Genomic DNA, 144,179 nt, shown 5'->3' with positions numbered 1-144,179 from the left:
GTCAGTTTAAGAGAGCTCCCTACACATAGTTTGGTCCCAGAGCCACCTCATCTTGCATGTGCCGGGCCTTCTGAACGACGGCCCAGACAGACTGTCCAGGAGCCCCATCCTTCCGGGAGAATGGTCCCTGCACATTCAAACAGTTCAGAAACTGTGGCGAATATTCGGCAGAGCAGAGGTGGATCTCTTCGCGTCAGAGGAGAATGCTCACTGCCCAATATTTTTCTCAAAGAGCGAGGACGCGCTAGCCCAGGAGTGGCCCAGCCGCCCACTTTATGCATTCCCTCCGGTCTCCCTGTTGCCAGAGGTCTTACAGAGGATCAGGGAAACACGCCACTCGGTGCTCCTCATAGCCCCGCGTTGGGAGAGTCAGACCTGGTTCCCGGAGCTTGCTCAGCTGTCGCAGACAGCCCCGTGGCCCATTCCAGTCAGAGCAGATCTCCTCTCTCAAGCTCACGGCGCGATCTGGCATCCCCATCCTCAGCGCTGGGCGCTTCATGCTTGGGTGATCAACGACTATCCATTGCTTTGCCAGAGGGAGTGTTAAACACGATCCTGAACGCCAGAGCGGCTTCTACTGGAAGCTCTAAGCGTCAAAATGGTCTGTGTTCTCAAAATGGTGCACCGACAAAAACCTAGACCCACTGCGGTGTGAGGTGTCGTCTTTGCTCGTCTTCCTATGCTGGACAAGGGCAGGTCCCCATCCACTCTCAAGGTTTACGTGGGAGCTGTCGCGGCGTTCGCTGAACCCCGGTGTGCTCAGTCTCTGGGAAAAGACGAGCTAGTCATCCACTTCCTCAGGGGAGCTAGAAGGATGAAACCCCCGTGCCCCCCTTCGGTTCCTATTTGGGATCTTTCTATAGTTCTTGAAGCTATGATCCGCCCCAACCCCCCCCCCCCCCCCCCGCTCGAACCATTGGAGTCTGTGGACCTAAAATACCTCTCGCTAAAAAACGTTTTTCTGATTGCCCTGTCACATATTACCTTCACACGCTCTCTTCTAGCGCAGCGTGTCTTGAGTTTGGACCCAATGACTCTATAGTCATCCTCAAACCTAGACATAGCTATGTCCCCAAAGCGATTGGTACCCCATTCAGGGCTCAGGTTATTTCCCTATCGGCTCTGCCCGCATCCGATAGTGTATGTGACGCCAATCTCCTTTGTCCGGTTCGGGCTCTGAGATTGTACACTACACGCGCTGCCGCGTTCAGATGCTCTGAGCAGCTTTTCGTTTCGTTCGGTGGGTGCACTAAAGGTCTGGCCGCCTCGAAACAGACACTATCCCAGATGGATAGTGGACGTTATTGCTTCTGTTTATGTGTCTAAAAACCTGCCATGCCCTCTGGGCATCAGGGCTCATTCCACTAGAGGCATGGCCTCATCGTGGGCATGGTCCAGCGGCATTTCCATTCAAGACATATGCGTGACAGCGGGATGGGCTTCCCCTTCCACCTTTGTCAGATTTTACAATCTGGAAGTACCCGCCCTACAGGCTAAACTACTAGCAGTCTAGTATGCTTCAGCTCTTCTGTTTTGAGCTGCACTATTGGGAGTCACACTCATACAACCGGTGTGCCGCTTGTTCTTCCCTCGTGCTGGCCCGCTTGCTGGCCCTTTCATGTTCACGTACATTATTAATTCCCACTTATAAGGGATCCCTCCCCCGGGACTCATTGTGGATGCTTAGCGCACACGGCGTTGACCATGTGTTCCCGTAGCGTAAGCTAGCTTATGCAATACGAGACAACCTCTCGTAAGAGAAGGAACCAGTTACCTAACATAACCTCAGTTCTCTCTAGATGAGGGAACGAGTATTGCGTTCCCAGCCATGCTTGCGCTACTAGTGTTCTCGTGTCATTCGCTGAAAACCGGAAAACAGTGGGAACTGAGTTCAACTGAGTTCTCTCATAGGCTGTAGCAGTTCTCCCTGAGCGAACCAATGAGCTGCTAGCTAGCCCGCTCATGGTCTGCTGCAGATGAACTGCGTTGACAATGGATACAAAAAAAAAAAAAATTGGGCTTCAACTTCTCAGAAAAGATTAATCTTTTCTGTAGCGTAAGCTAGCTTACGCAATACTCGTTCCCTCATCTAGAGAGAACCGAGGTTACGTTAGGTAACCGATTCGTTTTTTAGATCAAAAATAGTCATAATTTAGAAATAATGGCTCAATTCCACTGAGGGGTACGGTACGGTACAGTACAGTACGGGTCGAGTACACCATGATCAGGCTTGCGTTTCCACCGCCAACTGTACCCTTACTTGATAGGCGTGGTATGTTGGAAAGAAGCGATCGACGTAATTTTCGCGCGAAGAAAGCGACATAGTAAACAACAATGGATGACAGACAGCAGATCTTGTTCTTGCTTCTCTGCATGTTTGTCACTAGAAACAAGCGCTGGCATTAGGCGTTTCCAAGAAGCCAACGCAAAGTCCGACCCAGGAGAATGATCCCGAGGACGCGAGTCCAGTAATTCTGTTAATGGAACAGCGCGTTCTTGAACGCACTCAGCTCGCTCTGGCTATGAGACTCCGGTTATCTCTGTATGTTCATTTTAGGCAACAATAAAACGAAATATGTTATAAAACACCACTCTGCTTCTTTTAGATTTCATTTCATTACATTTTAAATATTCTGAAGCACACAAATGTGGTTCAGGCAATGCATAGCCTATTGATTATATTCACTGCATGTAGCCTATGTAACGTTATATTTATAACAAAACTAAATATAAAACAACCCTGCCTCTTTTCGTTTAAATTTAAAAATATTAAACATATTCCAGGCAATATGTAATGTAATGTATTGCATATCGCATTGGAACAAATGTTGCAATAATCAACATTACAGATGATCTTGTAATAAAATAAAAAATGACAAAACTATCTCTTTTTGTTGAATTTCAGTTTTATCAATAATACCCATTATAAAATTATAAGTAAAAGGTACAAAAAGATATATAGTAAAGCTTAAATAACATCAAGAAACAATTCAGTCAGTCAAATATACAAATTCAGCGCTCAAAGATATGAAACTTCACGTAGACTTCTGTCAAAACTATTGGCCAGGGAACGAATTATAGATTCACGAGACCAAAGATCACCTGTTAGGTTTATACAAGACGAACTATATCTCATGTTTAACCACCACAGAGACATCCGAGTCAACGGCAAACATCAGAACGACTAGCCGAGGAAAGGCTGTTCTAGGCGGGGGACACGAGCGCGAGTGTCCGGTGATCGCTTGGAATGGATCTCAGTCAAATTATCATAAATCTATAAATAAACCACAGATTTGAGCTTTAAAAAACTACTTTCTCGCCTAAAAAACTCTTAAAACTACATTTCGTGACACAATAACAGTAGTATTATATTTCAACTGTATGCTTCTAATGCCCTTGTTCCACGCACTGTGTGGAAAGATTGTTCTTTGATCGCTTTCCGTATAATTTGTTCAGAATTTAAATAAGATTATTTTCATCCAACTAAAAGAAACGATGTGAAGTTGATATTTTAGTCACTGGCTTGACTTACTAATGCATAAACAGTATTGAACGATTGGTAACACTTTACAATATGGGTGCACTAATATGCATTAATTCATGCTTAACTAATACACCGATAATCATGAGTTAATGTATAACTAATGAAGAATTAAACCATTAATTAACGATTACTGCATCAGCAACTAATAAAGAGTCTATATGATTAATAGATTAAGTAATACATGAATAGCTATTAATTCAATGTGTCATTGTGTATTAATTCCTTAATAACATATTTTATTAACTAAGTGTAAATTAATGTGTTAATTACCACAATTAGTCAAAGCTATGCACTTCAACTTCCAGTTGTCTGCTTTAATTAATCATTAGCTAATGATTTGCAAAGGTATCATTATGTTATGACTTTACTTGTTGAGGCACATCATTATTAACTAGTTATTTAGTAATTGTAGTAATTTTCACATGAATTTGCACTAACAATTAAGTAAGTAATCATGTATTAATGCATATTAGTGTACCTGTCATATTATCTGGAGTAAGGCTTTGGCTCATTCTGGTTATTAACATATTAATTAACACTATTAGTTAAATAAATGAGTTATTATGGAATTAATCCACAATTACATATTTAATTAAAAACAATTCATATATGAACTAATACATTAACCTTACAGACTTTTAATTAGTTCCTAATCATTAATGAAAAGCTTAGATAATCATTACTTACACATTAATTCAGTATTATCTGTGCATTAGTTAAGCATGAATTAATGCTTATTAGTGCACCCTTATTGTAAAGTGTTACCGAACAATTTTGAGAGAAAGATTAACTTACCTGTCTGAACTTGAACAATTAGGCTACACATCAGAAATTGTTGTTTGGTAGCTCGATCGATTTATTTTCAGACGTTCATCGAGTTGAGGAAACAGTCGTCAGTGAAATGTTTGGACCATACAAAACTTGTTTGTGGTTGTGTCAGCGCATTTCCCGAGAAAATAAAATTAACCTATTGTATCTTTAGAGGCTCAGATGAATGAACTAAAAAATACTTTTGTGTTCGATTTGTACATCCGAGCACTGATCAACTGCCGTGCTTTGCTCGTTTGCAAGCCATGATATCTCTCGAGGAAAAACTCAAATCTCAAAGCTATTTCTCTAGGAAAAACTCCAATCGAGCTCGTGCGTTCATACTTCCTAGATCATTTTCTCATGGACGAGCCAAATTATCCTGGCGGGCAAAGCAGAGAAAGGGAAGGTAACATTTCCTCGTTATTACGTTATATTCAATATTCGTCAGATTCAAGATCAGCACGTCTGAGCTGCAGAGAGAAGAGAAAAATAGCCAAAGCTTGGTTTACACCGATTGAAAATTCTAGACATGACGGGACCAAATACAGGCTAGGGGAACTAATATTAATGTTAAAAAACCTCAGAAAGTGAAAATTTCATGTCACCTTTAATAATTTTTGTTTAATAATTGAGCAAAAACCAAAATGTGTTAGGTTGTGCCCCACTCTCCCCTCCCTCTGATTTTAGGGATAACTTAAGGGTAGGGTAAGATTTAGGGGTAGGGATATGATTCAATTATCCAGGACCCAGGAACAAGTCTAACACGGCAAAATCAGGACATGCTTAATTGTGCAACGTTTGTTTATTTTATTTTTATTTTTTATCATTTTTTGTGACATCTTCTCATCCAACTTGATCTCCTCTGCACTCTCCAGCACTAAAACACTAATGCTGGATCCTGCCTTCACTAACTGCAAGTTAATCGAAAGGGAATTGTGATTGGATAGTAATTTTGTCCTCCAAAATATACTATGATGCATACTGTGATTGGCTAACCTTTGATTAGGCTATTCTCGCATGACAGAAGACTACTACTTGGACATTTTAGGGACAATTAAATACAGGATTTATTTTTCATAATAAGTCAGACTCAGGACACTAAAAATAGAGCTGAAATACGGGACTGTCCTGGGAAAAACAGGATGCCTGGTCACATATGAAGATTTGGGGGTCCATGTTATGACACTGTCATTTCTAAGAGATCAAAAAACAAAATAAAAACCCTTTACTCAGAACAACATTTCCTTTTGGGCCATTGATTCTGTAAACTGGATCATGACCATTCAATCTGTAATGTGCTGTAATGTAAAATTACATTTTTCTAAGTAAACAGTTGTGCCAGAATTGTTTAACTGTTAAGTTACACTCTGCAGGGATACGTTTATTGTTCTTTTAGGACTGTCAAGTTTTCTGAAAACTCCTAAAATCCAGTAAAAATATATATTTTTTTAATTGATGAAAACAAAAATGCATTACTTATGTGGCAGTCAGGCATATTACATTTTTTTTGCTTGTCTCTTTCTCTGAAATAAGTTCTGAAAAGAAAATCTAAGGGCAGACATATATGCGTGACATGCTTGTATGCTGGTCTGGTCGTAACCAACCTCAGTACTCACGGGGGCGATAGAGTTACATTCCAATGTCTCTGCCTTTCAACCTGATGTATTATAATGCAGGCTAGTTGATATAAACATATTGACTTTAACTTGCTCAGAAAGATTTGTACTTTGCCTTATCAGTTTCGTTGCCCACCAGTGGTGAACAGAGAAGTGACAAGGAGAAAGAGAGCAGTTAGAGCAAAATAAATGTGTTCATATTAACAGACACCTAATGCATACTGCAACTCTTAAAGTACTTTGCACAACGATTAATATGTTGGTGAATCTCGTCAGATGTTTTGCTGTACGTATATGTTTGAATGTACTCAAGTGCTGCACTGCATCAAAAACAATCCATTAAAATCAATAAAACTGACGACACATGATGTGTACTGTAGACAGGAGCTCTGTTCTATTACTGATGTACTCCTGACAACAAGACGAATGGATGTTGGACATTTTTGCAATGTTCACTTTCAGTTTAGACAGTGTGTTAGTAGATCCGCAAAGCCTTCTGAAGGACCCCAGTGTTAAGAATGACGTTGTTTTTAATGATGTCTGGGATTATGTGTTTGTTTAAAACATTTTACATGCAAATTGTTATGTAAACAATGAACAGATTAATTCAGATTTTTACGAATAAACATTTATTGACAGATGGAACAGTGCTGTTTTTGGACCTTACGGCATCAGCATCGTAACATGTGAGTAAACAATTGCACAATGCTTTGTTTATAAATTATGGTATTAAATCTATGGATAATGTATTCAAAACAGTTCCTCAAATTAGTCAGGTTCACTATATATTTTTTGTGGGAATTTTTTGGGGATTTCCTCAACTATACATTTTTGGAAAGGCTATTGTATAAGGAGTCAGAAAATCAATGTATGCATTTGCTAAGATGTATATGTGGCGGCCATATTGAATTTTTTTGAAAAAGACAGCCGTAAAACTAAAATTTGTAATATCTCTGCTTCTGAATAAGATGGAATGTTGATTTTTAACTGATAAAAACAGGGTCAGGGAATCCAATGGTGCTAGTTAAAAAGCTAAAAGACGTTACCACATTAACCCGAAGATGCATAAGTGGGTCAAAAATGACCCGGTGTGGTTGTTTTCTGGCAATATCATTGTATTGAAAAGTTATTCGCATGTACTTTTCCATGTTGCTTAAAAACATTTTTTTTTTATCATCCCATTGAAATAGATCCACAATATGGGTAAAAAAACTACACATCACAAGCAGTTGGTCAGATAACTCGGAGTTCCTTTTACTGAAGAGTTTAAAGGTCCCATTCTTTGTGATCCCATGTTTCAAACTTTAGTTAGTGTGTAATGTTGTTGGTAGAGTATAAATAATATCTGTAAAGTTATAAAGCTCAAAGTTCAATGCCAAGCGAGATATTTTATTTAACAGAAGTAGCCTACTGCACATCGAACGGCCGGTTTGGACTACATCCCTCTACTTCCTTCTTTAATGACGTGAACAGTTTTTTGACTAACGTCCACCCACAGGAATGCTCCCTCAACTTGCGCACTTCTTATAACTGTGTTTACTCAGCACTTACGGTGATTTTCTGAAGTAAAACTGACGCTTCATCTTTTGTGTGATGTACAATAAACTTTATTAAACTCATCAGTATATGTTTGATCATCATTCAGACTGAAACAGCAGATTTGTAGGCTATTAATAAATAATGGATACATACAAGCAGAAGACAAATACGTTATAATAACCAAAATTAAAGGGGTCATGAACTGACTTTTTAATTTTTATTATATTGTCTGAGGTCAACTTATGACGTTCACTTGGTTTTTGCATTAAAAACATCAAAATGAATTAGTAATAGGCTATTTTGTACCCAAGTTGTGAGCCTACCTGAAAAAACGCTCGGGAAGTAAATGCTGCTGTGAGTGGATAACAGTTTTGCATATTATAATGAGTTTACTCACCTCGTCGATGCACTTAGGGGAAATAGACCTTTCTCACAACTTCCGTATTTGTGACCGGAAATACGCAATTGTCGTGGTAATCTTCTTCCGCTCCATTCATAACAGATAGCGCCGAAGGCAACTAGTGAGAGTTGTTGCGTACCGATCTTCTTTGTTATTCCCAAAAGCAGCCATACCTGTCGTTTTCATTCCTTCCCTCGTCAGTTCCCTGTCGATGAAGTTCGACGGAAATGGATTCAGGCAATCTGGCGGGATGTTATTGATCCTGTGATCTTCTGTACTTATCTCATGTCACCATTCACTAAGCCGTCATTGTTTATGTTTATTTTTTATGTTTTATGATTTGTGTATTTTGAAGTAACGTTAGTTCATGTTCAACTGTATTAAGATATTTGTATCCAGCGGAATAAGCACATAAAATATACACCACAATATAAAACAAGATAAATAAGAACACACAACAGTGGGCTACATATAAATTTAAAATATTAATATATACCATTCTGAGTATTTAACAATCTGAGTGTACAAGGAATAAATTAATATTTGTATAATTTTTCTTCATCTTTGATCGTTCTATAGCAACAGCAGTGCAAAAAAATCAGGATAACTGTTGAATAAAACTGACAGACTTCTTTCTGGTATTCACATCAAAATGTAGTTTATTGTAAATAATACTCCCTAAATATTAATAACTTTCCACACACTCCACCTTCTTACCTTTAATGAACGTATATTGGGAAGAATGAGCTTCAGTTCTAAAATCAATATCATATCTTTGGTCTTAGATACATCAGCTGCAGACAAGCATCACCACAGCATTTTACAAAGTCATCAACAACTGGACCATGACAAGTTTACATTTTTTCGAAGTTTTGAAGACTCTCTGATCAATTTTCTCCTCCCAGAGTAGGTTTTTTTGATGTGTAACAGTTGACGGGAACTCGGTTTCCACAACGATTACGTATTTCTGTTTTTTGTGAAAAAGGTCTATTGTTTTGCAAACGTCCAATGTTGTAAAATGGCAACCGGAATGATTCGCCCATACATGTTCGACCCAGAGTCTGTGTGTTGCACAATTCCTGTCAGATCCAATATAGACGGCACAGCAATGTTCTTTGCTCTTAACACTAGAAGTGCCAGAATTCCAAAACTACTAGAACGGCCACAAACGTTCATTTTGCCCGTTAGATTCAAAACAGTTTTATTTCGTTGATGAATAATTTTCGTAATTATTTCCGTCAACCACATTTTTTCAAAGACGAAAACGAGATGATAACTAAATAAAAACTAGGTTTAAATGACAAAAACTATGACGAAAATGTTAGATAGTGACGATTTGCGAAGTGGTCAATAGGCTAATAATAATAATAAAGCAGAACTAGTGAACAGCCCATGCAGCAAAACAAACAGCGCAGGACAGGGCAACAGAGCTCACCAGGATCATCCGACATGAATGGAACATCTAGATCCGCCGTGTCTGATGATAGCAGCCGTCTCTTTTTCCTTGATCTGGACTCTGCCTCTGAATCACTCTCTGACGAGGAGGAAATGTTAACTTGCACCCAGGAAAAGTCGCTGTCACTTTCCACCTCTGATTGTTCCCCTGCATCCGAATCATCACTCGTCAAGTTCTGAAGCATCTCCAGGGCCATGGTTCGAGTCATGTTCCTCCTCATCGCTCATTCATTTTAGAAATTTTAGCCTAGCAATATATATAGGCTATATATATAGCCTACAGATAACGTAAAAATTTTAGATAACTGTAGTCCGGTTTTATTTGCTTATTTCTGATCAACAACTAATGTAGAAATTATTATATAGCAAACACCGCTACAGAGGTGACCGGACAGACCTTTCTGTTGACAGTTGAGAGAGAACACGATCAACCGCGGGATATTTAACAAAAAAATACCGCAAAATTCAGCGCGGTCAATATGACCGTCTATGGCCGAAATAGGTAAATATGTTCATTTTTTTTTTTTTTTGCCTTACGTTTACGTAACTTCATTTATATGCAAAGCATTTTAAATGAAAATACAGACAATTTTAGGAAAAGTCAGGTACCAGCAGGATTTTATTATTTTTTTAACAAAATTATTGTAGATATAAAATTCAAAACGGTCAAAATGACCGTTGTGCCCGTTCTAGTGTTAATCGGTCTACAAATCTAGTCTTGTTTACAAAACAATCCTCAGTGAAATGAAGAGAACAGACGACGATGTTTTACCTCATCAGCTGGAGTGGAACGTCATTAAAAATAAAGTTTATCCATGCAGTCCTATTGGAATCCAGAGGAAGCTTATGCAGCCACTGTCTTCTTCCACAACCAGGCACTGCACAATATTTTGTATTGCTCGGTAGCTCAATCCGGATTGTCATCACGACTCAAGGTAGGCCTATGTTATTTAGCCATGCGTGTAATGTGCGAATCGGTGGGTGGGGCTAAAACGGCCGTGTTGAAGTAGGCGTTGATCTTCTTCTGCGGGGGTTGTGTTTTATCCTCTTTGACGTCATAGTTCCCCACTTTGAAAAACGAGTCGTTTTCTGAGCCTGGTGTCAATAAAAGCTTTTATTGGACTAATAAGGACGTTTTCAGTTCTGAAACTTACAGGATATAAAATAATATCATAATATGATGACCTCTTAGATGTGAAAAGCTCAAGGAAAATTTGATTTCTCAGTTCATCACCCCTTTAAACTACTAAACTATACCTGTTCCATCTCTATACAGCACTCTGACTCTGTAGGCATTATTATCTGACTCGAAAGGAACACCGTTACTGAGAGTTTCTAATATTATCATCATTCCGTGAGATGAAATTGTCCTGAGAGACTAAGCGCGAGCTCATGAAGCTCCACCCCCTGTGCCGGCAGCAGCAGCTTATTTGCATTTAAAGGACACACACTAAAACAGCGCATTTTTTCTGAGCCCCCCAAAAATGACAATTTAAACATGCTGTAAAAAATTATCTGTTGGGTATTTTGAGCTGAAACTTCACATACACATTCTGGGGACATCAGAGACTTGTTTTGCATCTTGTGAAAAAGGGCATAATACGGGACCTTTAAAATTAGCTGAACCAATCAAATTGAGATAAGTGGTTTCAATGTCATCTATATGAAGGTATGCTTGGTTTCATGTTTCCACATCAATAAGGTTGATCAGCTCAAGAAGACTCGACCTTTGTAGAAAGGTTTCTTCGGGAGTTTTGCTAGTGGTAGTTTCTGGAAGAACATGGAACACATTTTCTCTCCAGCAAGATCTGTGCTATTTCACATCGATTGCATGTGGATCATGTGTCTTCAGTGCAGTATTATGGGACTTTTCCACAGCAACTTTGAGATCTTTACTAGCATTCCAGTGGATTTGTATGGGATTGTGTGAATGGCAATGAAGAACCAAATGGGGGGACTGAGGGATCTGGCTCATCCATTTCTGTGCGTCTTTTCTGTCCACACTTTTTGGAAGTGTAGTTTCCTTTAGCTAAAGCATGCATTGCGGTCTCTTGCACGTTGTATTTCAACCTTATTAGTTGCACTTGAGTGACAGGAGCGATGTCAGACTGCCTTCTGTGTGCACATTGTTTCTGGTGAGCAGTTCTACAACCACACAGGGTAATTTTTTACTTGTGCATCTATAGGTTAATGTGGTAACATCTTGTAGCTTTCTAACTAGAACCATTAGATTCATTGACCCTTACAGAGTGGGTTTAGCAGTAAAAATCAACATTACAGTTTATTCAAAATTCAAGACATTACAATTTTAAATTTTATGGCAGCCATTTTTTAAACTTCAATGACATGACATCTGTGCAAATGCAAACATTGATTTTCTGACTCCTTATAGAATAACCTTTCCAAAAATGTATAGTTTAGCAAATCCCCAAAAAATTCCCACAAAGGCTAAAATCAGAATACAATGAATCTGACTACATGCAATAGTGAGGGGCCTTGATATTTCTTCCTATACAAACAAATTAACTGTGGTCATTCACCAAGCCCTAGAAGAGACGTTGCACTATAAAACATGTTTTTGTGACAGATTTAGAATGAATGAATGTTTCTTTTGTGAAAAAAAAAAACAAAAAAAACCCCTAAATTACTCCTTTAAAGGGACCAGGGTCAGAGGTGCCAGCTCCCTTGGACCTCACACTATCAAAGGGACTTCAAAGCCTTCCAGAGAAAGCTGGGCCATCAGTGCATACTGTAGATTGCAAGGTGAGCACTGAGACCCTCAGCAGACAGCACAAGATAGGACCCCAAAAGCAATTTTTTATGGAATGCACTGAGGGCCTCTAAAGATGCATTCCCAAAGACCTTGCAGAACGATCAAGCCCTGAATGGGAAACGTCATGCAGATTGTACCTTTCCTCACTTCTGTCCTGTATTGGTGAAAAAGGAAGATCAGACCTCTGGGAGAGAGCTGAAAGTCAATCACACACAGGGAATATGTGTATTAAAAAGTGAAATCGGATGTACAGAGGTTCATAAATCATGTCGAAAAGTGAGTGTATGAGATGATGACCTTGTCATCTTTAATGCCACAGAGTATTCTGCCCTGAATAAGAAAAAAAGAGAATAAGAAAGAGAGAGAGAGAGAGAGAGAGGGGGGGGGGGGGAGGGGGGGACTGAGATAGGTTATTTCTAAAATTAATTAACTAAAGGTGAAGTGTGCAATCTTGAATACATTCTTCTTCAATTCAGTTTAATCAGTAATATTAGCAAGGCATTTGCGGGTTGGTATGCATTAATAATACAATTAAATGCATTCAATACAAATTTTGTGGCAAATATTTGTGTTTGTTTTACAGGCTTATGTTAATTTAAGGCTTAACAATGGAATGAATTAGGGGTAGCACTACTGTATTTGTCCAACCAATGTACTACAGGGGATGAGAGAAAGGTAAGAATTTGAGAATGCTGTTGGGAAACAATTTTGTGTATTATACTGTGCATGGAATTTATTGTCTCTACATTGACTAGCTTTCAGGTTTCATTAATAACTAGATTAAAAAGTTCGTCGAGACAAACTTTAAGTTGGCTTGTGAAAGTTTGGAACAAAAAGTTTGAAGAAGTTTAAAATAGTTTGAAGAAGTTTAAAGTAGTTTGAAGTTTAAATTAGTCTAAAAGTTTAAATTAAGTTTAACTTAGTTTAAAGATAGATAGATAGATAGATAGATAGACAGACAGACAGACAGACAGACAGACAGACAGACAGACAGATAGATAGATAGATAGATAGATAGATAGATAGATAGATAGATAGATAGATAGATATAGTTAGAGAGATAGATAGAGTTAGAAAGAGACAGATAGAGATAGATAGATAGATAGATAGATAGATAGATAGATAGATAGATAGATTCTAGGGTATTCTGGGTGGTTGCTATGGTGTTGCTAGGTGGTTGTTAGGGTGTTCTTGGTGGTTGCTAGGGTGTTGCTAGGCAGTTGCTAGGGTGTTCTGGGTGGTTGCTATAGTGTTGCTAGGTGGTTGCTAGGGTGTTCTGGGAGGTTGCTATGGTGTTGCTAGGCGGTTGCTAAGGTGTTCTGGGTGGTTGCTATGGTGTTGTTAGGCAGTTGCTAGAGTGTTCTTGGTGGTTGCTAGGGTGTTGCTAGGTGGTTGTTAGGGTGTGCTGGGTGGTTGCTATGGTGTTGCTAGGCGGTTGCTAGGGTGTTCTGGGTGGTTGCTATGGTGTTGTTAGGTGGTTGCTAGAGTGTTCTGGGTGGTTGCTATGGTGTTGCTAGGCGGTTGCTAGGGTGTTCTGGGTGGTTGCTATGGTGTTGTTAGGCAGTTGCTAGGGTGTTGCTAGGCAGTTGCTAAGGTGTTCTTGGTGGTTGCTAGGGTGTTGCTAGGTGGTTGCTAGGGTGTTCTGGGTGGTTGCTATGGTGTTGCTAGGGTGATCTGGTGGTTGCTAGGGTGTTGCTAGGTAGTTGCTAAGGTGTTCTGGATGGTTGCTATGGTGTTGCTAGGTGGTTGCTAGGGTATTCTGGGTGGTTGCTATGGTGTTGCTAGGTGGTTGCTAGGGTGTCCTGGGTGGTTGCTATGGTATTGCTACTTGGTTGATAGTGTTCACATATGGTTACTATAAAGCATCCATATTAGCATTTAGCTATTCACAGCTAGCATGTTTAGCATATTGAAAGTCCTGTGTGCTAGCATGAGTCAAAAGACCCAACCCCCATCGCGATACAATGTTCTGATTCTGAGATATAGCTGTTGAAAAATGGTTGCTAGGGTACTCTGTTTGGTTGCTAGGGATTGACTTGACAGCTGCCAATCATGAAACTCCAAAGGCTGCTTGTCAGTATGAATGATTTAAACCAACCCCCCTCTCTTTACAATGTTCTGATGCAGAGATATAAATCTTGCTTAATGGTTGCTAGGGTACTCTGTTTAGTTGCTAGGGAGTGGCTTGGCAGCTGCCAGTGATGAATCTCCAAAGGCTGCTTGTCACTATGAATGATATAAATCAACTCTCATGACTCTGTGACATTCAGAATGGAAGATATCCCTCTTTAAAATTTTGTTGCTAAGGTGCTCGTTAATGGTTGCTAGGGCGTGGCCTGAAATTGTTGAGGTGATCCATGGTTGGCTCTTTGCTACCCAGAGTCAAACGAGACCACCCTCATGTTTCTATGACACTTGTATCCGGAGATATCCCTTCGATCTCTTTCTGTGCAAGTCTATGGGATATGTTGCTAAGGTCCTTTAAATGGTTGCTAGGGCGTGGCTTGATAGCTTCACAATGATCCTGAGAGACTGATTGGTCGTCTGAGTAAAATGAGCCCGCCCCCTTGTCTCTATGACACTGTGATCCAGAGCTATGTTCAATATAAAACCCTAATGCAATGTGTAGGACGGCCCATTTCATGTAAGTCAATGGGGCAATTTTGGGCCACTCCTGCCCCCCAGGGGTGCAACTATTCCCCCACTGTGAGGTATTTTCTTACAGAGCCTGTCAGCCTCTTCAAATGTGGTACATTACAAGTTTCTAAGAAATCAGCAATATTTAGTATTGCACGAGGCCGCAGGCCTCGTGCATATGGCCTACGGTTGCTAGGGTGCTGTAACTGGTTGCTATGGTATGAATTTAGAGTTTATGAGTTTAGAGTTTATAAGTTTAATTGAGTAAGTGTCCAGAGTTTATTCATTTATGAGTTTAATAGTTTTATGAGAGTTTATAAGAGTATGAGTTTATGAATTGAGAGTTTATGAGTTTAGAGTTTATAAGTTTAAATGAGTCTTAGAGAGTTTAAGTTTAGAGTTTATTAATTTATTTTGAGTTTAAGAGTTTAAGATTAGATAGATAAGTGTCATAGATAGATGAGTTCATTAGTTTAAATGAGTTTCAATGGCTCATATAGTGTATAGAATGACAGTTTGATTGAGTCTGGGGCTTCAAGGTATTTAGATTTGAATTTTTGACAGTTGGGCAGTTTGAATTTCTCAATGGAAGTCAATGGGAGTTTTTTCCGACTTTGAGCGTCATTTTTAGGAAAACCGTAAGTCCGATCAGTTAGAAAAGATATAGCAACGCGAGTCAGAACAGTTTGAGTGTCCGTGCCGAGTTTGGAGTATGTGGAGTTAAAGCTCTAGGAGGAGATAGAGTTGGAAATTTTAGTCTCAGAAAAAGAATAATAACTAGATTAAAAAGTTCGTCGAGACAAACTTTAAGTTGGCTTGTGAAAGTTTGGAACAGAAAGTTTGAAGAAGTTTAAAGTAGTTTGAAGTTTAAATTAGTCTAAAGTTTAAATTAAGTTTAACTTAGTTTAAAGATAGATAGATAGATAGATAGATAGATAGATAGATAGATAGATAGATAGATAGATAGATAGATAGATAGATAGATAGATAGATAGATAGAGTTAGAGAGATAGATAGATAGAGTTAGAAAGAGACAGATGGAGTTAGATAGATGGATAGATAGATAGATAGATAGATAGATAGATAGATAGATAGATAGATAGATAGAGTTAGAGAGATAGATAGATAGAGTTAGAAAGAGACAGATGGAGTTAGATAGATAGATAGATAGATAGATAGATAGATAGATAGATAGATAGATAGATAGATAGATGCTAGGGTATTCTGGGTGGTTGCTATGGTGTTGCTAGGTGGTTGTTAGGGTGTTCTTGGTGGTTGCTAGGGTGTTGCTAGGCAGTTGCTAGGGTGTTCTGGGTGGTTGCTATGGTGTTGCTAGGCGGTTGCTAGAGTGTTCTGGGAGGTTGCTATGGTGTTGCTAGGCGGTTGCTAGGGTGTTCTGGGTGGTTGCTAGGGTGTTGCTAGGCAGTTGCTAGGGTGTTTTGGGTGGTTGCTATGGTGTTGCTAGGTGGTTGTTAGGGTGTTCTTGGTGGTTGCTAGGGTGTTGCTAGGCGGTTGCTAGGGTGTTCTGGGTGGTTGCTATGGTGTTGCTAGGCGGTTGCTAGGGTGTTCTGAGAGGTTGCTATGGTGTTGCTAGGCGGTTGCTAGGGTGTTCTGGGTGGTTGCTAGGGTGTTACTAGGCAGTTGCTAGGGTTATCTGGGTGGTTGCTATGGTGTTGCTAGGCGGTTGCTAGGGTGTTCTGGGAGGTTGCTATGGTGTTGCTAGGCGGTTGCTAGGGTGTCCTGGGTGGTTGCTATGGTATTGCTACTTGGTTGGTAGTGTTCACATATGGTTACTATAAAGTATCCATATTAGCATTTAGCTATTCACAGCTAGCATGTTTAGCATATTGAAAGTCCTGTGTGCTAGCATGAGTCAAAAGACCCAACCCCCATCGCGATACAATGTTCTGATGCTGAGATATAGCTGTTAAAAAATGGTTGCTAGGGTACTCTGTTTGGTTACTAGGGACTGGCTTGACAGCTGCCAATCATGAAACTCCAAAGGCAGCTTGTCAGTATGAATGATTTAAACCGATCCCCATCTCTATATGTTGTTCTGATGCAGAGATATAAATCTTGCTTAATGGTTGCTAGGGTACTCTGTTTAGTTGCTAGGAAGTGGCTTGGCAGCTGCCAGTGATGAATCTCCAAATGGTGCTTGTCACTATGAATTATATAAATCAACTCTCATAACTCTGTGACATTCAGAATGGAAGATATCCCTCTTTAGAATTTGGTTGCTAAGGTACTTGTTAATGGTTGCTAGGGCGTGGCCAGAAATTGTTGAGGTGATTCATGATTGGCTCTGTGCTACCCGGAGTCAAACGAGACCACCCACATATTTCTATGACACTTCTATCCGGAGATATCCCTTCAATCTATTTCAATGGAAGTCTATTGGAGTTGTTGCTAAGGTGCTCTAAATGGTTGCTAGGGCGTGGCTTGATAGCTACACAATGATCCTGAGAGACTGATTGGTCGTATGAGTAAAATGAGCCCGCCCCTTTGTCTCTATGACACTGTGATCCAGAGCTATGTTCAATATAAAACCCTAATGCAATGTGTAGGACGGCCCATTTCATGTAAGTCAATGGGGCAATTTTGGGCCGCTCCTGCCCCCCAGGGGTGCAACTATTCCCCCACTGTGAGGTATTTTCTTACAGAGCCTGTCAGCCTCTTCAAATGTGGTACATTACAAGTTTCTGAGAAATCAGCAATATTTAGTATTGCACGAGGCCTGCGGCCTCGTGCCTATGGCCTACGGTTGCTAGGGTGCTGTAACTGGTTGCTATGGTGTGAATTTAGAGTTTATGAGTTTAGAGTTTATAAGTTTAATTGAGTAAGTGTCCAGAGTTTATTCATTTATGAGTTTAATAGTTTTATGAGAGTTTATAAGAGTATGAGTTTATGAATTTAGAGTTTATGAGTTTAGAGTTTATAAGTTTAAATGAGTCTTAGAGAGTTTAAGTTTAGAGTTTATTAATTTAGTTTGAGTTTAAGAGTTTAAGATTAGCTAGATAAGTGTCATAGATAGATGAGTTCATTAGTTTGAATGAGTTTCAATGGCTCATATAGTGTATAGAATGACAGTTTGATTGAGTCTGGGGCTTCAAGGTATTTAGATTTGAATTTTTGACAGTTGGGCAGTTTGAATTTCTCAATGGGAGTCAATGGGAGTTTTTTCAGACTTTGATCGTCATTTTTAGGAAAACCGTAAGTCCGATCAGTTAGAAAAGATATAGCACACCGAGTCAGATCAGTTTGAGTGTCCGTGCCGAGTTTGGAGTATGTGGAGTTAAAGCTCTAGGAGGAGATAGAGTTGCAAATTTTTGAGTAAGAAGAAGAAGAATAACTAGATTAAAAAGTTCGTCGAGACAAACTTTAAGTTGGCTTGTGAAAGTTTGGAACAGAAAGTTTGAAGAAGTTTAAAGTAGTTTGAAGAAGTTTAAATTAGTCTAAAGTTTAAATTAAGTTTAACTTAGTTTAAAGATAGATAGATAGATAGATAGATAGATAGATAGATAGATAGATAGATAGATAGATAGATAGATAGATAGATAGATAGAGTTAGAGCGATAGATAGATAGATAGATAGATAGATAGATAGATAGATAGATAGATAGATAGATAGATAGATAGATAGATAGATAGAGTTAGAGAGATAGATAGTTAGATAGATAGAGTTAGAAAGAGACAGATAGAGTTAGATAGATAGATAGATAGATAGATAGATAGATAGATAGATAGATAGAGTTAGAAAGAGACAGATAGAGTTAGAGAGATAGATAGATAGATAGATAGATAGATAGATAGATAGAGTTAGAGAGATAGATAGTTAGATAGATAGAGTTAGAAAGAGACAGATAGAGATAGATAGATAGATAGATAGATAGATAGATAGATAGATAGATAGATAGATAGATAGATAGATAGATAGATAGATAGATAGATGCTAGGGTATTCTGGGTGGTTGCTATGGTGTTGCTAGGTGGTTTTTAGGGTGTTCTTGGCGGTTGCTAGGGTGTTGCTACGGTGTTCTGGGTGGTTGCTATGGTGTTGCTAGGCGGTTGCTAGGGTGTTCTGGGAGGTTGCTATGGTGTTGCTAGGCGGTTGCTAGGGTGTTCTGGGTGGTTGCTATGGTGTTGTTAGGCAGTTGCTAGGGTGTTCTTGGTGGTTGCTAGGGTGTTGCTAGGCAGTTGCTAAGGTGTTCTGGATGGTTGCTATGGTGTTGCTAGGTGGTTGCTAGGGTATTCTGGGTGGTTGCTATGGTGTTCCTAGGCAGTTGCTAGGGTGTTCTGGGTGGTTGCTATGGTGTTGCTAGGGTGTTCTGGGTGGTTGCTAGGGTGTTGTTAGGCAGTTGCTAGGGTGTTCTTGGTGGTTGCTAGGGTGTTGCTAGGCAGTTGCTAAGGTGTTCTTGGTGGTTGCTAGTGTATTGCTAGGTGGTTGCTAGGGTGTTCTGGGTGGTTGCTATGGTGTTGCTAGGCAGTTGCTAGGGTAATCTGGTGGTTGCTAGGGTGTTGCTAGGTAGTTGCTAAGGTGTTCTGGATGGTTGCTATGGTATTGCTACTTGGTTGGTAGTGTTCACATATGGTTACTATAAAGTATCCATATTAGCATTTAGCTATTCACAGCTAGCATGTTTAGCATATTGAAAGTCCTGTGTGCTAGCCTGAGTCAAAAGACCCAACCCCCATCGCGATACAATGTTCTGATGCTGAGATATAGCTGTTAAAAAATGGTTGTTAGGGTCCTCTCTTTGGTTGCTAGGGATTGACTTGACAGCTGCCAATCATGAAACTCCAAAGGCTGCTTGTCAGTATGAATGATTTAAACCAACCCCCATCTCTATACGTTGTTCTGATGCAGAGATACAAATCTTGCTTAATGGTTGCTAGGGTACTCTGTTTAGTTGCTAGGGAGTGGCTTGGCAGCTGCCAGTGATGAATCTCCAAAGGCTGCTTGTCACTATGAATGATATAAATCAACTCTCATGACTCTATGACATTCAGATTGGAAGATATCCCTCTTTAGAATTTGGTTGCTAAGGTGCTCGTTAATTGTTGCTAGGGCGTGGCCAGAATTTGTTGAGGTGATGCATGGTTGGCTGTTTGCTACCCATAGTCAAATGAGACCACCCTCATGTTTATATGACACTTATATCCTGAGATATCCCTTCAATCTCTTTCAATGGAAGTCTATGGGAGTTGTTGCTAAGGTGCTCTAAATGGTTGCTAGGGCGTGGCTTGATAGCTTCACAGTAATCCTGAGAGACTGATTGGTCGTCTGAGTAAAATGAGCCCGCCCCCTTGTCTCTATGACACTGTGATCCAGAGCTATGTTCAATATAAAATCCTAATGCAATGTGTAGGACGGCCCATTTCATGTAAGTCAATGGGGCAATTTTGGGCAGCTCCTGCCCCCCAGGGGTGCAACTATTCCCCTACTGTGAGGTATTTTCTTACAGAGCCTGTCAGCCTCTTCAAATGTGGTACATTACAAGTTTCTAAGAAATCAGCAATATTTAGTATGGCCTACGGTTGCTAGGGTGCTGTAACTGGTTGCTATGGTGTGAATTTAGAGTTAATGAGTTTAGAGTTTATAAGTTTAATTGAGTAAGTGTCCAGAGTTTATTCATTTATGAGTTTAATAGTTTTATGAGAGTTTATAAGAGTATGAGTTTATGAATTGAGAGTTTATGAGTTTAGAGTTTATAAGATTAAATGAGTCTTAGAGAGTTTAAGTTTAGAGTTTATTAATTTATTGTGAGTTTAAGAGTTTAAGATTAGATAGATAAGTGTCATAGATTGATGAGTTCATTAGTTTGAATGAGTTTCAATGGCTCATATAGTGTATAGAATGACAGTTTGATTGAGTCTGGGGCTTCAAGGTATTTAGATTTGAAATTTTGACAGTTGGGCAGTTTGAATTTCTCAATGGGAGTCAATGGGAGTTTTTTCCGACTTTGATCGTCATTTTTAGGAGAACCGTAAGTCCGATCAGTTAGAAAAGATATAGCACACTAAGTCAGAACAGTTTGAGTGTCCGTGCCGAGTTTGGAGTATGTGGAGTTAAAGCTCTAGGAGGAGATAGAGTTGCAAATTTTTGAGTAAGAAGAAGAAGAATAACTAGAAAAAAAGTTTGATGACACAAACTTTAAGTTGGCTTGAGAAAGCCGGACCAGAGCGTTTGAAGGATCTTGAAGTTTGAATGAAGTTTTAAAGATGGAATTAGAAAGAAAGAAAGAAAAAAAGAAAGAAAGAAAGAAAGAAAGAAAGAAAGAAAGATGGATAGATTAGTTAGAAAGATAGATTAGTTAGAAAGATAGATAGATAGATAGATGTTATTGGCAAGAAGCTAACATGATTAGCATGTAGCTAGCTTGATGCTAATATGATTAGCATGTAGTTAAAATGATTAGCATGTTGTTAACGTGATTATCATGTTGCTAGCATAATGCTAGCATGATTAGCATGTTGCTAGCATCATGCTAGCACTTTTGAGCAAGAAGCTAGCATGATTAGCATGTAGCTAGCATCATAATAGCATGATTAGCATGTTGCTAGCATCATGCTAGCATTTTTTAGCAAGAAGCTAGTATGATTAGCATGTAGCTAGCATCATAATAGCATGATTAACATGTTGCTAGTATCATGCTAGCATGTTTTAGCAAGAAGTTAGCATGACCAGCATGTAGTTAACATCATGCTAGCATGATTAGCATGTTGCTAACATCATGCTAACATGTTTTTAGCAAGAAGCTAGCATGATTAGCTTGTAGCTAGCATCATGCTAACATGATTAGCATGTTGCTAGCAAGAAGCTAGCATGATTAGCATGTAGCTAGCATCATGCTAGCATGATTAGCATGTTACTAGCATCATGCTAGCATGTTTTTAGCAAGAAGCTAGCATGATTAGCATGTAGCTAGCATCATGCTAGCATGATTAGCATGTAGCTAGCATAATGCTAGCATGATTAGCATGTAGCTTGCATCATAATAACATGATTAGCATGTTGCTAGCATCATGCTAGCATGTTTTAGCAAGAAGCTAGCATGATTAGCATGTAGCTAGCATCATGCTAGCATGATTAGCATGTTGCTAGCATCATGCTAACATGTTTTTAGCAAGAAGCTAGCATGATTAGCATGTAGCTAGCATCATAATAGCATGATTAGCATGTTGCTAGTATCATGCTAGCATGTTTTTAACAAGAAGCTAACATGACTAGCATGTAGCTAGCATCATGCTAACATGATTAACATGTTGCTAGCATCATGCTAGCATGTTTTTAGCAAGAAGCTAGCATGATTAGCATGTAGTTAGCACAATGCTAACATGATTAGCATGTAGCTAGCATAATTAGCATGTAGCTAGCATCATGCTAGCATGATTAGCATGTAGCTAGCATCATAATAACATGATTAGCATGTTGCTAGCATCATGCTAGCATGTTTATAACAAAAAGCTAACATGATTAGCATAAAGCTAGCATGATTAGCATGTTATTAGCATCAAGAAAGAAAGAAAGAAAGAAAGAAAGAAAGAAAGAGAAAGAAAGAATAGTTAGAAAGAAAGATGGATGGATTACTTAGAAAAAAGATGGATAGATTTGTTAGAAAGAAAGATGGATAGATTTGTTAGAAAGAAAGATGGATAGATTAGTTAGAAAGAAAGATGGATAGATTAGTTAGAAAAAAGATGGATAGATTTGTTAGAAAGAAAGATGGATAGATTTGTTAGAAAGAAAGATGGATAGATTAGTTAGAAAAAAGATGGATAGATTTGTTAGAAAGAAAGATGGATAGATTAGTTAAGTAGAAAGAAAGATGGATAGATTAGTTAGAAAAAAGATGGATAGATTTGTTAGAAAAAAGATGGATAGATTTGTTAGAAAGAAAGATGGATAGAGTTGTTAGAAAGAAAGATGGATAGATTAGTTAGAAAGAAAGATGGATAGATTAGTTAGAAAGAAAGATGGATAGATTAGTTAGAAAGAAAGATGGATAGATTAGTTAGAAAGAAAGATGGATAGATTTGTTAGAAAGAAAGATGGATAGATTTGTTAGAAAGAAAGATGGATAGATTAGTTAGAAAGAAAGATGGATAGATTAGTTAGAAAAAAAGAATGATAGATTAGTTAGAAAGAAAGATGGATAGATTTGTTAGAAAGAAAGATGGATAGATTAGGTAGAAAGAAAGAAAGATTAGGTAGAAAGAAAGAATGATAGATTAGGTAGAAAGAAAGATGGATAGATTAGTTAGAAAGAAAGATGGATAGATTAGTTAGAAAGAAAGATGGATAGATTAGTTAGAAAGAAAGATGGATAGATTTGTTAGAAAGAAAGATGGATAGATTAGTTAGAAAGAAAGATGGATAGATTTGTTAGAAAGAAAGATGGATAGATTAGGTAGAAAGAAAGAAAGATTAGGTAGAAAGAAAGAATGATAGATTAGGTAGAAAGAAAGATGGATAGATTAGTTAGAAAGAAAGATGGATAGATTAGTTAGAAAGAAAGATGGATAGATTAGTAAGAAAGAAAGATGGATAGATTAGTTAGAAAGAAAGATGGATAGATTAGTTAGAAAGAAAGAATGATAGATTAGTTAGAAAGAAAGATGGATAGATTAGTTAGAAAGAAAGATGGGTAGATTAGTTAGAAAGAAAGATGGATAGATTTGTTAGAAAGAAAGATGGATAGATTTGCTAGAAAGAAAGATGGATAGATTAGTTAGAAAGAAAGATGGATAGATTAGTTAGTTAGAAAGAAAGAAAGATGGATAGATTAGTTAAGTAGAAAGAAAGATGGATAGATTAGTTAGTTAGAAAGAAAGAAAGATGGATAGATTAGTTAAGTAGAAAGAAAGATGGATAGATTTGTTAGAAAGAAAGATGGATAGATTAGTTAGGTAGAAAGAAAGATGGATAGATTTGTTAGAAAGAAAGAAAGAAAGAAAGATTAGATAGATAGATAGATAGATAGATAGATAGATAGATAGATGGATGGATGGATGGATGGATGGATGGATGGATGGATGGATGGATGGATGGATGGATGGATGGATGGATGGATGGATGGATGGATGGATGGATAGATAGATAAAGTTCATTAGTTCATATAGAATGGTAGTTTAATTGAGTCTAGGGCTTCAGGGAATTTAGATTTGAGTTTTTGTTGTACGCTATTGGGCCACCGTAGTCTTGGCTCATTTTGACCATGCTGCAATGAAAGTCAATGGGATTTTTATGGTTTTTAATATTAATTTTTAAGAAATCTGAAAGTCGAATCAGTCTAAAAAGATATAGCAACTCGAGTCAGAACAGTCTGAAGGTCTGACCCGAGTTTGGAGTTTGTAGAGTTAAAGCTCTAGGAGGAGTAGCAGTCAGAAAATTTTGAGTAAGAAGAATAATAATAATATGTTTAAATAGGATTTCAGTAAGTTGGCTTTCTCAAGCCAACTTAATAATAAGTTTAAATAGCATTTCAGTAAGTTGGCTCTCACAAGCCAACTTAACTAGAAAAATTGCATTTCCTGCGGAATATGCGTGTGAATGCTTCAAAAGCTGAACTGAAATGCTTAAAAAAAAATATTGCAGTTCAAACAACAGCAAAACAGAGCAAAAAAGAAAAAAAGCTTAATTCAAATGCATTTAATAAGCTGAAATGCAAAACAAGATCCAAAAAATTGTAGAAAACTACAAGTTTACTTAGAGAGGTAAAGAGAGGTAGAGATGTAGACACAGAGGTAAAGAAATATAGGGGTAGAGAAAGAGACAGAGGTAGAGAAGTAAAGGAGTACAAAAAAGAAAGGTAGAGAAAGACAGGGGGTAGGTAGATAGATAGATAGATAGATAGATAGATAGATAGATAGATAGATAGATAGATAGATAGATAGATAGACAGACTGTAGATAGATAGATAGATAGATAGATAGATAGATAGATAGATAGATAGATAGATAGATAGATAGATAGATAGATAGATAGATAGATAGATAGATAGATAGATAGATAGATAGATAGATAGATTATTAGAAAGAAAGAAAGAAAGAAAGAAAGAAAGAAAGGATTAGTTAGAAAGAAAGAAAGAAAGAAAGAAAGAAAGAAAGAAAGAAAGAAAGAAAGAAAGAAAGAAAGAAAAGAATTAGTTAGAAAGAAAGATGGATTTAAAAGAAAGAAAGAAAGAAAGAAAGGATTAGTGAGAGAGAAAGAAAGAAAGGATTAGTTAGTTAGAAAGAAAGAAAGAAAGAAAGAAAGAAAGAAAGAAAGAAAGAAATATGGATTAGAAAGAAAGAAAGAATTAGTTAGAAAGAAAGATGGATTTGAAAGAAAGAAAGAAAGAAAGAAAGAAAGAAAGAAAGAATTAGTGAGAAAGAAAGGATTAGTTAGTTAGAAAGAAAGATGGATAGATAGATAGATAGATAGATAGATAGATAGATAGATAGATAGATTATTAGAAAGAAAGAAAGAAAGAGAGAAAGAAAGAAAGATGGATTAGGTAGAAAGAAAGAAAGAAAGAAAGAAAGAAAGAAAGAAAGAAAGAAAGAAAGAAAGAAAGAAAGAAAGAAAGATTAGGTAGAAAGAAAGAAAGAAAGAAAGAAAGAAAGAAAGAAAGAAAGAAAGAAAGAAAGAAAGAAAGAAAGATGAATTAGGTAGAAAGAAAGAAAGAAAGAAAGAAAGAAAGAAAGAAAGAAAGAAAGAAAGAAAGAAAGAAAGAAAGAAAGAAAAAAAGAAAGAAAGAAGGATTAGGTAGAAAGGAAGAAAGAAAGATGGATTAGGTAGAAAGATAGATAGATAGATAGATAGATAGATAGATAGATAGATAGATAGATAGATAGATAGATAGATAGATAGATAGATTATTCAAAATAAAGAAAAAGAAAGAAAGAAAGAAAGATAAAAAGAAAAAAAGAAAGAAAGATTAGTTAGAAAGAAATATGGATTTGAAAGAAAGAAAGAAAGGATTAGTAAGAAAGAAATATGAATTTGAAAGAAAGAAAGAAAGAACGAAAGAAAGATAGATAGATTATTAGAAATAAAGAAAAAAGAAAGAAAGAAAGAAAAATAGATGATAGATAGATGAAAGAAAGAAAGAAAGCAATGATTAGTAAGAAAGAAATATGAATTTGAAAGAAAGAAAGAAAGAAAGAAAGAATTAGTTAGAAAGAAAGATGGATTTGAAAGGATGAAAAAAGAAAGAAAGGATTAGTTAGAAATAAAGAAAGGATTAGTTAGAAAGAAAGAAGGAAAGATATATTGGTTAGAAAGAAAGACAGATAGTATAGTTAGAAAGAAAGAAAGATTATTTAGAAAGAAAGAACGATAGATCAGTTAGAAAGATAGATAGTATAGCTAGAAAGAAAAGATTATTTAGAAAGAAAGATAGTATAGTTAGAAAGAAAGATAGATTATCTAGAAAGAAAGAAAGATAGATTAGTTAGAAATATAGATGGATTAGTTAGATAGATAGATAGATAGATAGATAGATAGATAGATAGATAGATAGATAGATACACAGATAGATACATACATAGTCTATACATAGATAGATAGATCATTTGGACACAGAAAGTCAAATAGTTAAGACAGGCAGATGGATAGAAGAGGATAAAAGGAAGAGTAGAAAGGAGAAGAGATTATGAAAGGAGGGTAGAATAGGAGGACAGGAGGAGTAGAGGATTGGAGGAGGAGAAGAGGAGGGAAGAGAGAGGGAGAACAGGAGAAGTAGAGGCATAAATGCAACAAAAACTTGTAGTATCCTTCAGAAAAGAGCTGAGTGACTGTCCACCAATCAGAACACAGGACCAGTTATGTGTGTCTCCCTTTGATCTTTGCTAATCAGCATCACCTGTGCAATCAGCTTTCCTATTTAGACAGAGACCAAAATTGCTGATACTTGGCCTCGAACAAACCTCAATAGAGACAAAACTATAGGTTGTATTGGCGAAATGACCTGACCGTGAGCGAGACAAGGCCTTTGTGAACGATGTGATGTATTTTTTTTGTGGATAGAGTTAAAAAAAGGGACCACTTTGGCAAGTTAAAAAACTGGTTTGTATTGCTCTGATCACAAAAGTTTGACCTGAATTTATAATTGCTGCCAATGGAGGAATGTCTGTCACTCTTGTCCTTTGGAAGGACACAGTGAAAAAACTATAAGTCCCAGGGATTTACTAAACACATGAGAGGAACCACAACAAAAATACCTACGTTTCAAGTATAATTTTATGCCCAAAGAGTGAAAATTGTGGCCAGGCCAGCGATTTAAAAATTATTTTTTAGCATTAGGTTTCAAGCTGGCTCACTCTAGCACGTGCTCTAGCTCTGAACAGTCTCTCTCATTCACTCCCATTATAATTTCAGAAACGGGTTGAAAAACATCATGAGACTAAAGTAGAGATTGTGAAAAAAGTATAATAGATATCAAAAAGTTGAATACAACTTTAATAGCTTACAAATTTCTCAACATTTTAAAGTTGAAATGACAGAAATAGCTGAAAGTATGCAGAAGTTGTAGGCTTTGAAAGCAGACGGAGCATAAAACAGAATTTGAAGAATTCTCCATTGACTTCCATGTTAAAAAATATGCACAAAAAGTTTAATAATTTAAAAATTATAAAGGTTATAAAAAAGAAAAGTAATAGCACACATGTCCTTGAAAAGCTGCACATTTTGATACTTGAATGGTTTTTGTAGCACAAAGTAGAGAGGAGAAGAAAGCGACCGAAAAACGTACGGAAGAATACGGAATAATAATAATAAGAAAGATTTGGATTTCAAGAGTGTGAATGCTTAAAGCATTCACACTAATAATAAGTTTAAATAGCATTTCAGTAAGTTGGCTCTCACAAGCCAACTTAACTAGAATGTACATTTCCAGAGGAAAATGTGAAGTGGTGCTTGCAGTGGCAAAAAGCTCGCTCGGTTGCTAGAGTGTGGCACATTTTTGCATACGAGACACCAAACACGTCTGTACGATGTTTTTGTGATGATAAATGGTTTATTCAGCTGAGAAATGGCTTATTCATGTGTTCAGGTGGTTACTAGGGTACTCTATATGGTTGCTATGGTGTGATTATACAGTGTATGAGATTATATTTAAACACTAGTTGACAGTCTAAATCAAAAAAGGCAAAATCCATGTTTCTTCTATTTTCTGAAGCTGAGAAATGACTTGAATATGTTGATTTATGGTTGCTAGGCTGCCCTAAGTGGTTGCTAGGGCGTAAATATGAAGTTATTATGTCTCTACTTGTTGGCTGCATGATAGGCCGAGTAAAAAGAGCCCAACCCCAAGTCTCTATGACCTTCTGTTCAAAAGATATGATCTCACCAATTTTGTGCCAATGTTAAGTCTATGGGACTTTTTCTGTCCGATTTATCGCCCGCCAGACAAACATCGTACAACCGATCGCTTAGAAAAGTCATAGCACACCTCTCCTCAATGACCGGGTCGATTTGACACCACATTCATGGATCTACGACAATAAATGCGGGAGGAGTAGCGTGCCAAAGTTTTGTCTTGGAGAATAGTATTCACAACACTAGAATGTACATTTCCAGAGGAAAATGTGAAGTGGTGCTTGCAGTGGCAAAAAGCTCGCTCGGTTGCTAGAGTGTGGTACAGAATTGCATATGAGACAACAACCATGTCTGTACGATGTTTTTGTGATGATATATGGCTTATTAAGCTGAAATATGGCTTATTAATGTGTTCAGGTGGTTACTAGGGTACTCTATATGGTTGCTATGGTGTGCTTATACAGTGTATGAGATTATATTTAAAGACTAGTTGACAGTCTGAGTCAAAAAAGGCAAACTCCATGTTTCTTCTATTTTCTGAAGCTGAGAAATGACTTGAATATGTTGATTTATGGTTGCTAGGCTGCCCTAAGTGGTTGCTAGGGGGTAAATATGAAGTTATTATGTCTCTACTTTTTGGCTGCATGATAGGCCGAGTAAAAAGAGCCCAACCCCATGTCTCTATGACCTTCTGTTCAAAAGATATGATCTCACCAATTTTGTGCCAATGTTAAGTCTATGGGACTTTTTCTGTCCGATTTATCGCCCGCCAGACGAACATCGTACAACCGATCGCTTAGAAAAGTCATAGCACACCTCTCCTCAATGACCGGGTCGATTTGACACCACATTCATGGATCTACGACAATAAATGCGGGAGGAGTAGCGTGCCAAAGTTTTGTCTTGGAGAATAGTATTCACAACACTAGAATGTACATTTCCAGAGGAAAATGTGAAGTGGTGCTTGCAGTGGCAAAAAGCTCGCTCGGTTGCTAGAGTGTGGTACAGAATTGCATATGAGACAACAACCATGTCTGTACGATGTTTTTGTGATGATATATGGCTTATTAAGCTGAAATATGGCTTATTAATGTGTTCAGGTGGTTACTAGGGTACTCTATATGGTTGCTATGGTGTGCTTATACAGTGTATGAGATTATATTTAAAGACTAGTTGACAGTCTGAGTCAAAAAAGGCAAACTCCATGTTTCTTCTATTTTCTGAAGCTGAGAAATGACTTGAATATGTTGATTTATGGTTGCTAGGCTGCCCTAAGTGGTTGCTAGGGGGTAAATATGAAGTTATTATGTCTCTACTTTTTGGCTGCATGATAGGCCGAGTAAAAAGAGCCCAACCCCATGTCTCTATGACCTTCTGTTCAAAAGATATGATCTCACCAATTTTGTGCCAATGTTAAGTCTATGGGACTTTTTCTGTCCGATTTATCGCCCGCCAGACGAACATCGTACAACCGATCGCTTAGAAAAGTCATAGCACACCTCTCCTCAATGACCGGGTCGATTTGACACCACATTCATGGATCTACGACAATAAATGCGGGAGGAGTAGCGTGCCAAAGTTTTGTCTTGGAGAATAGTATTCACAACACTAGAATGTACATTTCCAGAGGAAAATGTGAAGTGGTGCTTGCAGTGGCAAAACTCACCACCCGGTTGCTAGGGTGTTATGGCTGGTTGCTATGGTGTTCTGGGTGGTTGCTAGGCGGTTGCTAGGGTATTATTGTAGGTTGCTAAGTTGTTCTGGGTGTTGCTAGGTGGTTGCTATGTGGTTGCTAGGGTATTCTGGGTGGTTGCTAGGGTGTTGCTAGGTGGTTGCTAGGGTGTTCTGGGTGGTTGCTAGGGTGTTGCTAGGTGGTTGCTAGGGTGTTTTGGGTGGTTGCTAGGGTGTTGCTAGGTGGTTGCTAGGGTGTTGCTAGGGTGTTCTGAGTGGTTGCTAGGGTATTCTGGGTGGTTGCTAGGGTGTTGCTAGCGTGTTCTGGGTGGTTGCTAGGTTGTTGCTAGGAGGTTGGTAGTTGTCACAGATGGTTACTATGAAGTTTGTAGCATTTTCTTGGCATGATTTAGCACTTAGCTAATCAATATTAGCATGTAGCTATTCTCTGCTAGCATGTGTAGCATGTAGCAAGTCATGTTTGCTAGCATGAGTAAAAAGAGCCAACCCCCATCTCTATACGATGTTCTGATGCAGAGATGTAGGTCTTACAAAATGGTTGCTAGGGTACTCTGTTTGGTTGCTAGGGAGTGGCTTGGCAGCTGCCAATCATGAAGCTCCAAAGTCAATGTGAATGTTTAAACCAACCCCCATCTCTATACGATGTTTTGAGGCAGAGATATAGGTCTTGCAAAACGGTTGCTAGGGTACTCTGTTTGGTTGCTAGGGAGTGGCTTGGCAGCTGCCAATCATGAAGCTCCAAAGTCAATGTGAATGTATAAACCAACCCCCATCTCTATACGATGTTTTGATGCAGAGATATAGGTCTTGCAAAATGGTTGCTGGGTACTCTGTTTGGTTGCTAGGGAGTGGCTTGGCAGCTGCCAATCATGAATCTCCAAAGGCTGCTTGTCAGTATGAATGATATAATACAACTCCCATGCCTCTATGACATTCAGAATGGAAGATATCCCTCTTTGGATTTTGGTTGCTAAGGTGCTCTACAATGGTTGCTAGGGCGTTGCCAGTAAGTGTTGAGGTGATTCAGGATTGGCTGTTTGCTGGCCCAAGTCAAACGAGCCCACCCTCATGTTTCTATGACACTTCTATCCGGAGATATCCATTTGATCTCTTTCAATGGAAGTCTATGGGAGTTGTTGCTAAGGTGCTCTAAATGGTTGCTAGGGCGTGGCTTAATAGCTTCACAATGATCCTGAGAGACTGATTGGTCATCTGAGTAAAATGAGCCCGCCCCCTTGTCTCTATGACACTGTGATCCAGAGCTATGTTCAATACAAAATCCCTATGCAATTTACCATAGTAGGAAAAACACATGCATTTGATGGGACGTCCTTCACCATAGTAAGTCAATGGGGAAACTTTGGGCAGCTCCTGCCCCCCAGGGGTGCAACTTTTACCCCATTGTGTGGTATGTTCTTAAAGAGCCTGCCAGCCTCTTCAAATGTGGCAAATCTCACGTTTGTCCGAAATCCTTTTTTGGAGCTACGAGTCGTCAAAGTTTGTCTCAATGTTAAGTCTATGGGATTTTTTGGAAATTTGTTCGCCCCTGGGTCGAACACCGTACCCCCGATCTCTGATAAAAGTGATAGGACACTTCTCCTCAATAGGCCGCACGATTTGATGCCTCATTCATGGGTCTGTGACAAAAACTGTGGACGTAGGAGTGCTCCAAACTTTTTCCTGGAATAGTAAAATGCTATACTAGAAAATTTTCAATGGGAAAAATTTGGGGAGCTCCTGCCCCCAAGGGGTGCAACTTTTACCCCATTGTGAGGTATTTTCTTACAGAGCCTGTCAGCCTCTTCAAATGTGGTAAATTGCAGGTTTCTGCGAAATCCTCGCTCAGAGCTATGACTCGTCAAATTTTTTCGCAATGTTAAGTCTATGGGAATTTTTGCAAAATTTTGGGCAGCTCCTGCCCCCCAGGGGTGCAACTTTTACCCCATTGTGAGGTATTTTCTTACAGAGCCTGTCAGCCTCTTCAAATGTGGTAAATTGCTGGTTTCTGCGAAATCCTCGCTCAGAGCTATGACTCGTCAAATTTTTGCGCAATGTTAAGTCTATGGGATTTTTTTGGGCCGTTTTTCGGCTCTGGGGCGACCATCGTATCTCCGATCTCTTAGAAAAGTCATAGCACACCTCTCCTAAATGAGCCGGTCGATTTGACGCCTCACCCATGGGTCTGTGACAAAAGCTGCGGGAGGAGTAGCGAACCAAAAAGTGGCCAGAATAATAATAAGAAGAAGAATAATAAATAACATGGGGGTCAATGGGGAAAATTTGGGCAGCTCCTGCCCCCCAGGGGTGCAACTTTTACCCCATTGTGAGGTATGTTCTTACAGAGCCTGTCAGCCTCTTCAAATGTGGTAAATCGCAGGCTTCTGTGAAATTCTCGCTCGGAGCTATGAGTCGTCAAAGTTTGTCGCAATGTTAAGTCTATGGGATTTTTGGGAAATTTGTTCGCCCTTCGGGCGAACATCGTACCCCCGATCGCTTAGAAAAGTCATAGCACACCATTCCCGAATATTCCGCACGTTTTGAGACCTCATTCATGGGTGTGTGACAAAAACTGCGGGAGGAGTAGCGCGTCAAACTTTTTGGCCGGCTCAGAAAACACAATAGTAATAGTGTTGCCTTGCTTTCAGCAAGCACCACTAACTAGAATGTACATTTCCAGAGGAAAATGTGAAGTGGTGCTTGCAGTGGCAAAACTCACCACCCGGTTGCTAGAGTGTGGTACATGATTGCATACGAGACACCAAACATGTCTGTACAATGTTTGTGTGATGAGAAATGGCTTATTCAGCGGAGAAATGGCTTATTCATGTGTTCAGGTGGTTACTAGGGTACTCTATATGGTTGCTATGGTGTGATTATACAGTGTATGAGATTATATTTAAACACTAGTTGACAGAAGGCAAACCCCCATCTCTATACGATGTTTTGTTGCAGAGATGTAGGTCTTACAAAATGGTTGCTAGGGTACTCTGTTTGGTTGCTAGGGAGTGGCTTGGTAGCTGCCAATCATGAAACTCCAAAGGCTGCTTGTCAGTATGAATGATATAAACCAACTCCCATGCCTCTATGACATTCAGAATGGAAGATATCCCTCTTTGGATTTTGGTTGCTAAGGTGCTCGATAATGGTTGCTAGGGCATGGCCAGAAATTGTTGAGGTGATTCATGATTGGCTGTTTGCTGGCCCAAGTCAAACGAGCCCACCCTCATGTTTCTATGACACTTATATCCTGAGATATCCATTTGATCTCTTTCAATGGAAGTCTATGGGAGTTGTTGCTAAGGTGCTCTAAATGGTTGCTGGGGCGTGGCTTAATAGCTTCACAATGATCCTGAGAGACTGATTGGTCGTCTGAGTAAAATGAGCCCGCCCCCTTGTCTCTATGACACTGTGATCCAGAGCTATGTTCAATACAAAATCCCTATGCAATTTACCATAGTAGGAAAAACACATGCATTTGATGGGACGTCCCTCACCATAGTAAGTCAATGGGGAAAACTTTGGGCAGCTCCTGCCCCCCAGGGGTGCAACTTGTACCCCATTGTGAGGTATGTTCTTAAAGAGCCTGCCAGCCTCTTCAAATGTGGCAAATCACACATTTGTCCGAAATCCTCGTTCGGAGCTACGAGTCGTCAAAGTTTGTCTCAATGTTAAGTCTATGGGATTTTTTTGAAATTTGTTCGCCCCTGGGGCGAACACCGTACCCCTGATCTCTTATAAAATTCATACGACACTTCTCCTCAATAGGCCGCACGATTTGATGCCTCATTTAAGTGTCTGTGACAAAAAATGTGGACGTAGGAGTGCGCCAAACTTTTTCCTGGAATAGTTAAATGCTATACTAGAAAATTTCAATGGGAAAAATTTTTGGGGAGCTCCTGCCCCCCAGGGGTGCAACTTTTACCCCATTGTGAGGTATTTTCTTGAAGAGCCTGTCAGCCTCTTCAAATGTGGTAAATCGCAGGTTTCTGCGAAATCCTCGCTCAGAGCTATGAGTCGCCAAAATTTGTCGTAATGTTAAGTCTATGGGATTTTTTGGCCGGTTTTTCGCCCCTGGGGTGAACATCGTACCCCCGATCGCTTATAAAAGTCATAGCACACCTCTCCTAAATAAGCCGGTCGATTTGACGCCTCACCCATGGGTCTGTGATAAAAACTGCGGGAGGAGTAGCGTGCAGAAATTTTGTGTGGAAGAATAATAATAATAACTAGAATGTACATTTCCAGAGGAAAATGTGAAGTGGTGCTTGCAGTGGCAAAACTCACCACCCGGTTGCTAGGGTGTTATGGCTGGTTGCTATGGTGTTCTGGGTGGTTGCTAGGCGGTTGCTAGGGTATTATTGTTGGTTGCTAAGTTGTTCTGGGTGTTGCTAGGTGGTTGCTATGTGGTTGCTAGGGTATTCTGGGTGGTTGCTAGGGTGTTCTGGGTGGTTGCTAGGGTGTTGCTAGGTGGTTGCTAGGGTGTTTTGGGTGGTTGCTAGGGTGTTGCTAGGTGGTTGCTAGGGTGTTCTGGGTGGTTGCTAGGGTGTTGCTAGGCAGTTGCTAGGGTGTTGCTAGGTGGTTGCTAGGGTGTTTTGGGTGGTTGCTAGGGTGTTGCTAGGCGGTTGCTAGGGTGTTCTGGGTTGTTGCTAGGGTGTTGCTAGGCAGTTGCTAGGGTGTTCTGAGTGGTTGCTAGGGTGTTATGGGTGGTTGCTATGGTGTTGATGGGCGGTTGCTAGGGTATTCTGGGTGGTTGCTGGGGTGTTCTTGGTGGTTGCTAGGGTGTTCTGGGTGGTTGCTATGGTGTTGTTAGGCGGTTGCTAGGATATTCTGGGTGGTTGCTAGGGTGTTGCTAGCGTGTTCTGGGTGGTTGCTAGGTTGTTGCTAGGAGGTTGGTAGTTGTCACAGATGGTTACTATGAAGTTTGTAGCATTTTCTTGGCATGATTTAGCACTTAGCTAATCAATATTAGCATGTAGCTATTCTCTGCTAGCATGTGTAGCATGTAGCAAGTCATGTTTGCTAGCATGAGTAAAAAGAGCCAACCCCCATCTCTATACGATGTTTTGATGCAGAGATGTAGGTCTTACAAAATGGTTGCTAGGGTACTCTGTTTGGTTGCTAGGGAGTGGCTTGGCAGCTGCCAATCATGAAGCTCCAAAGTCAATGTGAATGTATGAACCAACCCCCATCTCTATACGATGTTTTGATGCAGAGATAAAGTCTTGCAAAATGGTTGCTAGGGTACTCTGTTTGGTTGCTAGGGAGTGGCTTGGTAGCTGCCAATCATGAAACTCCAAAGGCTGCTTGTCAGTATGAATGATATAAACCAACTCCCATGCCTCTATGACATTCAGAATGGAAGATATCCTTCTTTGGATTTTGGTTGCTAAGGTGCTCTACAATGGTTGCTAGGGCGTTGCCAGTAAGTGTTGAGGTGATTCAGGATTGGCTGTTTGCTGGCCCAAGTCAAACGAGCCCACCCTCATGTTTCTATGACACTTATATCCTGAGATATCCCTTTGATCTCTTTTAATGGAAGTCTATGGGAGTTGTTGCTAAGGTGCTCTAAATGGTTGCTAGGGCATGGCTTAATAGCTTCACAATGATGCTGAGAGACTGATTGGTCGTCTGAGTAAAATGAGCCCGCCCCCTTGTCTCTATGACACTGTGATCCAGAGCTATGTTCAATACAAAATCCCTATGTAATTTACCATAGTAGGAAAAACACTAAAAGTCTATGGGACTTTTTTACCCAATGATTTGCCCCTGGGGCGAACGCCGTACCCCCGATCGCTACGAAAAGTCACAGCACACCTCTCCTCAATAATCCGCAAAATTTGACGCCTCAATCAGGGGTCTGTGATGTCGGCGTGTATTTTTTAACAGATGATTACTATTTAGTCTCTAAAATTAGTTTTTATAGAGTTTTTATAGAGTTATTTAGTATGGCACGAGGCCTGCGGCCTCGTGCCTATCGCCCACGGTTGCTAGGGTGCTGTAACCGGTTGCTATGGTGTGGCTATGAAGATTTTAGGCCATTACTTACTGGCTGCTTGATAAATTAAATCCTCCTAGGGAGAGAGAGACGTCTGCCTGACAGCAGGGCTGTCAGGCCCTTTTGTGTCTGTGAGAAAGTGACAGTTGGGATTTGAATTTTTGAAAATTCCCCAATGTTTAGTCAAAATCGCTGATACTTGGCCTCGAACAAACCTCCCTAGAGACAAAACTATTCATGGGTTTCAGTCACGTGACTTTTTTGTTGCGGCCGCCATCTTTAGGACCTTTGCGTAGCTTCTCCTGATCGGAAAGATGTCGCACACTGACTGACACGAACAGCACACCTCATTACAGATGAAAAGGTATTTCAACGGTATTTAAATAAAATTGATACTTAAGGTTTAGATCCGTGTTTACTTTCAAACAAACTGCTGAATTTGACGTTCGCTGACATTTACTACCTCGTCCACAATCCCTATCCATTCACCGGAAGGCATTTAAAAGCACTGAAGCCTACCGCTACTTCACCTCAGGATGGGTTAATGATCCCGGAATCTATCATCTGGAGATGAAGAAAATGTTCTTGATAACAGGAAGGGTAAGTGGCACTCTTTTACTTGCTGAACATAAAAGTATTGTTGATATAAATTGACCGTTCGCAAAGACCCGCCCCCCATGTCCGATAAGCTCATTTATTTTTAGCACTCACAATATTTTAAAACATCTTTACTGAAAATGCATATGTACATTACATTTTAGAGTGTCAAAGTTATGAATTTCAGAAATGTAGACAAATCACTGTCTATTAATTTAAGGCAGAAACATTGAGCACAGCACATTCAGCCATATGTATAACTAAGGTTACTAATGTAAATATAGATAGCTGTCTAGAATGACGTTATACGTGTTCCAATTGTAAAAAATGTTTTATCAAGCTAATCTGTAATTTGCTAATTTTACTTTTATTTACATTTTCAGGTGAAGCGTTCACAAAGCCTCAGTTTAACACCAACATACCACTGGATAACAGTACAGGAAGATGGGACAGTTCTCAGATATTTTGAAGAATGTCATTAAACAAACAGTAAACTGGAACCATTGACTTCCATAGTAGGAAAAAAAATTACCATGGAAGTCAATGGTTCCAGTTTGGTTACTGACATTCTTCAAAATATCTTCCTTTGTGTTCTCCTGTAGAAAGAAATGCATGCAGGTTTGAAACAACTTGAGAGTGAGAATGATGACAGAATTTTCATTTTAAAGTGAACTATTCCTTTAATGTAGTTCATATCTTCATTAAGTGTTAGTTTACAATCAGTAGTTTAAAATGCCTTTTTCAATAACATTCGGTCAAGTTACTATTTGTGAGCCGGGCACAGGGTTTCTGGTAGGAATAAATATTTGCACAGTAGAAATGCAGTTTGAATCTACAACCTAATTACCCATGTGGTTTATAATGTATATGGGATTTTTTATGAATGATTTGATTATTACGAATGATTAACAATAAACAGAATGAGAACAGAATTTTACTGTCACCTTTTTTTATTGCAAATATAAAACAGACTTGTATCAAAACAAACATCAGTTCATATAGTTATGTGTTACACTGGGAACACAATGTTACGTAGTCTCTATTCTGAGGGCACAACAGATGGGCAAATGTTACACAAAGGGAGTCAGCCCAGGTCCCCCCTTTAGGAATCCTGACAAGAAGGTGAAGACTACCATCATCTTGGAATAGGATGGAAGTCCAGTAAAGTCCTGGACCATCTCATCATTGTCTTTGAACACCTCCTGCTGGAAAGATAACTTGCTTACCCTGTCCCTAAGTTGATAGACCTCTGCCCTCAGTCTGGTACACTCTTCTGTCAGTTTCTTCACAGTTTCTCGACAGGCTTCATCGGAGCATGCTACACTGCTCTCAGTATGGATAGGGTCTTTACAGTAGCTGTGTTCCCCAATCTGCCCGCTCTCAGGAAAGCTGTCACTGTGGTCCATCTCATTGCCAGTATATTTACCATGGGGTAACATTGACACATCACTGGTACAACTTCTCTTCCTCTTGACAGCTTGTGTTTGCTCAAATTTCTTGTAGCAATTGGTTTTTCTTTGTCGTTGCTCAAGTGACAGGTAGGCAAACAGATTTGGCACATAATCGGGGTTCAGAGGATTATCACTTTTCTTGCCTGCAGTGGTATAATGAGACACCAATTAACATTGCCAACTCAGAATTAGTGATTACACTTTTATAATAACTGCATGCTAATCATTAGTTAAGCATGAGTAAACAGTTAATACATCATTTTTTAAACATTAATAGACAATAAATAGTTTATAAATACAGCTATAAATGCTTTTTACTTGATTTATAAACATATCTAGGCTATAATGTGTTTAATAATAGTACTTTCATTTTTGTTAATGATCAATTTATCATTTCTAAATAAAGTATAGCATTATTTACATTACAAACCAGTTATTTAAGAGTATTCAGTGATTCATAAGATCACAAAGTTTAAGTAAATGGAGTAAATTCAGGTAGATTTTATGAACAAACTAAGTATTACTGTTTGTCTCGATATAAGATGTATGAATGTGAATTTAAATACTTTAAGTAATCTTAGACAACTCCATTGAAAACTCTTAAATAACTGGTTTATAAATAATGCAATATTTCATTTAGAAATGATAAATTGATCATTAATAAAGTAATCAAGAATAAAGCATTTAAAGCTGTATTTATAAATTGCTTTTTTTATAACTATTAATGACTATTAATGCTTTATATGTGATGGAATATCTATTTACTAAAGCCTTAGTAAAGTTTTACCGAATTAGTTAGTCTAAAAGTGGATAAATTAACGTTAACATAACGTTGATAGACACAGATGACGATCAAGTTATTTTGTTAGAAAATGTAAGCCAGTTACACATTACCTAATTGAATTTATCTGCAAAGGCTGATTGGTAAGGAAGAGGTGCTAATGTTACAACAGTTCACGTTTGCAAACCATGTTGCAAACGATTAGCTTACATTCCTTACCTGAAATAAAGTGCTCACTGCAGTGTCTGGAGTGTTCTGTAGGTGTCCAGTTATCCCTCTTGATAGCAGAAATCCATTTCTTACGACGTTCAGGGTTTTTGGGAATGTTATTAAATTTTAGTTTATCATTTCTTTGTGATTTGCTGTTGTCACAGCTTACAGCACTGCAGATAGACGGCACGTTAGCTATCGCGATTCGGTCCTACAAATGGCGGCCGCGCCACTGTGTGACGTCACATGAAATCCATGAATAGGTTGTATCAGCGAAATGACCTGACCGTGAGCGAGACAAGGCCTTTGTGAACGCTGTGATGTATTTTTTGTGTGGATAGAGTTGAAAAAAGGGACCACTTTGGCAAGTTAAAAAACTGGTCCGTAATGCTCTGATTACTAAAGTTTGACCTGAATTTATAATTGCTGCCTATGGAGGACTGTCTGTCACTCCTGTAGTTTGGAAGGACACAGAGAAAAAACTATAAGTCTGAGGGATTTACTAAACACACGAGAGGAAGCACAACAAAAATACCTACGTTTTAAGTATAATTTCATGGCCAAAGAGTGAAGATTGTGGCCAGGCCAGCGATTTAAAAATTGTTTTTTAGCATTAGTTTTCAAGCTGGCTCACTCTAGCTTATGACATCACGTGCTCTAGCTCTGAACAGTCTCTCTCATTCACTCCCATTATAATTTCCGAAACGGCTTGAAAAACATCATGAGACTAAAGTAGAGATTGTGAAAAAAGTATAATAGATATCAAAAAGTTGAATACAACTTTAATAGCTTACAAATTTCTCAACATTTTAAAGTTTTAATGGCTGAAATAGCTGTCAAAATAGGGCTGTCAGGCCCCTTTTTGTGTCTGTGAGAAAGTGACAGTTGGGATTAGAATTTTTGAAAATTCCCCATAGGAAATGAACTAGGACATTTTTGGCCGCTTTTTCGTCCGCTGTGCGAACATCGTACACCCGATCTCTTAGAAAAGTCATAGCACACCATTCCCGAACAAGCCGCACGTTTTGATACCACTTTCATGGGTCTGTGACAAAAGCTGCGGGAGGAGTAGCGCGTCAAAAAGTGACCAGGAAAATAAGAATAAGAATAATAAGTATGGAGGATAACAATAGTGTTGCTTTGCAAGCACCACTAACTAGAATGTACATTTCCAGAGGAAAATGTGAAGTGGTGCTTGCAGTGGCAAAACTCACCACCCGGTTGCTAGGGTGTTATGGCTGGTTGCTATGGTGTTCTGGGTGGTTGCTAGGCGGTTGCTAGGGTATTATTGTTGGTTGCTAAGTTGTTCTGGGTGTTGCTAGGTGGTTGCTATGTGGTTGCTAGGGTATTCTGGGTGGTTGCTAGGGTGTTGCTAGGTGGTTGCTAGGGTGTTGCTAGGTGGTTGCTAGGGTGTTTTGGGTGGTTGCTAGGGTGTTGCTAGGCGGTTGCTAGGGTGTTCTGGGTGGTTGCTAGGGTGTTGCTAGGCAGTTGCTAGGGTGTTCTGAGTGGTTGCTAGGGTGTTGCTAGGTGGTTGCTAGGGTGTTATGGGTGGTTGCTAGGGTGTTATGGGTGGTTGCTATGGTGTTGATGGGCGGTTGCTAGGGTATTCTGGGTGGTTGCTAGGGTGTTCTTGGTGGTTGCTAGGGTGTTCTGGGTGGTTGCTATGGTGTTGTTAGGCGGTTGCTAGGGTATTCTGGGTGGTTGCTAGGGTGTTGCTAGCGTGTTCTGGGTGGTTGCTAGGTTGTTGCTAGGAGGTTGGTAGTTGTCACAGATGGTTACTATGAAGTTTGTAGCATTTTCTTGGCATGATTTAGCACTTAGCTAATCAATATTAGCATGTAGCTATTCTCTGCTAGCATGTGTAGCATGTAGCAAGTCATGTTTGCTAGCATGAGTAAAAAGAGCCAACCCCCATCTCTATACGATGTTTTGATGCAGAGATGTAGGTCTTACAAAATGGTTGCTAGGGTACTCTGTTTGGTTGCTAGGGAGTGGCTTGGCAGCTGCCAATCATGAAGCTCCAAAGTCAATGTGTATGTATGAACCAACCCCTATCTCTATACGATGTTTTGATGCAGAGATAAAGTCTTGCAAAATGGTTGCTAGGGTACTCTGTTTGGTTGCTAGGGAGTGGCTTGGTAGCTGCCAATCATGAAACTCCAAAGGCTGCTTGTCAGTATGAATGATATAAACCAACTCCCATGCCTCTATGACATTCAGAATGGAAGATATCCCTCTTTGGATTTTGGTTGCTAAGGTGCTCTACAATGGTTGCTAGGGCATGGCCAGAAATTGTTGAGGTGATTCATGATTGGCTGTTTGCTGGCCCAAGTCAAACGAGCCCACCCTCATGTTTCTATGACACTTCTATCCTGAGATATCCCTTTGATCTCTTTTAATGGAAGTCTATGGGAGTTGTTGCTAAGGTGCTCTAAATGGTTGCTAGGGCGTGGCTTAATAGCTTCACAATGATGCTGAGAGACTGATTGGTCGTCTGAGTAAAATGAGCCCGCCCCCTTGTCTCTATGACACTGTGATCCAGAGCTATGTTCAATACAAAATCCCTATGCAATTTACCATAGTAGGAAAAACACTAAAAGTCTATGGGACTTTTTTACCCAATGATTTGCCCCTGGGGCAAACACCGTACCCCCGATCGCTACGAAAAGTCACAGCACACCTCTCCTCAATAATCCGCACAATTTGACGCCTCAATCAGGGGTCTGTGATGTCGGCGTGTATTTTTTAACAGATGATTACTATTTAGTCTCTAAAATGAGTTTTTATAGAGTTTTTATAGAGTTATTTAGTATGGCACGAGGCCTGCGGCCTCGTGCCTATCGCCCACGGTTGCTAGGGTGCTGTAACTGGTTGCTATGGTGTGACTATGAAGATTTTAGGCCATTATTTACTGGATGCTTGATTAAATAAATCCTCCTAGGGAGAGAGAGACGTCTGCCTGACAGCAGGGCTGTCAGGCCCTTTTGTGTCTGTGAGAAAGTGACAGTTGGGATTTGAATTTTTGAAAATTTTTCAATGTAAGTCAATGGGCCTTTTTTTGGCCGCTTTTTCATTCGCTGCGCGAACATCGTACATCCGATCTCTTAGAAAAGTCATAGCACACCTCTCCTAAACGAGCCGGTCGATTTGACACCACTCTCATGGGTCTGTGACGAAAGCTGCGGGAGGAGTAGCGTGCCGAAAAAGTGTCCGGAATAATAAGAATAAGAAAAAGAACTAGAATGTACATTTCCAGAGGAAAATGTGAAGTGGTGCTTGCAGTGGCAAAACTCACCACCCGGTTGCTAGGGTGTGGTACAGGATTGCATACGAGCCAACAATCATGTGTGTACGATGTTCTGGGGCTGAGATATGGCTTTTTCGTGTGTTTGTGTGGTTACTAGGGTACCCTACATGGTTGCTATGGTGTGCTTATACAGTTTATAAGATGATATTTAAAGACTAGTTGACAGTCTGAGTCAAAAAAGGCAAAATCCATGTTTCTTCTATTTTCTGGAGCTGAGATATGTCTTGAATATGTTGTTTTATGGTTGCTAGGCTGCCCTAAGTGGTTGCTAGGGCATGAATATGAAGTTATTATGTCACTAATTGTTAGCTGCATGATAGGCCGAGTCAAAAGAGCCCAACCCCAAGTTTCTAGGACCTTCTGGTCAAAAGATATGATCTCACAAATTTGGTGCCAATGTTAAGTCTATGGGACTTTTTTCGGCCGATTTATCGCCCGCCAGACGAACATCGTACAACCGATCGCTTAGAAAAGTCATAGCACACCTCTCCTAAATGAGCCGGTCGATTTGACACCTCATTCATGGGTCTACGACAAAAAATACGGGAGGAGTAGCGTGCCAAAGTTTTGTCTTGGAGAATAGTATTCACAACACTAGAATGTACATTTCCAGAGGAAAATGTGAAGTGGTGCTTGCAGTGGCAAAACTCACCACCCGGTTGCTAGGGTGTGGTACAGGATTGCATACGAGCCAACAATCATGTGTGTACGATGTTCTGGGGCTGAGATATGGCTTATTCGTGTGTTTGTGTGGTTACTAGGGTACCCTACATGGTTGCTATGGTGTGCTTATACAGTTTATAAGATGATATTTAAAGACTAGTTGACAGTCTGAGTCAAAAAAAGGCAAAATCCATGTTTCTTCTATTTTCTGGAGCTGAGATATGGCTTGTATATGTTGTTTTATGGTTGCTAGGCTGCCCTAAGTGGTTGCTAGGCCGTGAATATTAAGTTACTATGTCACTACTTGTTGGCTGTATGATAGGCCGAGTCAAATGAGCCCAACCCCAAGTCTCTATGACCTTCTGGTCAAAAGATATGATCTCTCAGATTTGGTGCCAATGTTAAGTCTATGGGACTTTTTCTGTCCGATTTATTGCCCGCCAGATGAACATCGTACAACCGATCGCTTAGAAAAGTCATAGCACACCTCTCCTCAATGACCGGGTCGATTTGACACCTCATTCATGGGTCTACGACAAAAAATGCGGGAGGAGTAGCGTGCCAAAGTTTTGTCTTGGAGAATAGTATTCACAACACTAGAATGTACATTTCCAGAGGAAAATGTGAAGTGGTGCTTGCAGTGGCAAAAAGCTCGCTCGGTTGCTAGAGTGTGGCACATTTTTGCATACGAGACACCAAACACGTCTGTACGATGTTTTTGTGATGATAAATTGTTTATTCAGCTGAGAAATGGCTTATTCATGTGTTCAGGTGGTTACTAGGGTACTCTATATGGTTGCTATGGTGTGATTATACAGTGTATGAGATTATATTTAAACACTAGTTGACAGTCTAAATCAAAAAAAGGCAAAATCCATGTTTCTTCTATTTTCTGAAGCTGAGAAATGACTTGAATATGTTGATTTATGGTTGCTAGGCTGCCCTAAGTGGTTGCTAGGGCGTAAATATGAAGTTATTATGTCTCTACTTGTTGGCTGCATGATAGGCCGAGTAAAAAGAGCCCAACCCCAAGTCTCTATGACCTTCTGTTCAAAAGATATGATCTCACCAATTTTGTGACAATTGTAAAGTCTATGGGACTTTTCCTGTCCGATTTATCGCCCGCCAGACACACATCGTACAACCGATCGCTTAGAAAAGTCATAGCACACCTCTCCTCAATGACCGGGTCGATTTGACACCACATTCATGGATCTACGACAATAAATGCGGGAGGAGTAGCGTGCCAAAGTTTTGTCTTGGAGAATAGTATTCACAACACTAGAATGTACATTTCCAGAGGAAAATGTGAAGTGGTGCTTGCAGTGGCAAAAAGCTCGCTCGGTTGCTAGGGTGTTCTGGGTGGTTGCTAGGGTGTTGCTAGGTGGTTGCTAGGGTGTTCTGTGTGGTTGCTAGGGTGTTGCTAGGCGGTTGCTAGGGTGTTCTGGGTGGTTGCTATGGTGTTGCTAGGTGGTTGCTAGGGTGTTCTGAGTGGTTGCTAGGGTGTTCTGGGTGATTGCTAGGGTGTTATGGGTGGTTGCTATGGTGTTGCTAGGTGGTTGCTAGGGTGTTCTGGGTGGTTGCTATGGTGTTGCTAGGTGGTTGCTAGTAGTGTTAATTTTACCAGCCATTTTTAAATTTAGTTTCAGTTTTAGTCCAGTTTCAGCATCGCTTGTTAGTTTTTATCACATTTAGTCGACATCATCCCATTTTTATTTAGTCTAGTTTTAGTCGACTATAAGTCGAGCATTTTAGTCTTTATTTTAGTCCAAGAAAACATAATTTTATTCGTTTAGTTTTAGTCAAAAAAAAAAAACTGTCAACATTTTAGTCTAGTTTTAGTCAGGACATCATTTTAACCTTTTACTTTTTTGTCAGCAGATAATATTTAACATTTCCTAAAATTATTTCACATTTCAACATTTTCTCTCATCTTTTTGATAAAAAAACACAATTTTAAGGAACACATGCAGACATGGAAGATGTTCTGACAATATTTGCATATTTATTTTGAACATTGTTAAGGTTCAAAGACACAAACACAAATGCTTGCATTAAAACAAATAAAATACACCTGACAAAGGAAACAAATAAATAAAATAAAGTGTATTATGAACTTAACACAAGTGCTGGCTGTTTAAAGCTAGTTCACATAGAATAATAAAATAAATAGATTTGAGGTCAATGTTGTGAAAAAAAAAAAACCTCCAACTGATACAACAAAAGTGCTTTCCTGCCAGCTAGTTCACATGGTATATAAAGGAACAGTATTTAAGGTGAAACAAGGCATAGCTTGCTAGAACGTATGAAATCTTTTTAACTAATCTTTTTAAAGCGTCTGTCTGCTTTAATCAAATGTAACTGAAACTATAGTTGCCCGGCCAGTATAACATATCTAAGTTAGCATAAATTTAACTTAACATACAATTCTATCAACAAGTGGCTACGGTCGCTATGTGCTAAGACGCTAACGCAACATAGCCAGCCAGGATACTAAATGCTATGAAAGTTAGCCATCATTAGTTAGTTTATCATTGTAACAAAATGTGTCCATATATCACGTCTCTTCTTTCTCCCGAGCCCCGTGCAAAGCATGTTTTACTTTTAACCTGTCGCCGCCGCCTCACCGTGAATCCAGCTCCTGTCTGCTCCGTGTTGTGTAGGCTACTCTGACTGACTGTGCCCGCCCGCTCCAGGTTTGAAAGTGGGTGTGTGGCGGAAGAGCTGACGAGGAGGAGGCGGAGGACGAGACAGGATTTGACAAAACCATATCATATAATAATATGTAATTTTCGTCTCGTCTTTGTTCGTGAACTAAAATGTCCATAGATTTTAGCCCAGTCTTTATTTACCGAACTGCATTTTCGTCTCGTCTTTATTAGTCTACGAAAATTATTTCTGATTTAGTCCCAGTTATTGTTTATTAGTGGGGATTTTAGTCTCGTCTCGTCTAGTTTTCGTTCGGTGAAAAATGTGCGTTGACGAAAATATTTTCGTTTAGTTTTCGTTAACGAAATTAACACTAGTTGCTAGGGTGTTTTAGGTGGTTAATATGGTATTTTGGGTGGTTGCTATGGTGTTACTAGGTGGTTGGTAGTGTTCATATATGGTTACTATAGAGTTTTTATAATGTTCATGGCATGATTTAACACTTAGCTAATCAATATTAGCATGTAGCTATTCTCTGCTAGCATGTGTAGCATGTAGCAAGTCATGTTTGCTAGCATGAGTAAAAAGAACCAACCCCCATCTCTATACAATGTTTTGATGCAGAGATGTAGGTCTTACAAAACGGTTGCTAGGGTACTCTGTTTGGTTGCTAGGGAGTGGCTTGGCAGCTGCCAATCATGAAGCTCAAAAGTCAATGTGAATGTATGAACCAATCCCCATCTCTATACGATGTTTTGATGCAGAGATAAAGTCTTGCAAAATGGTTGCTAGGGTACTCTGTTTGGTTGCTAGGGAGTGGCTTGGTAGCTGCCAATCATGAAACTCCAAAGGCTGCTTGTCAGTATGAATGATAAACCAACTCCCATGCCTCTATGACATTCAGAATGGAAGATATCCCTCTTTGGATTTTGGTTGCTAAGGTGCTCTACAATGGTTGCTAGGGCATGGCCAGAAATTGTTGAGGTGATTCATGATTGGCTGTTTGCTGGCCCAAGTCAAACGAGCCCACCCTCATGTTTCTATGACACTTCTATCCGGAGATATCCCTTTGATCTCTTTCAATGGAAGTCTATGGTACTTGTTGCTAAGGTGCTCTATATGGTTGCTAGGGCGTGGCTTAATAGCTTCACAATGATCCCGAGAGACTGATTGGTCATCTGAGTAAAATGAGCCTGCCCCCTTGTCTCTATGACACTGTGATCCAGAGCTATGTTTAATACAAAATCCCTATGCAATTTACCATAGTAGGAAAAACTCTAAAAGTCTATGGGACTTTTTTACCCAATGATTTGCCCCTGGGGCGAACACCGTACCCCCGATCGCTACGAAAAGTCACAGCACACCTCTCCTCAATAATCCTCAAAATTTGACGCCTCAATCAGGGGTCTGTGATGTCGGCGTGTATTTTTTAACAGATGATTACTATTTAGTCTCTAAAATTAGTTTTTATAGAGTTTTTATAGAGTTATTTAGTATGGCACGAGGCCGCAGGCCTCGTGCCTATCGCCCACGGTTGCTAGGGTGCTGTAACTGGTTGCTATGGTGTGACCATGAAGATTTTAGGCCATTATTTATTGGTTGCCTGATAAAATAAATCCTCCTAGGGAGAGAGAGATGTCTGCACTACAGCAGGGCTGTCAGGCCCTTTTGTGTCTGTGAGAAAGTGACAGTTGGGATTTGAATTTTTGAAAATCCCCCAATGTTTAGTCAAAATCGCTGATACTTGGCCTCGAACAAACCTCCCTAGAGACAAAACTATAGGTTGTATCAGCGAAATGACCTGACCGTTAGCGAGACAAGGCCTTTGTGATCGCTGTGATGTATTTTTTGTGTGGATAGAGTTGAAAAAAGGGACCACTTTGGCAAGTTAAAAAACTGGTCCGTAATGCTCTGATTACTAAAGTTTGACCTGAATTTATAATTGCTGCCAATGGAGGATCGTCGGTCACTCCTGTCGTTTGGAAGGACACAGAGAAAAAACTATAAGTCCGAGGGATTTACTAAACACACGAGAGGAACCACAACAAAAATACCTACGTTTTAAGTATAATTTCATGGCCAAAGAGTGAAGATTGTGGCCAGGCCAGCGATTTAAAAATTATTTTTTAGCATTAGTTTTCAAGCTGGCTCACTCTAGCTTATGACATCACGTGCTCTAGCTCTGAACAGTCTCTCTCATTGACTCCCATTATAATTTCAGAAACGGCTTGAAAAACATCATGAGACTAAAGTAGAGATTGTGAAAAAAGTATAATAGATATCAAAAAGTTGAATACAACTTTTATAGCTTACAAATTTCTCAACATTTTAAAGTTTTAATGGCTGAAATAGCTGTCAAAATAGGGCTGTCAGGCCCCTTTTTGTTTCTGTGAGAAAGTGACAGTTGGGATTAGAATTTTTGAAAATTCCCCATAGGAAATGACTTGGGACATTTTTGGCCGCTTTTTCGTCCGCTGTGCGAACATCGTACACCCGATCTCTTAGAAAAGTCATAGCACACCATTCCCGAACAAGCCGCACGTTTTGACACCTCTCTTATGGGTCTGTGACAAAAGCTGCGGGAGGAGTAGCGCGCCGAAATTTGTACGGAATAAGAAGAAGAAGTAGCGGAATAATAATAAGTATGCAGGATAACAATAGTGTTGCTTTGCAAGCACCACTAACTAGAATGTACATTTCCAGAGGAAAATGTGAAGTGGTGCTTGCAGTGGCAAAACTCACCACCCGGTTGCTAGGGTGTTCTGGGTGGTTGCTAGGGTGGTTGCTAGGTGGTTTCTAGGGTGTTGCTAGGTGGTTGCTAGGGTGTTCTGTGTGGTTGCTAGGGTGTTGCTAGGAGGTTGCTAGGGTGTTCTGGGTGGTTGCTATGGTGTTGCTAAGCGGTTGCTAGGGTGTTCTGAGGGGTTGCTAGGGTGTTGCTAGGTGGTTGCTAGGGTGTTATGGGTGGTTGCTAGGGTGTTATGGGTGGCTGCTATGGTGTTAGGCAGTTGCTAGGGTATTCTGGGTGGTTGCTAGGGTGTTCTTGGTGGTTGCTAGGGTGTTCTGGATGGTTGCTATGGTGTTGTTAGGCGGTTGCTAGGGTATTCTGGTTGGTTGCTAGGGTGTTGCTAGCGTGTTCTGGGTGGTTGCTAGGTGGTTGCTAGGGTGTTGCTAGGAGGTTGCTTGGATGTTCTGGTATAGGTGGTTGGTAGTTGTCACAGATGGTTACTATGAAATTTGTAGCATTTTTTGGCATGATTTAGCACTTAGCTAATCAATATTAGCATGTAGCTATTCTCTGCTAGCATGTGTAGCATGTAGCAAGTCATGTTTGCTAGCATGAGTAAAAAGAGCCAACCCCCATCTCTATACGATGTTTTGATGCAGAGATGTAGGTCTTACAAAATGGTTGCTAGGGTACTCTGTTTGGTTGCTAGGGAGTGGCTTAGCAGCTGCCAATCATGAAGCTCCAAAGTCAATGTGAATGTATAAACCAACCCCCATCTCTATACGATGTTTTGATGCAGAGATATAGGTCTTGCAAAATGGTTGCTGGGTACTCTGTTTGGTTGCTAGGGAGTGGCTTGGCAGCTGCCAATCATGAATCTCCAAAGGCTGCTTGTCAGTATGAATGATATAATACAACTCCCATGCCTCTATGACATTCAGAATGGAAGATATCCCTCTTTGGATTTTGGTTGCTAAGGTGCTCTACAATGGTTGCTAGGGCGTTGCCAGTAAGTGTTGAGGTGATTCAGGATTGGCTGTTTGCTTGCCCAAGTCAAACGAGCCCACCCTCATGTTTCTATGACACTTATATCCTGAGATATCCATTTGATCTCTTTCAATGGAAGTCTATGGGAGTTGTTGCTAAGGTGCTCTAAATGGTTGCTAGGGCGTGGCTTAATAGCTTCACAATGATCCTGAGAGACTGATTGGTCATCTGAGTAAAATGAGCCCGCCCCCTTGTCTCTATGACACTGTGATCCAGAGCTATGTTCAATACAAAATCCCTATGCAATTTACCATATTAGGAAAAACACATGCATTTGATGGGACGTCCTTCACCATAGTAAGTCAATGGGGAAAACTTTAGGCAGCTCCTGCCCCCCAGGGGTGCAACTTTTACCCCATTGTGTGGTATGTTCTTAAAGAGCCTGCCAGCCTCTTCAAATGTGGCAAATCACACATTTGTCCGAAATCCTCGTTCGGAGCTACGAGTCGTCAAAGTTTGTCTCAATGTTAAGTCTATGGGATTTTTTGGAAATTTGTTCGCCCCTGGGGCGAACACCGTACCCCTGATCTCTTATAAAATTAATATGACACTTCTCCTCAATAGGCCGCACGATTTGATGCCTCATTCATGGGTCTGTGACAAAAAATGTGGACGTAGGAGTGCTCCAAACTTTTTCCTGGAATAGTAAAATGCTATACTAGAAAATTTCAATGGAAAAAAATTTTGGGGAGCTCCTGCCCCCCAGGGGTGCAACTTTTACCCCATTGTGAGGTATTTTCTTAAAGAGCCTGTCAGCCTCTTCAAATGTGGTAAATTGCAAGTTTCTGCGAAATCCTCGCTCAGAGCTATGACTCGTCAAATTTTTTCACCATGTTAAGTCTATGGGATTTTTTTTGGCCGTTTTTCGCCCCTGGGGCGAACATCGTACCCCCGATCTCTTAGAAAAGTCATAGCACACCATTCCCGAATAATCCGCACGTTTTGACACCTCACCCATGGGTCTGTGACAAAAGCTGCGGGAGGAGTAGCGCGTCAAAAAGTGACCAGAACAATAAGAATAAGAACTAGAATGTACATTTCCAGAGGAAAATGTGAAGTGGTGCTTGCAGTGGCAAAAAGCTCGCTCGGTTGCTAGGGTGTTATGGGTGGTTGCTAGGGTGTTCTGGGTGGTTGCTAGGGTGTTGCTAGGTGGTTACTAGGGTGTTCTGTGTGGTTGCTAGGGTGTTGCTAGGCGGTTGCTAGGGTGTTCTGGGTGGTTGCTATGGTGTTGCTAGGTGGTTGCTAGGGTGTTCTGAGTGGTTGCTAGGGTGTTGCTAGGTGGTTGCTAAGGTGTTCTAGGTGGTTGCTAGGGTGTTATAGATGGTTGCCAGGGTGTTGCTAGGCGGTTGCTAGGGTGTTCTGGGTGGTTGCTAGGGTGTTGCTATGTGGTTTCTAGGGTGTTCTATATGGTTGCCAGGGTGTTGCTAGGCGGTTGCTAGGGTGTTCTGGGTGGTTGCTAGGGTGTTATAGATGGTTGCTAGGGTATTGGTAGGTTGTTGCTAGGGTGATCTGGGTGGTTGCTAGGGTGTTGCTAGGTGTTCTGGTTGGTTGCTAGGGTGTTGCTAGGCGGTTGCTAGGGTGTTCTGTGTGGTTGCTAGGGTGTTGCTAGGTGGTTGCTAGGGTGTTGCTAGGTGGTTGCTATGGTATTCTGGGTGGTTGCTATGGTGTTACTAGGTGGTTGGTAGTGTTCACATATGGTTAATATAGAGTTTTTATAACATTCATGGCATGATTTAGCACTTAGCTAATCAATATTAGCATGTAGCTATTCACTGCTAGCATGTGTAGCATGTAGCAAGTCATGTTTGCTAACATGAGTAAAAAGAGCCAAACCCCATCTCTATACGATGTTTTGATGCAGAGATATAGGTCTTGAAAAACGGTTGCTAGGGTACTCTGTTTGGTTGCTAGGGAGTGGCTTGGCAGCTGCCAATCATGAAGCTCCAAAGTCAATGTGAATGTATAAACCAACCCCCATCTCTATACGATGTTTTGATGCAGAGATAAAGTCTTGCAAAATGGTTGCTAGGGTACTCTATTTGGTTGCTAGGGAGTGGCTTGGTAGCTGTCAATCATGAAACTCCAAAGGCTGCTTGTCAGTATGAATGATATAAACCAACTCCCATGCCTCTATGACATTCAGAATGGAAGATATCCCTCTTTGGATTTTGGTTGCTAAGGTGCTCTACAATGGTTGCTAGGGCATGGCCAGAAATTGTTGAGGTGATTCAGGATTGGCTGTTTGCTGGCCCAAGTCAAACGAGCCCACCCTCATGTTTCTATGACACTTATATCCTGAGATATCCCTTTGATCTCTTTTAATGGAAGTCTATGGGAGTTGTTGCTAAGGTGCTCTAAATGGTTGCTAGGGCGTGGCTTAATAGCTTCACAATGATGCTGAGAGACTGATTGGTCGTCTGAGTAAAATGAGCCCGCCCCCTTGTCTCTATGACACTGTGATCCAGAGCTATGTTCAATACAAAATCCCTATGCAATTTACCATAGTAGGAAAAACACTAAAAGTCTATGGGACTTTTTTACCCAATGATTTGCCCCTGGGGCGAACACCGTACCCCCGATCGCTACGAAAAGTCACAGCACACCTCTCCTCAATAATCCGCACAATTTGACGCCTCAATCAGGGGTCTGTGATGTCGGCGTGTATTTTTTAACAGATGATTACTATTTAGTCTCTAAAATGAGTTTTTATAGAGTTTTTATAGAGTTATTTAGTATGGCACGAGGCCTGCGGCCTCGTGCCTATTGCCCACGGTTGCTAGGGTGCTGTAACTGGTTGCTATGGTGTGGCTATGAAGATTTTAGGCCATTACTCATTGGCTGCTTGATAAATTAAATCCTCCTAGGGAGAGAGAGACGTCTGCCTGACAGCAGGGCTGTCAGGCCCTTTTGTGTCTGTGAGAAAGTGACAGTTGGGATTTGAATTTTTGAAAAATCCCCAATGTAAGTCAATGGGACTTTTTTGGCCGCTTTTCGGTCCGCTGTGCGAACATCGTACACCCGATCTCTTAGAAAAGTCATAGCACACCTCTCCTAAACGAGCCGGTCGATTTGACACCACTCTCATGAGTCTGTGACAAAAGCTGCGGGAGGAGTAGCGCGCCGAAGTTTTGTGTGGAAGAAAAAAAAGATTAATAAGTATGGAGGATAACAATAGTGTTGCTTTGCAAGCACCACTAATAATAAATAACATTGGGGTCTATGGGGAAAATTTGGGCAGCTCCTGCCCCCCAGGGGTGCAACTTTTACCCCATTGTGAGGTATGTTCTTACAGAGCCTGTCAGCCTCTTCAAATGTGGTGAATCGCAGGCTTCTGTGAAATTCTCGCTCGGAGCTATGAGTCGTCAAAGTTTGTCGCAATGTTAAGTCTATGGGATTTTTGGGAAATTTGTTCGCCCTTCGGGCGAACATCGTACCCCCGATCGCTTAGAAAAGTCATAGCACACCATTCCCGAATATTCCGCACGTTTTGAGACCTCATTCATGGGTGTGTGACAAAAACTGCGGGAGGAGTAGCGTGCCAAACTTTTGGGCCGACTCAAAAAACACAATAGTAATAGTGTTGCCTTGCTTTCAGCAAGCACCACTAACTAGAATGTACATTTCCAGAGGAAAATGTGAAGTGGTGCTTGCAGTGGCAAAACTCACCACCCGGTTGCTAGGGTGTTATGGCTGGTTGCTTTGGTGTTCTGGGTGGTTGCTAGGCGGTTGCTAGGGTATTATTGTTGGTTGCTAAGTTGTTCTGGGTGTTGCTAGGTGGTTGCTATGTGGTTGCTAGGGTATTCTGGGTGGTTGCTAGGGTGTTGCTAGGTGGTTGCTAGGGTGTTCTGGGTGGTTGCTAGGGTGTTGCTAGGTGGTTGCTAGGGTGTTTTGGGTGGTTGCTAGGGTGTTGCTAGGCGGTTGCTAGGGTGTTCTGGGTGGTTGCTAGGGTGTTGCTAGGCAGTTGCTAGGGTGTTCTGAGTGGTTGCTAGGGTGTTGCTAGGTGGTTGCTATGGTGTTATGGGTGGTTGCTAGGGTGTTATGGGTGGTTGCTATGGTGTTGATGGGCGGTTGCTAGGGTATTCTGGGTGGTTGCTAGGGTGTTCTTGGTGGTTGCTAGGGTGTTCTGGGTGGTTGCCATGGTGTTGTTAGGCGGTTGCTAGGGTATTCTGGGTGGTTGCTAGGGTGTTGCTAGCGTGTTCTGGGTGGTTGCTAGGTTGTTGCTAGGAGGTTGGTAGTTGTCACAGATGGTTACTATGAAGTTTGTAGCATTTTCTTGGCATGATTTAGCACTTAGCTAATCAATATTAGCATGTAGCTATTCTCTGCTAGCATGTGTAGCATGTAGCAAGTCATGTTTGCTAGCATGAGTAAAAAGAGCCAACCCCCATCTCTATACGATGTTTTGATGCAGAGATGTAGGTCTTACAAAATGGTTGCTAGGGTACTCTGTTTGGTTGCTAGGGACTGGCTTGGCAGCTGCCAATCATGAAGCTCCAAAGTCAATGTGAATGTATAAACCAACCCCCATCTCTTTACGATGTTTTGATGCAGAGATATAGGTCTTGAAAAATGGTTGCTGGGGTACTCTGTTTGGTTGCTAGGGAGTGGCTTGGCAGCTGCCAATCATGAAACTCCAAAGGCTGCTTGTCAGTATGAATTATATAAACCAACTCCCATGCCTCTATGACATTCAGAATGGAAGATATCCCTCTGAGGATTTTGGTTGCTAAGGTGCTCGATAATGGTTGCTAGGGCACTGCCAGTAAGTGTTGAGGTAATTCAGGATTGGCTGTTTGCTGGACCAAGTCAAACGAGACCACCCTCATGTTTCTATGACACTTATATCCTGAGATATCCCTTTGATCTCTTTTAATGGAAGTCTATGGGAGTTGTTGCTAAGGTGCTCTAAATGGTTACTAGGGCGTGGCTTAATAGCTTCACAATGATCCTGAGAGACTGATTGGTCGTCTGAGTAAAATGAGCCCACCCCCTTCTCTCTATGACACTGTGATCCAGAGCTATGTTCAATACAAAATCCCTATGCAATTTACCATAGTAGGAAAAACGCATGCATTTGATGGGACGTCCTTCACCATAGTAAGTCAATGGGGAAAATTTTGGGTAGCTCCTGCCCCCCAGGGGTGCAACTTTTACCCCATTGTGAGGTATATTCTTAAAGAGCCTGCCAGCCTCTTCAAATGTGGCAAATCACACGTTTTTCCGAAATCGTTGTTCGGAGCTATGAGTCGTCAAAGTTTGTCTCAATGTTAAGTCTATGGGATTTTTTGGAAATTTGTTCGCCCCTGGGGCGAGCACCGTACCCCTGATCTCTTATAAAATTCATTTGACACTTCTCCTCAATAGGCCGCACGATTTGATGCCTCATTCATGGGTCTGTGACAAAAAATGTGGACGTAGGAGTGCTCCAAACTTTTTCCTGGAATAGTAAAATGCTATACTAGAAAATTTCAATTGGAAAAATATTTGGGGAGCTCCTGCCCCCCAGGGGTGCAACTTTTACCCCATTGTGAGGTATTTTCTTAAAGAGCCTGTCACCCTGTTCAAATGTGGTAAATCACAGGTTTCTGCGAAATCCGATCTCAGAGCTATGACTCGTCAAAGTTTGTCGTAATGTTAAGTCTATGGGATTTTTTGGGCCGTTTTTCGCCCCTGGGGCGACCATCGTACCCCCGATCGCTTATAAAAGTCATAGCACACCTCTCCTAAATAAGCCGGTCGATTTGACGCCTCACCCATGGGTCTGTGATAAAAACTGTGGGAGGAGTAGCGAACCAAAAAACGGCGGAACAATAAGAATAAGAATAAGAATAAGAATAAGAATAATAAACTAGAATGTACATTTCCAGAGGAAAATGTGAAGTGGTGCTTGCAGTGGCAAAAAGCTCGCTCGGTTGCTAGGGTGTTCTGGGTGGTTGCTAGGGTGTTGCTAGGTGGTTGCTAGGGTGTTCTGTGTGGTTGCTAGGGTGTTGCTAGGCGGTTGCTAGGGTGTTCTGGGTGGTTGCTATGGTGTTGCTAGGTGGTTGCTAGGGTGTTCTGAGTGGTTGCTAGGGTGTTCTGGGTGGTTGCTATGGTGTTGTTAGGTTGTTGCTAGGGTATTCTGGGTAGTTGCTATGGTATTACTAGGTGGTTGGTAGTGTTCACATATGGTTATTATAGAGTTTCTATATTGTTCATTGCATGATTTAGCACTTAGCTAATCAATATTAGCATGTAGCTATTCACAGCTAGCATGTTTAGCATTTTGAAAGATCTATGTGCTAGCATGAGTCAAAAGACCCAACCCCCATCGCGATACAATGTTCTGATGCTGAGATATAGCTGTTACAAAATGGTTGCTAGGGTACTCTGTTTGGTTGCTAGGGAGTGGATTGGCAGCTGCCAATCATGAAGCTCAAAGTCAATGTGAATGGATAAACCAACCCCCATCTCTATACGATGTTTTGATGCAGAGATATAGGTCTTGCAAAATGGTTGCTAGGGTACTCTGTTTGGTTGCTAGGAAGTGGCTTGGCAGCTGCCAATCATGAAACTCCAAAGGCTGCTTGTCAGTATGAATGATATAATACAACTCCCATGCCTCTATGACATTCAGAATGGAAGATATCCCTCTTTGGATTTTGGTTGCTAAGGTGCTCGATAATGGTTGCTAGGGCGTGGCCAGAAATTGTTGAGGTGATTCAGGATTGGCTGTTTGCTGGCCCAAGTCAAACGAGCCCACCTTCATGTTTCTATGACACTTATATACTGAGATATCCCTTTGATCTTTTTTAATGGAAGTCTATGGGACTTGTTGCTAAGGTGTGCTAAATGGTTGCTAGGGCGTGGCTTAATAGCTTCACAATGATCCTGAGAGACTGATTGGTCGTCTGAGTAAAATGAGCCCGCCCCCTTGTCTCTATGACACTGTGATCCAGAGTTAGGTTCAATACAAAATTCCTATGCAATTTACCATAGTAGGAAAAACACATGCATTTGATGGGACGTCCTTCACCATAGTAAGTCAATGGGGAAAACTTTGGGCAGCTCCTGCCCCCCAGGGGTGCAACTTTTACCCCATTGTGAGGTATATTCTTAAAGAGCCTGCCAGCCTCTTCAAATGTGGCAAATCACACGTTTTTCCGAAATCGTTGTTCGGAGCTATGAGTCGTCAAAGTTTGTCGCAATGTTAAGTCTATGGGATTTTTTTGAAATTTGTTCGCCCCTGGGGCGAACACCGTACCCCCGATCTCTGATAAAAGTGATATGACACTTCTCCTCAATAGGCCGCACGATTTGATGCCTCATTCATGGGTCTGTGACAAAAAATGTGGACATAGGAGTCCGCCAAACTTTTTCCTGGAATAGTAAAATACTATACTAGAAAATTTCAACGGGAAAAATTTTTGGGGAGCTCCTGCCCCCCAGGGGTGCAACTTTTACCCCATTGTATGGTATTTTCTTACAGAGCCTGTCAGCCTCTTCAAATGTGGTAAATTGCAAGTTTCTGCGAAATCCTCGCTCAGAGCTATGACTCGTCAAATTTTTTCGCCATGTTAAGTCTATGGGATTTTTTTTTTTGGGCTGTTTTTCGCCCCTGGGGCGACCATCGTACCCCCGATCGCTTAGAAAAGTCATAGCACACCTCTCCTTAATGAGCTGGTCGATTTGACACCTCACCCATGGGTCTGTGACAAAAGCTGCGGGAGGAGTAGCGAACCAAAAAACGGCGGAACAATAAGAATAAGAATAAGAATAAGAACTAGAATGTACATTTCCAGAGGAAAATGTGAAGTGGTGCTTGCAGTGGCAAAAAGCTCGCTCGGTTGCTAGAGTGTGGCACATTTTTGCATACGAGACACCAAACACGTCTGTACGATGTTTTTGTGATGATAAATGGTTTATTCAGCTGAGACATGTCTTATTCATGTGTTTGTAGGGTTACTGGGGTACCCTATATGGTTGCTATGGTGTGATTATACAGTTTATGAGTTAATATTTAAAGACTAGTTGACAGTCTGAGTCAAAAAAAGGCAAAATCCATGTTTCTTCTATTTTCTGGAGCTGAGATATGGCTTGTATATGTTGTTTTATGGTTGCTAGGCTGCCCTAAGTGGTTGCTAGGGCGTGAATATTAAGTTACTATGTCACTACTTGTTGGCTGTATGATAGGCCGAGTCAAATGAGCCCAACCCCAAGTCTCTATGACCTTCTATTCAAAAGATATGATCTCACAAATTTGGTTCCAATGTTAAGTCTATGGGAGATTTTTCGGCCGATTTATCGCCCGCTAGAAAAGCATCGTACGCCCGATCTCTTAGAAAAGTCATAGCACACCTCTCCTTAACGAGCTGGTCGATTTGACACCTCATTCATGTGTCTGTGACAAAAAATGCGGGAGGAGTAGCGTGCCAAAGTTTTGTCTTGGAGAATAGTATTCACAACACTAGAATGTACATTTCCAGAGGAAAATGTGAAGTGGTGCTTGCAGTGGCAAAACTCACCACCCGGTTGCTAGGGTGTTCTGGGTGGTTAATACGGTGTTCTGGGTGGTTGCTAGGGTTTTCTTGGTGGTTGCTAGAGTGTTGCTAGGTGGTTGCTATGGTGTTCTGGGTGGTTGCTAGGGTCTTGATAGGTGGTTGCTAGGGTGTTCTGGATGGTTGCTAGGCGGTTGCTAGGGTGTTGCTAAGGTGTTCTGGATGGTTGCTAGGCGGTTTCTAGGGTGTTCTGGGTGGTTGCTATGGTGTTTCTAGGTGGTTGCTAGGGTGTTTTAGGTGGTTGCTATGGTATTTTGGGTGGTTGCTATGGTGTTACTAGGTGGTTGGTAGTGTTCATATATGGTTACTATAGAGTTTTTATAATGTTCATGGCATGATTTAGCACTTAGCTAATCAATATTAGCATGTAGCTATTCACTGCTAGCATGTGTAGCATGTAGCAAGTCCTGTTTGCTAGCATGAGTAAAAAGAGCCAACCCCCATCTCTATATGATGTTTTGATGCAGAGATATAGGTCTTGCAAAACGGTTGCTAGGGTACTCTGTTTGGTTGCTAAGGAGTGGCTTGATAGCTGCCAAACATGAAGTTCCAAAGTCAAAGTGAATGTATAAACGTACCCCCATTTCTATAGAATGTTTTAATGCAGAGATATAGGTCTTACAAAATGGTTGCTATGGTACTCAGTTTGGTTGCTAGGGAGTGGCTTGGCAGCTGCCAATCATGAAGCTCCAAAGTCATTGTGAATGTATAAACCAACCCCCATCTCTATACGATGTTTTGATGCAGAGATATAGATCTTGCAAAATGGTTGCTAGGGTACTCTGTTTGGTTGCTAGGGAGTTGCTTGGCAGCTGCCAATCATGAATCTCCAAAGGCTGCTTGTCAGTTTGATTGATATAATACAACTCCCATGCCTCTATGACATTCAGAATGGAAGATATCCCTCTTTGGATTTTGGTTGCTAAGGTGCTCTACAATGGTTGCTAGGGCGTTGCCAGTAAGTGTTGAGGTGATTCAGGATTGGCTGTTTGCTGGCTCAAGTCAAACGAGCCCACCCTCATGTTTCTATGACACTTATATCCTGAGATATCCCTTTGATCTAATTCAATGGAAGTCTATGGGAGTTGTTGCTAAGGTGCTCTAAATGGTTGCTAGGGCGTGGCTTAATAGCTTCACAATGATCCTGAGAGACTGATTGGTCGTCTGAGTAAAATGAGCCCGCCCCCTTGTCTCTATGACACTGTGATCCAGAGCTATGTTCAATACAAAATCCCTATGCAATTTACCATAGTAGGAAAAACACATGCATTTGATGGGACGTCCTTCACCATAGTAAGTCAATGGGGAAAAATTTTGGGCAGCTCCTGCCCCCCAGGGGTGCAACTTTTACCACATTGTGAGGTATTTTCTTAAAGAGCCTGCCAGCCTCTTCAAATATGGCAAATCACACGTTTGTCCGAAATCCTTGTTCGGAGCTATGAGTCGTCAAAGTTTGTCGCAATGTTAAGTCTATGGGATTTTTTGGAAATTTGTTCGCCCCTGGGGCGAGCACCGTACCCCCGATCTCTTATAAAATTAATATGACACTTCTCCTCAATAGGCCGCACGATTTGATGCCTCATTCATGGGTCTGTGACAAAAAATGTGGACGTAGGAGTGCTCCAAACTTTTTCCTGGAATAGTAAAATGCTATACTAGAAAATTTCAATGGAAAAAATTTTTGGGGAGCTCCTGCCCCCCAGGGGTGCAACTTTTACCCCATTGTGAGGTATTTTCTTAAAGAGCCTGTCAGCCTCTTCAAATGTGGTAAATCGCAGGTTTCTGCGAAATCCTCGCTCAGAGCTATGAGTCGCCAAAATTTGTCGTAATGTTAAGTCTATGGGATTTTTTGGCCGGTTTTTCGCCCCTGGGGCGAACATCGTACCCCCGATCGCTTATAAAAGTCATAGCACACCTCTCCTAAATAAGCCGGTCGATTTGACGCCTCACCCATGGGTCTGTGATAAAAACTGCGGGAGGAGTAGCGTGCAGAAATTTTGTGTGGAAGAATAATAAGAATAATAAATAACATGGGGGTCAATGGGGGATAATTTGGGCAGCTCCTGCCCCCCAGGGGTGCAACTTTTACCCCATTGTGAGGTATGTTCTTACAGAGCCTGTCAGCCTCTTCAAATGTGGTAAATCGCAGGCTTCTGTGAAATTCTCGCTCGGAGCTATGAGTCGTCAAAGTTTGTCGCAATGTTAAGTCTATGGGATTTTTGGGAAATTTGTTCGCCCTTCGGGCGAACATCGTACCCCCGATCGCTTAGAAAAGTCATAGCACACCATTCCCGAATATTCCGCACGTTTTGAGACCTCATTCATGGGTGTGTGACAAAAACTGCGGGAGGAGTAGCGTGCCAAACTTTTGGGCCGGCTCATAAAACACAATAGTAATAGTGTTGCCTTGCTTTCAGCAAGCACCACTAATAATAAATAACATTGGGGTCAATGGGGAAAATTTGGGCAGCTCCTGCCCCCCAGGGGTGCAACTTTTACCCCATTGTGAGGTATGTTCTTACAGAGCCTGTCAGCCTCTTCAAATGTGGTAAATCGCAGGCTTCTGTGAAATCCTCGCTCGGAGCTATGATTCGTCAAAGTTTGTCGCAATGTTAAGTCTATGGGATTTTTGGGAAATTTGTTCGCCCTTCGGGCGAACATCGTACCCCCGATCGCTTAGAAAAGTCATAGCACACCATTCCCGAATATTCCGCACGTTTTGAGACCTCATTCATGGGTGTGTGACAAAAACTGCGGGAGGAGTAGCGTGCCAAACTTTTGGGCCGACTCAAAAAACACAATAGTAATAGTGTTGCCTTGCTTTCAGCAAGCACCACTAATAACATTGGGGTCAATGGGGAAAATTTGGGCAGCTCCTGCCCCCCAGGGGTGCAACTTTTACCCCATTGTGAGGTATGTTCTTACAGAGCCTGTCAGCCTCTTCAAATGTGGTAAATCGCAGGCTTCTGTGAAATCCTCGCTCGGAGCTATGATTCGTCAAAGTTTGTCGCAATGTTAAGTCTATGGGATTTTTGGGAAATTTGTTCGCCCTTCGGGCGAACATCGTACCCCCGATCGCTTAGAAAAGTCATAGCACACCATTCCCGAATATTCCGCACGTTTTGAGACCTCATTCATGGGTGTGTGACAAAAACTGCGGGAGGAGTAGCGTGCCAAACTTTTGGGCCGACTCAAAAAACACAATAGTAATAGTGTTGCCTTGCTTTCAGCAAGCACCACTAATAACATTGGGGTCAATGGGGAAAATTTGGGCAGCTCCTGCCCCCCAGGGGTGCAACTTTTACACAATTGTGAGGTATGTTCTTGCAGAGCCTGTCAGCCTCTTCAAATGTGGTAAATCGCAGGCTTCTGTGAAATCCTCGCTCGGAGCTATGATTCGTCAAAGTTTGTCGCAATGTTAAGTCTATGGGATTTTTGGGAAATTTGTTCGCCCTTCGGGCGAACATCGTACCCCCGATCGCTTAGAAAAGTCATAGCACACCATTCCCGAATATTCCGCACGTTTTGAGACCTCATTCATGGGTGTGTGACAAAAACTGCGGGAGGAGTAGCGTGCCAAACTTTTTGGCCGGCTCAGAAAACACAATAGTAATAGTGTTGCCTTGCTTTCAGCAAGCACCACTAATAATAAGTATGCAGGATAACAATAGTGTTGCTTTGCAAGCACCACTAACTAGAATGTACATTTCCAGAGGAAAATGTGAAGTGGTGCTTGCAGTGGCAAAAAGCTCGCTCGGTTGCTAGGGTGTTCTGGGTGGTTGCTAGGGTGTTGCTAGGTGGTTGCTAGGGTGTTCTGTGTGGTTGCTAGGGTGTTGCTAGGCGGTTGCTAGGGTGTTCTGGGTGGTTGCTATGGTGTTGCTAGGTGGTTGCTAGGGTGTTCTGAGTGGTTGCTAGGGTGTTCTGGGTGATTGCTAGGGTGTTATGGGTGGTTGCTATGGTGTTGCTAGGTGGTTGCTAGGGTGTTCTGGGTGGTTGCTATGGTGTTGCTAGGTGGTTGCTAGGGTGTTTTAGGTGGTTAATATGGTATTTTGGGTGGTTGCTATGGTGTTACTAGGTGGTTGGTAGTGTTCATATATGGTTACTATAGAGTTTTTATAATGTTCATGGCATGATTTAACACTTAGCTAATCAATATTAGCATGTAGCTATTCTCTGCTAGCATGTGTAGCATGTAGCAAGTCATGTTTGCTAGCATGAGTAAAAAGAGCCAACCCCCATCTCTATACAATGTTTTGATGCAGAGATGTAGGTCTTACAAAACGGTTGCTAGGGTACTCTGTTTGGTTGCTAGGGAGTGGCTTGGCAGCTGCCAATCATGAAGCTCAAAAGTCAATGTGAATGTATGAACCAATCCCCATCTCTATACGATGTTTTGATGCAGAGATAAAGTCTTGCAAAATGGTTGCTAGGGTACTCTGTTTGGTTGCTAGGGAGTGGCTTGGTAGCTGCCAATCATGAAACTCCAAAGGCTGCTTGTCAGTATGAATGATAAACCAACTCCCATGCCTCTATGACATTCAGAATGGAAGATATCCCTCTTTGGATTTTGGTTGCTAAGGTGCTCTACAATGGTTGCTAGGGCATGGCCAGAAATTGTTGAGGTGATTCATGATTGGCTGTTTGCTGGCCCAAGTCAAACGAGCCCACCCTCATGTTTCTATGACACTTCTATCCGGAGATATCCCTTTGATCTCTTTCAATGGAAGTCTATGGTACTTGTTGCTAAGGTGCTCTATATGGTTGCTAGGGCGTGGCTTAATAGCTTCACAATGATCCCGAGAGACTGATTGGTCATCTGAGTAAAATGAGCCTGCCCCCTTGTCTCTATGACACTGTGATCCAGAGCTATGTTTAATACAAAATCCCTATGCAATTTACCATAGTAGGAAAAACACTAAAAGTCTATGGGACTTTTTTACCCAATGATTTGCCCCTGGGGCGAACACCGTACCCCCGATCGCTACGAAAAGTCACAGCACACCTCTCCTCAATAATCCTCAAAATTTGACGCCTCAATCAGGGGTCTGTGATGTCGGCGTGTATTTTTTAACAGATGATTACTATTTAGTCTCTAAAATTAGTTTTTATAGAGTTTTTATAGAGTTATTTAGTATGGCACGAGGCCGCAGGCCTCGTGCCTATCGCCCACGGTTGCTAGGGTGCTGTAACTGGTTGCTATGGTGTGACCATGAAGATTTTAGGCCATTATTTATTGGTTGCCTGATAAAATAAATCCTCCTAGGGAGAGAGAGATGTCTGCACTACAGCAGGGCTGTCAGGCCCTTTTGTGTCTGTGAGAAAGTGACAGTTTGGATTTGAATTTTTGAAAATCCCCCAATGTTTAGTCAAAATCGCTGATACTTGGCCTCGAACAAACCTCCCTAGAGACAAAACTATAGGTTGTATCAGCGAAATGACCTGACCGTTAGCGAGACAAGGCCTTTGTGATCGCTGTGATGTATTTTTTGTGTGGATAGAGTTGAAAAAAGGGACCACTTTGGCAAGTTAAAAAACTGGTCCGTAATGCTCTGATTACTAAAGTTTGACCTGAATTTATAATTGCTGCCAATGGAGGATCGTCGGTCACTCCTGTCGTTTGGAAGGACACAGAGAAAAAACTATAAGTCCGAGGGATTTACTAAACACACGAGAGGAACCACAACAAAAATACCTACGTTTTAAGTATAATTTCATGGCCAAAGAGTGAAGATTGTGGCCAGGCCAGCGATTTAAAAATTATTTTTTAGCATTAGTTTTCAAGCTGGCTCACTCTAGCTTATGACATCACGTGCTCTAGCTCTGAACAGTCTCTCTCATTGACTCCCATTATAATTTCAGAAACGGCTTGAAAAACATCATGAGACTAAAGTAGAGATTGTGAAAAAAGTATAATAGATATCAAAAAGTTGAATACAACTTTTATAGCTTACAAATTTCTCAACATTTTAAAGTTTTAATGGCTGAAATAGCTGTCAAAATAGGGCTGTCAGGCCCCTTTTTGTTTCTGTGAGAAAGTGACAGTTGGGATTAGAATTTTTGAAAATTCCCCATAGGAAATGACTTGGGACATTTTTGGCCGCTTTTTCGTCCGCTGTGCGAACATCGTACACCCGATCTCTTAGAAAAGTCATAGCACACCATTCCCGAACAAGCCGCACGTTTTGACACCTCTCTTATGGGTCTGTGACAAAAGCTGCGGGAGGAGTAGCGCGCCGAAATTTGTACGGAATAAGAAGAAGAAGAAGTAGCGGAATAATAATAAGTATGCAGGATAACAATAGTGTTGCTTTGCAAGCACCACTAACTAGAATGTACATTTCCAGAGGAAAATGTGAAGTGGTGCTTGCAGTGGCAAAAAGCTCGCTCGGTTGCTAGAGTGTGGCACATTTTTGCATACGAGACACCAAACACGTCTGTACGATGTTTTTGTGATGATAAATGGTTTATTCAGCTGAGAAATGGCTTATTCATGTGTTCAGGTGGTTACTAGGGTACTCTATATGGTTGCTATGGTGTGATTATACAGTGTATGAGATTATATTTAAACACTAGTTGACAGTCTAAATCAAAAAAGGCAAAATCCATGTTTCTTCTATTTTCTGAAGCTGAGAAATGACTTGAATATGTTGATTTATGGTTGCTAGGCTGCCCTAAGTGGTTGCTAGGGCGTAAATATGAAGTTATTATGTCTCTACTTGTTGGCTGCATGATAGGCCGAGTAAAAAGAGCCCAACCCCAAGTCTCTATGACCTTCTGTTCAAAAGATATGATCTCACCAATTTTGTGCCAATGTTAAGTCTATGGGACTTTTTCTGTCCGATTTATCGCCCGCCAGACAAACATCGTACAACCGATCGCTTAGAAAAGTCATAGCACACCTCTCCTCAATGACCGGGTCGATTTGACACCACATTCATGGATCTACGACAATAAATGCGGGAGGAGTAGCGTGCCAAAGTTTTGTCTTGGAGAATAGTATTCACAACACTAGAATGTACATTTCCAGAGGAAAATGTGAAGTGGTGCTTGCAGTGGCAAAAAGCTCGCTCGGTTGCTAGGGTGTTCTGGGTGGTTGCTAGGGTGTTGCTAGGTGGTTGCTAGGGTGTTCTGTGTGGTTGCTAGGGTGTTGCTAGGCGGTTGCTAGGGTGTTCTGGGTGGTTGCTATGGTGTTGCTAGGTGGTTGCTAGGGTGTTCTGAGTGGTTGCTAGGGTGTTCTGGGTGGTTGCTATGGTGTTGTTAGGTTGTTGCTAGGGTATTCTGGGTAGTTGCTATGGTATTACTAGGTGGTTGGTAGTGTTCACATATGGTTATTATAGAGTTTCTATATTGTTCATTGCATGATTTAGCACTTAGCTAATCAATATTAGCATGTAGCTATTCACAGCTAGCATGTTTAGCATTTTGAAAGATCTATGTGCTAGCATGAGTCAAAAGACCCAACCCCCATCGCGATACAATGTTCTGATGCTGAGATATAGCTGTTACAAAATGGTTGCTAGGGTACTCTGTTTGGTTGCTAGGGAGTGGATTGGCAGCTGCCAATCATGAAGCTCAAAGTCAATGTGAATGGATAAACCAACCCCCATCTCTATACGATGTTTTGATGCAGAGATATAGGTCTTGCAAAATGGTTGCTAGGGTACTCTGTTTGGTTGCTAGGAAGTGGCTTGGCAGCTGCCAATCATGAAACTCCAAAGGCTGCTTGTCAGTATGAATGATATAATACAACTCCCATGCCTCTATGACATTCAGAATGGAAGATATCCCTCTTTGGATTTTGGTTGCTAAGGTGCTCGATAATGGTTGCTAGGGCGTGGCCAGAAATTGTTGAGGTGATTCAGGATTGGCTGTTTGCTGGCCCAAGTCAAACGAGCCCACCTTCATGTTTCTATGACACTTATATACTGAGATATCCCTTTGATCTTTTTTAATGGAAGTCTATGGGACTTGTTGCTAAGGTGTGCTAAATGGTTGCTAGGGCGTGGCTTAATAGCTTCACAATGATCCTGAGAGACTGATTGGTCGTCTGAGTAAAATGAGCCCGCCCCCTTGTCTCTATGACACTGTGATCCAGAGTTAGGTTCAATACAAAATTCCTATGCAATTTACCATAGTAGGAAAAACACATGCATTTGATGGGACGTCCTTCACCATAGTAAGTCAATGGGGAAAACTTTGGGCAGCTCCTGCCCCCCAGGGGTGCAACTTTTACCCCATTGTGAGGTATATTCTTAAAGAGCCTGCCAGCCTCTTCAAATGTGGCAAATCACACGTTTTTCCGAAATCGTTGTTCGGAGCTATGAGTCGTCAAAGTTTGTCGCAATGTTAAGTCTATGGGATTTTTTTGAAATTTGTTCGCCCCTGGGGCGAACACCGTACCCCCGATCTCTGATAAAAGTGATATGACACTTCTCCTCAATAGGCCGCACGATTTGATGCCTCATTCATGGGTCTGTGACAAAAAATGTGGACATAGGAGTCCGCCAAACTTTTTCCTGGAATAGTAAAATACTATACTAGAAAATTTCAACGGGAAAAATTTTTGGGGAGCTCCTGCCCCCCAGGGGTGCAACTTTTACCCCATTGTATGGTATTTTCTTACAGAGCCTGTCAGCCTCTTCAAATGTGGTAAATTGCAAGTTTCTGCGAAATCCTCGCTCAGAGCTATGACTCGTCAAATTTTTTCGCCATGTTAAGTCTATGGGATTTTTTTTTTTGGGCTGTTTTTCGCCCCTGGGGCGACCATCGTACCCCCGATCGCTTAGAAAAGTCATAGCACACCTCTCCTTAATGAGCTGGTCGATTTGACACCTCACCCATGGGTCTGTGACAAAAGCTGCGGGAGGAGTAGCGAACCAAAAAACGGCGGAACAATAAGAATAAGAATAAGAATAAGAATAATAAATAACATTGGGGTCAATGGGGAAAATTTGGGCAGCTCCTGCCCCCCAGGGGTGCAACTTTTACCCCATTGTGAGGTATGTTCTTACAGAGCCTGTCAGCCTCTTCAAATGTGGTAAATCGCAGGCTTCTGTGAAATCCTCGCTCGGAGCTATGATTCGTCAAAGTTTGTCGCAATGTTAAGTCTATGGGATTTTTGGGAAATTTGTTCGCCCTTCGGGCGAACATCGTACCCCCGATCGCTTAGAAAAGTCATAGCACACCATTCCCGACTATTCCGCACGTTTTGAGACCTCATTCATGGGTGTGTGACAAAAACTGCGGGAGGAGTAGCGTGCCAAACTTTTGGGCCGACTCAAAAAACACAATAGTAATAGTGTTGCCTTGCTTTCAGCAAGCACCACTAACTAGAATGTACATTTCCAGAGGAAAATGTGAAGTGGTGCTTGCAGTGGCAAAACTCACCACCCGGTTGCTAGAGTGTGGTACATGATTGCATACGAGACACCAAACATGTCTGTACAATGTTTGTGTGATGAGAAATGGCTTATTCAGCGGAGAAATGGCTTATTCATGTGTTCAGGTGGTTACTAGGGTACTCTATATGGTTGCTATGGTGTGATTATACAGTGTATGAGATTATATTTAAACACTAGTTGACAGAAGGCAAACCCCCATCTCTATACGATGTTTTGTTGCAGAGATGTAGGTCTTACAAAATGGTTGCTAGGGTACTCTGTTTGGTTGCTAGGGAGTGGCTTGGTAGCTGCCAATCATGAAACTCCAAAGGCTGCTTGTCAGTATGAATGATATAAACCAACTCCCATGCCTCTATGACATTCAGAATGGAAGATATCCCTCTTTGGATTTTGGTTGCTAAGGTGCTCGATAATGGTTGCTAGGGCATGGCCAGAAATTGTTGAGGTGATTCATGATTGGCTGTTTGCTGGCCCAAGTCAAACGAGCCCACCCTCATGTTTCTATGACACTTATATCCTGAGATATCCATTTGATCTCTTTCAATGGAAGTCTATGGGAGTTGTTGCTAAGGTGCTCTAAATGGTTGCTGGGGCGTGGCTTAATAGCTTCACAATGATCCTGAGAGACTGATTGGTCGTCTGAGTAAAATGAGCCCGCCCCCTTGTCTCTATGACACTGTGATCCAGAGCTATGTTCAATACAAAATCCCTATGCAATTTACCATAGTAGGAAAAACACATGCATTTGATGGGACGTCCCTCACCATAGTAAGTCAATGGGGAAAACTTTGGGCAGCTCCTGCCCCCCAGGGGTGCAACTTGTACCCCATTGTGAGGTATGTTCTTAAAGAGCCTGCCAGCCTCTTCAAATGTGGCAAATCACACATTTGTCCGAAATCCTCGTTCGGAGCTACGAGTCGTCAAAGTTTGTCTCAATGTTAAGTCTATGGGATTTTTTTGAAATTTGTTCGCCCCTGGGGCGAACACCGTACCCCTGATCTCTTATAAAATTCATACGACACTTCTCCTCAATAGGCCGCACGATTTGATGCCTCATTTAAGTGTCTGTGACAAAAAATGTGGACGTAGGAGTGCGCCAAACTTTTTCCTGGAATAGTTAAATGCTATACTAGAAAATTTCAATGGGAAAAATTTTTGGGGAGCTCCTGCCCCCCAGGGGTGCAACTTTTACCCCATTGTGAGGTATTTTCTTGAAGAGCCTGTCAGCCTCTTCAAATGTGGTAAATCGCAGGTTTCTGCGAAATCCTCGCTCAGAGCTATGAGTCGCCAAAATTTGTCGTAATGTTAAGTCTATGGGATTTTTTGGCCGGTTTTTCGCCCCTGGGGTGAACATCGTACCCCCGATCGCTTATAAAAGTCATAGCACACCTCTCCTAAATAAGCCGGTCGATTTGACGCCTCACCCATGGGTCTGTGATAAAAACTGCGGGAGGAGTAGCGTGCAGAAATTTTGTGTGGAAGAATAATAATAATAACTAGAATGTACATTTCCAGAGGAAAATGTGAAGTGGTGCTTGCAGTGGCAAAAAGCTCGCTCGGTTGCTAGGGTGTTCTGGGTGGTTGCTAGGGTTTTGGTAGGTGGTTGCTAGGGTGTTCTGGGTGGTTGCTAGGGTGTTGCTAGGTGTTCTGGTTGGTTGCTAGGGTGTTGCTAGGCGGTTGCTAGGGTGTTCTGTGTGGTTGCTAGGGTGTTGCTAGGTGGTTGCTAGGGTATTCTTGGTGGTTGCTAGGGTGTTCTGGGTGGTTGCTAGGGTGTTGCTAGGCGGTTGCTAGGGTGTTCTGGGTGGTTAATATGGTGTTGCTAGGTGGTTGCTATGGTATTCTGGGTGGTTGCTATGGTGTTACTAGGTGGTTGGTAGTGTTCACATATGGTTACTATAGAGTTTTTATAACATTCATGGCATGATTTAGCACTTAGCTAATCAATATTAGCATGTAGCTATTCACTGCTAGCATGTGTAGCATGTAGCAAGTCATGTTTGCTAACATGAGTAAAAAGAGCCAAACCCCATCTCTATACGATGTTTTGATGCAGAGATATAGGTCTTGAAAAACGGTTGCTAGGGTACTCTGTTTGGTTGCTAGGGAGTGGCTTGGCAGTTGCCAATCATGAACCTCCAAAGTCAATGTGAATGTATAAACCAACCCCCATCTCTTTACGATGTTTTGATGCAGAGATATAGGTCTTGAAAAATGGTTGCTGGGGTACTCTGTTTGGTTGCTAGGGAGTGGCTTGGCAGCTGCCAATCATGAAACTCCAAAGGCTGCTTGTCAGTATGAATTATATAAACCAACTCCCATGCCTCTATGACATTCAGAATGGAAGATATCCCTCTTAGGATTTTGGTTGCTAAGGTGCTCGATAATGGTTGCTAGGGCACTGCCAGTAAGTGTTGAGGTAATTCAGGATTGGCTGTTTGCTGGACCAAGTCAAACGAGACCACCCTCATGTTTCTATGACACTTATATCCTGAGATATCCCTTTGATCTCTTTTAATGGAAGTCTATGGGAGTTGTTGCTAAGGTGCTCTAAATGGTTACTAGGGCGTGGCTTAATAGCTTCACAATGATCCTGAGAGACTGATTGGTCGTCTGAGTAAAATGAGCCCGCCCCCTTCTCTCTATGACACTGTGATCCAGAGCTATGTTCAATACAAAATCCCTATGCAATTTACCATAGTAGGAAAAACGCATGCATTTGATGGGACGTCCTTCACCATAGTAAGTCAATGGGGCAACTTTGGGCTCCTCCTGCCCCCCAGGGGTGCAACTTTTACCCCATTGTGTGGTATTTTCTTACAGAGCCTGTCAGCCTCTTCAAATGTGGTAAATCACAGATTTCTACGAAATCCTCGCTCAGAGCTATGACCCGTCAAAGTTTTTCGCAATGTTAAGTCTATGGGATTTTTTTTGGCCGTTTTTCGCCCCTGGGGCGACCATCGTACCCCCGATCTCTTAGAAAAGTCATAGCACACCTCTCCTAAACGAGCCGGTCGATTTGACACCACTCTCATGAGTCTGTGACAAAAGCTGCGGGAGGAGTAGCGCGCCGAAGTTTTGTGTGGAAGAAAAAAAAGATTAATAAGTATGGAGGATAACAATAGTGTTGCTTTGCAAGCACCACTAACTAGAATGTACATTTCCAGAGGAAAATGTGAAGTGGTGCTTGCAGTGGCAAAAAGCTCGCTCGGTTGCTAGGGTGTTCTGGGTGGTTGCTAGGGTGTTGCTAGGTGGTTGCTAGGGTGTTCTGTGTGGTTGCTAGGGTGTTGCTAGGCGGTTGCTAGGGTGTTCTGGGTGGTTGCTATGGTGTTGCTAGGTGGTTGCTAGGGTGTTCTGAGTGGTTGCTAGGGTGTTCTGGGTGATTGCTAGGGTGTTATGGGTGGTTGCTATGGTGTTGCTAGGTGGTTGCTAGGGTGTTCTGGGTGGTTGCTATGGTGTTGCTAGGTGGTTGCTAGGGTGTTTTAGGTGGTTAATATGGTATTTTGGGTGGTTGCTATGGTGTTACTAGGTGGTTGGTAGTGTTCATATATGGTTACTATAGAGTTTTTATAATGTTCATGGCATGATTTAACACTTAGCTAATCAATATTAGCATGTAGCTATTCTCTGCTAGCATGTGTAGCATGTAGCAAGTCATGTTTGCTAGCATGAGTAAAAAGAGCCAACCCCCATCTCTATACAATGTTTTGATGCAGAGATGTAGGTCTTACAAAACGGTTGCTAGGGTACTCTGTTTGGTTGCTAGGGAGTGGCTTGGCAGCTGCCAATCATGAAGCTCAAAAGTCAATGTGAATGTATGAACCAATCCCCATCTCTATACGATGTTTTGATGCAGAGATAAAGTCTTGCAAAATGGTTGCTAGGGTACTCTGTTTGGTTGCTAGGGAGTGGCTTGGTAGCTGCCAATCATGAAACTCCAAAGGCTGCTTGTCAGTATGAATGATAAACCAACTCCCATGCCTCTATGACATTCAGAATGGAAGATATCCCTCTTTGGATTTTGGTTGCTAAGGTGCTCTACAATGGTTGCTAGGGCATGGCCAGAAATTGTTGAGGTGATTCATGATTGGCTGTTTGCTGGCCCAAGTCAAACGAGCCCACCCTCATGTTTCTATGACACTTCTATCCGGAGATATCCCTTTGATCTCTTTCAATGGAAGTCTATGGTACTTGTTGCTAAGGTGCTCTATATGGTTGCTAGGGCGTGGCTTAATAGCTTCACAATGATCCCGAGAGACTGATTGGTCATCTGAGTAAAATGAGCCTGCCCCCTTGTCTCTATGACACTGTGATCCAGAGCTATGTTTAATACAAAATCCCTATGCAATTTACCATAGTAGGAAAAACACTAAAAGTCTATGGGACTTTTTTACCCAATGATTTGCCCCTGGGGCGAACACCGTACCCCCGATCGCTACGAAAAGTCACAGCACACCTCTCCTCAATAATCCTCAAAATTTGACGCCTCAATCAGGGGTCTGTGATGTCGGCGTGTATTTTTTAACAGATGATTACTATTTAGTCTCTAAAATTAGTTTTTATAGAGTTTTTATAGAGTTATTTAGTATGGCACGAGGCCGCAGGCCTCGTGCCTATCGCCCACGGTTGCTAGGGTGCTGTAACTGGTTGCTATGGTGTGACCATGAAGATTTTAGGCCATTATTTATTGGTTGCCTGATAAAATAAATCCTCCTAGGGAGAGAGAGATGTCTGCACTACAGCAGGGCTGTCAGGCCCTTTTGTGTCTGTGAGAAAGTGACAGTTTGGATTTGAATTTTTGAAAATCCCCCAATGTTTAGTCAAAATCGCTGATACTTGGCCTCGAACAAACCTCCCTAGAGACAAAACTATAGGTTGTATCAGCGAAATGACCTGACCGTTAGCGAGACAAGGCCTTTGTGATCGCTGTGATGTATTTTTTGTGTGGATAGAGTTGAAAAAAGGGACCACTTTGGCAAGTTAAAAAACTGGTCCGTAATGCTCTGATTACTAAAGTTTGACCTGAATTTATAATTGCTGCCAATGGAGGATCGTCGGTCACTCCTGTCGTTTGGAAGGACACAGAGAAAAAACTATAAGTCCGAGGGATTTACTAAACACACGAGAGGAACCACAACAAAAATACCTACGTTTTAAGTATAATTTCATGGCCAAAGAGTGAAGATTGTGGCCAGGCCAGCGATTTAAAAATTATTTTTTAGCATTAGTTTTCAAGCTGGCTCACTCTAGCTTATGACATCACGTGCTCTAGCTCTGAACAGTCTCTCTCATTGACTCCCATTATAATTTCAGAAACGGCTTGAAAAACATCATGAGACTAAAGTAGAGATTGTGAAAAAAGTATAATAGATATCAAAAAGTTGAATACAACTTTTATAGCTTACAAATTTCTCAACATTTTAAAGTTTTAATGGCTGAAATAGCTGTCAAAATAGGGCTGTCAGGCCCCTTTTTGTTTCTGTGAGAAAGTGACAGTTGGGATTAGAATTTTTGAAAATTCCCCATAGGAAATGACTTGGGACATTTTTGGCCGCTTTTTCGTCCGCTGTGCGAACATCGTACACCCGATCTCTTAGAAAAGTCATAGCACACCATTCCCGAACAAGCCGCACGTTTTGACACCTCTCTTATGGGTCTGTGACAAAAGCTGCGGGAGGAGTAGCGCGCCGAAATTTGTACGGAATAAGAAGAAGAAGAAGTAGCGGAATAATAATAAGTATGCAGGATAACAATAGTGTTGCTTTGCAAGCACCACTAATAAATAACATGGGGGTCAATGGGGGAATATTTGGGCAGCTCCTGCCCCCCAGGGGTGCAACTTTTACCCCATTGTGAGGTATGTTCTTACAGAGCCTGTCAGCCTCTTCAAATGTGGTAAATCGCAGGCTTCTGTGAAATTCTCGCTCGGAGCTATGAGTCGTCAAAGTTTGTCGCAATGTTAAGTCTATGGGATTTTTGGAAAATTTGTTCGCCCTTCGGGCGAACATCGTACCCCCGATCGCTTAGAAAAGTCATAGCACACCATTCCCGAATATTCCGCACGTTTTGAGACCTCATTCATGGGTGTGTGACAAAAACTGCGGGAGGAGTAGCGTGCCAAACTTTTGGGCCGGCTCAAAAAACACAATAGTAATAGTGTTGCCTTGCTTTCAGCAAGCACCACTAATAATAAATAACATGGGAGTCAATGGGGGAAAATTTGGGCAGCTCCTGCCCCCCAGGGGTGCAACTTTTACCCCATTGTGAGGTATGTTCTTACAGAGCCTATCAGCCTCTTCAAATGTGGTAAATCGCAGGCTTCTGTGAAATTCTCGCTCGGAGCTATGAGTCGTCAAAGTTTGTCGCAATGTTAAGTCTATGGGATTTTTGGAAAATTTGTTCGCCCTTCGGGCGAACATCGTACCCCCGATCGCTTAGAAAAGTCATAGCACACCATTCCCGAATATTCCGCACGTTTTGAGACCTCATTCATGGGTGTGTGACAAAAACTGCGGGAGGAGTAGCGTGCCAAACTTTTGGGCCGGCTCAAAAAACACAATAGTAATAGTGTTGCCTTGCTTTCAGCAAGCACCACTAATAAGAATAAGAATAATAAATAACATTGGGGTCAATGGGGAAAATTTGGGCAGCTCCTGCCCCCCAGGGGTGCAACTTTTACCCCATTGTATGGTATTTTCTTACAGAGCCTGTCAGCCTCTTCAAATGTGGTAAATCGCAGGCTTCTGTGAAATCCTCGCTCGGAGCTATGATTCGTCAAAGTTTGTCGCAATGTTAAGTCTATGGGATTTTTGGGAAATTTGTTCGCCCTTCGGGCGAACATCGTACCCCCGATCGCTTAGAAAAGTCATAGCACACCATTCCCGAATATTCCGCACGTTTTGAGACCTCATTCATGGGTGTGTGACAAAAATTGCGGGAGGAGTAGCGCGCCAAACTTTTGGGCCGACTCAAAAAACACAATAGTAATAGTGTTGCCTTGCTTTCAGCAAGCACCACTAATAAATAACATGGGGGTCAATGGGGGAATATTTGGGCAGCTCCTGCCCCCCAGGGGTGCAACTTTTACCCCATTGTGAGGTATGTTCTTACAGAGCCTGTCAGCCTCTTCAAATGTGGTAAATCGCAGGCTTCTGTGAAATTCTCGCTCGGAGCTATGAGTCGTCAAAGTTTGTCGCAATGTTAAGTCTATGGGATTTTTGGAAAATTTGTTCGCCCTTCGGGCGAACATCGTACCCCCGATCGCTTAGAAAAGTCATAGCACACCATTCCCGAATATTCCGCACGTTTTGAGACCTCATTCATGGGTGTGTGACAAAAACTGCGGGAGGAGTAGCGTGCCAAACTTTTGGGCCGGCTCAAAAAACACAATAGTAATAGTGTTGCCTTGCTTTCAGCAAGCACCACTAATAATAAATAACATGGGAGTCAATGGGGGAAAATTTGGGCAGCTCCTGCCCCCCAGGGGTGCAACTTTTACCCCATTGTGAGGTATGTTCTTACAGAGCCTATCAGCCTCTTCAAATGTGGTAAATCGCAGGCTTCTGTGAAATTCTCGCTCGGAGCTATGAGTCGTCAAAGTTTGTCGCAATGTTAAGTCTATGGGATTTTTGGAAAATTTGTTCGCCCTTCGGGCGAACATCGTACCCCCGATCGCTTAGAAAAGTCATAGCACACCATTCCCGAATATTCCGCACGTTTTGAGACCTCATTCATGGGTGTGTGACAAAAACTGCGGGAGGAGTAGCGTGCCAAACTTTTGGGCCGGCTCAAAAAACACAATAGTAATAGTGTTGCCTTGCTTTCAGCAAGCACCACTAATAAGAATAAGAATAATAAATAACATTGGGGTCAATGGGGAAAATTTGGGCAGCTCCTGCCCCCCAGGGGTGCAACTTTTACCCCATTGTATGGTATTTTCTTACAGAGCCTGTCAGCCTCTTCAAATGTGGTAAATCGCAGGCTTCTGTGAAATCCTCGCTCGGAGCTATGATTCGTCAAAGTTTGTCGCAATGTTAAGTCTATGGGATTTTTGGGAAATTTGTTCGCCCTTCGGGCGAACATCGTACCCCCGATCGCTTAGAAAAGTCATAGCACACCATTCCCGAATATTCCGCACGTTTTGAGACCTCATTCATGGGTGTGTGACAAAAACTGCGGGAGGAGTAGCGCGTCAAACTTTTGGGCCGACTCAAAAAACACAATAGTAATAGTGTTGCCTTGCTTTCAGCAAGCACCACTAATAAATAACATGGGGGTCAATGGGGGAATATTTGGGCAGCTCCTGCCCCCCAGGGGTGCAACTTTTACCCCATTGTGAGGCATGTTCTTACAGAGCCTGTCAGCCTCTTCAAATGTGGTAAATCGCAGGCTTCTGTGAAATTCTCGCTCGGAGCTACGAGTCGTCAAAGTTTGTCGCAATGTTAAGTCTATGGGATTTTTGGGAAATTTGTTCGCCCTTCGGGCGAACATCGTACCCCCGATCGCTTAGAAAAGTCATAGCACACCATTCCCGAATATTCCGCACGTTTTGAGACCTCATTCATGGGTGTGTGACAAAAACTGCGGGAGGAGTAGCGTGCCAAACTTTTGGGCCGACTCAAAAAACACAATAGTAATAGTGTTGCCTTGCTTTCAGCAAGCACCACTAATAATAAGTTTAAATAGCATTTCAGTAAGTTGGCTTTCCCAAGCCAACTTAATAAGTTTAAATAGCATTTCAGTAAGTTGGCTTTCCCAAGCCAACTTAATAAGTTTAAATAGAATTTCAGTAAGTTGGCTCTCACAAGCCAACTTAACTAGAAAAAAAAGTTTGATGACACAAACTTTAAGTTGGCTTGAGAAAGCCGGACCAGAGCGTTTGAAGAATTTTGAAGTTTGAATTAAGTTTTAAAGATGGAATTAGAAAGAAAGAAAGAAAGAAAGAAAGAAAGAAAGAAAGAAAGAAAGAAAGAAAGAAAGAAAGAAAGAAAGAAAGAAAGAAAGATGGATAGATTAGTTAGAAAGATAGATTAGTTAGATAGATAGATAGATGTTATTGGCAAGAAGCTAACATGATTAGCATGTAGCTAGCTTGATGCTAATATGATCAGCATGTAGTTAAAATGATTAGCATGTTGTTAACGTGATTAGCATGTTGCTAGCATCATAATAGCATGATTAGCATGTTGCTAGCATGATGCTAGCATATTTTTAACAAGAAGCTAACATGACTAGCATGTAGCAAGCATCATGCTAGCATGATTAGCATGTTGCTAGCATCATGCTAGCATATTTTAACAAGAAGCTAGCATGATTAGCATGTAGCTAACATCATAATAGCATGATTAGCATGTTGCTAGTATCATGCTAGCATGTTTTTAGCAAGAAGTTAGCATGACTAGCATGTAGCTAGCATCATGCTAGCATGATTAGCATGTTGCTAGCATCATGCTAGCATGTTTTAAGCAAGAAGCTAGCATGATTAGCATGTAGCTAGCATCATGCGAACATGATTAGCATGTTGTTAGCAAGAAGCTAGCATGATTAGCATGTAGCTAGTATCATTATTAGCATGTTGCTAGCAAGAAGCTAGCATGATTAGCATGTAGCTAGTATCATGCTAGCATGTTTTTAGCAAGAAGCTAGCATGATTAGCATGTAGCTAGCATCATGTTAGCATGATTAGCATGTAGCTAGCATCATGCTAGCATGATAAGCATGTAGCTTGCATCATAATAACATGATTAGCATGTTGCTAGCATCATGCTAGCATGTTTTAGCAAGAAGCTAGCATGATTAGCATGTAGCTAGCATCATGCTAGCATGATTAGCATGTTGCTAGCATCATGCTAGCATGATTAGCATGTTGCTAGCATCATGCTAACATGTTTTTAGCAAGAAGCTAACATAATTAGCATGTAGCTAGCATCATGCTAGCATGATTAACATGTAGCTAGCATCATAATAACATGATTAGCATGTTGCTAGCATCATGCTAGCATGTTTTTAACAAGAAGCTAGCATGATTAGCATGTAGCTAGCATCATGCTAGCATGATTGGCATGTTGCTAGCATCATGCTAGCATGTTTTTAGCAAGAAGCTAGCATGATTAACATGTAGCTAGCATCATGCTAGCATGATTAGCATGTAGCTAGCATCATAATAACATGATTAGCATGTTGCTAGCATCATGCTAGCATGTTTTTAACAAGAAGCTAGCAGGATTAGCATGTAGCTAGCATCATGCTAGCATTATTAGCATGTAGCTAGCATCATAATAACATGATTATCATGTTGCTAGCATCATGCTAGCATGTTTTTAGCAAGAAGCTAGCATGATTAGCATGTAGCTAGCATCATGCTAGCATGATTAGCATGTAGCTAGCATCATGCTAGCATGTTTTTAGCAAGAAGCTAGCATGATTAGCATGTAGCTAGCATCATGCTAGCATGATTAGCAAGTAGCTAGCATCATGCTAGCATGATTAGCATGTAGCTAGCATCATGCTAGCATGTTTTTAGCAAGAAGCTAGCATGATTAGCATGTAGCTAGCATCATGCTAGCATGATTAGCATGTAGCTAGCATCATGCTAGCATGTTTTTAACAAGAAGCTAACATGATTAGCAGAAAGCTAGCATGATTAGCATGTTATTAGCATCAAGAAAGAAAGAAAGAACGAAAGAGAAAGAAAGAATTTTTAGAAAGATGCATAGATTAGTTAGAAAGAAAGATGGATAGATTTGTTAGAAAGAAAGCTGGATAGATTAGTTAGAAAGAAAGAAAGAAAGAAAGAGAAAGAAAGTATTGTTAGAAAGAAAGATGGATAGATTACTTGGGTAGAAAGAAAGAACGATAGATTAGTTAGAAAGAAAGATGGATAGATTAGTTAGAAAGAAAGATGGATAGAATTGTTAGAAAGAAAGATGGATAGATTAGTTAGGTAGAAAGAAAGAACGATAGATTTGTTAGAAAGAAAGAACGATAGATTATTTAGAAAGAAAGATGGATAGATTAGTTAGAAAGAAAGATGGATAGATTTGTTAGAAAGAAAGATGGATAGATTAGTTAGAAAGAAAGATGGATAGATTTGTTAGAAAGAAAGATGGATAGATTAGTTTGAAAGAAAGATGGATAGATTAGTTAGAAAAAAAGATGGATAGATTTGCTAGAAAGAAAGATGGATAGATTAGTTGGAAAGAAAGATGGATAGATTAGTTAGAAAAAAAGATGGATAGATTTGCTAGAAAGAAAGATGGATAGATTTGTTAGAAAGAAAGATGGATAGATTAGTTAGAAAGAAAGATGGATAGATTAGTTAGGTAGAAAGAAAGATGGATAGATTAGGTAGAAAGAAAGATGGATAGATTAGGTAGAAAGAAAGATTGATAGATTTGTTAGAAAGAAAGATGGATAGATTAGTTAGGTAGAAAGAAAGATGGATAGATTAGGTAGAAAGAAAGATGGATAGATTTGTTAGAAAGAAAGATGGATAGATTAGTTAGAAAGAAAGATGGATAGATTAGTTAGGTAGAAAGAAAGATGGATAGATTAGGTAGAAAGAAAGATGGATAGATTAGGTAGAAAGAAAGATGGATAGATTTGTTAGAAAGAAAGATGGATAGATTAGTTAGAAAGAAAGATGGATAGATTTGTTAGAAAGAAAGATGGATAGATTTGTTAGAAAGAAAGATGGATAGATTAGTTAGGTAGAAAGAAAGATGGATAGATTAGGTAGAAAGAAAGATTGATAGATTTGTTAGAAAGAAAGATAGATAGATTAGTTAGGTAGAAAGAAAGATTAGGTAGAAAGAAAGATAGATAGATAGATAGATAGATAGATAGATGGATAGATGGATAGATGGATAGATGGATAGATAGATAGATAGATAGATAGATAGATAGATAGATAGATAGATAGATAGATAGTTCATTAGCTCATATAGAATGGTAGTTTAATTGAGTCTAGGGCTTCAGGGAATTTAGATTTGAGTTTTTGTTGTACGCTATTGGGCCACCGTAGTCTTGGCTCAATTTGACCATGCTGCAATGAAAGTCAATGGGATTTTTATGGTTTTTAATATTAATTTTTAAGAAATCTGAAAGTCGAATCAGTCTAAAAAGATATAGCAACTCGAGTCAGAACAGTCTGAAGGTCTGACCCGAGTTTGGAGTTTGTAGAGTTAAAGCTCTAGGAGGAGTAGCAGTCAGAAAATTTTGAGTAAGAAGAATAATAATAACTAGAAAAAAAAGTTTGATGACAAACTTTAAGTTGGCTTGAGAAAGCCGGACCAGAGCGTTTGAAGTTTTGAAGTTTGAATGAAGTTTTAAAGATAGATTAGAAAGAAAGAAAGAAAGAAAGAAAGAAAGAAAGATGGATAGATTAGTTAGAAAGAAATATAGATAGATAGATAGATAGATAGATAGATAGATAGATAGATAGATAGATAGATAGATAGATAGATAGATAGATAGATAGATAGATAGATAGATGTTTTTGGCAAGAAGCTAACATGATTATTATGTAGCTAGCTTGATACTAATTTGATTAGCATGTAGTTAAGATGATTAACATGTTGTTAGCATGATTAGCATGTAGCTAGCATCATAATAGCATGATTAGCATGTTGCTAGCATCATGCTAACGTGTTTTTATCAAGAAGCTAGCATGACTAGCATGTAGCTAGCATCATGCTAACATGATTAGCATGTTGCTAGCATCATGCTAGCATGTTTTAGCAAGAAGCTAGAATGATTAGCATGTAGCTAGCATCATGCTAACATGATTAGCATGTTGCTAGCATCATGTTAACATGTTTTTAGCAAGAAGCTAGCATGATTAGCATGTAGCTAGCATCATGCTACCATGATTAGCATGTAGCTAGCATCATAATAACATTATTAGCATGTTGTTAGCATCATGCTAACATGTTTTTAGCAAGAAGCTAACATCATTAGCATGTAGCTAGCATCAAGCTAGCATGATTAGCATGTTTTTAGCAAGAAGCTAGCATTACTAGCATGTAGCTAACATCATAATAGCATGATTAGCATGTTGCTAGCATCATGCTAACATGTTTTTAGGAAGAAGCTAGCATGATTAGCATGTAGCTAGCATCATGCTAGCAAGAAGCTAGCATGATTAACATGTAGCTAGCATCATGCTAGCATGATTAGCATGTAGCTAGCATCATAATAACATGATTAGCATGTTGCTAGCATCATGCTAGCATGTTTTTAGCAAGAAGCTAGCATGATTAGCATGTAGCTAGCATCATGCTACCATGATTGGCATGTAGCTAGCATCATAATAACATTATTAGCATGTTGTTAGCATCATGCTAACATGTTTTTAGCAAGAAGCTAACATCATTAGCATGTAGCTAGCATCAAGCTAGCATGATAAGCATGTTTTTAACAAGAAGCTAGCATGACTAGCATGTAGCTAACATCATAATAGCATGATTAGCATGTTGCTAGCATCATGCTAACATGTTTTTAGCAAGAAGCTAACATGATTAGCATGTAGCTAACATCATAATAGCATGATTAGCATGTTGCTAGCATTATGCTAGCATGTTTTTAACAAGAAGCTAACATGATTAGCATGTAGCTAGCATCAAGCTAGCATGATTAGCATGTTTTTAGCAAGAAGCTAGCATGACTAGCATGTAGCTAACATCATAATAGCATGATTAGCATGTTGCTAGCATCATGCTAACATGTTTTTAGGAAGAAGCTAGCATGATTAGCATGTAGCTAGCATCATAATAACATGATTAGCATGTTGCTAGCATCATGCTAGCATGTTTTTAGCAAGAAGCTAGCAGGATTAGCATGTAGCTAGCATCATGCTAGCATGATTAGCATGTAGCTAGCATCATAATAACATGATTAGCATGTTGCTAGCATCATGCTAGCATGTTTTAGCAAGAAGCTAGCATGATTAGCATGTAGCTAGCATCATGCTAGCATGATTAGCATGTAGCTAGCATCATGCTAGCATGTTTTTAGCAAGAAGCTAGCATGATTAGCATGTAGCTAGCATCATGCTAGCATGATTAGCATGTAGCTAGCATCATGCTAGCATGTTTTTAACAAGAAGCTAACATGATTAGCAGAAAGCTAGCATGATTAGCATGTTATTAGCATCAAGAAAGAAAGAAAGAACGAAAGAGAAAGAAAGAATTTTTAGAAAGAAAGATGGATAGATTTGTTAGAAAGAAAGCTGGATAGATTAGTTAGAAAGAAAGATGGATAGATTTGTTAGAAAGAAAGAAAGAAAGAAAGAAAGAAAGAAAGAAAGAAAGAAAGAAAGAAAGAAAGAAAGAAAGAAAGAAAGAAAGAGAAAGAAAGTATTGTTAGAAAGAAAGATGGATAGATTACTTGGGTAGAAATAAAGAACGATAGATTTGTTAGAAAGATGGATAGATTAGTTAGAAAGAAAGATGGATAGATTTGTTAGAAAGAAAGATGGATAGAATTGTTAGAAAGAAAGATGGATAGATTAGTTAGGTAGAAAGAAAGAACGATAGATTTGTTAGAAAGAAAGAACGATAGATTATTTAGAAAGAAAGATGTATAGATTAGTTAGAAAGAAAGATGGATAGATTAGTAAGAAAGAAAGATGGATAGATTAGTTAGAAAGAAAGATGGATAGATTTGTTAGAAAGAAAGATGGATAGATTAGTTAGAAAGAAAGATGGATAGATTAGTTAGAAAGAAAGATGGATAGATTTGTTAGAAAGAAAGATGGATAGATTAGTTAGAAAGAAAGATGGATAGATTAGTTAGAAAGAAAGATGGATAGATTAGTTAGAAAAAAAGATGGATAGATTTGATAGAAAGAAAGATGGATAGATTTGTTAGAAAGAAAGATGGATAGATTAGTTAGAAAAAAAGATGGATAGATTTGATAGAAAGAAAGATGGATAGATTTGTTAGAAAGAAAGATGGATAGATTAGGTAGAAAGAAAGATGGATAGATTTGTTAGAAAGAAAGATGGATAGATTAGGTAGAAAGAAAGATGGATAGATTAGGTAGAAAGAAAGATGGATAGATTTGTTAGAAAGAAAGATGGATAGATTAGTTAGAAAGAAAGATGGATAGATTTGTTAGAAAGAAAGATGGATAGATTAGTTGGTTAGAAAGAAAGATGGATAGATTAGTTAGGTAGAAAGAAAGATGGATAGATTAGGTAGAAAGAAAGATGGATAGATTTGTTAGAAAGAAAGATGGATAGATTAGTTAGGTAGAAAGAAAGATGGATAGATTAGTTAGGTAGAAAGAAAGATGGATAGATTAGGTAGAAAGAAAGATGGATAGATTAGTTAGAAAAAAAGATGGATAGATTAGTTAGGTAGAAAGAAAGATGGATAGATTAGTTAGGTAGAAAGAAAGATGGATAGATTAGGTAGAAAGAAAGATGGATAGATTTGTTAGAAAGAAAGATGGATAGATTAGTTAGGTAGAAAGAAAGATGGATAGATTAGGTAGAAAGAAAGATGGATAGATTAGGTAGAAAGAAAGATGGATAGATTAGTTAGAAAGAAAGATGGATAGATTAGGTAGAAAGAAAGATGGATAGATTTGTTAGAAAGAAAGATGGATAGATTTGTTAGAAAGAAAGATGGATAGATTTGTTAGAAAGAAAGATGGATAGATTTGTTAGAAAGAAAGATGGATAGATTTGTTAGAAAGAAAGATGGATAGATTTGTTAGAAAGAAAGATGGATAGATTTGTTAGAAAGAAAGATGGATAGATTTGTTAGAAAGAAAGATGGATAGATTTGTTAGAAAGAAAGATGGATAGATTTGTTAGAAAGAAAGATGGATAGATTTGTTAGAAAGAAAGATGGATAGATTAGGTAGAAAGAAAGATGGATAGATTTGTTAGAAAGAAAGATGGATAGATTAGGTAGAAAGAAAGATGGATAGATTTGTTAGAAAGAAAGATGGATAGATTTGTTAGAAAGAAAGATGGATAGATTTGTTAGAAAGAAAGATGGATAGATTTGTTAGAAAGAAAGATGGATAGATTTGTTAGAAAGAAAGATGGATAGATTAGTTAGGTAGAAAGAAAGATGGATAGATTAGTTAGAAAGAAAGAAAGAAAGAAAGAAAGATAGATAGATAGATAGATAGATAGATAGATAGATAGATAGATAGTTCATTAGTTCATATAGAATGGTAGTTTAATTGAGTCTAGGGCTTCAGGGAATTTAGATTTGAGTTTTTGTTGTACGCTATTGGGCCACCGTAGTCTTGGCTCAATTTGACCATGCTGCAATGAAAGTCAATGGGATTTTTATGATTTTTAATATTAATTTTTAAGAAATCTGAAAGTCGAATCAGTCTAAAAAGATATAGCAACTCGAGTCAGAACAGTCTGAAGGTCTGACCCGAGTTTGGAGTTTGTAGAGTTAAAGCTCTAGGAGGAGTAGCAGTCAGAAAATTTTGAGTAAGAAGAATAATAATAACTAGAAAAAAAAGTTTGATGACACAAACTTTAAGTTGGCTTGAGAAAGCCGGACCAGAGCGTTTGAAGAATTTTGAATTTTGAATTAAGTTGAAAAAAGATGGAATTAAAAATAAAGAAAGAAAGAAAGATGGATAGATTAGTTAGAAAGATAGATTAGTTAGAAAGATAGATAGAAAGATAGATAGATAGATGTTATTGACAAGAAGCTAACATGATTAACATGTAGCTAGCATCATGGTAGCATAATTAGCATGTAGCTAGCATCATGCTAACATGATTAACATGTAGCTAGCATCATAATAACATGATTAGCATGTCGCTATCATCATGCTAGCATGTTTTCAGCAAGAAGCTAGCATGATTAGCATGTAGCTAGCATCATGCTAGCATGTTTTTAGCAAGAAGCTAGCATGATTAGCATGTAGCTAGCATCATGCTAGCATGATTAACATGTTGCTAGCAAGAAGCTAGCATGATTAGCATGTAGCTAGCATCATGCTAGCATGATTAGCATGTTGCTAGCATCATGCTAGCATGTTTTTAACAAGAAGCTAGCATGATTAGCATGTAGCTAGCATCATGCTAGCATGTTTTTAACAAGAAGCTAGCATGATTAGCATGTAGCTAGCATCATGCTAGCATGATTAACATGTTGCTAGCAAGAAGCTAGCATGATTAGCATGTAGCTAGCATCATGCTAGCATGATTACCATGTAGCTAGCATCATGCTAGCATGTTTTTAGCAAGAAGCTAGCATGATTAGCATGTAGCTAGCATCATGCTAGCATGATTAGCATGTAGCTAGCATCATGCTAGCATGATTAACATGTTGCTAGCATCATGCTAGCATGTTTTTAGCAAGAAGCTAGTATGATTAGCATGTAGCTAGCATCATGCTAGCATGCTTAGCATGTAGCTAGCATCATGCTAGCATGATTAGCATGTTGCTAGCATCATGCTAACATGTTTTTAGCAAGAAGCTAGCATGATTAACATGTAGCTAGCATCATGCTAGCATGATTAGCATGTAGCTAGCATCATGCTAGCATGTTTTTAGCAAGAAGCTAGCATGATTAGCATGTTGCTAGCAAGAAGCTAGCATGATTAACATGTAGCTAGCATCATGCTAGCACGATTTGCATGTTGCTAGCATCATGCTAGCATGTTTTTAGCAAGAAGCTAGCATGATTAGCATGTAGCTAGCATCATGCTAGCATGAAGAACATGTTGCTAGCATCATGCTAGCATGTTTTTAGCAAGAAGCTAGCATGATTAGCATGTAGCTAACATCATGCTAGCATGATTAGCATGTTGCTAGCATCATGCTAGCATGTTTTTAGCAAGAATCTAACATGATTAGCATGTAGCTAGCATCATGCTAACATGACTAGCATGTAGCTAGCATGTTTTTAACAAGAAGCTAATATGATTAGCATAAAGCTAGCATGATTAGCATGTTATTAGCATCAAGAAAGAAAGAAAGAAAGAAAGAAAGAAAGAAAGAAAGAAAGAAAGAAAGAGTAAGGAACGAATTGTTAGAAAGAAAGATGCATAGATTAGTTAGAAAGAAAGATGGATAGATTTGTTAGAAAGAAAGATGGATAGATTAGTTAGAAAGAAAGAAAGATGCATAGATTAGTTAGAAAGAAAGATGGATAGATTTGTTAGAAAGAAAGATGGATAGATTAGTTAGAAAGAAAGAAAGAAAGATGCATAGATTAGTTAGAAAGAAAGATGGATAGATTTGTTAGAAAGAAAGATGGATAGATTAGTTATGTAGAAAGAAAGAACGATAGATTAGTTAAAAAGAAAGATGGATAGATTTGTTAGAAAGAAAGATGGGTAGATTAGTTAGAAAGAAAGATGGATAGATTTGTTAGAAAGAAAGATGGATAGATTAGTTAGAAAGAAAGATGGATAGATTTGTTAGAAAGAAAGATGGATAGATTAGTTAGAAAGAAAGATGGATAGATTAGTTAGGTAGAAAGAAAGAACGATAGATTAGTTAAAAAGAAAGATGGATAGATTTATTAGAAAGAAAGATGGGTATATTAGTTAGAAAGAAAGATGGATAGATTTGTTCGAAAGAAAGATGGATAGATTAGTTCGAAAGAAAGATGGATAGATTTGTTAGAAAGAAAGATGGATAGATTAGTTATTTAGAAAGAAAGAAAGATGGATAGATTAGTTAGAAAGAAAGATGGATAGATTTGCTAGAAAGAAAGATGGATAGATTAGTTAGAAAGAAAGATGGATAGATTAGTTAAGTAGAAAGAAAGATGGATAGATTAGTTAGAAAGAAAGATGGATAGATTAGTTAGAAAGAAAGATGGATAGATTAGTTAGAAAGAAAGATGGATAGATTAGTTAGAAAGAAAGATGGATAGATTTGTTAGAAAGAAAGATGGATAGATTAGTTAGAAAGAAAGATGGATAGATTTGTTAGAAAGAAAGAAAGATTAGGTAGAAAGATGGATGGATGGATGGATGGATGGATGGATGGATGGATGGATGGATGGATGGATGGATGGATAGATAGATAGATAGATAGATAAGTTCATTAGTTCATATAGAATAGTAGTTTAATTGAGTCTAGGGCTTCAGGGAATTTAGATTTGAGTTTTTGTTGTACGCTATTGGGCCACCGTAGTCTTGGCTCAATTTGACCATGCTGCAATGAAAGTCAATGGGATTTTTATGATTTTTAATATTAATTTTTAAGAAATCTGAAAGTCGAATCAGTCTAAAAAGATATAGCAACTCGAGTCAGAACAGTCTGAAGGTCTGACCCGAGTTTGGAGTTTGTAGAGTTAAAGCTCTAGGAGGAGTAGCAGTCAGAAAATTTTGAGTAAGAAGAATAATAATAACTAGAAAAAAAAGTTTGATGACAAACTTTAAGTTGGCTTGAGAAAGCCGGACCAGAGCGTTTGAAGTTTTGAAGTTTGAATGAAGTTTTAAAGATAGATTAGAAAGAAAGAAAGAAAGAAAGAAAGAAAGATGGATAGATTAGTTAGAAAGATAGATTAGTTAGAAAGAAATATAGATAGATAGATAGATAGATAGATAGATAGATAGATAGATAGATAGATAGATAGATAGATAGATAGATAGATGTTTTTGGCAAGAAGCTAACATGATTAGCATGTAGCTAGCTTTATGCTAATTTGATTAGCATGTAGTTAAGATGATTAGCATGTTGTTAGCATGATTAGCATGTAGCTAGCATCATAATAGCATGATTAGCATGTTGCTAGCATCATGCTAACGTGTTTTTATCAAGAAGCTAGCATGACTAACATGTAGCTAGCATCTTGCTAACATGATTAGCATGTTGCTAGCATCATGCTAGCATGTTTTAGCAAGAAGCTAGAATGATTAGCATGTAGCTAGCATCATGCTAGCATGATTAGCATGTTGCTAGCATCATGTTAGCATGTTTTTAGCAAGAAGCTAGCATGATTAGCATGTAGCTAGCATCATGATACCATGATTAGCATGTAGCTAACATCATAATAGCATGATTAGCATGTTGCTAGCATTATGCTAGCATGTTTTTAGCAAGAAGCTAACATGATTAGCATGTAGCTAGCATCAAGCTAGCATGATTAGCATGTTTTTAGCAAGAAGCTAGCATGACTAGCATGTAGCTAACATCATAATAGCATGATTAGCATGTTGCTAGCATCATGCTAACATGTTTTTAAGAAGAAGCTAGCATGATTAGCATGTAGCTAGCATCATGCTAGCATGATTAGCATGTTGCTAGCAAGAAGCTAGCATGATTAACATGTAGCTAGCATCATGCTAGCATGATTAGCATGTAGCTAGCATCATAATAACATGATTAGCATGTTGCTAGCATCATGCTAGCATGTTTTTAGCAAGAAGCTAGCAGGATTAGCATGTAGCTAGCATCATGCTAGCATGATTAGCATGTAGCTAGCATCATAATAACATGATTAGCATGTTGCTAGCATCATGCTAGCATGTTTTTAGCAAGAAGCTAGCATGATTAGCATGTAGCTAGCATCATGCTAGCATGATTAGCATGTAGCTAGCATCATGCTAGCATGTTTTTAGCAAGAAGCTAGCATGATTAGCATGTAGCTAGCATCATGCTAGCATGATTAGCATGTAGCTAGCATCATGCTAGCATGTTTTTAACAAGAAGCTAACATGATTAGCGGAAAGCTAGCATGATTAGCATGTTATTAGCATCAAGAAAGAACGAAAGAGAAAGAAAGAATTTTTAGAAAGAAAGATGCATAGATTAGTTAGAAAGAAAGATGGATAGATTTGTTAAAAAGAAAGAAAGAAAGAAAGAAAGAAAGAGAAAGAAAGTATTGTTAGAAAGAAAGATGGATAGATTACTTGGGTAGAAAGAAAGAACGATAGATTTGTTAGAAAGAAAGATGGATAGATTAGTTAGAAAGAAAGATGGATAGATTTGTTAGAAAGAAAGATTGATAGAATTGTTAGAAAGAAAGATGGATAGATTAGTAAGAAAGAAAGATGGATAGATTAGTTAGAAAGAAAGATGGATAGATTTGTTAGAAAGAAAGATGGATAGATTAGTTAGAAAGAAAGATGGATAGATTTGTTAGAAAGAAAGATGGATAGATTAGTTAGAAAGAAAGATGGATAGATTAGTTAGAAAAAAAGATGGATAGATTTGCTAGAAAGAAAGATGGATAGATTTGTTAGAAAGAAAGATGGATAGATTAGTTAGAAAGAAAGATGGATAGATTAGTTAGGTAGAAAGAAAGATGGATAGATTAGGTAGAAAGAAAGATGGATAGATTTGTTAGAAAGAAAGATGGATAGATTAGTTAGAAAGAAAAATGGATAGATTAGTTAGGTAGAAAGAAAGATGGATAGATTAGGTAGAAAGAAAGATGGATAGATTAGGTAGAAAGAAAGATGGATAGATTATGTAGAAAGAAAGATGGATAGATTATGTAGAAAGAAAGATGGATAGATTAGGTAGAAAGAAAGATGGATAGATTTGTTAGAAAGAAAGATGGATAGATTAGTTAGAAAGAAAGATGGATAGATTAGTTAGAAAGAAAGATGGATAGATTAGTTAGAAAGAAAGATGGATAGATTTGTTAGAAAGAAAGATGGATAGATTTGTTAGAAAGAAAGATGGATAGATTAGTTAGAAAGAAAGATGGATAGATTTGTTAGAAAGAAAGATGGATAGATTAGTTAGAAAGAAAGATGGATAGATTTGTTAGAAAGAAAGATGGATAGATTTGTTAGAAAGAAAGATGGATAGATTAGTTAGAAAGAAAGATGGATAGATTAGTTAGGTAGAAAGAAAGATGGATAGATTTGTTAGAAAGAAAGATGGATAGATTAGTTAGGTAGAAAGAAAGATGGATAGATTTGTTAGAAAGAAAGATGGATAGATTAGTTAGAAAGAAAGATGGATAGATTAGTTAGGTAGAAAGAAAGAACGATAGATTTGTTAGAAAGAAAGAACGATAGATTATTTAGAAAGAAAGATGTATAGATTAGTTAGAAAGAAAGATGGATAGATTAGTAAGAAAGAAAGATGGATAGATTAGTTAGAAAGAAAGATGGATAGATTTGTTAGAAAGAAAGATGGATAGATTAGTTAGAAAGAAAGATGGATAGATTAGTTAGAAAGAAAGATGGATAGATTTGTTAGAAAGAAAGATGGATAGATTAGTTAGAAAGAAAGATGGATAGATTAGTTAGAAAGAAAGATGGATAGATTAGTTAGAAAAAAAGATGGATAGATTTGATAGAAAGAAAGATGGATAGATTTGTTAGAAAGAAAGATGGATAGATTAGTTAGAAAAAAAGATGGATAGATTTGATAGAAAGAAAGATGGATAGATTTGTTAGAAAGAAAGATGGATAGATTAGGTAGAAAGAAAGATGGATAGATTTGTTAGAAAGAAAGATGGATAGATTAGGTAGAAAGAAAGATGGATAGATTAGGTAGAAAGAAAGATGGATAGATTTGTTAGAAAGAAAGATGGATAGATTAGTTAGAAAGAAAGATGGATAGATTTGTTAGAAAGAAAGATGGATAGATTAGTTGGTTAGAAAGAAAGATGGATAGATTAGTTAGGTAGAAAGAAAGATGGATAGATTAGGTAGAAAGAAAGATGGATAGATTTGTTAGAAAGAAAGATGGATAGATTAGTTAGGTAGAAAGAAAGATGGATAGATTAGTTAGGTAGAAAGAAAGATGGATAGATTAGGTAGAAAGAAAGATGGATAGATTAGTTAGAAAAAAAGATGGATAGATTAGTTAGGTAGAAAGAAAGATGGATAGATTAGTTAGGTAGAAAGAAAGATGGATAGATTAGGTAGAAAGAAAGATGGATAGATTTGTTAGAAAGAAAGATGGATAGATTAGTTAGGTAGAAAGAAAGATGGATAGATTAGGTAGAAAGAAAGATGGATAGATTAGGTAGAAAGAAAGATGGATAGATTAGTTAGAAAGAAAGATGGATAGATTAGGTAGAAAGAAAGATGGATAGATTTGTTAGAAAGAAAGATGGATAGATTTGTTAGAAAGAAAGATGGATAGATTTGTTAGAAAGAAAGATGGATAGATTTGTTAGAAAGAAAGATGGATAGATTTGTTAGAAAGAAAGATGGATAGATTTGTTAGAAAGAAAGATGGATAGATTTGTTAGAAAGAAAGATGGATAGATTTGTTAGAAAGAAAGATGGATAGATTTGTTAGAAAGAAAGATGGATAGATTTGTTAGAAAGAAAGATGGATAGATTTGTTAGAAAGAAAGATGGATAGATTAGGTAGAAAGAAAGATGGATAGATTTGTTAGAAAGAAAGATGGATAGATTAGGTAGAAAGAAAGATGGATAGATTTGTTAGAAAGAAAGATGGATAGATTTGTTAGAAAGAAAGATGGATAGATTTGTTAGAAAGAAAGATGGATAGATTTGTTAGAAAGAAAGATGGATAGATTTGTTAGAAAGAAAGATGGATAGATTTGTTAGAAAGAAAGATGGATAGATTAGTTAGGTAGAAAGAAAGATGGATAGATTAGTTAGAAAGAAAGAAAGAAAGAAAGAAAGATAGATAGATAGATAGATAGATAGATAGATAGATAGATAGATAGATAGTTCATTAGTTCATATAGAATGGTAGTTTAATTGAGTCTAGGGCTTCAGGGAATTTAGATTTGAGTTTTTGTTGTACGCTATTGGGCCACCGTAGTCTTGGCTCAATTTGACCATGCTGCAATGAAAGTCAATGGGATTTTTATGATTTTTAATATTAATTTTTAAGAAATCTGAAAGTCGAATCAGTCTAAAAAGATATAGCAACTCGAGTCAGAACAGTCTGAAGGTCTGACCCGAGTTTGGAGTTTGTAGAGTTAAAGCTCTAGGAGGAGTAGCAGTCAGAAAATTTTGAGTAAGAAGAATAATAATAACTAGAAAAAAAAGTTTGATGACACAAACTTTAAGTTGGCTTGAGAAAGCCGGACCAGAGCGTTTGAAGAATTTTGAATTTTGAATTAAGTTGAAAAAAGATGGAATTAAAAATAAAGAAAGAAAGAAAGATGGATAGATTAGTTAGAAAGATAGATTAGTTAGAAAGATAGATAGAAAGATAGATAGATAGATGTTATTGACAAGAAGCTAACATGATTAACATGTAGCTAGCATCATGGTAGCATAATTAGCATGTAGCTAGCATCATGCTAACATGATTAACATGTAGCTAGCATCATAATAACATGATTAGCATGTCGCTATCATCATGCTAGCATGTTTTCAGCAAGAAGCTAGCATGATTAGCATGTAGCTAGCATCATGCTAGCATGTTTTTAGCAAGAAGCTAGCATGATTAGCATGTAGCTAGCATCATGCTAGCATGATTAACATGTTGCTAGCAAGAAGCTAGCATGATTAGCATGTAGCTAGCATCATGCTAGCATGATTAGCATGTTGCTAGCATCATGCTAGCATGTTTTTAACAAGAAGCTAGCATGATTAGCATGTAGCTAGCATCATGCTAGCATGTTTTTAACAAGAAGCTAGCATGATTAGCATGTAGCTAGCATCATGCTAGCATGATTAACATGTTGCTAGCAAGAAGCTAGCATGATTAGCATGTAGCTAGCATCATGCTAGCATGATTACCATGTAGCTAGCATCATGCTAGCATGTTTTTAGCAAGAAGCTAGCATGATTAGCATGTAGCTAGCATCATGCTAGCATGATTAGCATGTAGCTAGCATCATGCTAGCATGATTAACATGTTGCTAGCATCATGCTAGCATGTTTTTAGCAAGAAGCTAGTATGATTAGCATGTAGCTAGCATCATGCTAGCATGCTTAGCATGTAGCTAGCATCATGCTAGCATGATTAGCATGTTGCTAGCATCATGCTAACATGTTTTTAGCAAGAAGCTAGCATGATTAACATGTAGCTAGCATCATGCTAGCATGATTAGCATGTAGCTAGCATCATGCTAGCATGTTTTTAGCAAGAAGCTAGCATGATTAGCATGTTGCTAGCAAGAAGCTAGCATGATTAACATGTAGCTAGCATCATGCTAGCACGATTTGCATGTTGCTAGCATCATGCTAGCATGTTTTTAGCAAGAAGCTAGCATGATTAGCATGTAGCTAGCATCATGCTAGCATGAAGAACATGTTGCTAGCATCATGCTAGCATGTTTTTAGCAAGAAGCTAGCATGATTAGCATGTAGCTAACATCATGCTAGCATGATTAGCATGTTGCTAGCATCATGCTAGCATGTTTTTAGCAAGAATCTAACATGATTAGCATGTAGCTAGCATCATGCTAACATGACTAGCATGTAGCTAGCATGTTTTTAACAAGAAGCTAATATGATTAGCATAAAGCTAGCATGATTAGCATGTTATTAGCATCAAGAAAGAAAGAAAGAAAGAAAGAAAGAAAGAAAGAAAGAAAGAAAGAAAGAAAGAGTAAGGAACGAATTGTTAGAAAGAAAGATGCATAGATTAGTTAGAAAGAAAGATGGATAGATTTGTTAGAAAGAAAGATGGATAGATTAGTTAGAAAGAAAGAAAGATGCATAGATTAGTTAGAAAGAAAGATGGATAGATTTGTTAGAAAGAAAGATGGATAGATTAGTTAGAAAGAAAGAAAGAAAGATGCATAGATTAGTTAGAAAGAAAGATGGATAGATTTGTTAGAAAGAAAGATGGATAGATTAGTTATGTAGAAAGAAAGAACGATAGATTAGTTAAAAAGAAAGATGGATAGATTTGTTAGAAAGAAAGATGGGTAGATTAGTTAGAAAGAAAGATGGATAGATTTGTTAGAAAGAAAGATGGATAGATTAGTTAGAAAGAAAGATGGATAGATTTGTTAGAAAGAAAGATGGATAGATTAGTTAGAAAGAAAGATGGATAGATTAGTTAGGTAGAAAGAAAGAACGATAGATTAGTTAAAAAGAAAGATGGATAGATTTATTAGAAAGAAAGATGGGTATATTAGTTAGAAAGAAAGATGGATAGATTTGTTCGAAAGAAAGATGGATAGATTAGTTCGAAAGAAAGATGGATAGATTTGTTAGAAAGAAAGATGGATAGATTAGTTATTTAGAAAGAAAGAAAGATGGATAGATTAGTTAGAAAGAAAGATGGATAGATTTGCTAGAAAGAAAGATGGATAGATTAGTTAGAAAGAAAGATGGATAGATTAGTTAAGTAGAAAGAAAGATGGATAGATTAGTTAGAAAGAAAGATGGATAGATTAGTTAGAAAGAAAGATGGATAGATTAGTTAGAAAGAAAGATGGATAGATTAGTTAGAAAGAAAGATGGATAGATTTGTTAGAAAGAAAGATGGATAGATTAGTTAGAAAGAAAGATGGATAGATTTGTTAGAAAGAAAGAAAGATTAGGTAGAAAGATGGATGGATGGATGGATGGATGGATGGATGGATGGATGGATGGATGGATGGATGGATGGATGGATAGATAGATAGATAGATAGATAAGTTCATTAGTTCATATAGAATAGTAGTTTAATTGAGTCTAGGGCTTCAGGGAATTTAGATTTGAGTTTTTGTTGTACGCTATTGGGCCACCGTAGTCTTGGCTCAATTTGACCATGCTGCAATGAAAGTCAATGGGATTTTTATGATTTTTAATATTAATTTTTAAGAAATCTGAAAGTCGAATCAGTCTAAAAAGATATAGCAACTCGAGTCAGAACAGTCTGAAGGTCTGACCCGAGTTTGGAGTTTGTAGAGTTAAAGCTCTAGGAGGAGTAGCAGTCAGAAAATTTTGAGTAAGAAGAATAATAATAACTAGAATGTACATTTCCAGAGGAAAATGTGAAGTGGTGCTTGCAGTGGCAAAAAGCTCGCTCGGTTGCTAGGGTGTTCTGGGTGGTTGCTAGGGTGTTCTGGGTGGTTGCTAGGGTGTTGCTAGGTGGTTGCTAGGGTGTTCTGGGTGGTTGCTAGGTGGTTGCTATGGTGTTCTGGGTGGTTGCTAGGGTGTTGTTAGGCGGTTGCTATGGCGTTCTGAGTGGTTGCTAGGGTGTTGCAAGATGGTTGCTAGCATGTGGCTAGGTGGTTGCTAGGGTGTTCTGAGTGGTTGCTAGGGTGTTGCTAAGTGGTTGCTAGGGTGTTGCTAAGGTGTTCTGGATGGTTGCTAGGTGGTTGCTAGGGTGTTGCTAGGTGATTGCTAGGGTATTGTGGGTGGTTGCTAAGGTGTTCTGAGTGGTTGCTAGGGTGTTCTGGGTGGTTGCTAGGATGTCCTGGGTTGTTGCTAGGGTGTTGCTAGGTGGTTGCTAGAATGTTCTAGGTGGTTGCTAGGGTGTTGCTAGGCGGTTGCTAGGGTGTTGCTAAGGTATTCTGGATGGTTGCTAGGGTGTTGCTAGGGTGTTCTGGGTGGTTGCTATGGTGTTGCTAGGTGGTTGCTAGGGTATTCTGGGTGGTTGCTAAGGTGTTGCTAGGTGGTTGCTAGGGTGTTCTGGGTGGTTTCTTGGGTGTTGCTAGGTGGTTGCTAGGTGGTTTCTAGGGTGTTGCTAAGGTGTTCTGGATGGTTGCTAGGCGGTTGCTAGGGTGTTGCTAGGCGGTTGCTAGGGTGTTCTGGGTGGTTGCTATGGTGTTGCTAGGTGGTTGCTAGGGTCTTCTGGGTGGTTGCTATGGTGTTACTAGGTGGTTAGTAGTGTTCACATATGGTTACTATAGAGTTTTTATAATGTTCATGGCATGATTTAACACTTAGCTAATCAATATTAGCAAGTAGCTATTCACTGCTAGCATGTGTAGCATGTAGCAAGTCCTGTTTGCTAGCATGAGTAAAAAGAGGCAACCCCCATCTCTATACGATGTTTTGATGCAGAGATATAGGTCTTGCAAAATGGTTGCTAGGGTACTCTGTTTGGTTGCTAGGGAGTGGCTTGGCAGCTGCCAATCATGAAGCTCAAAAGTCAATGTGAATGTATAAACCAACCCCCATCTCTATATGATGTTTTGGTGCAGAGATATAGGTCTTACAAAATGGTTGCTAGGATCTGTTTTTGGTTGCTAGGGAGTGGCTTGGCAGCTGCCAATCATGAAACTCCAAAGGCTGCTTGTCAGTATGAATGATATAAACCAACCCCCATCTCTATACGATGTTCTGATGTAGAGATGTAGTTCTTGTAAAATGGTTGCTAGGGTACTCTGTTTGGTTGCTAGGGAGTGGCTTGGCAGCTGCCAATCATGAATCTCCAAAGGCTGCTTGTCAGTTTGATTGATATAATACAACTACCATGCCTCTGTGACATTCAGAATGGAAGATATCCCTCTTTGAAATTTGGTTGCTAAGGTCCTCGATAATGGTTGCTAGGGCGTGGCCAGTAAGTGTTGAGGTGATTCAGGATTGGCTGTTTGCTGGCCCAAATCAAACGAGCCCACCCTTATGTTTCTATGACACTTATATCCTGAGATATCCCTTTGATCTTTTTTAATGGAAGTCTATGGGAGTTGTTGCTAAGGTGTGCTAAATGGTTGCTAGGGCGTGGCTTAATAGCTTCACAATGATCTTGACAGACTGATTGGTCGTCTGAGTAAAATGAGCCCGCCCCCTTGTCTCTATGACACTGTGATCCAGAGCTATGTTCAATACAAAATCCCTATGCAATTTACCATAGTAGGAAAAACACATGCATTTGATGGGACGTCCTTCACCATAGTAAGTCAATGGGGCAAATTTGGGCCCCTCCTGCCCCCCAGGGGTGCAACTTTTACCCCATTGTGAGGTATGTTCTTACAGAGCCTGCCAGCCTCTTCAAATGTGGTAAATCGCAGGTTTCTGCAAATTCCTCGCTCAGAGCTATGACTCGTCAAAGTTTGTCGTAATGTTAAGTCAATGGGACTTTTTCGGCCGATTTTTCGCCCCTGGGGCGAACATCGTACCCCCGATCGCTTAGAAAAGTCATAGCACACCATTCCCGAACAAGCCGCATGTTTTGACACCTCATTCATGGGTCTGTGACAAAAACTGCGGGAGGAGTAGCGGGACAAAAAAGTGTCCGGAATAATAAGAAGAATAATAATAAGTATGCAGGATAACAATAGTGTTGCTTTGCAAGCACCACTAACTAGAAAAAAAAGTTTGATGACAAACTTTAAGTTGGCTTGAGAAAGCCGGACCAGAGCGTTTGAAGTTTTGAAGTTTGAATGAAGTTTTAAAGATAGATTAGAAAGAAAGAAAGAAAGAAAGAAAGAAAGATGGATAGATTAGTTAGAAAGATAGATTAGTTAGAAAGAAATATAGATAGATAGATAGATAGATAGATAGATAGATAGATAGATAGATAGATAGATAGATAGATGTTTTTGGCAAGAAGCTAACATGATTAGCATGTAGCTAGCTTTATGCTAATTTGATTAGCATGTAGTTAAGATGATTAGCATGTTGTTAGCATGATTAGCATGTAGCTAGCATCATAATAGCATGATTAGCATGTTGCTAGCATCATGCTAACGTGTTTTTATCAAGAAGCTAGCATGACTAACATGTAGCTAGCATCTTGCTAACATGATTAGCATGTTGCTAGCATCATGCTAGCATGTTTTAGCAAGAAGCTAGAATGATTAGCATGTAGCTAGCATCATGCTAGCATGATTAGCATGTTGCTAGCATCATGTTAGCATGTTTTTAGCAAGAAGCTAGCATGATTAGCATGTAGCTAGCATCATGATACCATGATTAGCATGTAGCTAACATCATAATAGCATGATTAGCATGTTGCTAGCATTATGCTAGCATGTTTTTAGCAAGAAGCTAACATGATTAGCATGTAGCTAGCATCAAGCTAGCATGATTAGCATGTTTTTAGCAAGAAGCTAGCATGACTAGCATGTAGCTAACATCATAATAGCATGATTAGCATGTTGCTAGCATCATGCTAACATGTTTTTAAGAAGAAGCTAGCATGATTAGCATGTAGCTAGCATCATGCTAGCATGATTAGCATGTTGCTAGCAAGAAGCTAGCATGATTAACATGTAGCTAGCATCATGCTAGCATGATTAGCATGTAGCTAGCATCATAATAACATGATTAGCATGTTGCTAGCATCATGCTAGCATGTTTTTAGCAAGAAGCTAGCAGGATTAGCATGTAGCTAGCATCATGCTAGCATGATTAGCATGTAGCTAGCATCATAATAACATGATTAGCATGTTGCTAGCATCATGCTAGCATGTTTTTAGCAAGAAGCTAGCATGATTAGCATGTAGCTAGCATCATGCTAGCATGATTAGCATGTAGCTAGCATCATGCTAGCATGTTTTTAGCAAGAAGCTAGCATGATTAGCATGTAGCTAGCATCATGCTAGCATGATTAGCATGTAGCTAGCATCATGCTAGCATGTTTTTAACAAGAAGCTAACATGATTAGCGGAAAGCTAGCATGATTAGCATGTTATTAGCATCAAGAAAGAACGAAAGAGAAAGAAAGAATTTTTAGAAAGAAAGATGCATAGATTAGTTAGAAAGAAAGATGGATAGATTTGTTAAAAAGAAAGAAAGAAAGAAAGAAAGTATTGTTAGAAAGAAAGATGGATAGATTACTTGGGTAGAAAGAAAGAACGATAGATTTGTTAGAAAGAAAGATGGATAGATTAGTTAGAAAGAAAGATGGATAGATTTGTTAGAAAGAAAGATTGATAGAATTGTTAGAAAGAAAGATGGATAGATTAGTAAGAAAGAAAGATGGATAGATTAGTTAGAAAGAAAGATGGATAGATTTGTTAGAAAGAAAGATGGATAGATTAGTTAGAAAGAAAGATGGATAGATTTGTTAGAAAGAAAGATGGATAGATTAGTTAGAAAGAAAGATGGATAGATTAGTTAGAAAAAAAGATGGATAGATTTGCTAGAAAGAAAGATGGATAGATTTGTTAGAAAGAAAGATGGATAGATTAGTTAGAAAGAAAGATGGATAGATTAGTTAGGTAGAAAGAAAGATGGATAGATTAGGTAGAAAGAAAGATGGATAGATTTGTTAGAAAGAAAGATGGATAGATTAGTTAGAAAGAAAAATGGATAGATTAGTTAGGTAGAAAGAAAGATGGATAGATTAGGTAGAAAGAAAGATGGATAGATTAGGTAGAAAGAAAGATGGATAGATTATGTAGAAAGAAAGATGGATAGATTATGTAGAAAGAAAGATGGATAGATTAGGTAGAAAGAAAGATGGATAGATTTGTTAGAAAGAAAGATGGATAGATTAGTTAGAAAGAAAGATGGATAGATTAGTTAGAAAGAAAGATGGATAGATTAGTTAGAAAGAAAGATGGATAGATTTGTTAGAAAGAAAGATGGATAGGTTTGTTAGAAAGAAAGATGGATAGATTAGTTAGAAAGAAAGATGGATAGATTTGTTAGAAAGAAAGATGGATAGATTAGTTAGAAAGAAAGATGGATAGATTTGTTAGAAAGAAAGATGGATAGATTTGTTAGAAAGAAAGATGGATAGATTAGTTAGAAAGAAAGATGGATAGATTAGTTAGGTAGAAAGAAAGATGGATAGATTTGTTAGAAAGAAAGATGGATAGATTAGTTAGGTAGAAAGAAAGATGGATAGATTTGTTAGAAAGAAAGATGGATAGATTAGTTAGAAAGAAAGATGGATAGATTAGTTAGGTAGAAAGAAAGATGGATAGATTTGTTAGAAAGAAAGATGGATAGATTTGTTAGAAAGAAAGATGGATAGATTAGTTAGAAAGAAAGATGGATAGATTTGTTAGAAATAAAGATGTATAGATTTGTTAGAAAGAAAGATGGATAGATTTGTTAGAAAGAAAGATGGATAGATTAGTTAGGTAGAAAGAAAGATGGATAGATTAGGTAGAAAGAAAGATGGATAGATTTGTTAGAAAGAAAGATGGATAGATTTGTTAGAAAGAAAGATGGATAGATTTGTTAGAAAGAAAGATGGATAGATTAGTTAGAAAGAAAGATGGATAGATTAGTTAGGTAGAAAGAAAGATGGATAGATTAGGTAGAAAGAAAGATGGATAGATTTGTTAGAAAGAAAGATGGATAGATTAGTTAGAAAGAAAGATGGATAGATTTGTTAGAAAGAAAGATGGATAGATAGATAGATAGATAGATAGATAGATAGATAGTTCATTAGTTCATATAGAATGGTAGTTTAATTGAGTCTAGGGCTTCAGGGAATTTAGATTTGAGTTTTTGTTGTACGCTATTGGGCCACCGTAGTCTTGGCTCAATTTGACCATGCTGCAATGAAAGTCAATGGGATTTTTATGATTTTTAATATTAATTTTTAAGAAATCTGAAAGTCGAATCAGTCTAAAAAGATATAGCACACTAAGTCAGAACAGTCTGAAGGTCTGACCCGAGTTTGGAGTTTGTAGAGTTAAAGCTCTAGGAGGAGTTAGAGTCAGAAAATTTTGAGTAAGAAGAATAATAATAATAACTAGAAAAAAAAGTTTGATGACACAAACTTTAAGTTGGCTTGAGAAAGCCGGACCAGAGCGTTTGAAGAATTTTGAAGTTTGAATTAAGTTGGAAAAAGATGGAATTAGAAAGAAAGAAAGAAAGAAAGAAAGATTAGTTAGAAAGATGGATAGATTAGATAGATAGATAGATAGATAGATAGATAGATAGATAGATACTGTAGATAGATGTTATTGGCAAGAAGCTAGCATGATTAACATGTAGCTAGCATCATGCTAGCATGTTTTTAGCAAGAAGCTAGCATGATAAGCATGTAGCTAGCATCATGCTAGCATGATTAGCATGTTGCTAGCATCATGCTAGCATGTTTTAAGCAAGAAGCTAGCATGATTAGCATGTAGCTAGCATCATGCTAGCATGATTAACATGTAGCTAGCATCATGCTAGCATGTTTTTAGCAAGAAGCTAGCATGATTAGCATGTAGCTAGCATCATGCTAGCATGATTAGCATGTTGCTAGCATCATGCTAGCATGTTTTTAGCAAGAAGCTAGCATGATTAGCATGTAGCTAGCATCATGCGAGCATGATTAGCATGTAGCTAGCATCATGCTAGCATGATTAGCATGTTGCTAGCATCATGCTAGCATGATTAACATGTAGCTAGCATCATGCTAGCATGTTTTTAGCAAGAAGCTAGCATGATTAGCATGTAGCTAGCATCATGCTAGCATGATTAACATGTAGCTAGCATCATGCTAGCATGATTAGCATGTTGCTAGCATCATGCTAGCATGTTTTTAGCAAGAAGCTAGCATGATTAGCATGTAGCTAGCATCATGCTAGCATGATTAGCATGTTGCTAGCATCATGCTAGCATGTTTTTAGCAAGAAGCTAGCATGACTAGCATGTAGCTAGCATCATGCTAGCATGATTAGCATGTAGCTAGCATCATGCTAGCATGTTTTTAGCAAGAAGCTAACATGATTAGCATGTAACTAGCATCATGCTAGCATGTTTTTAGCAAGAAGCTAACATGATTAGCATGTAGCTAGCATCATGCTAGCATGATTAGCATGTAGCTAGCATCATGCTAGCATGATTAGCATGTAGCTAGCATCATGCTAGCATGTTTTTAGCAAGAAGCTAGCATGATTAGCATGTAGCTAGCATCATGCTAGCATGATTAGCATGTTGCTAGCATCATGCTAGCATGTTTTTAGCAAGAAGCTAACATGATTAGCATGTAGCTAGCATCATGCGAGCATGATTAGCATGTAGCTAGCATCATGCTAGCATGATTAGCATGTTGCTAGCATCATGCTAGCATGTTGCTAGCATCATGCTAGCATGTTTTTAGCAAGAAGCTAGCATGACTAGCATGTAGCTAGCATCATGCTAGCATGATTAGCATGTAGCTAGCATCATGCTAGCATGATTAGCATGTTGCTAGCATCATGCTAGCATGTTTTTAGCAAGAAGCTAACATTATTAGCATGTAGCTAGCATCATGCGAGCATGATTAGCATGTAGCTAGCATCATGCTAGCATGATTAGCATGTTGCTAGCATCATGCTAGCATGTTGCTAGCATCATGCTAGCATGTTTTTAGCAAGAAGCTAGCATGACTAGCATGTAGCTAGCATCATGCTAGCATGATTAGCATGTAGCTAGCATCATGCTAGCATGTTTTTAGCAAGAAGCTAACATGATTAGCATGTAACTAGCATCATGCTAGCATGTTTTTAGCAAGAAGCTAACATGATTAGCATGTAGCTAGCATCATAATAGCATGATTAGCATGTTGCTAGCATCATGCTAGCATGTTTTTATCAAGAAGCTAACATGATTAGCATAAAGCTAGCATGATTAGCATATTATTAGCATCAAGAAAGAAAGAAAGAAAGAAAGAAAGAAAGAAAGAAAGAGAAAGAAAGAATTGTTAGAAAGAAAGATGCATAGATTAGCTAGAAAGAAAGATGGAATTGTTAGAAAGAAAGAAAGAAAGAATGAATTGTTAGAAAGAAAGATGGATAGATTAGTTAGAAAGAAAGTTGGATAGATTTGTTAGAAAGAAAGATGGAAAGATTTGTTAGAAAGAAAGATGGATAGATTTGTTAGAAAGAAAGATGGATAGATTAGTTAGAAAGAAAGAACGATAGATTATTTAGAAAGAAAGATGGATAGATTAGTTAGAAAGAAAGATGGATAGATTTGTTAGAAAGAAAGATGGATAGATTTGTTAGAAAGAAAGATAGATAGATTTGTAAGAAAGAAAGATGGATAGATTAGTTAGAAAGAAAGATGGATAGATTTGTTAGAAAGAAAGATGGATAGATTTGTTAGAAAGAAAGATGGATAGATTAGTTAGAAAGAAAGATGGATAGATTTGTTAGAAAGAAAGATGGGTATATTAGTTAGAAAGAAAGATGGATAGATTTGTTAGAAAGAAAGATGGATAGATTAGTTAGAAAGAAAGATGGATAGATTAGTTAGGTAGAAAGAAAGAACGATAGATTAGTTAGAAAGAAAGATGGATAGATTAGTTAGTTAGAAAGAAAGATGGATAGATTTGTTAGAAAGAAAGATGGATAGATTAGTTAGTTAGAAAGAAAGATGGATAGATTAGTTAGAAAGAAAGATGGATAGATTAGTTAGAAAGAAAGATGGATAGATTAGTTAGAAAGAAAGATGGATAGATTTGTTAGAAAGAAAGATGGATAGATTAGTTAAAAAGAAAGATGGATAGATTTGTTAGAAAGAAAGATGGATAGATTAGTTAGTTAGAAAGAAAGATGGATAGATTTGTTAGAAAGAAAGATGGATAGATTAGTTAGTTAGAAAGATGGATAGATTTGTTAGAAAGAAAGATGGATAGATTAGTTAGTTAGAAAGAAAGATGGATAGATTTGTTAGAAAGAAAGATGGATAGATTAGTTAGTTAGAAAGATGGATAGATTAGTTAGAAAGAAAAATGGATAGATTTGTTAGAAAGAAAGATGGATAGATTAGTTAGTTAGAAAGAAAGATGGATAGATTTGTTAGAAAGAAAGATGGATAGATTAGTTAGTTAGAAAGATGGATAGATTTGTTAGAAAGAAAGATGGATAGATTAGTTAGAAAGAAAGATGGATAGATTAGTTAGAAAGAAAGATGGATAGATTAGTTAGAAAGAAAGATGGATAGATTAGTTAGAAAGAAAGATGGATAGATTAGTTAGAAAGAAAGATGGATAGATTTGTTAGAAAGAAAGATGGATAGATTAGTTAGAAAGAAAGATGGATAGATTTGTTAGAAAGAAAGATGGATAGATTAGTTAGGTAGAAAGAAAGATGGATAGATTTGTTAGAAAGAAAGATGGATAGATTTGTTAGAAAGAAAGATGGATAGATTAGTTAGAAAGAAAGATTAGGTAGAAGGATAGATAGATAGATAGATAGATAGATAGATAGATAGATAGATAGATAGATAGATAGATAGATAGATAGATAGATAAGTTCATTAGTTCATATAGAATGGTAGTTTAATTGAGTCTAGGGCTTCAGGGAATTTAGATTTGAGTTTTTGTTGTACGCTATTGGGCCACCGTAGTCTTGGCTCAATTTGACCATGCTGCAATGAAAGTCAATGGGATTTTTATGATTTTTAATATTAATTTTTAAGAAATCTGAAAGTCGAATCAGTCTAAAAAGATATAGCAACTCGAGTCAGAACAGTGTGAAGGTCTGACCCGAGTTTGGAGTTTGTAGAGTTAAAGCTCTAGGAGGAGTAGCAGTCAGAAAATTTTGGGTAAGAAAAATAAGAAGAAGAATAATAATAAGTTTAAATAGGATTTCAGTAAGTTGGCTTTCTCAAGCCAACTTAATAATAATAATAAGTTTAAATAGGATTTCAGTAAGTTGGCTTTCTCAAGCCAACTTAATAATAATAAGTTTAAATAGGATTTCAGTAAGTTGGCTTTCTCAAGCCAACTTAATAAGTTTAAATAGGATTTCAGTAAGTTGGCTTTCTCAAGCCAACTTAATAATAATAAGTTTAAATAGCATTTCAGTAAGTTGGCTTTCCCAAGCCAACTTAATAATAATAATAATAATAATAAATAAAACCCTGCTAATTACCTACAAAGCCTTGAATGGCCCATCTCCGCAGTACTTATACTCTTGCTATAATTTATCACGTTTATTATGGTCCCAAAATCACAGCCTGTTGGTAAGAAGGTTTTCTTTTTTTTAAACTTTTTTTTTAGTCTTGCTAGCACTGTTTGGGACATACTCTCTCAAGTTTAAATCTAGACTAAAGACCTTTTTTTTTCAAGCAAACATTTACCTAATTAATTTAATCATACCTAACAGCTTATAATTATGCTGTGTTATTTATGTCTGCACCAGATTAGACTTTAGCCTATTGGAAAACCAACCCAGAAAACACTTTTCAGATTGGATGGAGATATCCAACTTTATGAATGAATGAATGAATGAATGAATGAGGCATTAATATAGTGCTTTCATATGTCTACTAGGCCTACACTTAAAGTGATTTACATATCAGAGAATCTCTCCTCAACCACCATTAGTGGTTATTAAATCTGAGGAAATCACGGGATCCGGCCAAATGATTGGATACAGAATGATGCACTTAAAATGTATCCAGAACGTATTTACGGTGAAGAGCGAGACAGAACGGATACTGTTGTGTTCTCGACCCTGATAGTGTTGCCTAGAGCCCTAGACGAGCACAAACACACCTCAAAAACACTGCCACATAAAGGATGGACCAGATTGTGAGATCTACTCCGGCGGAGTCTGTGCGCTCGTCTATAGGCAACGCCATGGTATTTCCTGTTGGTAGATTAGCACCTGTGTAGAATTTTGTTAAAAGCCCAGATAAAACTACTATTTTGTGTTGATCCATGGCAGTTCGACTTCACAATGCATTTCTTTACACACACATGTGCTGAGCCAGTGGACGCACACTTTTAAGCACACACTTCTATGGAAGAATGTATTATCGTAATGTTTTGACTATTCTCGAAAGTTTCGACTTTATTCTCGAAATGTTTCAACTTTAATCTCGAAATATTTCGACTTTAATTTCGAAATTCTTGATTATTATGATTATTGTCACGTTATAAAAAGACACTAAAAACAGCCAGGGCTGAGCATCTCCGCAAACTAATCGAAAATAACCAAAATAATCCAAGGTTTTTATTTAACACCATGGCTAGACTAACAAATAAACAGACATCACCAGAGCAAAATATACCGTTACAGTTTAGTAGTAATGATTTTATGAATTACTTCAATGCGAAAATAGAAAGCATCCGAAACAAAATTATAAATGTACAATCCGTTATGGTGTCTTATGATTCAGCTTCAATTATGGACCCTCTAGAACAACTACACCGCTTTACAACGATAGGACAGGAGGAGCTAAATAAACTTATCATTGCATCTAAACCAACAACATGTTTATTAGATCCAATACCCACTAAACTACTGAAAGAACTATTACCTGCAGTGGAAGAGCCTCTCCTCAATATTATTAACTCGTCTTTAACTTTAGGTCATGTCCCAAAAATATACAAGCTGGCTGTAATAAAACCGCTCATTAAGAAACCGCAATTAGATCCAAATAACTTGGCAAATTACAGACCCATTTCAAATCTTCCATTTATGTCCAAAATACTTGAAAAAGTAGTGTCCGCTCAATTGTGCTCTTTTTTGCAAGAAAATGATATCTATGAAAAATTCCAGTCAGGATTCAGACCGCATCATAGTACAGAAACTGCGCTAGTTAAAATTACATATGATTTACTTTTAGCTTCTGACCAAGGCTGTATCTCAATACTAGTCCTACTTGATCTTAGCGCTGCGTTCGACACTATAGATCATATAATACTCTTGGATCGACTACAAAACTTCACCGGTGTCCAGGGACAGGCATTAAGCTGGTTTAGATCGTACTTATCGGACCGTTCTCATTTTGTTTGTTTAAATGGGAAAAAATCAAAGATAACGTCAGTAGACTATGGAGTACCGCAAGGATCGGTTTTAGGCCCTCTGCTATTCTCAATATATATGCTGCCACTTGGTAATATTATAAGAAAACATGGAATTAATTTCCACTGTTACGCTGACGACACTCAATTATATATTTCATCACGACCAGATGAAAACACTAACTCATCTAAAATAACAGAGTGTCTCAAAGATATAAAATGCTGGATGACGCGTAATTTCCTGCTATTAAATTCAGATAAAACGGAGGTATTACTTATTGGTCCAAAAAACTACTCACAAAACCTCTCACAATACAACTTTAATATAGACGGATGTCCTGTTACTTTATCCACTACAGTAAAAGACCTGGGTGTTATACTAGACCGCAACTTGTCTTTCGAAAATCATATTTCATATGTTACAAGAACAGCCTTTTTCCACCTTAGAAACATTGCTAAGCTACGTAACATGCTATCTGTTTCTGATGCAGAAAAATTAGTTCACGCATTCATGACCTCGAGACTAGATTACTGTAATGCTTTATTAGCCGGTTGTCCTGCATCCTCAATAAACAAGCTACAGTTAGTACAAAATGCAGCTGCTAGAGTTCTTACTAGGTCAAGAAAATATGATCATATAACACCGATTTTATCATCTCTACACTGGTTACCTATTAAGTTCCGCATCAACTACAAAATACTACTACTGACCTATAAAGCCCTAAATGGTTTAGCACCTATGTACTTAACGGACCTTCTTTCGCCCTACAATCCACCGCGTTCCTTAAGATCACTAAATTCAAGGCTTCTGGTCATTCCTAGGATATCGAAGTCCAGTAAAGGAGGGAGGGCGTTCTCGCATTTAGCTCCAAAACTCTGGAATGGCCTTCCCGATACGGTCCGAGCCTCTGACTCGCTGACACAGTTTAAAACTAGATTAAAGACGCTTCTCTTTAGTCAAGCATTCACATAATGCTTACCTTCTAGTCCTCTGTTATGCCATACGGAACCGTTTGCCACTGAAAATGCTTAACGCACCAGTGGGGCGCGACAGCCTTTTAGACAAACGGGTTGGCGCGTATGGTTGGGTTGCGGAGAGTTCGGGTTACGGAGAGTTTGTGAGTTATAACGGAAATTATTATGAACATCAGCTATGCTAATTATTTCCCATCTGCCTTTCTGCTGTTATCTCGGGACGCTTGTCCCGAGAAAAATGGCGTTCGTCAGGTCCAGTTTTGTGTCCAGCCTCTCACGGGGATTTCGGATGCCCCAACGCCTGTGATGAGACGACTCAACGCCTGTGATGAGACGACTCAACGCCTGCGATATGTTATGGCGCCGTTTGATTCATAAACAATATTTATATTTAATATTTATATTTAAACAATATGAATGTAATCCAGAGGAGAACTGGCCCCCGACTGAGCCTGGGTTCTCCCAAGGTTTTTTCTCCATCCAATCTGATGGAGTTTGGTTCCTTGCCACTGTCGCCTTGCTTTTGGCTTGCTTTGAGCTTGCTCAGTTGGGGTTATTTAGTGTTTGGCAATGTTGTTGATCTGTGTTGTGCTACTTTCATGTTATCACTGTGAAGCTGCTTTGATACAATCTGTATTGTGAAAAGCGCTATATAAATAAATGTGACTTGACTATTATTATTTTTTTTACAGATTTTTTTTTTTTTAGGTTACAGTTCAGGGCTTCCGTAGAATGCCAATTTGTAGTCAGTTGTGAAGGATATTTAGAGCAGATAAGAGCAGAGATACAAATTTGCGACTGTTGCCTACTTGAATTAAGAAATACATAAATAATAACGTGCACACTGCACAGATAAATCATTTATATTAAACACTGCAACATTCTGTAAAAATGTCAGTTTTGATTTCATGGTGACTTTAAATCAACTGACTGGCGTCTAACTCTAATATTGGTCTTTTTGCCTTCCCTACTACCCTCCAGATACTTACCATAAGGGTACTAGCATCTGCAAGACCCATTGAAGGTTTTTGAGAATTTCACAAGCAGCTGCACAAATGTAAATGCATCTGGTTGTTGAATCCACACATGAAAATTTTACTTCTCTCAAGACAGCAAAAAAATAAAGGTGTAGGAGTATGTTTGCTACTGGCTCCCAGTAGCTAGATATCACCACACTACTGTGTTGTTTAGTCCTGACCTTCATCAGAATGCAGGGATAATGTAAACATGTTCAGGGAGTTGGTCCTGTCAAATGGGCCTGATAAACCCTTGCTGTGTTCACATGTCAAACATCACACACCTGATGAGCAGTCCTCATGAGAGAGATAACTGTCAAACAAGGGTTATGTCCTCACTTCACACACTGCATGGAAGGTAAAGTTAAAATGAAGAACAATTGAAGACTTCCGCAGCATGTCTTTTTTGATGTTGCTAACTGTTGGGAATCTGAATAAAGGCACTAATACTTTTCTCACATTTTAAATAATCAGATACTTTCCGATTCCCTCTAATTTATGTACTTTATGCAGTTTCCTCTAATGTATTCAGAGTAGGAAAAAACAAAACAAATTAACTCTATATTTCTATTAAATCCCACAAAACCGTATATTCAACTCTATTGACCTTTCTGGAAAAAATGGTTTTGGCATTTGTGTGATAGTTTGAATTCTGAAAATACAGAGGTATTTTTTTTTTTTTTTTTTTACAGACAATGCATGTTTAGTCAAAACAGTCCTAGGGATCACAAATGTATTTACAATATCACATTCTTCTTTCCTCTTCTGCCCGATGGTTGAAACGCCTCTGACAGGTTTGACAGGAGGATTTATAACCTCTCACCACCCCCCTCTTTTCATCCTCTCATTCCTGATGCAGAGAGGAAGTCCCTCTCCCTGACCCAGGACCACATCAGTCTAAAGCAGGACACTGCAGGTCTGACAGCTCCTGGATCTTTTACAGAGATGAGCTGTAGCTCTCTGACCTCATGAGCCCTGCTGCTAAAAGAGGCTCAGAGACTAACCATGGACGGGTCAAACATCTGTCCTTCTTTGGTCCAGATGAATGTGACAGCATCAACAGATTCAAAATGTCAGAATTCACCTTTAATAAGCATCAAACACCATTAATCTTTTTCAAATGTATAAAATGAACATTTTTTAAAATAAACCTAAAACAATGCATTGTGTATTTCAGCATTTTCACTTGTACTGCACTTTGGTCCCATCTACCTCCTCAGGCAACTTAAGTCACCAAGTTCTATTCCTGGACAGATTTTTAAGTATAGAATCAGGATTTAAGTGATTATCTATGTATGATGAAGAATGGCAGGGCTCTTTAGCCTTTTATTTGAACATAAAAGTTGTTCTGGGTGGTGTTGCTGACAGCCAATAGATAAGCTAATTGGAGGCAGGAGGCTGCAGAAGCATCTTCTGGCTCAGGATCTGCTCCTAATGAGGAACTAAGACTCAGTGTGGTGACAAGAGACATCACCTGAAATCCACTGGAGCTCTGTATGGACGCCCCCATGTTGAAGGTAATGGACTCAATGTCCTTTAATGCAGAAATATTTGGCTTCTCAGCAGGAAAAAAATTGTGTCAGAAAACCAAGAAAGCAGTTCAAAACATTACAGACATTTTCTTTGCAGACTCTTTCAACGTGATTTATAATACAGAGCACATAACCATGTCACTTGCAAATTACCCGACAGGTCGCTGCAAAAACATGATGTTTGTTAAGTGGTACATGTTAATTTCCAAAAAATAAAAAATAATACTGGTACAAAAAATAAAGGAAAATGTACCTGCCTGCTCAATATCCCACACACTGGGTGTTTTGAGTTGTTTGCTGTTGTAAGTTGATTTGCCATCCACTAGTGTCCCTGTTTAAACTCATTACTCCTTATATTACTACTTTTTTCTGTAACAGGGGATGGCCTTAAAATTGTTTTGTTTAAAAAAATGGATAAAGGAGGGGAGTTTAGTGGTAAAATAAGAGTCGCAGAGCGAGGGAGGACTTGAACCCTCACAGTATTATACTATTATACAATTTTTCCCAAAGTAAATTACTATATGCAAATACATTTTTTCCAAAGTTAATTACAAATACATACAAAAACAACATTTTTGATTCATATCTTTTACATAATAAGTTTGAATGCATTTTCATAGAAATCAGTGCAATTATAGAATCTAAATAACACACTTTGACTTTTGACTAATGTCAATAACTGACTGTCAGGTTTTGACTGACATCAGAACATGGACAGAGAGGTTAGAATTTTCCAGGTGAGTATACGTTACGTTACGTTACGTTATGGTTTTTTTTACGTTTTACGTTAATTTACAACATGATCTCATTAAAGTTCGTATCTAGCACAAATTTTATTTGTCGTGCCATTTATACGCCAAAAATAGTTTTGCATGCAAATGAGTGGTGGTGATGGCGCAGTGGATAAGACACATGCCTTTGGTGTGAGCGACCCTGGTTTGAATCCACTGCGATTCCACCAATGTGTCTCCAGAGGCTTGCATCTCTGACATATAGCAATTGTAAGTCACTTTGAATAAAAGCGTCAGATAAATGAATAAATGTAAATGTAAATGGTATGCACTGTAAACCCCTTGGGTTTAGGGGTGTGGAGTGTGTGCGTATGCCACAAACTGTGCATCATACAGTATGCACTTGAAAACTGTGTATCATATGCACGAAAAACATATTTTTCGCATATAAATGGTATAAATAAAAAAAAAGAAATAAAATGTATGCTATAGATACACACTTTCTTGAGATGGTACTAAAATAATTAATTAAAATAATTTACAACAATGACTGCAGGTATTAATGTTTTTTTTTTTTTTTTTTGGATGTTTCATATTCTGCTAAGCCACCCCTCACCAGCCTCCAATGCGCCAATCCTCCCACCCCTTGGATGTATTATGATGCAAGGATGCACCTTCCTGAAGGGGGAGGGTACTGTCATATGGTATGGTATGACTCACATATGGTATGATTTAGTTCTCACAGTTTTTTTGATTGGTTTGTTTGGTTTAAGCCCTGTGTGTCTTACAGTTCATTGTCAGTTCTACATTGTGTTAAGTTAGTTGTTCTGTTCCTGTTCTTGAGTGTTGCGTAAAGATTTGAGTTTGTTTCCGAATAAAGACTGCTGCACTTAGATCCCATTTTATCTCTGCTGCAACCAATGTGTAATACTAAAGTTGTTTAATTATGAATTATTTTATAAATGATACAAACTATAATTTACTAACTAACTATTTATACAGTCAAAGTACCCTACATAAACTAACTAACTAACTAACTAACTAACTAACTAACTAACTAACTAACTAACTAACTAACCAACCAAAATCAAAATGTGAGAAGGAAACTGAATTTCAAAGTTCTTCATGCTTATTTCTCCATGTGCTTATGTGGTTATTCATTTCATGACTTATTACGCCACTTTTTTTGATGACGAATGGTGTTCTGTGAGTCTCACTTGACATATTTACATATGTATTAAATAATGTGTATTATGTTGTCAGAACACTCGCCTACTTCTTAAAAAAATAGAGGCCTTGAGGTTTGGCCCTTATGCTTAGTAATGGAAAAGACAGTCAACGGGACAACCAATCGGAAGCGCCACTGAACATGTCTGGTGTGAGAATATCGTGGTCGTAAGACACAAATATGAAGCATGGCCTAAAAGTGGTTTTGCACTTTTTCAAATGACATTGTATCCTGGTTCCAACCCTGTATCACACGAAATACATTCTGAGGAAACTATTTTGCAAATCGCAATTACGTTACATGCCAACATATAAGCAGTGCTATTACGTTGGTCCTTAACCTAATATGTCTCATTGTTAATACGTAGGTTTAATACGTTATTTTTAAAGATATGTAATGTACGTTTTTGTACGTTTGGATAGATGTAAAACGTATAATATGGACGTATTTGCAACATTTAAACGTAACCTTATTACGTTGTTACAGCTACAAAACGTTAACTATTTACGTATAACCATATCTGTATACTTTCACTTTTAAAGATAAATGTAACAAGACCCCTTAATCCTACTCCAAAAAACATATTTATTTTATACAGAATATAAAAAGCAGAAAACGTAATGGACAGAGATGTGTAGTTAAATGAGTTTTAGCATTAAAATATATTTTGAGCCACTAATCCTACTCCTACCCCTAAACCTAACCATAACCATTCCTTAAAACTACGTAGGCTAACACAATTATGAAGAAAAAAACATAACAGACAGATACATTTCACAATAATTTATTTATTTATTTATTATTAACATTACCAAAAGTCGTTCACATGATGATGCGTTGCAGTGGCAGTCCTCTAGCAGTATTATAGTAGGCCTAGTTGTGTATGAGGTACAGATCAGAATTAAAGTTATTAACGTTAATCCATGAAAATGTTAATCTGATTTTGGTTCGCTCTCTGTCTGAAGGCGCGCGCTCTTCTCCATTTCAAATGTACTAACTACACCGACTGAAACACGGCATGTCGCAATCTGTGACGGAGCAGGCGAGAGCCAATGAGCGTTTGATATCACTGCCGTAAAACATGTCATAACGCTTCTTGAAGGCGCGTTTTTTGAATTTGTATTCATGACCAGCGCGGATTTGACGTTTGCGGTCGCTGCTGAGAAATGAAGATGAAGATAACTGGATAAAAGGCTGAATTTGGATCTGTTTCTTGCAAACAACGTATGGATTCTAGGATTTGGTTTACATCAAGCTAATAAAATGTATGTCTTTTGTGAATGTATCAGTATGTTGTGTTTATTAGAAAATGCTTTTTGTGTAAATGAAGAGCTCTTTTCCAAAACGCTATAAATCCATTTCAACAGTTTTCAGGAAAACTACATTTTTTACCTAGACCCACACATTTTGTGAATATTCAAATTATCCTGTTTAAATGTTTTATTGGTTCAGTCTGAACATTTTGAACAATAATTATTAAATCAAACAACAATATTGTTAATGATAATTTAAAAGTTAATTTTATTTTTTCCCAAAACGCTATAAATCGAAATAAACCTCAAACAAATAGTACCAATTTCAACATATGCATGAAAAAAACAAATTATTAATACCAATTTCAACATATGCATGAAAAAAACGAATTATTAAAAATGATCAATATATGATAACGATATTCAAAAAAGGGATGGGCACCCCTCCAGCACATGCACACACACACAGGCTACATAACATGTGAGCAAAGCGGAGCAGCATGACGCTTAAATATAAGTTAAAAAAAATAAAATAAAATAAACATTTCACATTTGTTTTTAATAATATTACATTACTTATTTTTATTATTTCATCTATGTTGAGTAGGCTATGAAAAGGGAACCGCATGAGATGAGTAAGATAGGATCAAAATTCAAAAGCTGCCCAATATCGGAAAATATTTGGAGTGCGTCAGACATGATTTTGACCACTTATTAAGTTTTGTTTTGTAGAAAGCTTGTAAATTTCGTTTCATATAAAACGTATCTTCATTTTAATAAATGTTTCATCGACAAATTGACTGGATTAATACATTAGAAATATCAGTAAATATCAGACAATATAATCAGGACACAGAGGCGCACAGGTGAACCGGAGCGCGTCTCATAATATGAACCGAAACACCGCGATGCTTGCCTCACACAGGCCTGAGAACTAGGCTACAGAAAGCTTTAAATATCTACTTTTAAACAAAACAATTAAAAACTCAAATAAATTGGCAACTCTCTGCGTATGTAGGCTAATTCGAAGTATGCGTTTCTCTGCGCGTTCACTGCGAAGATGGCGAGTAAGCATCATCAACTTTATCTTTGTTGCTGACACTGACAGAAAACACTAGTTTATTAATAAACAATTCAAATGTTTCATGCATAATCATTACTTTTGCCGGTTCTTTGTGGCAAGCTTTATGCATACGTTGAGATGCGGAATATGCAATTAAAAACGCTCATATGGTTTCTCTCCCATTTAATTAAATCAATATATGTGATTACTGATAATACAAATGGCTTAAATGATCTACTACTAGTCGACTAGAAAACTAGGACTCATTTTGAGGAATGAATGAACATAATAAACCTCTGTTCAGAGTGCCGCCGTGCTGGATTGTGTAGAGCGCTCATTGAATTTGAGGATTTATCGTGTTTAGGCTAAAAACAGGGCTGGCGCTTATCGTGGTTTGGAAAGAAACTGTATCTTGCAGTACATTTTAAACAAGGAAATATAGCGATTCGGCATGAAACGTTGATAGAGCAGTGAAAGGGTTCTGTCCGCAGCAGAATGACACGACAAACTCATTTTTTTTAAAAATGTCGTTTAACGCGTTTTGGAAAAGAGCTCTTCAAATATATTTATGAGTAACGTTGGCCTATTATATTAATAAATGCGAATGAAAACTTAATTGATATGACAGTTGAATGCAATAGAGTCAAAACTTTAATGCCACGATTATGCATAAATAGTAGCTAAAGAAACCTCCTTTGGATGTATTATGTTTAGGACAAACGTAATAGCACTGCAATAGTATTAGGTTAAGGACCAACGTAATAGCACTGCTTATATGTTGGCATGTAGCGTAATTGCGATTTGCAAAATAGTTTCCTCAGAACGTATTTCGTGTGATACATAGTTGCATGGTTCTGTCACTTCTGTCTGGTCTTATCTTATTCCGTGACCGAGCTCTGACATTCCCGGTTTGTCATGTTCTTGTGTTCTAGTTCTGTTTATTGTTAGCACATGGTTGTCATGTGTTTCCTTTGTGCTATGTCCTCTCCTGTCTATTGTCAACCCCTCCCATCTCGTTACCTGTTAATTGTATTATCTCCCTCACCTGTCTTGCTTGTTACCGTCTGTCATTTGTTCTCTATTTAGTCTCCTTGTGTTTGTTTTCTCTTTTCATGTTGTTTTGTAGTCATTTAATTAAACTTACCTTCCTGCACTTGAATCCTCGTCTTCCTTATTTTCCTCATTTCATGACACATTGTTATCTAACAACAATGCAATTAATGTTTCCAACGTGAAAACTCCCCAACAGTGTAAAAGCTGTGATGCCAGTGCTGGAGTTCATGCAATACTGTTTCTCTGCTGGTATTTCCCCATCCACTTAAACTTTATATGGCGGCCATTGCGGCTTTCCACACAGGTGGATGGTGGATCTCTGGGGAAGTGCTAATTGGTAACTTGTTTCCTTTGTGGCACTCTGAGAATGAGGCTGATTTCTCAGATTAGAGTCCCGGCACGGGCTCTAGCCATAACTTTGAAATGGTTGTCTTTGGCACAATTCGAGCCCTTGGACTTGGCAACGGATATGTGCATTGCTCTAAAGATGCCATTTCTGTTCACTATTACTTCACTTAAGAAAGTAGGAGATGGTGCCCACTATGGTAAGAAAGTACCTAAGGTACCCACCCGTGTGGCAAACAATCAGCAGGTGGATTGTGGAAGCTGTTTCTATGGCTTATGAGGTGCGTGGTCTGCCTTCTTTCTTTAAGCCAGGGCACATTCCACTTGGGTGTTGCTTCCTCCAAAGCCTTATTGTCAGGGGCATTCCTGCAGGAGGTTTGTGATGTGGCAGCACACATTTATATGGTTTTGAAGCCTAGACCTTTCGGTCACTCAAGGGGTCTCAAGTTCTTTGTACTGAGTTGTGCTGGGACAGCTTCACACCAGGAGAGGCATTTGTCAGCATGGCGAAGTGGGTATTTCGATCCCCAAAACGTCATCTGAGACCCAGTGCAAGTTCTCTTGAAAAGAAACATCTCAGGTTATGCATGTGACCATGGTTCCCTGAAAGGGGAACGAGATGCTGCGCTCTCTTGCCATACTCCTACATGTCTGGAAGTGGATTGATCAGCCTATAAAAAGCTGCTGCTGTTGTGTTGCCTCTCAGGGAACCATAGGTAACCTGAATTTTTTTCAAATTTGAATTAATTCAATTGAATTGAAGGAAATACCAAAATTGTGGCGCAATGGCTTCAATTTTTTATAAGCGATCCAGTCTATATCATTTGTATCATTTACTTAGATCAATGGTTGACTGTCAGGAATTTGCTGTCATGTCACATCCAATGTAGATAGCATCACTGATTATTATGGGTTCTACTTGCTTTTACTAAAAAAAAATCACTGTATTTGCATATTATAATGTTGTTACACCAGTTTATTTAAACATTTTCAAAATTCCTAACTAAGTGTGCTTGTTTGGCATTTAGTATGATGTAAGAAGACTCAGTATTTACAATCTCTGAAATTAAATAAACTAAATTATCTATAAAACAGTGTACAACATATCAAAATGTTATTCAGCAGGATTTCCCCCCCACAGAATTCCAAGTAAAAGACATCTAAACATTGTAATGCTTGAAAAGAAAGCAAATTACAAACAAAGCAGTGTAAATACTAACATAAATTCTCACCATCAGTCAGCTTTGTTAAATGTTTAAACTGTCACAAACACTTTCTCACTACATTTTCTCACAATGGCAATGACAGAAAGAAAACAAAGAAAAACCCTTTTTATTATCCATGTTCAACCATCAAATTTAAATATGCAAAAAAGCAGTGAACAAATCAATGGTGGGAAAATTATAAATGAGCAGAACTGAAATATAATTTCAGTTATACCACACTGCTGATATGTTCTGATTACTCATATTTGAAACAGTTAAGTTACAAAGTTCTTTGAGCTGGTTATACTATATGTTTGATTTTAGTCAGTTTATTTTGTTTCAGTGTATCTGCAGAGGCTTTTAACCCTGTATATCGGAAAATTTGTCATGTGTGGGTGGTGTTGTTCTGCCTCAGTCACTCTTAAAATAGAATGTGGCTTCACCAAATAAAAACCGTACAGCAAGTGAGATATTTTTGCAAAACTATTGCAAGTTTATGTTTAATTGTTAAAATTGATTTCTGTATTGTCACAGATTTCTTAAACAACATTTCTTTGTGTTCTTTAAGAAAAATAAGGAGCTTGCACAAGTTCTAGCACACTTTTGCTCTCAATGACTACACTTATGATGTAATGTTAATTACCACAAAAAAATATCTCAGTTTGTCCTACCTTTCTTTAAAATAATTTGGGTTACAGTGAGGCATTTTTCTAGTGAAAGCTGGATGAGGCAAATTTGTAAATGTTAAATTACTCACTGCTTCAAAATTATAGGCACAGGATGCAAAACAAATAATTAAAAATATGTTTATGATTTTAGTTTTAGTATTTTTTTTCTTCTTCAATTTTAAAACTACTTTGCCACAACCACTGATGGGCAGTAACGCGTTAGAAGTAACGCGTTACTGTAATCCAATAACTTTTTTCTAGTAACGAGTAAAGTAAGGGATTACAATTGAAAAAACAGTAATTAGATTACCGTTACTTCCCCGTAAACAGCCTGCGTTACTGCGTTAGTTGACCGTGATTTTGTTTAGTCAGACCGTCTCGTGACATGAGTCGTGCGGGAATAAAAATGATGTATGAGCGCCGCGACATCAGTGAGAGACGACTAGAGCGCGGGAGAGAGCAGTCGAGCTGCCAACTCTCACACGCGCTCACACGACACACCCCCGATTTCTCGCGCTGAAGTGTCAATCCCGTCGGTCAAATGCCTGAAAGATGAGTTTATCTATAAATCTAACCGTTGAGCCACATTTGTGATTGACTAGTTATACCGCAAATTAGTTAAAATCTCCCGGAATCTAGAGCGAGCGCGCATGCGAGACTGTGTTCCAAAGTCCAAACTTCGTATCAAGGGCGTAGATTACGCGGGGGACACGGGGGACGTGTCCCCCCCACATTTTATAAAATGTAAATTTGTCCCCCGCACTTTTTCATAGGGGAAGTGTTCACGACATGTTGCGGTTTTCGCGAGCCAATGTGTATTTATAGATACAGATTTAAAATTCAAAGAGAAAAGATCGCCTATCTACTGTATCTACACGTGACTTTCACGTTGCCATGGTAATCAGTCACTCGCGCTCGTGCATCACCACACGCCCGTGCTCGCACCCGCACTCGAGAATTCCTTAGATTTCCACGACGCATGCGCGAGATTTGCGATCTGCTCACACCAGCCTACACTACTTCAGATCGCAATTCTCGCGCATGCGTCGTGGAAATCTATAAGGAAGTCTCGTTCTGGCCTACAAGGAAGAAAAGAAATAGTCGAATAAACTCGTTATTTTTGTTTGTTTTTTCGCACAAAAAGTATTCGCGTCGCTTGATAAACATATAGTTGAGCCACGGCAGTCACTTGGGATATTTAAACATTTTCTTCATTGACTTTTTGGGCCGTCAAGAGGCAGTCCCTTAGGAGCCAATGTGGTAGTTATACAGCTCTCAAATTTAATCAAAAATATCTTCATTTGTGTTCCGAAGACGAACGAAGGTCTTACGGGGTTGGTACAGCATGGGGGTGAGTAATTAATGACTTAATTTTCATTTTTGGGTGAACTAACCCTTTAATGTGAATAAAACGCCCCAGAAAAAAATAATATAATATTGAATAAAACATGTATCTGTAGTAACCATTGGCTATACGGAGTTTACAAAATAGATATGTTAATATTTAATATATAGCAAATTATATAATATTAAGAAAACTAAATAGGCCAATAAAAATAAGCTGATGTTTCCTGATTGAGCAGTTTGACGCAGCTAAAGCTTGTTCATGTAATGTATATGTCAATATGTGTACATTATGTTCTGTTGTGCTTGCAATTGCAATTGAAATAATAGCCTAAATGTTTTCCCTTTAATGTAATTAAGTTCATATTTCAATTTTTTTCTTGTTTTTATAGGCCTTGTACTCATTTTTAGACATTTTAACTATGCAATGTGCTAAGTATCCTTTTTGGTAACACTTTATTTGAAGGGGTGTGCATAAGACTAACATGACACTGTCATAAATATGACATAACACCTGTCATGAACATGAAGGAGTCTTTATGAGTGTTTATGACTGTTGTCATTAAGTGTCATTTGGTAAATTATGAAACTTTTAATGCAAAGTTGACATTGTTTAAAATGTCTTTGTTATGACAACTTGACATTAACCAAAAAAAAGCTATAAATAAGCTATAAATCATAACCTAATCATAACCTAATATAGAAATCATAACCTATAAACCTGTCACAAATATGTCATAACAGGTCTAATTATCAAACTTAAAGAAGTTATTTAGCTTTGTGTTAACATTACATTACCCTGTCATATGTTATGGTTGGTTTTAACTTTGTCATGACACCATTATAACTGTGACATGGATATTTTACTTGTCATCAAGTAAAGTGGAACACATTGTACTAGTTATAAAGATGTAATTAAGGGTTATTACACTGTCAAATCCTTTAACAACAGTGTCATTAATATTTCCCCTTACCTCAAGTAAAGTGGAACACATTAGACTAGTTATGATTTCTTTGTTAATGTCAAGTTGTCATAATCAAGACATTTTTGTCTTGGTTAATGTCAAGTTGTCATAACAAAGACATTTTGTCTTTGTTAATGTCAAGTTATCATAACAAAGACATTTTAAACAATGTCAAATGTATCATAATTTACCGAATGACACTTAATGACAACAGTTATGAACATTCATGTTCTCCTTCAGACTCCATCATGTTCATGACAGGTGTTATGTCATGTATATGACAGTGCAACGCATTCTCATCCTTTAACGTCATATAGAACGCTATATGACAAAACGGCGCTATACTACGCACATGGCACCCGTTATCGTTAATATAACACGTGCTGTGAGGGCTAAGTTTAGTGTGGGGTAGGGTGTGCGTGTCATATTCACGCTAAAGGATTTATAACGTTTTGGGTTTGCGTGTTATATTAACGATAAAGGGTGCCATGTGCGTAGTATAGCGCCGTTTTTGCATATAGCGTTCTATATGACGTTAAAGGATGAGAACGGGCTGGACAGTGTCATGTCAGTCTTATGCACACCCCTTCAAATAAAGTGTTACCTCTTTTTTAAAGTACTGGGCACATTTATTGGGTTAACGTAAATTTAATCTGTCACAGTTTACTATATTGTTGCTGTACTTGCTTAGATAAATTAACACAATTTGGGACCTATTTCAAGGTTTGCATTCTCAAGGCACTGCTGTTGTGCGGAAAAGCGGGCATTCCCTGTTAAGTGTTTTCTGTAAGAACAGTGTCGATATAACTAATTAGTTATCATTAGTTAATAACTAAGGATCTTTGCAACGGAAGTGAATCAATCAAAACTAACTACAGCTGGACAATATAACTTTATTCTGCAAAGCCAAAACAATCTCTGTTACTTTAATTTCCTATCATCACTGTAAAGCTGCTTTGAAACAATCTATTTTGTTAAAAGTCCTTTATAAATGAAGGTGACTTGACATGACTGGTAAAAAAATGTCAACAATGTTATCTGGTGTCTGAATAATTTTCGGTTTGACTGTAGTTACTGTAGTTAGTAATCTTTCCCCCATCCTTCTCTGTTTGAAGTGAAGTAAAATCCTGGCAAGTAAAATACTTTTTTTAATAACATATGTAGGCTCAGTGATTTACAAAAGCTTTAAATAGAATAGCAGGCATTATTGTAATGCTCAATTATTTCAATCATCATCTGCAGCTGCAGCAGCAGCTGAGAAACAAACAAATGTAAACAACAATCCTTAGTGTAATCTCACTTGTTGTTACGAACTGCAAGACAAGAGATGGTTGAGGATCCAAATGCAGTTTATTAAGATTAATCCAAATCATAATCAGAATCAAGGCACAGGTCATACACAGGCAGGCAATCCAAACAAACAGACAAATTCAGGATGTGAATTTGCGGCACTGCGGCAGGATGTGCAGGCGACCAGGGCGGAGCAGGATGTGCAGGCGACCAGGGCGGAGCAGGCAGTGCAGGCGACCGGGACGGTGAAGACCCCTCGGGTGGCCACGGCGGTGAAGACCCCTTGGGCGGCCATGGCGGTGAAGACCCCTTGGGCAACACCGGCTCGGGAACAGCAGACACCAACTTGGGAACAGCAGACACCAGCTTGGGAACAACAGACACAAACACAGGAATACACGCTGGCTCGGGAACAGACAACACACACGCTAGCTCGGCCATCTTGCCCGGAGACACTGGCTCGGCCATCTTGTCCGGAGACACTGGCTCGGCCATCTTATCCGGAGACACTGGATCGGCCATCTTGTCTGGAGACACTTGATCGGCCATTTTTTTCCGGAGACACTGGATCGGCCATCTTGTCCAGAGACACTGGATCGGCCAACTTGTCCGGAGACACTGGATCGGAGGAAGTGACGTGAACAGTCTCTGGATCAGCAAAAATAACGTGAACAGTCTCTGAAACGGCCATCTTGTCCGTAGACACTGGCTCGAAGGAAGTGACGTGAACAGTCTCTGGATCGGCAGAAGGAACGTGAACAGTCTCTGGCTCGGCCATCTTGTCTGTAGACACCGGCTCGGAGGAAGGGACGTGATCAGACTCTGGATCGGCCATCTTGTCTGTGGCCACTGGCTCGGAGGAAGTGACATGAACAGACTCTGGATTGGCCATCTTGTCCGTAAACACCGGCTCGGAGGAAGTGACGTGAACAGACTCTGGATCGGCCATCTTGTCTGTGGCCACTGGCTCGGAGGAAGTGACATGAACAGACTCTGGATTGGCCATCTTGTCTGTGGACACTGGCTCAGAGGCAGCCATATTGTCCGTAGACACTAGCCGTTTCTCAATACCAAGTACGCAAACTTCGGACTTGCGTCCTTGGTAGTTTGGACTTGCAAGTTCGACTCAGGAGAACGAACTCCCAAGAACGAGAGGAGTCCGGTTCTTCTGCAAATAGAACAGAGTGTACTTGATCGCGTCACTTAGCACGTTTTGGCTACTCCGGTTATTTATTTATATACATTATATAATATATATTATATGCTACAACTCTGTCTCTTTTCGTCAACAATAAAACAAATTATATTATAAAACACCACTCTGCCTCTTTTTACAAAAAAAAAAATCAACATATTAGCCTAATGGCCATGTGGTTCAGGCAACACGATTCTCTTCACTGCATATATGAACAAAATTATCTTTTTGTTTTCGTTTTAAAATATGAAACATTGGATTTTATTGACATTTATCAAACAGAGACAGGGTTGTACCATTTTATTTCATTGTTCATACAGTGAAGATAATGTAAAAAATGTTGTTAAAGTTAAATAGCCTCACTATATAAAGTTATGAAACTTCAAAAAACGATTTTTTTTTCCATGGGACAAACTAGTTTAATGAGACCAAAGACTTATACACAAGACGAATTATACGTCAAGTTTATCCACTAGACTAGAGAGATCAGAGCCAGCGGCAAACGTCAGAAGCACTAGCCGAGGATAAGCTGTTCCAGTTGGGGTTGATCTCGCTGAGTGTCCGGAGAAGACTTGGATGTCAGAACTCCGAAAACGTAAAATGCATTTTTCAAATAGGCGCTATCTTTGTAAATAAACCACAGATTTGAGATTTAAACAACCACATTCTCACCTGAAACACTCTTAAAATTAAATTTCTTGACACAATAACAGTAGTATTTTGATATTACGTGGGTTTTCTCCTCTGCTATTGACGCTATCTCAAGTCCACACAAGTCACCTCTCGATGCATCTTTGGTAAACGGGGAAGATCAAGAACACATCCTGGGATTTGAAGTGGACTTGGCTAGATGTGAACAGTACTTGGGCCGTGACTGATGACGTTTCACAAGTCCACAAAAACAAAAGTACAGACAAGAACGCATATTGAGAAACGGCTACTGGCTCGGCAGAAGTGACGTGAAGTGTCACTGGTTCGGCAGAAGTGACGTGGAGCATCTCTGGCTCAGCAGAAGTGATGTGAAGCGTCTCTGGCTGGACGTGGCTGATGTGAAGAAGCTTTGGCTGGATGTGGCTGTCGTGAAGAAGCTCTGGCTGGACATGGCTGACGTGAAGAAGCTCTGGCTGGACGTGGCTGACGTGAAGAAGCTCTGGCTGGATGTGGCTGGCGTGAAGCTCTGGCTGGACGTGGCTGGTGTGAAGCTCTGGCTGGACGTGGCTGACGTGAAGCTCTGGCTCAGCAGGGCTGACTTGAAGCTCAGGCTCGGCAGGGCTGAAGTGGAGCTCATGCTCGACAGGGCTGACGTGGAGCTCAGGCTCGGCAGGGCTGACGTGGAGCTCAGGCTCAGCAGGGCTGACGTGGAGGAGAGAGCTGAACCTAATGGCAATGTCGATATATTGAGCTAGAGTGTAGTGAGGGGTATTGTCAGGCATGAGGTAATTAAGAAGCTCATTCAGTCCATTTAGAAAAATGTCTTTTAAGACAGCTTCTTTAAAGTTCACCCCATGGCTAAGTTCATAAAAGTCGTCGACAAAATCCTCAATTGATCGGTTACCTTGAAGAGACAAACTGCTGGATCCATGTTGGCGAAGTCTTCTGCAAGTCTCAGGTGGCTCTCAAAGGCACTCCAGCTGATAAGCGTTACACTTGTGCAGATTGTCAAACTCACAGCGAGATGAGGCATTGTAACAACCATCATTTATACATTGTCGCTGCACTGTCGCTGCAGCGGGTAGCACTGCCGCCTCACAGCAGGAGGGGCCACATTTTGAGTTCAAGCTGAGCTAGGAGTCCTTTGTGTCTGGAGTTCACAAGTTTTTCCTGTGTTGATGGGTTTGCTCCAGGTGCTCGGGTTTCCCCAAGAATCCAAAAACACACAGAACAGGTGAAATGGAGGCAAAATTACCTGTATGTGTGAGTGAGCATGTGTTAGATTATACCGTGAACATACTGTAAATAACTTTTACATCTTACTTTCATTTTCCTTCATTATGCCTAAATAAACATATTCCATTCTCTATTCAAAGATATCCATCCCCAGGAACACAGCCATTTAAATAGCACGTACAAAAAGATCACAGATTGCAATCATATAGAGATCAGAGCTGTTCCATACTCAAGTGCTTTCTGCTCAACCACGAGCAGAGACTGTGTGCTTTACACAAACATACACACACTCCTGCTGTTGTCTTATCACTAAAGTGTGACAGACAGCACTTGGCAATTGACACACACACTTGATGTTATCAGGGAGTGTGGCTGGCCTTTGACTGATGACAGAGTGTCACTCACACGTTGTTTATCTATGCTGGTGGGAAATGTAGCTGCTAAATAGTGCATTGTCTTTCATAATATACCAGACCATATACTAAATTGTGAGTGGCCAGAGTATGAATGTGTGTTCAACGGTTGAAAGAATAAAATGTCTTTGTTATGACAACTTGACATTAACAAAGACAAAAAATGTCTTTATGAATGTTTATGACTGTTGTCATTAAGTGTCATTCGGTAAATTATGACACTTTGGTAACACTTTAGAATACGGTTCCTTCGTTAATGAATAACTACACAAGAACTAATGAGTAACACAATATTAACAATTAACACAGTCTCATCCCAAAAAGTCATATAACTGACGTCTTGGGACGTCTTTTGACCATACGTCAATATCAGCCTTTTTAGGGCCCCCTTAAACGTCGGTAGATGGCGATCCCGGGCCGTCATACAACTGACGCTTTACCTTTAACGTCAGTTAGGTGACGGGTTAGGTTTAGGTCTGGGGTAGAGTTAGGATCCTATAACCTCATCTACCGACGTTTAAGGGGGCCCTAAAAAGGCGAATATTGACGTATGGTCAAAAGACGTCCCAAAACGTCAGTTATATGACGTCTTGGGATGAGACCGGGTTGTAACAATCTAGTAACTATTATTAACTAACAAGAAACTCTGATTAATAAACTAGTAAGTAATAGCGCACAGACGAAAGTGGTAGTTCACTATTAACTAATCAATAACTACTATTTTTGAATGCTTCCCAGAGAACTACTGAAAAAGTTTATTAACAATCTAGTAACTACTATTAACTAAAACAAATTCTTATTAACAAATTTTAAAAAAATGCATTAATTGTGCACACTCAATTAAATCACTGCAATTCGTGAATATGCATAAACAATATAGCCTAGTGGTAAGACTATAGAAATACTGGAACACTCTAATTTAGTTGCGACGTGGATCTTAATTCCGGACGAGGCAAGGCATACAATTTAACCGGACGTCACTCACCAGTAAACTGGGAGTAGACGAATCTAGCTCCCAGTCTTGTTGGACAATGCTTCACAACGCCAGGTCAGATGAACAGGGGCCCGGACAGCACAGCGGGAGACAGCAGCGATCCGTCAGTGCAGCAGAGGTGGCAACAATTCAGTGCAACCAAAAGCGACCCCAGCAGAGAGAGACAGCAGTCCAGAACGGCAGGAATCCAGCACAGCAGAGAACAGCCGAATCCAGCAAGCGGAGAACAGAGGAAATCTAGCCCAACAGAGAACAGACGAAATCCAGCACAGCAGAGAACAGCCGAATACGGTTTCACGAGTTCACACTTACATATAATTTTGAGTGAGTAAGATTCAATGCGTATTTGGCGTGCTGTCCGGAGGGAGGGCTCCGAGTTCGGAATTCTGCCCGAACCCAGAGTACTCCCCCCCGTATACAAGTGATTTTTAGAAAGAGGAGTGTGGAGAACTAGGAGTGTGGAGAAGGGGTGGAGGAGGGATGCTGCAAACAGTCAATGGATCGAGGTAAGACTGCTGAGTCTATTTGTACCCTCTTATCATTGACTGCGGATTGCTGTCCACTTGTGTCAATTATCTGAACGTGCTCCTCCCGAACTTAGTTAATAAAACTTCATTTCACGAGTTCACACTTACATATAATTTTGAGTGAGTAAGATTCAATGCGTATTTGGCGTGCTGTCCGGAGGGAGGGCTCCGAGCTCGGAATTCTGCCCGAACCCAGAGTACTCCCCCCAAAAGGCTAAAGAGCAGAGGACAGCCGCCGGACTAAAGACCCCCCAAAGAGTGCCAAGATTGGCGGGCTGACATCTCGAGAAGGGGCCTGGATGCTTGTTCAAGGAGGCCCGTGATGGTGGCTCACTGCCTGGACTGATGGCCCTTGTTGACTGCGAACGAGGTGCGGTTGTAGTATACTTGTTCAGGAACTTTTCACGCTGCAGCCGCTGTAAGACCAAATACTTGCTGAAATGAAAGAAAACGTGAGTGCTCTACCGAGAACTTTCTCGCTCTATCCGCTGTGAGACAAATGCTCGCTTGATGGAAAGAGGAAAACTGAGATGTGGAAAAAATGTTTGCTTGCCCAGGAGATTTCCTTGCACTGAATCCGCTGAGAGACCAACTGCTCGCTGGATGAAAGAGGAACCCTGAAAAGAGGGAAAAATTAGTGCTAGCCCAGGGGATTCTCACGCTGTATCCGCTGTGAGACCAATGCTCACTGGATGAAAGAGAAAATGTAAGTGCTCTACTGCTCTCACTCCATCCGCTGTGAGACCAATGCTCGCTGGACAGAAAGAAGAAACCTGAAAAGAGGGTAAATGAGTGCTTGCCCAGGAGATTTTCTCGTATTCTGTCCGCTGTGAGGCCGATGCTCGCTGGATGAAAGAGAAAATGTAAGTGCTCTACTGGCAAATCTCTCACTCAGTCCGCTGTGAGACCAAATGCTCGCTGGACGGAAAGAGGAAACAATGAGAGCTTGTTCAGGAGATTTTCTCATACTCCATCCGCTGTGAGGTCGATGCTTGCTGGATGAAAGAGAAAATGTAAGTGCTCTACTGGCAAAGCTCTCACTCCGTCCGCTGTGAGACCAATGCTCGCTGGACAGAAAGAGGAAAAAACTGAAAAGAGGGAAAATGAGTGCTTGCCCAGGAGATTTTCTCGTATTTCATCAGCTGAGAGACCAATGCTCGCTGGATGAAAGAGAAATTTTAAGTGCTCTACTGGGAAAGCTCTCACTCCGTCCGCTGTGAGACCAATGCTCGCTGGACAGAAAGAGGAAACCTGACAAGAGGGAAAATGAGTGCTTGCCCAGGAGATTTTCTCGTATTCCGTCCGCTGTGAGACCAATGCTCGCTGGATGAAAGAGAAAATGTAAGTTCTTAACTGGGAAAGCTCTCACTCCGTCCGCTGTGAGACCAATGCTCGCTGGACAGAAAGAGGAAAACTGAAAAGAGGCAAAATGAGAGCTTGTCCAGGAGATTTTCTCGTACTCTGTCCGCTGTGAGACCAATGCTCGCTGGATGAAAGAGAAAATGTAAGTGCTCTACCGGAAAAGCTCTCACTCCGTCCGCTGTGAGACCAATGCTCGCTGGACGGAGAGACAGGAAAGGAATTTTATTTTATTTATTTTAAGGTAGGAGAGAAAAGAGGTGATTGAAAGAAGAGAAAATATGGTTGCATGCTACGTCCACTTGGAGGCCAATGCTCGCTGGACAGAGAAAATAATCAATTAGGGGTTTTAGCAGGAATAATAATTCTGAATAGTGAGGTACTGGAGCGAAGACATAACTGCTACAGCAGTGTAAGAAATTAGCCAGAGAAACAGAGCTCCAGTGGGAGCAGAGGAGACATCACTGCTGTGGCAGTAGAGAAACTTAACTGGAGAAAAAGAGCTCCTGCGGGAACAGAGGAGACATCACTGCTGTGGCAGCGTAGAAAATTGGCCAGAGAAACAGAGCTCCAGTGGGAGCAGAGGAGACATCACTGCTGTGGCAGTGTAGCAAATTAGCCAGAGAAACAGAGCTCTTGCGGGAGCAGAGGAGACTTCACTGCTGTGGCAGCGTAGCAAATTAGCCAGAGAAACAGAGCTCCTGTGGAAGCAGAGTAGACATCACTGCTGTGGCAGTGTAGAAAATTAGCCAGAGAAACAGAGCTCATGTGGGAGCAGAGTAGACATCACTGCTGTGGCAGTGTAGCAAATCAGCCAGAGAAACAGAGCTCCTGTGGGAGCAGAGGAGACACTACAGTGGCAGTAGAGAAACTTACCTGGAGAAAAGAGCTCCTGCGGGAGCAGAGGAGACATCACTGCTGTGGCAGTGTAGAAAATTGGCCAGAGAAACAGAGTGCCAGTGGGAGCAAAGGAGACATCACTGCTGTGGCAGTGTAGAAAATTGGCCAGAGAAACAGAGCTCCAGTGGGAGCAGAGGAGACATCACTGCTGTGGCAGTGTAGGAAATTAGCCAGAGAAACAGAGCTCCTGTGGGAGCAGAGTAGACATCACTGCTGTGGCAGTGTAGAAAATTAGCCAGAGAAACAGAGCTCCTGTGGGAGCAGAGTAGACATCACTGCTGTGGCAGTGTAGAAAATTAGCCAGAGAAACAGAGCTCCTGCGGGAGCAGAGGAGACTTCACTGCTTTGGCAGTGTAGAAAATTAGCCAGAGAAACAGAGCTCCTGTGGGAGCAGAGTAGACATCACTGCTGTGGCAGTGTAGCAAATCAGCCAGAGAAACAGAGCTCCTGTGGAAGCAGAGTAGACATCGCTGCTGTGGCAGTGTAGGAAATTGGCCAGAGAAAAAGAGCTCCTGCAGGAGCTGAGGAGACATCATTGCTATAACAGTGTAGGAAAAGGAAATTAGCCAGAGAAACAGAGCTCCAGTGGGAGCATAGGAGACGTCACTGCTTTGTGCTTTGGCAGTGTAGGAAATTAGCCAGAGAAAAAGAGCTCCTGCGGGAGCAGAGGACCCATACTGCTGTGGCAGTGGAGAAACTAACCTGGAGAAAAGGAGCTCCTGCGGGAGCAGAGGAGACATTACTGCTGAGACTGTGTAGAAAATTAGCCAGAGAAACGGAGCTCCGGTGGGAGCAGATAAGACATCACTGCTGTAGCACTGTAAAAAAAATTAGCTAGAAACACAGAGCTTCTGCAGGAGCAGAGGAGACGTCACTGTTGGCAGTGGAGAAAATTAACCAGAGAAATAGAGCTCCAGTGGGAGCAGAGTAGACATCACTGCTGGGGCAGTGTAGAAAATTAGCCGGAGAAAACAGAGTTTCAGCTGGAGCAGAGTAGACCTCACTGCTGTGGCTGTGTAGAAAATTAGCCCAAGAAACAGATTAAATCTTTGCGGGATTATGCGCATCTTTATTAACGTTTGAAAATGGCTTAGGGAGCTTTTACCCTGGCAGTTAAGTCCGTAATGGGGCACGGTTCGCATGAAAAAACGCTAATGTGAATGCCGTCATGGGACCTGGGTGCGCACTGGGGTACTGAACCCGAGACTACCTGGAGGAGTTCGGTTGCTCCCAAACCGTGCCGCGGTTCGCGTGTATGTGAACGCAGCACGGACTCAGGTGCGCACTTGTTCAGGAAGTAAGTATCCTGCGCATGCGTTTAAGCTTATTGTAATGTATTCAGTTAAGTAAGGGATGATATTGTTGAGGAATTACCTTGGATATGAGCGAGAGTGAGCCTGCAGTGTATTCGAGCATTGTGCGTGGAATCAGAGCAACACATTTGGAAATCCACTGTCTCCTTAAGAGTCCATTTGCAAGCAGCAGAAGTCCACCTTATGAGACACACACACAATAAACCCGTACTGTTCACTCAACTGCGCATAATATCAGCTAATTAATGAAAATAAATAAATAAATAAATTTAAAACAAAACACATATTACCCACGTTCTGCTTCTATCATGTGCCGTGCACATTTGCGATGATTTAAGATGCACGCACACGCACCAGATTAGAAACAAGTTGAGAGCGGTTTGTGTTAAAATCTTAAAGGAGGAGTCGATTCCCTTTAATGGAATCGATTCCGACCTTTGGAATCAACTCTCAATTCCTAACGCCTCGGAATCGATTCTTTTTGGAATCGACTCCCAGTCCTACTGTTTACATGTGAGTTTACGCCATAAACAAGCATCGCGTTTAGGGAAAGCAGATAATTTGTACAGAACTATTTAAACGTGCAATCCTCCGATCGCAATTATTATCCAGATAACTTGCTCGTCATTCAACAATTGAAGCGATGCGAAGTTCAATCAGGAACACATAAGTTTTGAGCTAAGCACTCACAGAGTTGACCCGGCAGATGTTAGAGTGTGTGGATCAGCCGAGACTAAATCTAAGGTCCGTTCCTTTGCGTTTAGAGGGCAGCAATGCTTTGTCCATTTCTCTATGGCAGTAATTATTGAATGGTCCGGTTTAAAGAAATACGCGGAAGTAGATTGCGGATGTTTCGCCCGTTTGTTTGGCCTGACGCCCACGGGATCAAATAACGTTACCAGGTTGTAGCAAAGATTCCTAATTCTGAAGGACGAAAGATTCTTTATCGAAACGGGAAGAGCTAGATTCGGACATGGCCGAATGCTGCAAACAGTCAATGGATCGAGGTAAGACTGCTGAGTCTATTTGTACCCTCTTATCATTGACTGCTGATTGCTGTCCACTTGTGACAATTATCTGAACGTGCTCCTCCCAAACTTAGTTAATAAAACTTCATTAGGAGAATAAAACAATAAAAGCAATCGTGACTACGTCTGGCAATAAAAAATGTGGAGAACAGGGCTGCACAAACAGAGTTCACGGGTCACAGGCTCACTGTTTGTCAGTTTCTTCGCCTTTTTGAAGCATCTGTAATTCGACAGGGCAATTACCAACAGCTGTCCATCTAATCAGCTGTGATCTAGGCTTCCAAAAACTACAGGGGCGTTACCCCACACTCTAAATAATGATCAAGTGTCACAAAAATAAAACATGCATAATAAAACAACGATTTTTCGGCAAACCCTTCTGTATACTGGCGGAGGTTGTTGAAGTGGGGATCCTTGAAGTGCTTCAGGTCACTACATCCAAGAACCGAACATTTTGACTTGCCCTCTTGTAACTTCTGCATCATTGAGCTTGGACTACACAATCGGAGCGAGAAATAACAATGGCGGATTGCTCGAAGTGTTGGGCCGGTAGTCAATGTGACGTGATAGTTCAAAAAACGTCATAGAGAACAGAAAAATCTGGAAAGGTTGAAAAGTATGACCAAAACAGAATATAAAGATATAAACGAAGCACCTGAAAGGAATAATTTCATCTTTTCTGTACTTATAAAAACTCCAAATATACAACAAAATGCATTTAAGGGCTAAAAAAGTGGATTTTTTTTGCATGATATGTCCCCTTTAAGTCACAACAACATCCATGCTCAGACTGATCTCATGAAAGTGTGTATGTATGACACGTATCACGTATTTTTGGCATGCTATCAACAAGCATAATCTCCTTTCAGTGTGTTTATGAATGCCGTTGACTTAACGTTATTACTGTATATATATATATATATATATATATATATATATATATATATATATATGTATATATTCATATATATATTGCATATGACCTACCTCAACCCCGTCCCTAAACCTACCCGTCACTCCTACCATGCTAGGAATAAATATCGCTCCCCAGATGTACAGTAGATCTACATTTTGTTTTGTTTGTACATACGGTACATACAGGTGGAATCACTCGGACATTAATGTTGCCATGCTACGTGCTCAAGCTATGCTATTTGGTAACTGTTATATTATCTCTCTATACATTATAAAAGTCAAAATCATGCGTTAGAAAGTGCATTTTCCAGAACAGTTTGTGTTAGCCATTGTTTTGTTTATGATGTTCAGAGGCTATGTTGTTGACAACCACTGATCTATGTAGAATGTCATTATATAGATCAGTGTTGACAACCACTACACATGTCATACAGGGAGTAAAGGTATCCGACGTTGGTTCATTCATTATCAAGTTAGGCTGTTTTCATACATATTTCTAGGTCTCCCTTGCAAAATAGGTTCAAACCCCAGGGGCTTCTCCTGGTTAAAGGGTATAATATAATAAATAATTAGAAGCCTAAAAACTTCCTTCTAGTTTTCATGGATACGCAACGCGACTGCTTGGGTGCGGTGACAAAAATCAGATGTGAAATATTGTTTACTTTTCACAATGCAGCAGCGCCTGGCTCCAACCAAATATGATTGAAAACTGTGTTGATTGACAATGAACAAACGAACATAGTTTTAGACAAATATATTTAGATAGCTAAGCTTTATATAGCCGGCCCACTGATGTAAACAACGGCAACCGGAACCAAAGTACCCAACATTCGCCCTCAAGCCGGAAGTTAGCATTTTTCTTGTGCACAGAGCGAATTTAGACACTTCTTCCTCGGTTAGTGGAGAGAAGGACAGTGGCTGTGGGAATGGTTTGTCTAGGTTCCTGTGTGTATGGATTAGATAATTAACTGCTGATAGTTGTTGTTTTGTTAGTGAAGAAGTTAGTAAAATCATCAGTAGTTAGCGAGGAGATCGGTGTTGGTGGAGGTGGACAGAGGAGAGAGTTGAATGTTTTGAAAAGCATTCGTGTGTTAGGGGCGGTGTTGATCTTGTTGTGGAAGTATGAAGATTGTGCAGCGTGAACATCAACCGAGAAGGTAGAGAACAGAGATCGATACCTGCTCAGGTCAGATGTGTCTTTTGATTTGCGCCATTTCCTCTCCGCTGCTCTGAGTTTGGTCCGGAGAACTTCACAAAGAACTTCAGGTAACCAGGGGCTAGAGGGAGTGGTGCGTGCTGGTCTGGAGGAGAGAGGGCAGATAATGTCTAAAGAAAAATTTGAAGTGGATAATAAAACATCTGTTGCAGTATTCACATCTAGAGAGGGATGGGGTGGGAGAACGAGAAGTTGTTAGAGAGAGCAGCAGGGGTAGCTGAGTCTTCTGGCCGGATCCAGGTCTCAGTCAAGCCTAAGAGTAGAATGAGATGACTGCTGATTGACAATTCCATAGACCCATAGAAAGAGTGAGAGCGAGGTGAGGATGAGTGAATCAGTGGAGATTTCTTTAAGACTGCAAGGGAAGCTCAGCTTCCCCTATAATGTCAAAAAAATAATGGTCAAATGTGTACTATTGTGTTAACATTTTAATGAGTAAAAATGCGTTAGAACGCGGTAATCTCGAAGACGAGTTCGTTCAGAATAAGCTACAAATAGCAGGTCGGCTGACTTGATCTCCTTATGCATACCTGTAGCGCGTCACAGTGCATGCATTTTCCTATGGCATTTCCCCGTTGAAGCTCGGCGTCCATTGACTTCAATGGGGCTGCTTTATACAGTTTTTTTCAGTGCTGTTAAACTAGACGGTCATTGGATAAATGCTGCGATTATGTCCCGCGCGTCTCTGGGGTGAATAGGGAAGTGGGCTGGCCTGGCGTCCGGGCGTCCGCGTGATGATTGGAGGATTGCATCTCCTTTTGATTGACAGCGATTTCACCCAATAAAAAAATCGCTGACGCGGAAGCTAGTTTAAAGACTTCGAGCTCAGTCTCGTCGCGGATTTTGTGTGTATTTTACTCGAAAGACGAACTGCTGTAACATATTTCTTAGTATTTGCAATTTTCATCAGATATTTCACAGTTCAACCTAATTCCCACATTTCTTCCGTCAATGTCAGGTGTCTTGTTACATGTGCGGGCGTGGTGTTTGAATCACGGCACATCTGTTTAGTTTGGTTTCACTTTTGTGTTGGGATTCGGACATGCATTCTCCGCGTGTTTGTTTTCGTTTGTGAGTGCACAGGATGACCTTATGGTCGTACTCATGCTTGACGTTAGCGTTCTGTCTTGTCGTGTTCGCTCTGTTCAGTGTGTTGTGTATTCTGTAGCACATGGCTTGTGTTTACATCGGCCGCGTGCTTTCATATCATGTTTTGTCTTGTGTTGTGTAGCACACAGTTTGTGTTTTACAGCTGTGTGCTTTCATGTTGTCATGTTCTGTGTGAACACGCGTCTTATGAGTGTTCTCATCGTTCTTCAGGTCTCATTTTGTGTGAGCACAATTGCTTTTTAATTTATTTTATTGGTCATGTGTTTTTGTCATGTTTGGTATGAGCACATGGCTTGTGCTTGTCATGTGTTTTTCCTTGTGCCATTAGTGCTTTCCTGTCATTGTGTCGACTCCCATCTTGTTTCCTGATTATTAGTTACCTGTCCTCTCTCGTTACCTGCCTTTTTTGCTCCCAATTTATTCCCCTTGTTTGTTTTTTATCAATAAAATAAAGCCCATCAACTCTGCATCGAGTCCTCGCTCTTTTCACCATCCCCACACCTGACAAACGGGTTTAAAAAAAAAGAAGAAGAAAAAAGAGCTTCCCCTCTTTGAAAGACCAGCAGCCGCCACTGGAGTGAATATGACGCAGATTGGCAGTGTTGTGCTGCCTTTTGTGCTTGATGAGAGAGCGTTGTCGAGAGACAACGAATACAGGAATGTATTGAAAGCACATGTTGTTTTAAGGAAGTAGAATACAAATATGAAAGAAAAAGGGAGAAGATACTTAAGTGCTTGCTTAGCTGGTGTCTTTGCTCGGTGGATTCACACAGGTAGAGTTGATGGTCTTTACCCGAGTCGGTCTTCACACGAGGAGGCTGAACACTTCCGCGACAGCGCGCACAATGCATAGATATAATGGCCCTCATTTATAAAAAAGTGCGTTCACCAAATTTCCAGCGTACACCTTGCGTACACTCAAAACCACGGTGAGTTTGAGATTTATCAATATAAAAATTGATATAAAAAAATGATATAAAAAATTCCTAACACCACAAAATGCACTGACAAACTAAAAGATATGATATATTATGACCCACTGTAAAACAAACAAACAAAAAAACAACATAGTAATTATAAACTTCAGTGTTTATTTTTGTGTAACGTGGACTTCAATGTTTAATTTGTGTGACTTTACCAAAGCATTTGATTTGTAAGCATATGTACGCCTATTCCTTTAGTTGCGAGCCCGCTTTACCCTGACGTTTCAGGATCATCCTGGCAGGTGCGCACGGACTGGGTTCAGTAGCCTAATGAAAGGCTTTCAATGACCAAAAAATAATTCAGACTGACAAAATAATCAAAAATACATTCTTCTTCTTTTAAATGATAATAATAATACAAATAATAATAACGACATCCTTCTTCTAAATAACAATAAGCATCATTAATACAAATCATAATAATAATAAGAATACTTTTATAAATTGTCATGCATTTATTAATGTGAATGAATGGTACTTCACATCACATCATCATCACTATTGTACATGTGACGTGATTCGAAATTGAATGCTAATTTCAAAAGACGTGCTGTAAAATAATACATTGTGATAGGTCATTTCGACTCCACGTCGGAGAAGTTTCTCTTTTTTGCCGTCTTCCATGTGTCCATGGCGTGAGGGCGTGGTGGGAGAGGAGACTTAAATATTTAGGGGCGTGTTATTCTAATGACGATCGTTTTCGGCCGCAGGATTTATCAAGAGCAGGCATTGTGTACACCTGGATTTCAAAGGTACGCACATCTTCATAAATCAGGCGGTGAGAGGAGTGTAAGCATAATCTTACGCCAACATATACACCCGTTTCTACGCAAGATTGATAAACGAGGGCCAATGTGCTCAAATTACTGATTGAGGATAGCTGTCTCAGCTGAGCAGTTAGCACAGCACCCTCAAATATTCCTAATATCGGTGACAAATCGAAACTAGGCCTTGGCCAGTGACTCACTTAAGTGCTATGTAATTTAGATTGCAATACTATTCAAACGCGCTAAGAGCGGGCATGTGTAATTAAAACAGATTTGTGAGAAACATAAAAATTTAAAAATAACCCCAGAATCGAGAAAAAAAATACCCCTACTTTGTGATAAATAAGCTGTTAAATAAAAAAAAAAACACAGAATCGGAGATAGCCCTTGTGATAGATTAAGCTGTTAAATTAAATAACACAGAATCAAAAAATAGTCCTATTGATAAATACTTAAATTGTAAAATTACAATTTAAAATTACAAATACAAACAACGGGTTAGCTTCCCTCCAGGAGCCTGACGAAGACCTCCCGCTCTCCTGATGCGATTTCCGTCTGATTCCGTCTGCCAAAACTGGTCAGTGTGTTCTACGCTCAGTCATAAACTACACGTTCACATGCTTTCATACACCCCCACACACACACGCATTCCATTCATATCCGCATATTTTGTTTACTGAATATCTATGTTTTTTGATTGTGAATTTGAATCTGTACTTTCGTTGGTATATGTGATTCCAATATGTGTTTTGCTCTTTCTTTCTTTGTTTTCCCTTTTCTTTGCTATCTTGGGTTGTTTAAGTTTTGTCAGTTTTATAAAACTGTCTGGCGCCCGAACTTTCTTTGTAAAATAAATAATTTAAGATTAGGGCACCACCCACCACTGCCACAAACCGAGACGTTCCCTTTCAGTCGATCACATTCGATGTGATGTCGACGTGACGATGTAATGGGATCCCATGGAAAACGCCATCGGTTGCTGCCACATCCAGCGCCCTACGCAAGATTCAGACCCCCAAATGGCTGGGGCGGAAGGCTTGCGTGGAGGGTGTTTGGACTGCTGCTCCGCTATAACCCACACAGTGGAACACTGGGAAAGCATCAACATGTAGGGGCAGTGCAACTCATGAAATGTCACTGTGGTGGCTCCAGCCTAAGAAGGGGGAGGCTACACCAGACAGTGACGGCAAAGCGGACTCTGCCAAGGGAAAGACACGGGCTCACCGCAGGGAGCTGGTCGTGGAAGAATACTCATATGGGATCGCTGCAGGGATCACTACATATTAGGGGTGTAACGATTCATTCATTTTCTCGATGCATCGATTACAAATCCTGCCGATGCATATGCATCGATCTTGAAACATGGATTTTTGAATCGTGAATCGTTTGATTCGGTCAATAATCGTTTTTAAATAAAAAAAATCGAATGAATCGCGATTATATAACATGGATATTGATAATGTTAAAAAATAATAAATCTTAAATTAGTTGCGTCTGCGAAGTAAAGTGCGCTCTCACTGCCTGCAGTGGCGCAGTTGATTACGTCACTACTAGTCGTCAATTCGCGCCTGTTTGCTTTCATTTGAATCAACGCAGCAGTGCACTATGGAGGGCAACGAAGGAGAAATTTGCAAGGCACCAGCCAACATGAAATCAAAGGTTTGGGATTACTTCGGTTTTCACAAGGTAAATGGAAAGATTGACAAGTCCGTTGCAGTTTGCAGACATTGTAAATCGGAGTTAAAATACTTTGGAAATACAACGAACCTTGGCAATCATCTCCGCAGACGCCATGCCATTAAAATAGAAATACCTGCACCTAAAGCAGCTAGTATTTCAGGGTCAGACGTGAAAAGTCCTACTCCTAACCTATTTGGTCAACTTCAGAGTCTTCCCGAAAACACCCATCGTGCTAAAGCAATAACTGCATCCATTGCGAGATTTATTTGCAAGGATATGCGCCCCTATTGCGTGGTGGAAAACACTGGTTTTCGAGAAATGATAAACACATTAGAACCAAGATACAAGATACCTAGTCGTCAGTTTTTCAGTGAAAAATGCATCCCGGAATTGTATCGGTCTACGAAAGAGAAGCTACAGCTCAAGCTTTCTCAATCTGCCCGTGTTGCCCTCACGACTGACTCTTGGACGTCGTGTTCGACAGAGTCTTATGTGACAATTACAGCTCATCTGATTTCCATGAACTGGCAAATGCAGAGTTTCGTTCTTCAAACAAGGACTCTAAACGAAGCACACACAGGCAAAAACATTGGAGAATTGCTGCGCGACGCCTGCTCCGAGTGGACAATTGCAGACACGAGCCCTGCTCTTGTTACTGACAACGCCCGCAATATGATTGTTGCAGGTAAAGTGGCTGGATTTACCCCCCACATCACTTGCTTTGCACACACCCTCAACCTGATGTCTCAAAAGGCCATGAAAGTTAGCAGTGCAGAGCGATTGTTGGGCAAAGTAAGACGTATTGTCTCTTTTTTCCACCGAAGTACAACTGCTACATGCACGTTAAAAGAGAAACAGCAAATGCTCAGCTTGCCGGTACACAAACAGGACGTTTGCACTAGGTGGAACAGTTCAGTGGAAATGATTGAGCGTTTCTTAGAACAACAAACTGCAATCATTGCAGCGCTTATGTCAAAGGATTTGCGGAGGGGAACAGAAGTACACACTCTCACAGAAACGGACATCAGTCATGCTGAGGATATTGTTAAAGTGATGGCACCCATTAAGATCGCTACTACTATGATGTGCGAAGAAGAACAACCAACCGTGTCTGTGATTGCGCCTCTTCAGGCTAAACTACTGAAACATCTCGAGCCCTGCGAAGACGATAAAAACATGACTTTGAGAAATGAAATCGGCGATGACAATGGACTTTTCATCCCGGTATACGAACTCCCGCGACATTCTGCTTAAAGGTAAGATGTCTCTTTGTCAAAAGCAAAAGTATTGCAAATAATGCACTATTCTTTGAATTATTTTTAATTATTGCTTATATTAAAAATTTTAATAGCACAACATTGTTCATAGTTTTCATTTTGACTTGGTCACTACTAATAGTATCATTTTTTTGTTTGTTTTTTTGTTGCTAGCATCTGCATTGGACCGTCGCTTCAAGCAGCTGCCCTTTCTAGAAAACGAAGAAAGAGAATGTGTCTTCACTAAACTTACTGTTGATGCCACAAACAGTGTATGTTTGCAACTTCTCTTATTTTCATGAACCAAATGCTAGCTAATTAACTAGACTGTATTAAGGACTAAATTTATTGACTTTACTGGTGTTAGTATTTATGTTTAATTTTGTTACAGATTCAAGTGGAACAGCAGGAGGAGGCAGTTGAAGAGAAACTGCCAGACACAGCTGAAGAAGGTATTTTAAATTTATAAGAAGAATTTTGTTTAAATTTAAAGGGTAGGCATACTGTAGCATAAAAGTTTGGGATGCATTTGTAATTAAAATGTATTTAAAGAACAATAAATGAAATGCAAACAAACTTTTTCATCATGTATTTCCATCAATCTAATTAATTTTCTTTTTCAGATGAGATGTGTCCTGCAAAAAAACTGAAAGCTGTGGATTTGCTCTTCGGCAACATCTTTCAGCAGGTGCCAGAGACCTGTCCACTATCAAGGTCTGCTAGTGTGGTCAGCAGAGACGAGGTACTCAAATACAGATCCATGGCTCCGCTGCCACTGTCTGAAAATGCACTGGACTGGTGGAAGTCCCATGAGACAGAACTACCAATCCTTGCAAATCTGGCAAGAAGTTATCTTTGCATTCCTGCTACCAGTGTGGCCTCAGAAAGAGTTTTCAGCACCGCAGGAGACATAGTGTCTTCTCAGAGAAGCAGTTTACGGTCACATTGTGTTGATCAGTTAATATTTTTGAAAAAAAATCTCAAGTAGATGGGGTTAGAAAAAAAAACAAGTCATATAATCAACACTTGTTTGTTCAAATCTGTCTTACACTCACCACTAAGTTTTAATTGTACTCTGTGTGGTTACTGCCAGTTGCACTTTATTGTATTTACATACTTAACTGTATTTACACACATTGCTGTATTTACACACTTTGCTGTATTTACACACGTTGCTGTATGTACACACTTTGTTGTATGTACACACTTTGCTGTACACACGTTGCTGTATGTACACACTCTGTTGTATGTACACACTTTGCTGTATACACACGTTACTGTATTTACACACGTTAAGGTATTATTTACAGACGTTGCTGTATGTACACACTTTGCTGTATTTCCTAAATGTTCTGGAAATATATACAATGTTTACAATAAAAGCACTCATGTTGTATAGAAGTAATATTATTTTTCTTGGTTTACTTGCCTTAATGTATTTTGTGTCCGATGCAGATGTACTAAAATTTTCAGAATCAAATCATTAATAATCGAATCGAACTCGAATCGAATTTTATTGTTAATCGAATCGAATCGAATCGTTCTGATTTGCAAAAATCGTTCTTGAATCGAATCGAAAACCTCTGAATCGTGAATCGAATCGATTCGCTGTCTACCCAAAGATTCACAGCCCTACTGCATATGGAACCCAGCCTAGCACAGCTTACACAAGCATACAAGCACTCACAGGGTTCGCCTTAGTTGGGAACTTGACTGGAGCAAAAAACGTTTTGCCCGAGTTAGCCGGGCCCAATTCTAGGCACAATTCGTCGACCGAAAATGCATGCAGATCCCCTACCCTCTTGATGCAGGACAATACAATCAGGAGTACTGTTTTACTGGACAGAATTTTTAACTTAGCTGACTGCAACGGCTCAAAGGGTGGTCTCTGAAGAGCCAAAAGGACCAGAGACAAATCCCAAGAGGATATAGAGAGTGAGGATTTAGTCTCTTCACCCCCTCAGGAATCTGACGATCAAGTCAAGTCAAGTCACATTTATTTATATAGCGCTTTTTACAATACAGATTGTATGAAAGCAGCTTCACAGTGATAACATGAAAGTAATACAACACAGATCAATAATATTGTTGAATATTAAATGTCCCCAACTAAGCAAGCCAAAAGCAAGGCAACAGTGGTAAGGAACCAAAACTCCATCAGGTGATTGGATAGAGAAAAAAACCTTCAGAGAACCAACGCATTCTCATCCTTTAACGTCATATAGAAAGCTATATGCAAAAACGGTGCTATACTACGCACATGGCACCCGTAATCGTTAATATAACTCGTGCTGTGAGGGCTGAGTTTAGGTATGGGGTAGGGTCTGAGTGTCATATTCACGCTAAAGGATTTATGACGTCTTGGGTTTGCGTGTTATATTAACGATAAAGGGTGCCATGTGCGTAGTATAGCGCCGTTTTTGCATATAGCGTTCTATATGACGTTAAAGGATGAGAACGGGCTGGGAGAACCCAGGATCAGGTCGTGCTTTCCCAACGACTTACCTTCAACTGCATCGTGATGTGTGGCAATAGCGGCACCATACACTTCCCTCTCAGAGGAATAGGCCAAGGAGGGGCTGTCGCGAGGAGCATTAGTTTGGGGAACCAGGTCCGGTTGGGCCAATATCGTGCAACTAACAAGACCTGCTCCTCGTCCTCCCTGACCTTGCACAAGGTCTATGCAAGAAGGCTCACTGGGGGCTCACTGGCTGCAGATGCCATATGCCCTAGGAGCCTATGAAGTAATTTCAGTGTGCTGCTGTTCTGCATTTGAGCATGCTCACGCAGTTCAACACTGACTGGATGCGGGCCTCGGTGAGACGTGCTGTCATGTTGATCGAGTCCAACTCCATACCGAAAAAAAGACCCTCTTTCCGAGTTTGCACTTTTTCCAGCTGACCCGAAGCCCTAAGCTGTGGTGACTGAGCACCATGTCCCTGTGTTCGCACAACTGCTCTCTTGACTGGGCGAGAATAAGCCAGTCAAAAAGGTAGTTGAGAATGTGAACACCACGCTTGTACATGGGAGCACTGGCCAGCCCAAAGGGTATGACTTTGTACTGATTTATTTCGTTGCTCAGAGAGCGATGTCAGTTGCCACACGGAGCTCCAGGGGAACTCTGGGTCAGAACCACCCGTGTTCATGTCCACAAGCGCCTGGGCCTGGTGGACCTGCAGAAGCGCCATGGCATGGATGGCGGAAGCAGCCTGTCCACAGGCTCTGTAAGCCTTTTTGTTGTCTAATCATTGGTTAATTCAGTAACAAGAATCATCACTACAAAGACAGTGCATTGTTACAATAATTATTTATTAAACTTAAACTTTTTGTGGCACATTTTAAAAACTTTCCATTTGTCTTTGTCATCATCACAACCAACACGTCTCCCATTTTAATAAATAAATAAATAAATCTATAATAAAAAAGAAGAAGAATATTAATAATAATAATAATAATAAGAGGAAGAAGAAACAAGAAAAGTTAACAAGTTTCATTGATGATAAATATCAGGCATGGTTATGGTTGAGGTAATGCATATTCTCAAGCCCATCTGAAGGCTTCTTCATTAAAATGACAGACATCAAGACATTTAAGATGGATCTTTTGGGACAAATTCTCATATTTTTATTTCTCTGGAAAAACATATAGGTTTGGAGCTTATATGTATACAACAATCAGCATATACATTGCTCACTATAATCATTACCACAATATTATTGACAGCATTGTCTAAATGTGACCTTCTCCATCATTTTGAGTCACTCTCACTTTAAAAATAGTTGTATACACTAAAAGGGAAGTCAGCATTTTAATGATATAGAAAGTATATTTTTTCCACAAACCACTGCCAATAAATGATAATTTAAATGCTAATAATGCCTGCTCTATACTCTAAGGACTGCAGACATTTTTTTCTGTAAGAATATTTTTAATATTATGTAAGAATGCTTTTCATATTTATTTAAACATATAGTAAATAAGAAATAAAGACATAGATTCTGTAAAATAATAATAATAATAATTGTTTGAATTTCAGCCAGTGGCACTATATCAACACTTTCAACATGTCCTCTTTCTGTTCATTTATTTTTTTCTTACTATATAGTAGCTTTTTCACTGGATTGACTATAGCTATAGTATTTTGTCACAGCATATGGGCTTCTCATAATATTTATTGTTTCAGTTTTGTAAAAAAAACACAGTTCAGACTTTGTTTAGTCATAAATAACTTATAACACAAAACAGTCCAAGCATGTTTAGCTTGATATGAAATTTCTACTTAAACTGCAAATTGCAACTTCTGACTCAAAATGATAGGGCATGTCACAAATGTTGATATATTGTTATGACTGTACTGGCTCCTTGCAGACCTCCAACATTCCCAGCCAAAAAAAAAAAAAAAAAAAAAAAAACAGACTTGAGATTTGCATTGCCTCATCCTCATTTTTACTCAATAGACAGAATGTTAATGAACCAGGTAATTTAAACAGATGCAAGACTCGCCTAATCATGGAACAATACATTAAATATAAATACATAAATCATGTTGTAAAAAAAAAAAAGTTTATGATTTACCATACCCCCCCGCCACCCCACCCCCCTCGACCCCAATACATGCCATTTTTGAGATTTGAATCAATTAAGAAAAGGTACCTGAACAGATTGCTAATGTATCAACATGCATAGTTGGTTCATATTCATACAATTATTTACAGTTGCCTGCTTGAAAGAGAGCTTTTCCCTTTTTCCTGCTTTGTTTTGCTTCTTGTTTGGCTTTCATTCTTTGTCACGAATGCTGGAAAGGTTGCTTGATACAGTTCAAAGGACATACAGGACATGCATGTTAAAGAGAGAGAATGTAACCTTCAAACCAAACGCCAAACACCTAAGAGCACTGATAGAGGACTCTGCCTCCCTCTCTGGAACACTTCAACTTGAACAACACCCGCACCATCTCCATCCATCATGAAAGACATACTGACAAGGGTGTTCTTACTGTGATCTGTCATGACATCTGTCAGACCCTGAATTGTAAGGTATTGCTCTAACTAGTACAGTATTAGCATCTAAAGCATACTCAAAAAAGGACAATATGGCTCTCTGTGTCCAAAAGTAGGAGAAATTAAGAAGTCATAGAGATACAGTATGTCTCAGAGACATAACAAATAGTCTAGAAGAAGATTGCATTAGAGTGCAGAACATTTGGATATGGAAGACAGTGATTAACACACCCTTGATATACCCCAGTAACATTAGTCAATGGCAAATTCCACAAGGGGTTTAATTATTGCAAAAAGCAAAGCCAATGTTTTGCTTTTTTTAATTGATAGGCTTTATGATGAACATGCAAATAATTCACCCAGTCCTTTTTTTTTCTTTTACATTTCCCTATCTTTCTTCACCAGATGTACAATAATTTATCAGTCTCCATGGGAGAATCTAAAGATGTATGTTTGTCAAGGGGCATGTTTATGTGATATCCTATAAAACTCAGGGGTCACTCCAGTTGAGCAGTGGAGGGATTTCTCCATCCTTCAGTCTAGGTGCTCCGAACCAATATGACACAATGGCTATTTCCCAGCTAACATTACCCTCAGGGTGTGACCTACGCCCATCTATACCTCATCAATGCCAGACTACAGGCCTTTGTGTAATACACACTTTTAACACTAACACTGGAATAATGGGGAAGCACTAATTAACCTTGGCTGAAAGAGCAAGCCCCAGTAGAGACAGCATTACAACAGGAGCAATATTTTTTAATTGTGCCCAAGTGTCAGTACTTAAAACATGAAAATTATAGTTTGACCTCAATTTTTATTTGAACCCATAAATCCTGTTTTTTTATTTTTTTTTTATTTATTTAGAAAAAAAAAAAGTCTGGCAAATGCCTAGTAACTTGTATTCAAAATGATTCACGGACCGCTCAACTAGGCACTGAAATGTGCTTCAAAACTTCACCTGTGACCTATGTTCCTGATTCAGAAAGCCCAGGTTCACGTTTGGAGACCACATGCTTTTCTTCATGGTTAACCACGCAGATAATGCACAAACATGCTAATTTCAAGGAAACAAACTGATCTGGTCTGGTCTAAGTTATGTGGAAAAATTAATAGTTAACATTTTAATTTGTGTCTTTTCCTTTGTCATGAAGAAGTGTTGTGCTGAGTAGCTTTATAGCATAAGACATCCTCTTCTTTATAGCAAAGGAAATGGCTCATCTCTCAATGAAGAGGCACTGGTGCACATCAACTAAATTAAGGTGTCAGACTGCTTACTGAAACGGCACAAGCTGAAATCCACCTGTCTCCAGACAATTTATTGCTCTCATCAGTTTACTTTACAGGATGTTGATATTTCTCAGATGTTTCTTTCTGGGAAAGGATGACCTAAATTAAATCCTAGGAAATTAATTGTTTTATAGAAGGTTT

The 144,179-nt window shown here is 39.5% G+C and overlaps 1 protein-coding gene across 1 annotated transcript; it reads right to left on the bottom strand.

The window, feature by feature from the left end:
* Positions 1-36,987: 36,987 nt before the first annotated feature.
* LOC148977323 (uncharacterized) lies at positions 36,988-121,244 on the bottom strand. Its single transcript, XM_089116671.1, has 3 exons — positions 120,999-121,244; positions 38,812-39,013; positions 36,988-37,954 (listed from the first exon to the last, which is right to left on the bottom strand). Exons 1-3 carry the CDS (start codon positions 121,242-121,244, stop codon positions 37,431-37,433), a joined length of 972 nt encoding a protein of 323 aa, XP_088972797.1. The 3' UTR covers positions 36,988-37,430.
* Positions 121,245-144,179: the final 22,935 nt, after the last annotated feature.

Source organism: Pimephales promelas, chromosome 10, assembly GCF_988280905.1.
Source record: "Pimephales promelas chromosome 10, fPimPro1.hap1.1, whole genome shotgun sequence".
NCBI classification, from domain to species: Eukaryota; Metazoa; Chordata; class Actinopteri; order Cypriniformes; family Leuciscidae; genus Pimephales; species Pimephales promelas.
The sequence above is the reverse complement of the archived record's forward strand: the minus strand, read 5'-3'. Positions and strand labels throughout refer to the sequence as shown.

Bases quoted from the DNA above. Each gene is read 5' to 3' on its own strand.
- LOC148977323 (XM_089116671.1), bottom strand. From the start codon at position 121,244: ATGGCTGCCTCTGAGCCAGTGTCCACAGACAAGATGGCCAATCCAGAG. The intron at 39,014-120,998 runs GTGTCTACAGAC...CGCCATTTGTAG, and splicing joins ACGTCCCTTCCTCCGAGCCG to GACCGAATCGCGATAGCTAA. The intron at 37,955-38,811 runs GTAAGGAATGTA...ATACCACTGCAG, and splicing joins CAGTGAGCACTTTATTTCAG to GCAAGAAAAGTGATAATCCT.